This window comes from Oncorhynchus nerka, linkage group LG16, assembly GCF_034236695.1.
Source record: "Oncorhynchus nerka isolate Pitt River linkage group LG16, Oner_Uvic_2.0, whole genome shotgun sequence".
NCBI classification, from domain to species: Eukaryota; Metazoa; Chordata; class Actinopteri; order Salmoniformes; family Salmonidae; genus Oncorhynchus; species Oncorhynchus nerka.
Window position 1 is genome coordinate 39,159,278 of NC_088411.1, and position 144,179 is coordinate 39,303,456.

The 144,179-nt window shown below is 42.4% G+C and overlaps 1 protein-coding gene and 2 long non-coding RNA genes across 3 annotated transcripts; all 3 read left to right on the top strand.

The window, feature by feature from the left end:
- The first annotated feature begins 34,842 nt into the window (after positions 1-34,842).
- LOC115118937 (uncharacterized) lies at positions 34,843-40,411 on the top strand. The gene is made up of 2 exons (XR_010459351.1): positions 34,843-38,446; positions 39,188-40,411. It is a non-coding gene; the product is annotated as an uncharacterized LOC115118937 (long non-coding RNA).
- Positions 40,412-42,332: 1,921 nt separating this feature from the next.
- On the top strand, positions 42,333-101,485 carry LOC115118936 (dual specificity mitogen-activated protein kinase kinase 6). Its single transcript, XM_065002669.1, has 12 exons — positions 42,333-42,450; positions 58,657-58,718; positions 69,229-69,276; positions 71,444-71,557; positions 71,944-72,063; positions 74,325-74,441; positions 86,307-86,358; positions 86,849-86,976; positions 89,752-89,829; positions 90,506-90,645; positions 96,205-96,250; positions 97,405-101,485. The coding sequence occupies exons 1-12, from the start codon at positions 42,360-42,362 to the stop codon at positions 97,480-97,482; spliced, it is 1,074 nt and encodes a 357-aa protein (XP_064858741.1). The 5' UTR covers positions 42,333-42,359; the 3' UTR covers positions 97,483-101,485.
- Positions 101,486-115,913: 14,428 nt separating this feature from the next.
- On the top strand, positions 115,914-118,163 carry LOC115118938 (uncharacterized). The gene is made up of 3 exons (XR_003861920.2): positions 115,914-116,188; positions 117,108-117,164; positions 117,320-118,163. It is a non-coding gene; the product is annotated as an uncharacterized LOC115118938 (long non-coding RNA).
- Positions 118,164-144,179: the final 26,016 nt, after the last annotated feature.

Genomic DNA, 144,179 nt, shown 5'->3' on the forward strand with positions numbered 1-144,179 from the left:
GATTTGAGACTGGTACGGAGATTCACCTTCCAGCAGGACAATGACCCTAATCATACTGCTAAAGCAACACTCGAGTGGTTTAAGGGGAAACATTTAAATGTCTGGGAATGGCCTTGTCAAAGCCCAGACCTCAATCCAATTGAGAATCTGTGGTATGACTTAAATATTGCTGTACACCAGCAGGAACCCATCCAATTTGAAGGAGCTGGAGCAGTTTTGCCTTGAAGAATTGGCAAAAATTCCAGTGGCTAGATGTGCCAAGCTTATAGAGACCCCAAGAGACTTGTAGCTGTAATTGCTGCAAAAGGTGGCTCTACAAGTATTGACTTTTGGGGGGTGAATATTTATGCACGCTCAAGTTTTCAATTTTTTTATTTAAAAAAACATCTTCAATCTTCAAAGTGGTAGGCATGTTGTGTAAATCAAATGATACAACCCCACCAAAAAATGTATTTTAGTTCCAGTTTGTAAGGTAAAAAAATAGGAAAAATGTCAAGGGGGTGAATACTTTCTCAAGGCACTGTAGGTAGGGCATAGTGTGCCATTTGGGATGCATCCTGGTATCCAGGTGTTTAATAGGAGAACGTGGGATCCCAGTAGGGCTGACAGAAATCCAAAACCCACATTTTCCCTTCTAGCTATTGATCCGTTCGCCCTGTGGAAAACCAGGCATTGCAGATATTCCTGGTGCAAGGCAAAACACTTGATGCTAGGTCATATTCATTAGGCATGAAATGTCTACGGATTGAAACAGGGAGAGACTACCTGGACTTTCTTTTCCTATGCAAAATACTTTCTTTAACGTTGTGCCTTAATGAACGTGATCCAGGTCTATTTTCTCATCTTAGGACAAGACGTGAGAAAGATCATAGTTATGAGAGTTATGAGAGACCACACCGACACGGCAATTATTACAGTAGCTAGCCGTCGCCAGTGTCACTGCCGTCAAATGAAGTAGACCAAAGCACAGCGTGGTGAGTGTACATATTCCATTTTATTAGGATGACGCCAACAAAAACAATAAATAATACAAAAACAATAAACAATAAACAACCGTGAAGCTTAAGGGCTAAGTGCCACAAACAAAGTTAACTACCCATACTGAAAGGAGGGAAAGGGCTACCTAAGTATTGTTCCCAATCAGAGACAATGATAGACAGCTGTCTTGAGAACCATACCCGGCCAAAAAATAGAAATACAAAATCATAGAAAACAAAAACATAGAATGCCCACCCCAAATCACACCCTGACCAAACCAAATAGAGACATAAATAGGCTCTCTAAGGTCAGGGCGTGACAGCCAGGCAATAAACCTGCTATCCTCTCCGTGGTACAAGATCTTCTTCAAGAGGTAGACACAGAAAATCATTGAACGATATACAAATCAAAGTCCAGACACTAATATTGGTTTGACTTAAAAGCCTCTACATCAATGGAAAGCGGACTAGATATTGGTTTTACTTAAAAGCCTCTTAAAAAGTGTTTGCACTATAAAGTGTATGGATCACTTAGTTATTTTATCTTGTGGATATAATTCATTATTTTTCAGACCATTACTCTCTGATTCCAAGAATCACCTGTGGATGTTTAGATTATTGTTGTTGTTGTTGTTGTTGCAATATGTTCTTTATCACAGGAGTCAGTATATACTGAATAGTCAAATATAAAACTATCTAAGCCTGAAGCATTCTGTGCCAGGTCTGTGTCTACTTACGAGGAGGTTGTTAGTCATACATACACACTGGAAACCAATGGTTCACCTGATTTCAGCTTGTTAATACAACACAATGGAATTTTAACAATATAACACAGCTATTAAACCAGAATAAAAAATGCTTTATCGTTTTACAAATAATTTTTGAGATTGAGAAAGGTTCTTTATAGGAGGCTGTTAGTCATACGTACACACTGAAAACCTAACCTTCTGTAAATGTTTATTTGAATGAAATGTAACCTTTATTTAACTAGGCAAGTCAGAACAAATTCTTATTTTACAATGACGGCCTACCCCGTCCAAACCCGGATGATGCTGGGCCAATTGTGCGCCGCCTTATTGGACTCCCAATCACGGCCGGTTGTGATACAGCCTGGAATCGAACCAGGGTCTGTAGTGACGCCTCTAGCACTGAGATGCAGTGACTTAGACCGCTGCGCCACTCTGGAGTCTTAAGAAACATTCTCAATCTCAGGTTCTATGTAGAATGATACAGCACCTATATTCTGGTTTAATGGCTGTGTTATATAGTTAAAATTCCATTGTGTTTTATTACCAAGTTGAATCAGGTGTGCTAGCTCTGGAACAGCCGGGGGTCCCTGAGGAGAGAAGAGAGAACTGCTACCGTTCTCAACTGGCCAAACTGTACACGAGTCTTTCACCAGACACCATCACTGGTCATAGTCGTATATAACATGGAATAGTGTAACACAACAGATTAGATCAACCGGAATGACACTCTCACTCTCAGATGCACAAAAAGAGCTGTGAGCAAACCACGCCCCCAAAATATTCTTATGAGCCACCGACCCCTACATTTGAACTATTGCTAAAATTTAAAAGAACACTTTTCTGAACTGTAAAGAACCACTGAAGGGCTTAAAGGGTTATTTGGGTCAGTACGGTTCCAGAATCATCATTCTAGAACCATCATCCTTCCTAAAGAACCCTTGAGGAACCCTCATTGGTTTCGTGTGTAATGGGTTGATATCACCATTTTCAGATGAAGATCGGAGAAAGAAGAGAAGAAAGAAGAACGTTTCACTGTCTGTGAGGGAGGTGAGGCTCCATGGTGTAAACCTTTCCAATCCGGCTCCATGGTGTAAACCTTTCCAATCCGGCTCCATGGTGTAAACCTTTCCAATCCGGCTCACTTTTAAGGACGAACAATAAAAATAAAATGAAAGACAGCACTGACTGTTAACTGTACCTCAAATAACAGTGAAACAGCCATTTAAGAATCCAGTATTTAAACATTTGAAGAGATATCCAGTATGTAAACATTTGAAGAGATATCCAGTATGTAAACATTTGAAGAGATATCCAGTATGTAAACATTTGAAGAGATATCCAGTATGTAAACATTTGAAGAGATATCCAGTATGTAAACATTTGAAGAGATATCCAGTATGTAAACATTTGAAGAGGTATCCAGTATGTAAACATTTGAAGAGATATCCAGTATGTAAACATTTGAAGAGATATCCAGTATGTAAACATTTGAAGGGGTATCCAGTATGTAAACATTTGAAGAGATATCCAGTATGTAAACATTTGAAGAGATACCCAGTATGTAAACATTTGAAGAGATATCCAATATGTAAACATTTGAAGAGATATCCAGTATGTAAACATTTGAAGAGATATCCAATATGTAAACATTTGAAGAGATATCCAATATGTAAACATTTGAAGAGATATCCAGTATGTAAACATTTGAAGAGATACCCAGTATGTAAACATTTGAAGAGATATCCAATATGTAAACATTTGAAGAGATATCCAGTATGTAAACATTTGCAGAGATGGAAGCCTTTCCCTTCTACTCTATTCCCTTTGTATGGACAGCATCTGTTGTACCTGTGATGCCAGACAAACCTGTGATGCCAGACAAACCTGTGATGCCAGACAAACCTGTGATGCCAGACAAAACTAGCCGTGTGTCATCAGGTAAAAGGATAAGTAAGACGTGTACCCTTTACAGCCGGTCTTCACAGTATCTCCCCACCTGTCTCATTGGTCCCCGTGTCTGTGGTCCTGCCAGGTCCCTACCACTGCAGCTGCCGGTGACTGTAACTACTCACACAGCCATTGGAGAGGAGGAAGAAGAAGATATGAAGAGGAGGAAGAAGAGAACTGGGCTCCCTGCAGCAGGCTCATCACTATGGCGAGTGTAAGAGTGAGTGAAGGAGGAGAGGAGAGTTGAGACAGAGAGGAGTGAGAGAGAGCGAGAGCACGAGGGAAGAGAGACAGAGGGTGAGATGGACAAAGAGGAGAGATGGAGAGCATGAGAGAAGAGAGAGGGGGAGATGGACAGAGAAGAGTGAGAGAGAGAGAGCACAAGGGAAGAAAGATGGAGAGGAAGAGGGACAGAGAGGGAGGGGTGGGGATAAAGAAAATAATTTTGATCTATGGGATAGATAGAACAGGTAAAGGAGGGGAAGTGGTTGTCGTGGGAGATATAAAGAAACAAAGAAACAGAGAGAGAGAGAGAGAAATTTGAAAGGATATCCAATGGCAAACAATATAGAAAGTAAAAGCCTTCAATCACCTAGTGTCACCTGTTGGGTCCTGAAACTTGCTATCGCCTGCCTACGTCTGCTCTGCTTTAATGAGGTCTTAGAGCTGTTCACAGGGTGTGATCAGAATGCAAATAACCATACAGTCCAAATATTAGTGTACGCTCCCTAGACTGACACCAAGACGTGAGACAGACCAAATGACACACAGATCCTACTGTATGTAGCTGTATTAGAGATCCTACTGTATGTAGCTGTATTAGAGATCCTACTGTATGTAGCTGTATTAGAGATCCTACTGTATGTAGCTGTATTAGAGATCCTACTGTATGTAGCTGTAATAGAGATCCTACTGTATGTAGCTGTATTAGAGATCCTACTGTATGTAACTGTATTAGAGATCCTACTGTATGTAGCTGTATTAGAGATCCTACTGTATGTAGCTGTATTAGAGATCCTACTGTATGTAGCTGTATTAGAGATCCTACTGTATGTAGCTGTATTAGAGATCCTACTGTATGTAGCTGTATTAGAGATCCTACTGTATGTAGCTGTATTAGAGATCCTACTGTATGTAGCTGTAATAGAGATCCTACTGTATGTAGCTGTAATAGAGATCCTACTGTATGTAACTGTATTAGAGATCCTACTGTATGTAGCTGTATTAGAGATCCTACTGTATGTAGCTGTATTAGAGATCCTACTGCATGTAGCTGTATTAGAGATCCTACTGTATGTAGCTGTAATAGAGATCCTACTGTATGTAGCTGTATTAGAGATCCTACTGTATGTAACTGTATTAGAGATCCTACTGTATGTAGCTGTATTAGAGATCCTACTGTATGTAGCTGTATTAGAAATCCTACTGTATGTAGCTGTATTAGAGATCCTACTGTATGTAGCTGTATTAGAGAGATCCTACTGTATGTAGCTGTATTAGAGATCCTACTGTATGTAGCTGTATTAGAGATCCTACTGTATGTAGCTGTATTAGAGATCCTACTGTATGTAGCTGTATTAGAGATCCTACTGTATGTAGCTGTAATAGAGATCCTACTGTATGTAGCTGTATTAGAGATCCTACTGTATGTAACTGTATTAGAGATCCTACTGTATGTAGCTGTATTAGAGATCCTACTGTATGTAGCTGTATTAGAGATCCTACTGTATGTAGCTGTATTAGAGATCCTACTGTATGTAGCTGTATTAGAGATCCTACTGTATGTAGCTGTAATAGAGATCCTACTGTATGTAGCTGTATTAGAGATCCTACTGTATGTAGCTGTAATAGAGATCCTACTGTATGTAGCTGTAATAGAGATCCTACTGTATGTAACTGTATTAGAGATCCTACTGTATGTAGCTGTATTAGAGATCCTACTGTATGTAGCTGTATTAGAGATCCTACTGTATGTAGCTGTATTAGAGATCCTACTGTATGTAGCTGTAATAGAGATCCTACTGTATGTAGCTGTATTAGAGATCCTACTGTATGTAACTGTATTAGAGATCCTACTGTATGTAGCTGTATTAGAGATCCTACTGTATGTAGCTGTATTAGAAATCCTACTGTATGTAGCTGTATTAGAGATCCTACTGTATGTAGCTGTATTAGAGATCCTACTGTATGTAGCTGTATTAGAGATCCTACTGTATGTAGCTGTATTAGAGATCCTACTGTATGTAGCTGTAATAGAGATCCTACTGTATGTAACTGTATTAGAGATCCTACTGTATGTAGCTGTAATAGAGATCCTACTGTATGTAGCTGTATTAGAGATCCTACTGTATGTAACTGTATTAGAGATCCTACTGTATGTAGCTGTATTAGAGATCCTACTGTATGTAGCTGTATTAGAGATCCTACTGTATGTAACTGTATTAGAGATCCTACTGTATGTAACTGTATTAGAGATCCTACTGTATGTAGCTGTAATAGAGATCCTACTGTATGTAGCTGTATTAGAGATCCTACTGTATGTAGCTGTATTAGAGATCCTACTGTATGTAGCTGTAATAGAGATCCTACTGTATGCAACTGTATTAGAGATCCTACTGTATGTAACTGTATTAGAGATCCTACTGTATGTAGCTGTATTAGAGATCCTACTGTATGTAGCTGTATTAGAGATCCTACTGTATTGTAACTGTAATAGAGATCCTACTGTATGTAGCTGTAATAGAGATCCTACTGTATGTAACTGTATTAGAGATCCTACTGTATGTAACTGTATTAGAGATCCTACTGTATGTAGCTGTATTAGAGATCCTACTGTATGTAACTGTATTAGTGGTCCTACTGTATGTAGCTGTATTAGTGGTCCTACTGTATGTAGTTGTATTCACCGGATATATGGATTTAAAAACTCTCAAATTAAAGCTGACAGTCTGCACTTTAGCCTCATAGTCGTTTGATTACAAATCCAAACTTTTTTAGTTTAAAATCATAAAAAGAAAAGATGCTTCACTGTCCCAGCAATTACAGAGGGCTCTGTATTAGCGTCTTACATACATTATGCAAAGTAGGTCATTCGTTTGGCCTGCTCCTCTTGTGCAAACTTCCCCAGTTCTCCACAGATTAGAAGGGTACCTTATCCTAACTGCTGTTTCCAGATCTCTCCACAGATTAGAAGGGTACCTTCTCCTGACTGCTGTTTCCAGATCTCTCCACAGATTAGAAGGGTACCTTCTCCTAACTGCTGTTTCCAGATCTCTCCACAGATTAGAAGGGTACCTTCTCCTAACTGCTGTTTCCAGATCTCTCCACAGATTAGAAGGGTACCTTCTCCTGACTGCTGTTTCCAGATCTCTCCACAGATTAGAAGGGTACCTTCTCCTAACTGCTGTTTCCAGAACTCTCCACAGATTAGAAGGGTACCTTCTCCTAACTGCTGTTTCCAGAACTCTCCACAGATTAGAAGGGTACCTTCTCCTAACTGCTGTTTCCAGATCTCTCCACAGATTAGAAGGGTATTGAATCTTGAATCTATGTGGCAGATCGGGATGCTTTCTCCGCCGTTCAAACAATCCTTCGCTGCAATATTCCATCAGGTTTTCTCTTGCGTCCACGTCCAGGGAGATTGGCTACAGTGGCACGGGCCTTAAACTTCTTGATAACATTACGTACGGTGGAAACAGGAACACCTGCGACTCACCACAGGTGATTTCAATTCCAAAGTAAAGAAGAATCACCTGCTTGAAATCTCATTATTTCGAACTAATTCTAGAAGGTGCCGATAATATTGTCCGGACCTTTTTAGGATTTATTTAGTTGAATAAGCTAACATTTTTGTTTTGTTCAACTGCAACACAAAGACATATGTGGAAACCTAAAGTTTTTTTGTTTTTTTTCCAAAAGTTTTTCTGGAAGAAAGTGCAAGGGTGCCAACATTTTTGTCCATGACGGTATGTGTGGCCAAGCGTGTGCCTGACGAACAGTCCATTTGTTCTATTAAGGCTGTCCTGCTGTGTCATGTAGGATGAGGTGGGTTGAGGGGGATTGGAGATTGGTGGGGGCCACTAGACCCACGTGTATTAGTGGCGATTTGCTCCATTATGGCTGTGCTGTGGTAGGACTGCAGATTATAGTGTACAGCAGGGGGGTCAGATATAGATGGGGGTCGTCAGAGTGAAGCAGGGGAGGGGTCAGAGATAGATGGGGGTCGTCAGAGTGAAGCAGGGGAGGGGTCAGAGATAGATGGGGGTCGTCAGAGTGAAGCAGGTGGGGGGTCAGAGATAGATGGGGGTCGTCAGAGTGAAGCAGGGGGCTCTTCATAATCACTATATGTACTATAACTCTACGTACCGGCCCCTCACCTCTCCCATCACAGGCTCAGTCAAGCACGTAATGAACCCCAGAGTCAATGATCGTGCACAGGCATGGGTCGCTATCAATCAGGCAGGGCCTATGGGCTGGGAGGGGGTGCGTGGGAGAAAGAAGTGGCGTTAGGGGGGTCTTGACACACACACACACACACACACACAGGGCGGATGCTGATTCTGAACGTACAGTTTTATGAAGAAGGCTATAGTCATGGGCCACGTCAGTAGCACCAGGGGTTACATCAGTAGCACCAGGGGTTACGTCAGGAGCACCAGGGGTTACGTCAGGAGCACCAGGGGTTATGTCAGTAGCACCAGGGTTACGTCAGTAGCACCAGGGGTTACGTCAGGAGCACCAGGGGTTACGTCAGTAGCACCAGGGGTTACATCAGGACCACCAGGGGTTACGTCAGTAGCACCAGGGGTTACGTCAGTAGCACCAGGGTTACGTCAGGAGCACCAGGGGTTACGTCAGTAGCACCAGGGGTTACGTCAGTAGCACCAGGGGTTACGTCAGTAGCACCAGGGGTTATGTCAGTAGCACCAGGGGTTACATCAGTAGCACCAGGGGTTACGTCAGTAGCACCAGGGTTACGTCAGGAGCACCAGAGGTTACGTCAGTAGCACCAGGGGCCACGTCAGTAGCACCAGGGGTTACATCAGTAGCACCAGGGGTTACGTCAGTAGCACCAGGGGTTACCTCAGGAGCATTGTTGGGAGATCAGTTTATGAGGACTCATGTCACATGGCTTGTTAGCTGGTAGCTGGGAGAACGATGGGAGTACCGGGGGGCTGTTATTCACATGTCACAAATTAGTAATCTGGCCATAATGGGAGAGTCAATGTTGTCCTGTTGTTAGGAAATGACCCGTGCGTTGCAGTGTGTACAGTATATTCCCAGGTGAAAGCTGCACACGAGGAGCAGGAGATAATCAAGAGCACAGGCTGAATTCTGGACATTGAGTGTACATCAAGATACATCAGGCGGGGGGGTGTTGGGAAAGCGTTGGTCTGATCCACACACAGTACACCCTACAGCGGTGTAGATCGTCATGTCTCTCCTCGGTGGGTTCATAGTTCTCACAGCAAGTGAGATCCAGCTGCATGATGGGTGAGCTTGAAAACGTCATGACAGAGGAAGCGGAGCTAATGAGAGAGGGAGACTAGATTCCACTGTAGACACATAGATGGGTCGGGTCTGGGAGCTACTTTAACCGCCATAGTTGGGTTGGGTTAGTTGCTTTATTGGTTAATGCATCATATGAAAGGATAGATGTCGGGGTAATTGTACTCTGGACAACATTCTGAAGGCATTGATGTGAAACGTAGATACAACGCTGATTAGGGATACTCACTTGCCTATCGGGTGGCAATAGAGGAAGAAGGAGATGGGGAACAAAGTGAAAATGACATTGCTTGGGAACACCTCTCGGAGCCTGTGGCCGGAAATGGGAAGACTGGGTGAAATGACGACGAGGTTTTCTAGGGCCTTCATTTTAGTGGAATCCAGCAGAAAAGTATCCTGAAGGCGTAGAGTCAGGCGAAGAGAGAAAACACTGTGTTTTCATGCTTCTATAATTATGCATAGCTTACCACCTTGTTAATACTGTTATGTTTTGTGTTTCTATTTTGCTTGTCAAGTTCTGTTCTCTCACATCACTCTCTTAGGAACCAGAAGGAGAACGTTGAAATGGTTCTATGAGGAATAGAAATAAGAGTGTGCTTGGTGTGACTATAGAAAAGAGGCCACATGTCTCTTGAGTTGTCAAATTCACTGCAAATGTTAATCATGTTTTATTTTTGGATCATGTTTTTTTATGGTTGTTTGTTTGTTTATAAGTCATTTCCAAGTTTATGTAAGTTGAACAGTAGGAAGATATTGTTCAAGAGGGACTGTTGGGTCTGATTTCTTGACTAATTGACTGAAATATACTTATTCATGATCTGAGGGAAGGAGGGAAATGTATAATGTATATGTTGGATGCAATTAAGTGTAACAGTATAACTTTAGACCGTCCCCTCGCCCATAGCCGGGCGCGAACCAGGGACCCTCTGCACACATCAACAACAGTCACCCTAGAAGCATCGTTACCCATCGCTCCACAAAAGCCGCGGCCCTTGCAGAGCAAGGGGAACTACTACTTCAAGGTCTTAGAGCAAGTGACGTCACCGATTGAAACGCTATTTAGCGCGAACACCGGTAACTAGCTAGCCATTTCACATCCGTTACATAAGCTTGGAATGTACTGAGGGCAGGGAAGACTATCACAGGTGGCAGGCGCTGATAAGGGTGGAGAGCTGGGGATTACAGTGCCTTGCGAAAGTATTCGGCCCCCTTGAACTTTGCGACCTTTTGCCACATTTCAGGCTTCAAACATAAAGATATAAAACTGTATTTTTTTGTGAAGAATCAACAACAAGTGGGACACAATCATGAAGTGGAACGACATTTATTGGATATTTCAAACTCTTTTAACAAATCAAAAACTGAAAAATTGGGCGTGCAAAATTATTCAGCCCCTTTACTTTCAGTGCAGCAAACTCTCTCCAGAAGTTCAGTGAGGATCTCTGAATGATCCAATGTTGACCTAAATGACTAAAGATGATAAATACAATCCACCTGTGTGTAATCAAGTCTCCGTATAAATGCACCTGCACTGTGATAGTCTCAGAGGTCCGTTAAAAGCGCAGAGAGCATCATGAAGAACAAGGAACACACCAGGCAGGTCCGAGATACTGTTGTGAAGAAGTTTAAAGCCGGATTTGGATACAAAAAGATTTCCCAAGCTTTAAGCATCCCAAGGAGCACTGTGCAAGCGATAATATTGAAATGGAAGGAGTATCAGACCACTGCAAATCTACCAAGACCTGGCCGTCCCTCTAAACTTTCAGCTCATACAAGGAGAAGACTGATCAGAGATGCAGCCAAGAGACCCATGATCACTCTGGATGAACTGCAGAGATCTACAGCTGAGGTGGGAGACTCTGTCCATAGGACAACAATCAGTCGTATATTGCACAAATCTGGCCTTTATGGAAGAGTGGCAAGAAGAAAGCCATTTCTTAAAGATATCCATAAAAAGTGTTGTTTAAAGTTTGCCACAAGCCACCTGGGAGACACACCAAACATGTGGAAGAAGGTGCTCTGGTCAGATGAAACCAAAATTGAACGTTTTGGCAACAATGCAAAACGTTATGTTTGGCGTAAAAGCAACACAGCTCATCACCCTGAACACACCATCCCCACTGTCAAACATGGTGGTGGCAGCATCATGGTTTGGGCCTGCTTTTCTTCAGCAGGGACAGGGAAGATGGTTAAAATTGATGGGAAGATGGATGGAGCCAAATACAGGACCATTCTGGAAGAAAACCTGATGGAGTCTGCAAAAGACCTGAGACTGGGACGGAGATTTGTCTTCCAACAAGACAATGATCCAAAACATAAAGCAAAATCTACAATGGAATGGTTCAAAAATAAACATATCCAGGTGTTAGAATGGCCAAGTCAAAGTCCAGACCTGAATCCAATCGAGAATCTGTGGAAAGAACTGAAAACTGCTGTTCACAAATGCTCTCCATCCAACCTCACTGAGCTCGAGCTGTTTTGCAAATCAAATCAAATCAAATTTTATTTGTCACATACACATGGTTAGCAGATGTTAATGCGAGTGTAGCGAAATGCTTGTGCTTCTAGTTCCGACAATGCAGTGATAACCAACAAGTAATCTAACTAACAATTCCAAAACTACTGTCTTATACACAGTGTAAGGGGATAAAGAATATGTACATAAGGATATATGAATGAGTGATGGTACAGAGCAGCATACAGTAGATGGTATCGAGTACAGTATATACATATGAGATGAGAATGTAGACAAAGTGGCATAGTTAAAGTGGCTAGTGATACATGTATTACATAAGGATGCAGTCGATGATGTAGAGTACAGTATATACAGTATATACGTATGCATATGAGATTAATAATGTAGGGTAAGTAACATTATATAAGGTAGCATTGTTTAAAGTGGCTAGTGATATATTTACAACATTTCCCATCAATTCCCATTATTAAAGTGGCTGGAGTTGGGTCAGTGTCAATGACAGTGTGTTGGCAGCAGCCACTCAATGTTAGTGGTGGCTGTTTAACAGTCTGATGGCCTTGAGATAGAAGCTGTTTTTCAGTCTCTCGGTCCCAGCTTTGATGCACCTGTACTGACCTCGCCTTCTGGATGATAGCGGGGTGAACAGGCAGTGGTTCGGGTGGTTGATGTCCTTGATGATCTTTATGGCCTTCCTGTAACATCGGGTGGTGTAGGTGTCCTGGAGGGCAGGTAGTTTGCCCCCGGTGATGCGTTGTGCAGACCTCACTACCCTCTGGAGAGCCTTACGGTTGAGGGCGGAGCGGTTGCCGTACCAGGCGGTCATACAGCCCGCCAGGATGCTCTCGATTGTGCATCTGTAGAAGTTTGTGAGTGCTTTTGGTGACAAGCCGAATTTCTTCAGCCTCCTGAGGTTGAAGAGGCGCTGCTGCGCCTTCTTCACGACGCTGTCAGTGTGAGTGGACCAATTCAGTTTGTCTGTGAAGTGTATGCAGAGGAACTTAAAACTTGCTACCCTCTCCACTACTGTTCCATCGATGTGGATAGGGGGGTGTTCCCTCTGCTGTTTCCTGAAGTCCACAATCATCTCCTTAGTTTTGTTGACGTTGAGTGTGAGGTTATTTTCCTGACACCACACTCCGAGGGCCCTCACCTCCTCCCTGTAGGCCGTCTCGTCTTTGTTGGTAATCAAGCCTACCACTGTTGTGTCGTCCGCAAACTTGATGATTGAGTTGGAGGCGTGCGTGGCCACGCAGTCATGGGTGAACAGTGGCATTTGAAACGCTATTAGCGCACCCCGCTAACTAGTTAGCCATTTCACATCGGTTACACCAGCCAGTAGGCTGATAGGCTTGAAGTCATAAACAGCGCTATGCTTGCGAAGAGCTGCTGGCAAAACGCACGAAAGTGCTGTTTGAATGAATGCTTACGAGCCTGCTGGTGCCTACCATCGCTCAGTCAGTCTGATCTATCAAATCATAGACTTAATTATAACATAATAACACACAGAAATATGAGCCTTTGGTCATTAATATGGTAGAATCTGGAAACTATAATTTCGAAAACAAAACGTTTATTATTTCAGTGAAATACGGAACCACTCCGTATTTTATCTAACAGGTGGCATCCCTAAGTCTAAATATTCTTGTTACATTGCATAACCTTCAATGTTATGTCATAATTACGTAAAATTCTGGCAAATTAGTTTGCAATGAGCCACGCTGTCCAAACTGTTGCATATACCCTGACTCTGCGTGCAATGAACGCAAGAGAAGTGACACAATTTCACCTGGTTAATATTGCCTGCTAACCTGGATTTATTTTAACTAAATATGCAGGTTTAAAAATATTTACTTCTGTGTATTGATTTTAAGAAAGGCATTGGTGTTTATGGTTTGGTACAGTCGTCCAACGATTGTGGATTTTTCGCAAATGCGCTTTTGTTAAATCATCCCCCAGCGTTGCATCGATTATATGCAACGCAGGACACACTAGATAAACTAGTAATATCATCAACCATGTGTAGTTATAACTAGTGATTATGATTGATTGTTTTTTATAAGATAAGTTTAATGCTAGCTAGCAACTTACCTTGGCTTCTGCTGCATTCGTGTAACAGGCAGGCTCCTCGTGGAGTGCAATGAGAGGTAGGTGGTTAGAGCGTTGGACTAGTTAACTGTAAGGTTGCAAGATTGGTTCCCCCGAGCTGACAATGTGAAAATCTGTCTTTCTGCCTCTGAACGAGGCAGAAAGACATATTTTTAACCCACCTTTCCTAGGCCGTCATTGGAAATAAGATTGGTTTCTTAACTGACTTGCCTAATTAAATAAAGGTATAAAAAAATCTAATTTTTTTCTTTCTTTTTTTTTTAAATCTGCAAAATCGCCGGCCCAAAAATACCGATTTCCGATTGTTATTAAAACTTGAAATCGGCCCTAATTAATCGGCCATTGCGATTAATCGGCCGACCTCTAATTCAGACCCTTTAGTTTAGTCAGTACTTTGTTGAAGCAACTTTGTCAGCATCAACTTTTCTTGTGTATAACACTAGAACCTTGGCATACCTGTGTTTTGGGAGTGCTTCCATTCTTCTCTGCAGATCCTCTCAAGTTCTGTCAGGTTGGATGGGGAGCGTTGCTGCACAGATATTTTCAGACCAAAAATACATACATTATTTACATAAGTATTCAGACCAAAATTGAGTTCAGGTGCATCCTGTTTCCAGTGATCATTCTTGAGCTGTTTCTACAACTTGATGATTGGAGTCCACCTGTGTTAAATTCAATTGATTGAACATGATTTGGCAAGGCCCACACCTGTCTATACAAGGTCCCTCATTTGACAGTGCATGTCAAAGCAAAAACCAAGCCATGAGGTCGAAGGAATTGTCCGAGGAGCTCCGAGACAGGATTGTCGAGGCACAGATGTGGGGAAGGGTACCAAAACATTTCTGCAGCATCGAAGGTGCCCAAGAGCACAGTGGCTTTCATTATTCTTAAATGGACAAAGTTTGGAAACAACAAAATACTCTTTCTAGAGCTGTCCACCCGGTCACACTGAGCAATCGAGGGAGAATGGCCTTGGTCAGATGGACAACCATCTCTGCAGCACGCCAGGCGGAAGCCAGTCTTCAGTAAAAGGAACATGACAGCCCGCTTGGAGTTTGCCAAAAGGCACCTAAAGAACTCTCAGACCATGAGAAACAAGATTATCTGGTATGATGAAACCAAGATTGAACTCTTTGGCCTGAATGCCAAACATCTGGAGGAAACCTGACACCATCCCTACGTTGAAGCATGGTGATGACAGCATCATGTTGTAGGGATGTTTTTCAGCGGGCAGGGACTGGGAGACTAGACAGGATCAAGGGAAAGATGAATGGAGCAAAGTACAGCGAGATCCTTGATGAAAACCTGCTCCAGAGGGCACAGGACCTCAGAATGGGGCGAAGGTTCTCCTTCCAACAGGACAACGCAGGAGTGGCTTTGGACAAGTCTCTGAATGTCCTTGAGTGGCCCAGCCAGAGCCCGGACTTGAACCCCATCGAACATCTCTGGAGAGACCTGAAAATAGCTGTGCAGCGACGCTTCCAATCCAACAGAGTTTGATCGGCAGAGAAGAATGGAAGAAACTCCACAAATACATGTGTGCCAAGTTTGTAGCAGCATGTAGGTCTAGTGTGTCTTCTGGTATGGTAGAGGAAAGTGAGGGGGATATAGCTAACGATTCCCCTACAATCCACATGGTTGGTCTTTGTGAGTTGGTTGAAGTTGTGGTCGGTGTTCACTTGCCCCTGGTGGTATGTTACGAAACCAATAACTAGCGTACTGATTTTGCTGCACTTGTTATGGCTAGGGGTCTAAGGCATAGCTACATGGTCTGGAACCTGACTCGTTGTGTCAAGTTGACTCGTCCTGTTGCATCACGGGCCACAGTCTGGAACCTCCAACGACGGGCCACAGTCCGGGGTCTCCAACGACGGGCCACAGTCCGGGGTCTCCAACGACGGGCCACAGTCTGGAACCTCCAACGACGGGCCACAGTCCGGAACCTCCAACGACGGGCCACAGTCCGAAGCCTCCAACGACGTCTAGGGGCCTAAGGCATAGCTACATGGTCTGGAACCTGACTCGTTGTGTCAAGTTGACTCGTCCTGTTGCATCACCCAACTTCTGTTGAGCTTCATTTGGAGGACAGAAAACTTAACTTTCTCCTGCAAAATGTCTTGATAAACTTGAGAATTAATTTTCCCATCGATGACAGCAAGCTGTCCAGGCCCTGAGGCAGCAAAGCAGCCCCAAACCATGATGCTCCCTCCACCAGACTTTACAGTTGGGATGAGATTTTGATGTTGGTGTGCTGTGCCTTTTTTTCCTCCACACATAGTGTGTGTTCCTCCCAAACAACTCAACTGTAGTTTCATCTGTCCACAGAATATTCTGCCAGTAGCGCTTGAACATCCAGGTGTATTTTCTGCAAACTTCAGATGTGCAGTAGTGTTTATTTTTTTGGACAGCAGTGGGTTCTTCTGTGGTGTCCTCCCATGAACACCATTCTTGTTTAGTGTTTTACATATCGTAGACACTGTCAGCAGAGATGTTAGCATGTTCCAGAGATTTCTGTAAGTCTTTAGCTGACACTCTAGGATTCTTCTTAACCTCATTGAGCATTCTGCTCTGTGCTCTTGCAGTCATCTTTGCAGGACGGCCACTCCTAGAGAGAGTAGCAACAGCGCTGAACTTTCTCCATTTAGAGACAATCTGTCTTACTGTGGACTGATGAACATCAAGGCTTTTAGAGATACTTGTGTAACCCTTTTCAGCTTTATGCAAGTCAACAATTCTCAATCGTGGGTCTGCTGAGATCTATTTTGTTCAAGGCATGGTTCACATCAGGTAATGCTTCTTGTGAATATCAAACTCAAATGTTGTGAGTGTTTTTTATAGGGCAAGGCAGCTCTAACCAACATCTCCAATCTCGTCTCATTGATTGGACTCCAGGTTAGCTGACTCCTGACTCCAATTAGCTTTTGGGAAAGTCATTAGCCTAGGGGTTCACATGCTTTTTCCATCCTACACTGTGAATGTTTTTAAATGATTGCATTCAATATAGACAAGACAAATATAATAATTTGTGTGTTATTAGTTTAGGCACACTATGTGTGTTTATTGTTGTGACTTAGATGAAGATCAGATCAAAGTTGATAACCAATTTATGCAGAAATCCGGGTAATTCCAAAGGGTACACATACTTTTTCTTGCCACTGTAAGTCCAGGCACCACACCCTAATAGCGTAATTATTTCCCCCTTAATCAAATCACAATCAACTTTTTTTTGTGTTGTATTGTATTTTTTGGGGGAAACAGTTTTTAAATTATTTTTTTTAAACATTTTTTCAGAAATGTTTTATTCAAATATACAAATGCAAATGGGCAAAATTCATTTTTCTGGACACTGGATGAAGTCTACCTAAATATGTTTGTTTCATTTTGAAAAGACCGTCCAGGACCGTCCAGAGCAGATTGTAAATAAATCTGTTTTAAAATCTTTCTATGTGTAGATAATAGGGAGAATATATTACACACCCAAAGCTGACTTGTGAAGGTGCTGGAGGGACCTTTCTACGTGTAAAATACAGTACTCTTCTCTCCTCAGGGACCTCCAGCCATTCCAGAGCTAGCACACCTGATTCAACTAGTTAATCAACACAATAATAAAACCTATGGAATTAGAATTTGGCTATTCAACCAGAATGAAAACCCCTGTATGGTTCTACAAAGAGCCTTTGCGATTGAGAAAAGTTATTTATAGAACCATTATCCATAAAGGTTATTTAAAGAACAATAAAAAAAAGTGTAACCGTAGCGGAATCCTTTTTTGGTCCTATATTTTTTAAATATTCTTTATAAAACCTTAGGAAAAGGTTATTTATAGAACCATACACGTTCCTTTTAGAACCAGATGAGCATGGTTCTTTATAGAAGATTCAAAAAAAGGTTCCATGTTGCATCATAAAGGGTTATTGGTTACAAACCAATAAACCCTTATTTGGAACTAGATAGAACCATTTGTTTTTAGTGTGTACTCAGCGGTATCGTGGCAAGGACAAACATCATTACGTTGTCATCCAGAGTCCCACTTGTTTATTTTCAAGCTACACACAATATGTTACATACAGCAGGTTTCTAAAGGACTAAAGACATTCTGATACTGGTAACGTCACAACCCCACTATTGGGACACACCAAATGATTATTGGCGTAAGTGATTTCTCTGACTCACAGTAAGCTGATTTGCTATGAGAATGAATTAATCTGTTCATCTACAATGTGTACATACACTAATGTGATTGGTTATGGAAGAACACACACACACAGAATTCATTTCGTTTTTAGTTAATTAAAATGGATTGAGTTAGCAGGGGTTTAAAAAGGGTCTCAACATGTAATCAAACACACTTGTGCATCCATGCACGCAAACACATGCACGCAAACACATGCACACAAACACATGCACACAAACACATGCACGCACGTGGACATACACACGTGGACACACACACACACACTCAGCTGGAGAGAGCTCAGATAGAGAGAGGAATCACAGATAGACATCGTTATCTTCTTCCTGTTTCCATGGCGAATGCAAGGCCCAGTGCAATGCCCAGAATTAGATATCCTTTATAGCCTCTGTGCTGCGACTCCTTTCTGTCATACAGACGGTCAGGCAGTTTGTGTTATATATATATGAAGTGAACCTGCCCTCTTGTGGCAATCAGATGCTAGTTTTGATGATCGGACAGATTCAAGACTCCCTTGCAAAATGTATAATCAAAACCAATGGGATTATTGAATATTTTCTGTCAAATAAGTTCAACAAACTGAACACACATTATAAAAAGAGGAAAGAAAAAAGTAGAGATTTCTCTGAGACCCTTCTGGGCTTCTTGCCCAGGTTGTAAAAGTCCATAGTGCACTCTCTGTCAACCAGGCATTTGTATTTTGGGATCCCAGGCAGAAAAGGTTACCGTCTCTCACAGTGTATCTAATTTCCAAAAACAGATAGAGGTAAATAAAACCCATAAAGATACTGACTTTGACAGGTTCGTCACACGGGATCATTAAATCTCCCCAGGACAGACAGAATAGACCAGTGTCAACATTGATATGATACTGGTCAACTGACTGCTTCTGCTATTTTAGCAGCCAGCCACTATATTCTGTCTCAGTCTCTGCCTGGACTTTTTATGTTGTGTTTGAGTCATTGTGGGATCTTAAAGCCAGTGTATATTTAACTGGCAGAAATGAATGGCGGCAGATGGCGCTAAGCTAACCGAATGTTAATCTTGATGCCTTTCCACTAACCCTACCCTGAACCTGAAACTACATAACCTTAACCTAAACCTTAACCTAAACCTTAACCTAAACCTAAACCTAAACCTTAACCTAAACCTTAACCTAAACCTTAACCTAAACCTTAACCTTAACCTAAACCTAAACCTTAACCTAAACCTTAACCTAAACCTTAACCTAAACCTAAACCTTAACCTTAACCTAAACCTAAACCTTAACCTTAACCTAAACCTAAACCTTAACCTAAACCTTAACCTAAACCTAAACCTAAACCTTAACCTTAACCTAAACCTTAACCTTAACCTTAACCTAAACCTTAACCTTAACCTAAACCTTAACCTTAACCTAAACCTAAACCTTAACCTAAACCTTAACCTAAACCTTAACCTTAACCTTAACCTAAACCTTAACCTAAACCTTAACCTAAACCTTAACCTTAACCTAAACCTTAACCTAAACCTAAACCTTAACCTAAACCTAAACCTTAACCTAAACCTTAACCTTAACCTAAACCTTAACCTAAACCTTAACCTAAACCTTAACCTTAACCTAAACCTAAACCTAAACCTTAACCTAAACCTAAACCTTAACCTAAACCTAAACCTAGTTCCTAAACTTAATTTGAACTCGTACCTTCTGTAAGTGTGGTCACAAGACCTGTGTTTCAGCCACGTTCCAAAGATGTTTGTAAGACACAATAAAATGGAATAATTGGTCATTGAACATCACATTTATTTTGCTTCTAATTAATTAAACGTGCTCTCTCGTGTTGCCTGTGGCAGCTCATACGTTAATACCTTGGGTCGCCGTGTCACGCTTATGGCCCGAGCTAGCTGTTTACACCATCACATGTGCCAAAAATCAAATGTGCAGACTATCGCTACCACAACTAATCAATACGTTCTATGGCCTCAATTGTCCCCTTTTGTAGGTCTAAGCACCTACAAGCACCTGATGTTTCCAGCATACAGTACTAGCTTTATGTACTAGCTTTAATCCTCTTGAGTCGATCAGATACACAGTATTTTGTTGGGTTGATAATAGGCCTACAAATGTAACAAATTGCTGTACATTTACAGCAAAACTTTCACAGTGAGATACTGAAATTCTATATTACAGTACATTACTGTAAAGAGCAATGCATTAGTGGGGGCTCATATTTTTTTAACCAGGCAAGTCATTCTTATTTTCAATGACGGCCTGGGTTAACGGTGGGTTAACTGCCTGTTCAGGGGCAGAACAACAGATTTGTACCTTGTCAGGTCAGGGGGTTTGAACTCGCAACCTTCCAGTTACTAGTCCAACGCTCTAACCACTAGGCTACGCTGCCGCCCCAGTCATTAGCGTTCCGCTAAACTGCTACACTACAATTTTACAGTAAAATACTGTATCTGTTCTGCTGTATATTTACAGCAGCAGACTGTGAATTATGGTGCATTTGGGGAAAATGTTACGGGGGGGTGAAAGAATCTCTGGCTCATTAAAGTATTTTGAGGCGAGCCTTGTAAGAGGCTTTTTTTGGTTGCACGCATTAGTGAGAATGCTGTACCCAACAGAATACAGTAAATCTACACTAACTTACGAGCTACTGTGCTGTCAGTAATGTACTGTAGTTCAGTACTATACTGTATTTTTCTAATCTAAAAACATTTTCCTGTAAATCTACAGTAATTTACTGGCTACTGTGCTGCCAGTAATTTACTGTAAATCAGTACCACCCCCACAGAATACAGTACCATACTGTTGTCATGACGTTGGCCTCTTTGGGCCCCATCCCCCTCTCCCTGCCTCCCCCTTGCCTCCTTCAACTAGTTTGTGATCAGAGAGATGTCGTAAATTCCTGAGGATCTTCACATGGACACACAGTATAGAGAGAGTAGATTTTCATGGAGCACCTCAATTATGAGATGGCTAAAGGTTGCAGACCATGTTTTTCTCCATTAGGAGGACAAAGGTTGAAGACCATTGCTGAATCTTTTAACCATACCACGTGGTTAAACTCTTAGACAATCGATACCGACAGAATAAGAACAAGTCTTTGATATTAATTACTAGTCTGCAGCTACGAATTCGGTATCATTGAACGCGAAGAACGACAACCGCCGAAACATCCAATCTATAACGAAACGCATGTCAATCTGAACTATCCACTATAACCACAACAGAGAGAGAGAGGGAGAGAGACAGACAATTCTACAAAATAAATGAACTTTTCACCAGCGATCAAGACGACACACTGAGCGTAAATATATATATTGATTGCAATTGTTCCCGAATGAGTGAGCGTTCATGTGTAAAGGATTAGCATTTCAATTTTTATAATTATCAACTCTGTTGTGATTTCTTAGTCGACCCCCACTTCCCCTTTTGTCTAACAAGCCGTCTTGCCGGTTTAGCCCACTAGGGCACATCCTCCTATCATTTCATGTAACCACATTTACCTTGTTTGTTTGTTTGTTTATGCATTTCTGTGAATTACTTAGTTAGTAATAAATAAATGATTTAAGACAATTGATGTATGGATGACTCATAGTGAAGACTGGGTTCGTGCAGATAACCAACCATTCACGACGTTTGGAATGAGACTAACGTGAGGTACAGTAAATTATTAATTAATTCGAAGACTAATTGATCAGATAAAATATCTGAAAAGTTATTTTAGGAAATGATAACTTTGTAATCTGAATATTTTTCCTTGGTGCCCCGACTTCCTAGTTAATTACAGTTACGTAATTATTCAGTTGATCGCGTAATACTAATTACAGAGAATCTTTGATAAAAACTATCAGTCTTCAGTTGATGATAGTAAAGACACGACACTGTAATTTTGGACACCCAAAACCTATTATGGGTGAATGGGATTGATGTGGCTCATTAACAAATGTTGAGACGTGCCTTGTAAGAGGCGTTACATGTTGCAACCGGTAACGAGAGTGCTGTACCAATTTAAGTGGTATGTGGCAGTGGTTCACCTAACAATGAAATGTATATAGGGAACAGATCAGAGTGACAGCAAGTCTCAAACCTTTTAATGGTTGAGTGTTTATCCATGTCCTTTTGATCTGTTCTGTCGTCACTACCAGTTTAGAAGCCTTCGTTAAAGCTCCTAAACAGTCATTCTGAAAAATACTTTTTTTCTCTCATGGCTAACTACCAGGAAGAATGAGTGGGCGTGGATCTTATATTCATGAGCTTTCCTTGACTGACAGCTCTTTGACACGCCTATGTCAAACAAATTGGATGCGGTGAGCAGTGTTGTAGTAGAACCTCTAGCCGGGCCCTCAGAGCATGTGCAGACCAGCTGGCTGCTGTGTTCTCTGACATGTTCAATCCCTCCCAGGGTCTCTATACCCACACACTGCACACTGCCCTTATCCACCTGGAAAAAAAGGTTGTGATACAGCCCAGGATCGAACCAGGGTCTGTGGTGACACCTCTAGCACTGAGATGCAATGCCTTAGACCTCTGTGCCACTCGGGATCCTCAAAATACAATTAAACTGATTATTAAACTGTTACATAAGAGGCTTCATGAATTGTAGGACAGGCCGGTGAAATACCAATGACAAAACAGGTATTGAAAGTACTGAAATACTTATATCAAATATATGTAACAGTAATGCACTGTAAAATCTAGAAATACAGCTTGTTACTGTAGTTCCATTAATATGCTGTAAATTTGTGATACAGTAAAGGTCCTGTAAATCTACAGTAATTTACTGTTTACTGTGCTGCCAGTAATTTACTGTAGAACAATACAGGATTTTGTTTTTCAACATAGTACCAATATGTTCTGTTCAACCTTGACAATTCTGCCCTGCTTTCAACCTGATCATGGGCTTCTCAATTTGAGAATGCCCCCCACCTCCCCCCATAGCCTGCTCTGACTTGCCCCAGCAGCACTACACCCAAAGAAGAGACAGAATAGAATAGAATAGACGGAGAGGGAGAGAGACAGAGAATAGACAGAGAGAATAGACGGAAGAGAGAGGGAGAGAGAGAGATGGAGAAAATAGACAGAGAGAATAGACAGAGAGGGAGAGAGAGAGAATAGACAGAAGAGAGATGGAGAATAGACAGAGAGAATAGACGGAAGAGAGAGGGAGACAGAGAGAATAGACAGAGAGAATAGACAGAGAGAATAGACAGAGAGGGAGAGAGAGAATAGACAGAGAGAATAGACTGGAGAGAGGGAGACAGAGAGAATAGACAGAGGGAGACAGAGAGAATAGACAGAGAGAGGGAGACAGAGAGAATAGACAGAGAGAGGGAGACAGAGAGAATAGACAGAGAGAATAGACAGAGAGAGAGAAACAGAGAATAGACAGGGAGAATAGACAGAGAGAGGGAGACAGAGAGAATAGACCGGAGAGAGGGAGACAGAGAGAATAGACAGAGAGAATAGACCGGAGAGAGGGAGACAGAGAGAATAGACAGAGAGAGGGAGACAGAGAGAATAGACAGAGAGAGAGAGACAGAGAATAGACAGAGAGAATAGACAGAGAGAGGGAGACAGAGAATAGACAGAGAGAATAGACCGGAGAGAGGGAGAGAGAGAATAGACCGGAGAGAGGGAGAGAGAGAGAATAGACAGAGAGAGGGAGACAGAGAGAATAGACTGGAGAGAGGGAGACAGAGAGAATAGACAGAGAGAGGGAGACAGAGAGAATAGACAGAGAGAGGGAGACAGAGAGAATAGACCGGAGAGAGGGAGACAGAGAGAATAGACAGAGAGAGGGAGACAGAGAGAATAGACAGAGAGAATAGACAGAGAGAGGGAGACAGAGAGAATAGACAGAGAGAATAGACTGAAGAGAGGGAGACAGAGAGAATAGACAGAGAGAATAGACCGGAGAGAGGGAGAGAGAGAGAATAGACAGAGAGAGGGAGACAGAGAGAATAGACCGGAGAGAGGGAGACAGAGAGAATAGACAGAGAGAGGGAGACAGAGAGAATAGACAGAGAGAATAGACAGAGAGAGGGAGACAGAGAATAGACAGAGAGAGGGAGACAGAGAGAATAGACAGAGAGAATAGACCGGAGAGAGGGAGAGAGAGAGAATAGACAGAGAGAGGGAGACAGAGAGAATAGACCGGAGAGAGGGAGACAGAGATAATAGACAGAGAGAGAGAGACAGAGAATAGACAGAGAGAATAGACAGAGAGAGGGAGACAGAGAGAATAGACAGAGAGAATAGACCGGAGAGAGGGAGAGAGAGAGAATAGACAGAGAGAGGGAGACAGAGAGAATAGACAGAGAGAGAGAGACAGAGAATAGACAGAGAGAATAGACAGAGAGAGGGAGACAGAGAGAATAGACAGAGAGAATAGACAGAGAGAGAGAGACAGAGAATAGACAGAGAGAATAGACAGAGAGAGGGAGACAGAGAATAGACAGAGAGAGGGAGACAGAGAGAATAGACAGAGGGAGACAGAGAGAATAGACAGAGAGAGGGAGACAGAGAGAGTAGACAGAGAGAGGGAGACAGAGAGAATAGACAGAGAGAATAGACAGAGAGAGAGAAACAGAGAATAGACAGGGAGAATAGACAGAGAGAGGGAGACAGAGAGAATAGACCGGAGAGAGGGAGACAGAGAGAATAGACCAGGAGAATAGACAGGAGAGAGACAGAGAGAATAGACAGAGAGAGGGAGACAGAGAGAATAGACAGAGAGAGAGACAGAGAATAGACAGAGAGAATAGACAGAGAGAGGGAGACAGAGAATAGACAGAGAGAAGACAGACCGGAGAGAGAGGAGAGAGACAGAGAATAGACAGAGAGAGAGACAGAGAGACAGAGGAGAGAGAGAATAGACAGAGAGACAGAGAGAGGGACAGAGAGACAGAGAGAATAGACCGGAGAGAGGGAGACAGAGAGAATAGACAGAGAGAGGGAGACAGAGAGAATAGACAGAGAGAGGGAGACAGAGAGAATAGACCAGGAGAGAGAGGAATAGACAGAGAGAATAGACAGAGAGAGGGAGACAGAGAGAATAGACAGAGAGAATAGACAGAGAGAGGGAGACAGAGAGAATAGACAGAGAGAATAGACTGAAGAGAGGAGACAGAGAGAATAGACAGAGAGAATAGACCGGAGAGAGGGAGAGAGAGAGAATAGACAGAGAGAGGGAGAAAGAGAGAATAGACCGGAGAGAGGGAGACAGAGAGAATAGACAGAGAGAGGGAGACAGAGAGAATAGACAGAGAGAATAGACAGAGAGAGGGAGACAGAGAGAATAGACAGAGAGAGGGAGACAGAGAGAATAGACAGAGAGAATAGACCGGAGAGAGGGAGAGAGAGAGAATAGACAGAGAGAGGGAGACAGAGATAATAGACAGAGAGAGAGAGACAGAGAATAGACAGAGAGAATAGACAGAGAGAGGGAGACAGAGAGAATAGACAGAGAGAATAGACCGGAGAGAGGGAGAGAGAGAGAATAGACAGAGAGAGGGAGACAGAGAGAATAGACAGAGAGAGAGAGACAGAGAATAGACAGAGAGAATAGACAGAGAGAGAGAGACAGAGAATAGACAGAGAGAATAGACAGAGCGAGGGAGACAGAGAATAGACAGAGAGAGGGAGACAGAGAGAATAGACAGAGAGAGGGAGACAGAGAGAATAGACAGAGAGAGGGAGACAGAGAGAGTAGACAGAGAGAGGGAGACAGAGAGAATAGACAGAGAGAGAGAGACAGAGAATAGACAGAGAGAGGGAGACAGAGAATAGACAGAGAGAGGGAGACAGAGAATAGACAGAGAGAGTGAGACAGAGAGAATAGACAGATAGATGGAGACAGAGAGAATAGACAGAGAGAATAGACAGAGAGAGAGAGACAGAGAATAGACAGAGAGAATAGACAGAGAGAGAGAGACAGAGAATAGACAGAGAGAATAGACAGAGAGAGAGAGACAGAAAATAGACAGAGAGAATAGACAGAGAGAGGGAGACAGAGAGAATAGACAGAGTGAGAGAGACAGAGAATAGACAGAGAGAATAGACAGAGAGAATAGACAGAGGGAGACAGAGAGAATAGACTGAAGAGAGGGAGACAGAGAGAATAGACAGAGTGAGAGAGACAGAGAATAGACAGAGAGAATAGACTGAAGAGAGGGAGACAGAGAGAATAGACAGAGAGAATAGATGGAAGAGAGAGGGAGACAGAGAGAATAGACAGAGAGAATAGACAGAGAGAATAGACTGAAGAGAGGGAGAGAGATAGAATAGACAGAGAGAATAGACCGGAGAGAGGGAGAGAGAGAGAATAGACAGAGAGAATAGACTGAAGAGAGGGAGACAGAGAGAATAGACAGAGAGAATAGATGGAAGAGAGAGGGAGACAGAGAGAATAGACAGAGAGAATAGACCGGAGAGAGGGAGAGAGAGAGAATAGACAGAGGGAGAGAGACAGAGAGAATAGACAGAGGGAGAGAGACAGAGAGAATAGACAGGAGAGAGGGAGAGAGAGAGAATAGACCGGAGAGAGGGAGACAGAGAGAATAGACAGAGAGAATAGACCGGAGAGAGGGAGAGAGAGGGAGAGAGACTGAGTGAATAGACAGAGAGAATAGACAGAGAGGGAGAGAGAGAGAATAGACAGAAGAGAGATGGATAATAGACAGAGAGAATAGACAGAGGGAGAGAGAGACAGAGAGAATAGACAGAGAGAATAGACAGAGAGAATAGACAGAGAGAGGGAGACAGAGAATAGACAGAGAGAGGGAGACAGAGAGAATAGACAGAGAGATGGAGACAGAGAGAATAGACAGAGAGAGGGAGACAGAGAGAATAGACAGAGAGAATAGACAGAGAGAATAGACAGAGAGAGGGAGACAGAGAATAGACAGAGAGAGGGAGACAGAGAGAATAGACAGAGAGAGGGAGACAGAGAGAATAGACAGAGAGAGGGAGACAGAGAGAATAGACAGAGAGAATAGACAGAGAGAATAGACAGAGGGAGAGAGACAGAGAGAATAGACAGAGAGAATAGACAGAGAGAATAGACAGAGAGAATAGACAGAGGGAGAGAGGGAGAGAGAATAGACAGAGGGAGAGAGACAGAGAGAATAGACCGGAGAGAGGGAGACAGAGAGAATAGACAGAGAGAGGGAGACAGAGAGAATAGACAGAGAGAATAGACAGAGAGAGGGAGAAAGAGAGAATAGACAGAGAGAGGGAGACAGAGAGAATAGACCAGAGAGAGGGAGACAGAGAATAGACAGAGAGAATAGACTGAAGAGAGGGAGAGAGAGAGAATAGACAGAGGGAGCGAGAGAGAGGGAGAGAGACTGAGTGAATAGACAGAGAGAAAGGGAGAGAATAGATGGAGAGAGAGGGAGAGAATAGACGGAGAGAGAAAGAGAGAGATGGAGAGCATAGACGGAGAAAGAGAGAGGAGAGAATGGAGAGAGATGGAGAAAAAATATGAGAGACGAGAGAGAGACGGAGAGAATAGACAGATGGAGGGAGAGAGAGACAGGGAGATTGAGAGAGAGAGGGAGAGAGAGACAGAGAGACAGAGAGAGAGAGAGAGGGAGAGAGAGAGACAGGGAGATTGAGAGAGAGAGGGAGAGAGAGAGAGAGAGAGAGAGAGAGAGAGAGAGAGAGAGAGAGAGGGAGAGAGAGGGGGGAAAGAGAGAGAGAGAGAGAGAGAGAGAGAGAGACCCCACAGATCCCCTTGACAGCAGCACAATTAGACCCAACCAAATCATGAGAAAACAAAAAGATAATTACTTGACACATTGGAAAGAATTAACAAAAAAACAGAGCAAACTAGAATGCTATTTGGCCCTAAACAGAGAGTATACAGTGGCAGAATACCTGTCCACTGTGACTCTTTAGAGAGGGGATTAAGAGAGAAGAAAGTTCTTTCTGGAAGAGGAAAAGAAGAGAAGATATGTCTGTGGCCCTTCCCAGGATTAAAAGGGCCCCTGGCTCAGATCAACCTAATGGGGATGCTGTTGTTGTCTCTCTGTCTCTACACCGACCTCGTCACTGGAGGTAAGGCCATCCAACACCACCACTGTCTGTCTGTTCCCATTGACAACTCACTTTGCAGGGCAGGATGACAGAGAAGCACAGGGGGAATTGAGATCAAAACACTTCAGTGTAATGTATTGTAGGGGGTCATTTTAGGTGCGTATAAACCAGTATAGAACAGTAACAGTTAGAGTGTTTGGTTTGTAGTTTGTATTTGTTTGATCATTTATACAGGGAGACACATTTTTCATTGATTTGTAGTATGACCAATGCTTGAAAAATAAAGTGTCTCCCCTTGCTTTTTAACTTGAGCTATTATTTACTTTGATACTGCAAATGAGGGTAGGTTTACAAATATATCTAGGAACTGATACATTGAACTTTAAAACCAATGTTTAAGACAATTAGTCTTAGAGTAATTTCCACGGTCAACCTCGTGCCTGTGTGAATCACGACTGGAGGAGAGTTAAACACTGACACAATAGTTCCGGTTGTTTCTTGTTCCCTTTTTCTTCCGGAAAAGGAAGTTTGACCAACAGACTTATAAGAAAAAGAGGAACTTCCTCTGACAGATTAATAAAAGCTAAAATAGATCCTTAATTCAAATCATATACAGAATCTGGTCTGTATCTCTATTTAACGGCCACCGCTTCTCTCCCTTCCCTGTTCACGTTGACGGGGAACATCTCCTGCGGTTGTACCCCTGCTAAAGGGCAATAGCACCTTTTTTTTTTACTCTGTTTTACCCAATTTCATGGTATCCAATTGTTTTAGTAGCTACTATCTTGTCTCATCGCTACAACTCCCATACGGGCTCGGGAGAGATTTAGGTTGAAAGTCATGCGTCCTCCGATACACAACCCAACCAAGCCTCACTGCTTCTTAACACAGCGCTCATCCAACCCGGAAGCAACAATGTGTCGGAGGAAACACTGTGCACCTGGCAACCTCAGTTAGCGTGCACTGCACCCGGCCCGCCACAGGAGTCGCTGGTGGGTGATGAGACAAGGATATCCCTACCAGCCAACCCATCCCTAACCCGGACGACGCTAGGCCAATTGTGCATCGCCCCACGGACCTCCCGGGCACGACAGAGCCTGGGCGCGAACCCAGGGTCTCTGGTGGCACAGCTGGCACTGCAGTACAGCGCCCTTAACCACTGCGCCACCCGGGAGGCCCCTATAGCACAACTTTTCAACCTCGTATTCATTATCTCCAACACTGCGTATGTGAAAATGGCACATTTCTAAATGTTGTAGCAAAAAGAGTTAAACAATAAAATGTGGAAAACACACCATTTTCATTCAACTCTAAAACTGTACAATAAAGTATTCTCCCTCTTCTAGGCATAACGAAGGCTGATGAGATCCAGAATTATGGCGGTGACACCATAAGCTGCTCTCTGGCTCCGGTGCAGCGTCTGGTGGCCCTGCTGGCTCAGGGGAACGGCAGTGATGTGTCCCTCAGGGTTCAGGTAGGCAGCTTGCCTAGAGGGTTAGTGAGGTGGGCAGAGACCAAAGGGTTACCGGGTGAAATCCTGGGTCTGACTGGGAAAACGTTTGTGGGATGTGGGTGGCTGACCTTGTCCTCGAACCTGTGTGTGTTTGTGGGAGGGGATAAAGGAAAATGACCAAATCGTCTCTGTGACGTTTGAAACAAACAAAGTAGTCGTCCTGCTAGAGATGGTGAGGGAGAGCGCTGAATGTGCTGACGTCTTTGATAAGTTCATCAGGTGAAAAGGGAGACACGTACAGTGTGCTGGGGTCTTTGATAAGTTCATCAGGTGAAAAGGGAGACACGTACAGTGTGCTGACGTCTTTGATAAGTTCATCAGGTGAAAAGGGAGACACGTACAGTGTGCTGGGGTCTTTGATAAGTTCATCAGGTGAAAAGGGAGACACGTACAGTGTGCTGAGGTCTTTGATAAGTTCATCAGGTGAAAAGGGAGACACGTACAGTGTGCTGACGTCTTTGATAAGTTCATCAGGTGAAAAGGGAGACACGTACAGTGTGCTGAGGTCTTTGATAAGTTCATCAGGTGAAAAGGGAGACACGTACAGTGTGCTGGGGTCTTTGATAAGTTCATCAGGTGAAAAGGGAGACACGTACAGTGTGCTGACGTCTTTGATAAGTTCATCAGGTGAAAAGGGAGACACGTACAGTGTGCTGACGTCTTTGATAAGTTCATCAGGTGAAAAGGGAGACACGTACAGTGTGCTGAGGTCTTTGATAAGTTCATCAGGTGAAAAGGGAGACACGTACAGTGTGCTGACGTCTTTGATAAATTCATCAGGTGAAAAGGGAGACACGTACAGTGTGCTGACGTCTTTGATAAGTTCATCAGGTGAAAAGGGAGACACGTACAGTGTGCTGACGTCTTTGATAAGTTCATCAGGTGAAAAGGGAGACACGTACAGTGTGCTGCCGTCTTCAACAGGTTCAATAACAATAATAATAGTTTGGTAGGTTATTAGATTTGTCCTATAAGTGTGTATTAATACACGTGTGAATTGTTTTATTTTTTGCATATCCCATCTGCCATTATCAACAGTGACCCTGGAGTAAATTAGGGTTAAGTGCCTTGCTCAAGGGCACATGAACAGATTTCTCACTTTGTCGGCTCGGGGATTCAAACCAGCAACCTTTCGAGGAAGAAGGTAATAAGTCACAAGAAATGATATCATAAGGAATTCCCCTCCTGTAGTAATGCATGGTTTAGGGTTCATGGGGGGGGGGAGGCAGAAAGTGGTTTAGGGTTCATGGGGGGGGGGGGGCAGAAAGTGGTTTAGGGTTCATGGGGGGCAGAAAGTGGTTTAGGGTTCATGGGGGGGGGAGCAGAAAGTGGTTTAGGGTTCATGGGGGGGGAGCAGAAAGTGGTTTAGGGTTCATGGGGGGGGGGAGCAGAAAGTGGTTTAGGGTTCATGGGGGGGAGCAGAAAGTGGTTTAGGGTTCATGGGGGAGCAGAAAGTGGTTTAGGGTTCATGGGGGGGGGAGCAGAAAGTGGTTTGGGGTTCATGGGGGGGAGCAGAAAGTGGTTTAGGGTTCATGGGGGGAAACAAAAAGTGGTTTAGGGTTCATGGGGAGGGGGAAACAAAAAGTGGTTTAGGGTTCATGGGGGGGCAGAAAGTGGTTTAGGGTTCATGGGGGGGAACAGAAAGTGATTTAGGGTTCATGGGGGGGGCAGAAAGTGGTTTAGGGTTCATGGGGGGAACAGAAAGTGATTTAGGGTTCATGGGGGGCAGAAAGTGGTTTAGGGTTCATGGGGAGGGGAGCAGAAAGTGGTTTAGGGTTCATGGGGGAACAAAAAGTGGTTTAGGGTTCATGGGGGGGGGCAGAAAGTGGTTTAGGGTTCATGGGGGGAACAGAAAGTGGTTTAGGGTTCATGGGGGGGGGGCAGAAAGTGGTTTAGGGTTCATGGGGGGAAACAAAAAGTGGTTTAGGATTCATGGGGGGCAGAAAGTGGTTTAGGGTTCATGGGGGGAGAGAAAGTGGTTTAGGGTTCATGGGGGGGGGGGGGGGGGGAGAAAGTGGTTTAGGGTTCATGGGGGGAGCTGAAAGTGGTTTAGGGTTCATGGGGGGGAGAAAGTGGTTTAGGGTTCATGGGGGGGAGCAGAAAGTGGTTTAGGGTTCATGGGGGGGAGCAGAAAGTGGTTTAGGGTTCATGGGGGGAGCAGAAAGTGGTTTAGGGTTCATGGGGGGGAGCAGAAAGTGGTTTAGGGTTCATGGGGGAGCAGAAAGTGGTTTAGGGTTCATGGGGGGGCAGAAAGTGGTTTAGGGTTCATGGGGGGGAGGGGGAGCAGAAAGTGGTTTAGGGTTCATGGGGGGAGCAGAAAGTGGTTTAGGGTTCATGGGGGGGAGCAGAAAGTGGTTTAGGGTTCATGGGGGGGAGCAGAAAGTGGTTTAGGGTTCATGGGGGGGAGCAGAAAGTGGTTTAGGGTTCATGGGGGGGGAGCAGAAAGTGGTTTAGGGTTCATGGGGGGGGGCAGAAAGTGGTTTAGGGTTCATGGGGGGGGGAGCAGAAAGTGGTTTAGGGTTCATGGGGGGAGCAGAAAGTGGTTTAGGGTTCATGGGGGGGGAGCAGAAAGTGGTTTAGGGTTCATGGGGGGAGTGGTTTAGGGTTCATGGGGGGGCAGAAAGTGGTTTAGGGTTCATGGGGGGGAGAAAGTGGTTTAGGGTTCATGGGGGGAGAAGCAGCAAGTGGCAGGAGAGGGGGGTTTAACTGTAGATGTCACTCTACTGCTTTAGACTGTGTACTCTATATGGGTAACACGCTCAAACAGTTTACTGTGTATTTTTATATAGCCATCTAGTGGGTGTACTTGGTAACTGCAACCTCATGACTGATTCAGTATTTTATAGGGTATATGGTATTATATAGGGCATAGGGTATTTTATAAGGTATAGGGTATTATATAAAGTCTAGGTTATTATATAGGGTATAGGGTAGTATATAGGGTATATGGTATTATATAAGGTACATTGTATACTATAAGGTATAGGGTATTCTATAGGGTATAGGGTATTATATAAGGAATATGGTATTATATAGGGTATAGGTTATTATATAGGATATAAGGCATTATATAGGGTATAGGGGGTGATATAGGGCATAGGGTATTCTATAAGGTATAGGGTATTCTATAGGGTATATGGGTATTCTATAGGGTATAGGGCATTATATAGGGTATAGGGTATGATATAGGGAATAGGGTATTCTATAAGTTATAGGGTGTTCTATAAGGTCTAAGTTATTATATAGGTTCTTATATAGGGTATATGGCTTTATATAGGGTATTCTGTAGGGTATATTGTATTATATTGGGTATAGGGTATTCTATAAGGTCTAGGGTGTTCTATAAGGTATAGGTTATTATATACGGTATTGGGTTTTATATAGGGTATAGGGTATTATATAGGGTCTAGGTTATTATATAGGGTATTATATAGGGTATAGGGTATTCTGTAGGGTATATGGCATTATATTGGGTATAGGGTATTCTATAAGGTCTAGGGTGTTCTATAAGGTCTAGGTTATTATATAGGGTATTGGGTATTATATAGGGTATAGGTTATTATATAGGGTATATGGTATTATATAAGGTACATGGTATTATATAGGGTATAGGGTATGCTATAGGATATAGGGCATTATATAGGGTATATGGTATTATATAGGGCATAGGGTATTCTATAAGTTATAGGGTATTCTATAGGCTATAGGGTATTATAAAAGTGTCACGCCCTGACCTGAGTATTCTTTGTTTTCTTTATTGTTTTGGTTAGGTCAGGGTGTGACATGGGTGATGTATGTGTTTTTTTTACTGTCTATGGGTTTTGTAGGTTTATGGGGTATTTTATCATCTAGGTGTTTATATATGTCTATGGTTGCCTAGATTGGTTGTCAATTAGAGGCAGGTGTTTATCGTTGTCTCTGATTGGGAACTATATTTAGGCAGCCATCTATTTGGGTATTTGGTGGGTTATTGTCTATGTCTAGTTGCCTGTGTCTGCACGTTTGTATTATAGCTTCACGTTCGGTTTGTTGTTTTTGTATAGTTTGTTCAGTGTTCTTCGTCTTTATTAAAAATATGTATTCATCTTACAGCCTTGGTGTCCTCCGTACGACGAACGTGACAATAAGGTCTAGGTTATTATATAGGGTATAGGGTATTATATAGGGTATATGGGTATATGGTATTATATAGGGTATTCTGTAGGGTATAGGGTATTCTATAGGGTATATGCTATTATATAGGGTATAGTGTATTCTACAGGGTATTATATATCGTATAGGGTATTATATAGGGTATATTATGTAGGGCATAGGGTATTATATAAGGTATAGGATATTCTATATGGTATTATATGAGGTATTCTATAGGGTATTATATAAGGTATAGGGTATTCTATAGGGTATTCTATAGCGTTTTGGGTATTTTAGAGGGTAAATGGTATTATATAGGGTATTATATAGGGTATAGGGTATTCTATAGGGTATATGATATGATATAGGGTATTATATAGGGTATAGGCTATTCTATGTGGTATAAGGTGTTCTATAGGGTATGGAGTATTATATTGGGTAAAGAGTATTCTATAGGGTAAAGGGTACATTTACATTACATTTAAGTCATTTAGCAGACGCTCTTATCCAGAGCGACTTACAAATTGGGTATTATATAGGGTATAGGGTATTCAATGGGGTATAGGGTATTCTATAGGGTAAATTGTATTATATAGGGTATTCTATAGGGTATAGGGTATTCAATGGGGTATAGGGTATTCTATAGGGTAAATTGTATTATATAGGGTATAGGGTATTCTATAGGGTAAATGGTATTATATAGGGTATAGGGTATTCTATAGGGTAAATGGTATTATATAGGGTATAGGGTATTCTATAGGGTAAATGGTATTATATAGGGTATAGGGTATTCTATAGGGTAAATGGTATTATATAGGGTATAGGGTATTCTATAGGGTAAATGGTATTATATAGGGTATAGGGTATTCTATAGGGTATAGGGTATTCTATAGGGTAAATGGTATTATATAGGGTATAGGGTATTCTATAGGGTAAATGGTATTATATAGGGTATAGGGTATTCTATAGGATATAGGGTATTCTATAGGGTAAATGGTATTATATAGGGTATAGGGTATTCTATAGGGTAAATGGTATTATATAGGGTATAGGGTATTCTATAGGGTATAGGGTATTCTATAGGGTAAATTGTATTATATAGGGTATAGGGTATTCTATAGGGTATAGGGTATTCTATAGGGTAAATGGTATTATATAGGGTATAGGGTATTCTATAGGGTAAATGGTATTATATAGGGTATAGGGTATTCTATAGGGTAAATGGTATTATATAGGGTATAGGGTATTCTATAGGGTAAATGGTATTATATAGGGTATAGGGTATTCTATAGGGTTTAGGGCAGGTATTCCCAATGTCGTCAGGGTACGCCAAATACAAATGTGATTCACATCAAAAAAATATAATAATAATAAAAATATTCACATTTTCAAATTGTCCCTTTTATATTTTCCAACGGGGCTATACATTTGGCTGAGGTTTTTTTCTCACCTGAGTAGCCTCGTTTCACTGCCGAAAATAAAATGAAACCATCTAGTGTTCACATCACATCACATCACATTAACGCTCTCACAGGAATTCCACTAACGATCTGTATGTAGCCAAACGTAGCTGCTGCTCATTCTGTTTGCTCGAAAATTGATAAATTGTTCAAAGTATGGCCTGCGTCCATAGTATTGCTACTACCAGCAGTACTACACCTGCACCTGTCGACAACACAAGATGTTCTGCTTCCACGAGCACATCCAATGCTAGCATCAGTAATTATACATTTGTTGTTAGTCCAGCTAACATGGACACTGACAGTTGTGAATCTGATGGAGCCGAAGAACTACTGCCTCCTTACCCGGGAAAGCACCAAGCTACTGCCTCCTTACCCGGGAAAGCACCAAGCTACTGCCTCCTTACCCGGGAAAGCACCAAGCTACTGCCTCCTTACCCGGGAAAGCACCAAGCTACTGCCTCCTTACCCGGGAAAGCACCGAACAACAGACAGGGACGTTGGACCATCGAAGAGGGGCAAATATGATGAGAACTACATTGATTCGGGGTCCACTTATATTGGGAGTAGTGCCTTTCCTCAGCCACAGTGTGTTATATGTGCAAAAGTACTATCTAACAACTCAATGAAACCTTCACTCTTGCGCAGTCATTTAGAAATAAAACATGCCAGTTTGAAAAACAAGCCACGGGAGTTTACAGGGAGTCTCTGGAACTATATTTAATGTGCGGGGACAAAACTGAGGCTATGATTAGGAAGTTGGAGCTCTTCTCTGTCTGCATTAACAAGGACAACACGCAGGTCTTTCCATCATTGTATGATTTTTTTTGTGTGCAAATGAACTCAAGCTTACAGACAAGGTCAAATGTGATATAGCGAAGCACCTGAGTGAGTTGGGTGCGCAATTACGCAGGTACTTTCCCGAAACTAATGACACAAACAACTGGATTCGTTATCGCTTTCATGCCCTGCCTCCAGTCCACTTACCGATATCTGAACAAGAGAGTCTCATTGAAATTGCAACAAGTGGTTCTGTGAAAATGTAATTTAATCAGAATCAACTGCCAGATTTCTGGATAGGGCTGCGCTCAGAGTATCCTGCCTTGGCAAATCGCACTGTTGAGACACTGATGCCCTTTGCAACCACGTACCTATGTGAGAGTGGATTCTCGGCCCTCACTAGCATGAAAACAAAATACAGGCACAGACTGTGTGTGGAAAATGATTTAAGACTGAAACTCTCTCCAATACAACCCAACATTGCAGAGTTATGTGCATCCTTTCAAGCACACCCTTCTCATTAACCTATTGTTATTCACAATTTTCGATGAACAAATAAGGTTTTATATGTAAGATGGCTAAATAAAGATCTAAATGTTTGTTTATTATTATATTATTATTTGTGCCCTGGTCCTATAAGAGTTCTTTGTCACTTCCCACGAGCCGGGTTTTGACAAAAACTCACACTCGTTCTACTGTTTAATAAATGTATCGTATAGTGTGTGTGTGACAGGCTTATTACAATGATGGCAAAAAACAACATTTGAGTGATCTAACCCTGGTGCTAGAGGGGGTACAGCTGACCCTGGTGCTAGAGGAGGTACATCTGACCCTGGTGCTAGAGGAGGTACATCTGACCCTGGTGCTAGATGGGGTACAGCTGACCCTGGTGCTAGATGGGGTACAGCTGACCCTGGTGCTAGAGGGGGTACAGCTGACCCTGGTGCTAGAGGGGGTACAGCTGACCCTGGTGCTAGAGGGGGTACAGCTGACCCTGGTGCTAGAGGGGGGTTCGCAGCTGGAGATTAAATGTTTGAAGGAGTACGGGACTATACAAATCTTGGGAATCACTCCTATAGGGTATTCTACACGGCAGGGTTTCTCCAACTCGGTCCTCGGGACCACCAAGGGGTACACATCTTGTTTTGTTGCCCTAGCACTACACAGCTGATTACAAATAATCAACTAATCATCAAGCTTTCATTATTTGAATAAGCTGTGTAGTGATAGGGAAACAAAACAAAACGTTGCACCCCTTGGTGGTCCAGAGGACAGAATTTGGGAAAAGCTGCTACAGGGTGTTTAGGCCAGGGCTATTAACCTCTGACCCTACGAGGTCCAGAGCCTGCTGCTTTTCTGTTCTACCTGATCATTAATTACACCCACCTGGTGTCCCAGGTCTAAATCGGTGACTGATTAAGGGGAAGGAGGCTTATTCTGGCTGGCTAACAGTAGACAACACTAGACAGGAGAAGATACTCTCTAGGCTTCTGTATGCCGGGCACACAGCCTACTACCACAAATAGCTTTGCTCTGTTGCCATTTCTGTTGTGGTTTGAGTTTCTGACTTGGCTGGAGATACCCATGATAAAGGCAGACTTTTTAAAATAATAATAGCAACTAAGACTTCTGTGTACTCTGCGGAGGTTGGGTGTATTTGGATCAATTACAACATAATTTCCTTGGGTAAAACATAACATGCATTTGGATCAACTACAACATCATTTCCTTGGGTAAAACATAACATGCATTTGGATGATCAAAGGCTTACTGTGTGTGCAGGTGTGGGTTTAGAGAGGACGTCATTACTTTACATACATGACCTCTTTCCCTTGATCTGACCCCCTTCTCATCTCTCTCTGTCTCTGTCTCTCTGTCCCCTTTTCATTTCTCTCTATCTGACCCCCTTCTCATCTCTCTCTGTCTCTCTTTCTATCTCACCCCATTCTCATTTCTCTCTCTCTCTTTCTATCTGTCCCCTTTTCATCTCTCTCTTTCTCTCTGTCTCAATCTGACCCCCTTCTCATCTCTCTCTGTCTCTCTCTCTCTTTCTATCTGACCCCCTTTTCATCTCTCTCTTTCTCTCTGTCTCTCGATCTGTCCCCTTCTCATCTCTCTCTCTCTCTTTCTATCTGTCCCCTTTTCATCTCTCTCTTTCTCTCTGTCTCAATCTGACCCCCTTCTCATCTCTCTCTGTCTCTCTCTCTCTTTCTATCTGACCCCCTTTTCATCTCTCTCTTTCTCTCTGTCTCTCGATCTGTCCCCTTCTCATCTCTCTCTCTCTCTTTCTATCTGTCCCCTTCTCATTTCTCTCTCTCTCTTTCTATCTGTCCCCTTTTCATCTCTCTCTTTCTCTCTGTCTCAATCTGACCCACTTCTCATCTCTCTCTGTCTCTCTCTCTCTTTCTATCTGACCCCCTTTTCATCTCTCTCTTTCTCTCGATCTGTCCCCTTCTCATCTCTCTCTCTGTGCCCCCTCTACACAATCTGGCCACTAAATACCGAGTCCAGGGCCTTCAGCAGGGTCACCCAGTACATGACTCAGAACCTGGCCAGCTCCTCTGGACACGCGGTGGAAAGGTATTTTACTGTTTATTTATTTTTATCTCACGTTTATTTAACCATGAAGTCCCATTGAGGTCAGAGGACGTCTTTCCCAATGGAGCCCTGCATTTTCAGTTCCCCATTGGGAAAAGGTAACCTCCCTCTTTATGTTGTAATATAATGTATATGTTATGGTTATATGAATGGAGGTCGTGGTGTCATCTGATATAGTTTGTTGAACATTTTCAGCTGAAGTCCATACATTATGAAGTCCATACATTAGTCTTTACAATAATCATTGCATTCATTAAAAGGCCCAATGCTGTCCAAAACCATTTTGGAACAATACTGTCAAATACTGTCAAATTGTGAAAATGATGATAATGACATTTTAGGGTAAGAGCTATTTGAATAGACTGTCTGAAATGTCACCCTGTTTTAGTGGGTAATCACTAGGCGGTAAATTAGTGATTTGACCAATAAGAAATAGTTCCAAACCGCTCTGCCAAATTCAGCGAGTTTTCAGTTTTCCCTTTTCCATTGAGACCACTCCCAGACAGTCTTTGCAAAATTCTTCCTTGAGAAATTGCTTTTTGCTACGAAGATATATATATATATATATTTAAACAATTTTAATTGAAAACAATCACAGTAATATAATTAATTGTTACCCAGTAATGATTTGATATTGAGATAAAAACACTGCATTGGACCTTTAACAATTAGTTCAATGAGTGAAACACGGACTGGACAATAATAATGTTGACAACATTGCAGGTACCAGTCTGCCCTTCAGACTGGAGAAGTGGCCCTGAGGGACACCTGTCTACAGTACCTGTCCTGGAACCTGTCCTCTGTACTGCAGAGTGAGGAGTGGACCACCGTCAGCATCGACCTGCTCATGACCCTGCAGCGTTTAGACCTCATCTTGCAGGTACCAGTCTGCCCTTCAGACTGGAGAAGTGGCCCTGAGGGACACCTGTCTACAGTACCTGTCCTGGAACCTGTCCTCCGTACTGCAGAGTGAGGAGTGGACCACCGTCAGCATCGACCTGCTCATGACCCTGCAGTGTTTAGACCTCATCTTGCAGGTACAGTAGGCCTACTCCTTGGTAGCCTGATTGCAGATCTGTTTACACTGTCTGACCGACTCCTTGTCAATCATTGTCACATAATTGTCTGCCTCATCCCAGATCTGTTTGTGTCGGCAATACAGCACAAACAGACATGGGAGCAGGCTAACTCCTGTGTATTACTCCATCTTATCATTATGTACAGAACTATTGAACCATTTTGAACTTGTATGTATGTCTTTGCAATGTGTATATATACTGTATTTATTTCATTACTTGTTACTTTTATTTCTTATTCTTATTATTTTGTTATAACTGTATTGTTGGTAAAGGACTTGTAAGTAGGCATTTCACTGTAAGGTCTACCTACTGAATACCTGTTGTATTCAGCATTTCACTGTAAGGTCTACTACACCTGTTGTATTCAGCATTTCACTGTAAGGTCTACTACACCTGTTGTATTCAGCATTTCACTGTGAGGTCTACTACACCTGTTGTATTCAGCATTTCACTGTAAGGTCTACAACACCTGTTGTATTCAGCATTTCACTGTAAGGTCTACAACACCTGTTCAGCATTTCACTGTGAGGTCTACTACACCTGTTGTATTCAGCATTTCACTGTAAGATCTACACCTGTTGTATTCAGCATTTCACTATAAGGTCTACCAATTTGTAAGTCGCTCTGGATAAGAGCGTCTGCTAAATGACTTAAATGTAAATGTAAATGTACTACACCTGTTGTATTCAGCATTTCACTGTAAGGTCTACTACACCTGTTGTATTCAGCATTTCACTGTAAGGTCTACTACACCTGTTCAGCATTTCACTGTAAGGTCTACTACACCTGTTCAGCATTTCACTGTAGGGTCTACTACACCTGTTGTATTAAGCGCATGTGACTAATAAACTTTGATTTGATTTATGTACTCCTGGCTGCAAAATGAATTCCCCTGATCTGAAGGAATAATAAAGTTTTAAAATGTGACTTTGAATTTCGGGGTGAGGTGGAGCTGTTCATGGCGCGGGAGGCCTGGATCAACCAGAACGAGACGGATTCTCTAACAGCGGAGAACGCTCTCAGAGCCGTCCGTCAACCACATCACGGCTGCAACCAACCAGCCTGCCAACCAGCATGTCTGCAACCAACCAGCCTGCCAACCAACCAGCCAGCCAGCCAACCAACCAACCAACCAACCAACCAACCAACCAACCAACCAACCAACCAACCAAACAACCAGCCTGCCAACCAACCGCATCATGTCTGCAACCAACCAACCAGCCAGCCAACCAACCAACCACATCATGTCTGCAACCAACCAACCAACCACATCATGTCTGCAACCAACCAACCACATCATGTCTGCAACCAACCAACCAGCCAGCCAACCAACCAACCACATCATGTCTGCAACCAACCAACCAACCAGCCAGCCTGCCAACCAACCACATCATGTCTGCAACCAACCAACCAGCCAACCAGCCAGCCAACCAACCAACCACATCATGTCTGCAACCAACCAACCACATCATGTCTGCAACCAACCAACCAGCCAGCCAACCAACCAACCACATCATGTCTGCAACCAACCAACCAACCAGCCATCATGTCTGCAACCAACCAGCCTGCCAACCAACCGCATCATGTATGCAACCAACCAACCAGCCAACCAGCCAGCCAACCAACCAACCACATCATGTCTGCAACCAACCAACCAACCAGCCAGCCTGCCAACCAACCAACCAGCCAGCCTGCCAACCAGCCAACCAGCATGTCTGCAATGTATGGAATAAATGGATAGCAGATCATACCTGTTTGATAACATTTTGTGCAGTATGTATATTCAAGATCAATATGTCTTACAAGCTTTGCTTTAGCGATGTTTTAAAAGCTATTTCTCTGTGCTATTATACCCAAGACATTCACCTCAAAGGGTCACTCGTCTCACCCATGTAGCATACCTAGGCATTACAAACCAAAGTACTAGAAACCATGTTGAAAGCGAAATGGATTGAAATCATTTAGTTCATTTGTATAATAAATAACACAAATGTTATACAAATCATGATTAGATTCATGGTCCCTTTGCTTTTTTAAAATTCATAATAGATATTAACTAATATTATCTTAGTAAAGATTAACGTTTTTTTTGTGTGTGGGGGGGGTATTATTCTCAAGCTGTTTACCAAGGATGAGGTTGATAAAAACTGTTTCCTCTTCATTGACATTACCGCTGATGATATCTCTCGCTTGCGGTACCATTCAATAAAGCAAAATTATTCCAGGACAGATTGACTGTGTGTTTCCAATATTTAAGAGTGATGTATTACAAGTAGCCTATGCCTGTTGTTATTGATTATGTCGGCATATGAGTGCAAACAAAAGTGGAACTTCAAGTTTTATTTCATGTAAATCATAATACACTTGAAATTAATATTTTGTATTTAGCCTACAAGAAAACATGCAGATCATTTATCACACATAGCCGTACTCAGTAAACTGTAATAAAGTAATTCAATACTGTAATACAGTACGCATAACTACAGTATGGACTACAGTTCCCACCATCCTTTACGCCCAAGCAGGAAGAACGTTCGTAATATAGGCCAATGCCACTCACTGTCTGATCCAAGTTAGGAGCTTTCAGCTGCCAGCCGTGGCCCATTATGTAAGTGCCGCTGAGAATTATTTGCAGTGCCATTGCAAAACGACCCGTTTCCTGACCGTTTTGCAAGGTGTGCAATTGTAATATTGCTCTTTGCACGGACACACACGGTTCAGACGCAAAAAGGCTCCAAGTGCATGAAAGATCGCGGCTTGTATTCCGCATCCTTGTTGCAAAGCAAGTCGCTGAAGCAAGCTTCGGTGCGAGGGCGATGGAGGGAGGGAGTGAGAAAGAAGGCAACGTCTCTAGTGCATCCCCTCCCCCCCATCAAAGCAGAGGGGAAATGTCTCAGCCAAAGGGAGGTAAGACTATATTACATGCGATCTGTGCAAAACGACTGAAATGCAATTAGTTATGCATTGTCTGCAATGTGCATTGCTGCAGGTTGAATATCGTCAATGCATGTTAAAGTTTATGCGGTAAAAGGATCAGTTGCATTTCCTGTTTAGATCTTCCCCTTTGCAGAGTTCCTGGTAAAACGATGCTGTCTGTCTGTCTGTACTCTCAGCATATAATAGCTAGATGCTTTCTGCTCATGTTGATGGTATTTGCAGTCCTCTTGTACCAGGGATGTTATAACCTAATTAAAGCTGTCACATAGTCAGCAACTCCCTGCAGACATATTGCAACGCCTTTTCTGTAAAGCATGTACGATCACATGCACATTTCGACGAGATGTTGCCTTTGCAAGGTAATGCATCAAATGCGTTTATTGCAGTGCATCGATTAAATGCATAACTGTAAACTTTGCTATTACAATACGTGCGTTGTAAATGGGGAGTCGGGCGGGACACGATTACAATGGTTACGTTTCAATTGGTTAAGTTCAGTTCAAACTGCTCAGGATAATCACACTGAAGTTCTGACAATTTTATTAAATGCAGTTTTATTTTCACTGTTAGTGGTGCATAATGGAAATGATTGGGACGCCTATAGACCTAGGTAGACATTTTTAAAAAGTTAAAAGCTAAATATAGAAACAGGGCAGTAGGCTATTAAAATATGAGTCTCCAAGCAAAACATCCCTGCCACATTCACTAAGTAAAAGCTCAGACACAGGTACAATTGCCAAACGGTTACCTGCTGACAGTACCTAGTACCTGTGAAGAGTGCCTGCAGTCAATCTCTTTTGTGTTCACACAGCAAGGACCTTGGAAGTTGTCAGTCACTCAGCCTTTTTAAAATTCTACTAAGCAGAAGGTGGCAGTGTCTTTTTTTTTTTTGGCAATGCATAGCTGTGCGTATTGCTTATGGTCTAGATTCCAAGCTATCTACTCTAATGTTGCTATTTTGTAGAAAACCCTTGTTGATACTAGCAAGATGGCCACAGCTGTATAACTACCTAGCAAGAAACGATTTAATTCACTCTCCATAATACTGCCAGTCCAGCCCATAGTCAAATGTTTAGCCAGCTAACGTTAGCACATTCGCTAGCTAGCACTACATAGTGCAGTGAACCATAGCTAGCTAACTCAGCAGCTGTTACATGGAAGCTAGCTAATCCGTTGTGATTGAATTATAATGGCAATACCTGCTACAGTGGTTAGCTAGCTTGGAGGAAGTATTCAGTGCATTGCGTCTCTGCACTAAGCTAGCTATCATCCCATAGCCTACATTGCATATGAAGTTTGACTGGCTCATCTATGGATGTACGAAGAAAATGTCCCCTCTCTCCTTTTTTTGGCTCCCCCACGTGGGGAGTTTGTGCTCTCTAATTGGCTCAAAGTCAGGTTGTTGGCCACTGATGAGCAGTGCGATTCTACAAGTTTAATCAGTAGGTTCGTCGCTACCGGGTCGGCACACAGCAGGTACAGCTTCTGTTCTAGCAAGAGAAAGAACAGCTTGCCACTGTATTAAGTGTCTATCGGCAGTGAGATTCTCATTTGTTTCTTGCTTATTTCTCTCGAGGTGGACCACTGTACAAGAAGACTAGACCTAGAGACAATCTCTATAACCCTCTGGAATGTATTGCTATTGAGCTCTGTTGTGCTTGATTAATTAATCAATTAAGGTCACTGATCAATTAGAAACGCCCCTCACCTGGTTGTCTTGGTCTTAATTGGACACACATTGACAAAAACCAGAAGTCACTCGTCTCGTTCCTCCACGGAAGGAGTTTTTGAATATATAATATTTTCATCGTTTTTTCACAACATAGGCCTAATTGTCCTGTTACTCCGATCCATCTAAACTCATTCATTTGATGATTCCTTTCCACTAGTGTCCTTTTTTTTTTTTTTAAGACCTAGACAGTGGAGTTCTTAACTAATCAGTGGCCTTACTTGATCAACGAAGAACAAAGGGAGAAGACAAAATCCACAGACACTCCTCAGCCCTCCATGCAATGATGTCAAGGATGCACATGGTCCATAGCTGCAGGCCTCTGCACTTAGTGGACCCTACTGCATTCCTAAGGCCAAGGCAAACATCTGTTTTAACAGATCATCAAGGAGAAACATGCGTATGATTTTTTAATAAGATTTGCATAGCCAGGATGGCTATTATCGACGGTGTCCCAAATGACACCCATATCACCTGAATAGTGCACTACTTTTGACCTAAGCCCAATGGGTGCTGGTCTAAGGTAGTGCACTACATAGGCGAATAGGGTGTCATTTGGAACATAACCAACTACTTTGTTGTGAGGTCGTCTAGTATGGGCTCTCCTATTGCAGATGGTTGGTTTTCACAGTCCGAGGTTCAGGTTAGATTATTGTTGTGAGGTCGTCTAGTATGGGCACTCCTATTGCAGATGGTTGGTTTTCACAGTCCGAGGTTCAGGTTAGATTATTGTTGTGAGGTCGTCTAGTATGGGCACTCCTATTGCAGATGGTTGGTTTTCACAGTCCGAGGTTCAGGTTAGATTATTGTTGTGAGGTCGTCTAGTATGGGCTCTCCTATTGCAGATGGTTGGTTTTCACAGTCCGAGGTTCAGGTTAGATTATTGTTGTGAGGTCGTCTAGTATGGGCTCTCCTATTGCAGATGGTTGGTTTTCACAGTCCGAGGTTCAGGTTAGATTATTGCGTAACTAACAGGTTACACACCTGTTTTGTTGAAGTAAAGGTTTTGTCTGTAATCCCACCCACCAAACACACACACACACACACACACACACACACACACACACACACACACATACACACACACGTGAATGTACACACGACACAAAACAATGTGTTTAGCAACAAAGCCGATGCGAGTGCATCTTCTGCGCAAAACGGACTGGGTTGGCCTGGAATCATGGGATTATTGACAACATATAAAGTATATTTAGTCTCCAATGTTTCTTGAAAACTTAAATACATTTGCACAATAAACACTTGTTGTTGCTGAAATACATCATTACAGTTATTAGTTACTTAGCTATTGAATTGTTCCCATATTGTCAGACTTAGTATGAATCAAAATGCCTAAAAACACTTCAAAATACAATTTGCTGGAACAAGCCACCTACGAACCCCCACCATAGTTGCTATCTGGCCATCCAGAAACACAACAACGCACAGCTTTCTACCTGCAACCCACACACACACACACGCACAGCACACACACTGACTGGCTGGCTGTGCAGGATATGACCAGCTAGTGGCTCGCCCCTGATTGGCAGCAATATTTGCCTTTACCTGTGGGCTTCTGTCAATACAGGTGAAACGTCAACCCCCCCCCACACACACACACACAGTACACACACACACACACACACACACACAGTACACTCACACACACACACACAGTACACTCACACGCACACTCACACACACTCACACACACACACACTGGCATTGCAGCTTTCTATGTGGTAAATACAAAGGCGTATTTTAATTTATGGACTCGGCTGGTTTGGGACTTTTATGTGATATTAAGACGGAACAATATATTCACACTTTTGTTTAATCTGTGCAAAATAAAAAAACACCTGCGAAACGGAGTATTTCGTTGAGTATTTACATTGTTAGAAATGCTGCACACCAGACGTTGTAGTGTGAGCAGACCTTGCAGATACATATGTTCTTTCCTTTAGTAAGGGATCTGGAAATGCATTTTTTTAATATTTTTTTTTTACAAAAAAAACAAAAATGCTGTGATAGGAAATGCCAAAGAATTTATCAAGACTTTAGATATTCTGCAAGTGATACTGGCTCCTGCTCTAATTCTTGTGCAAGATAAGGGCGTGCAAGTGTCAACCCTAAGATGGGATGGGTTTACAAAGGAGGGGCTACCAGACATCTATGTGTTTCTGTCATCACTGTCTCGTCGTGTCAGTAGGGACTAGAGAGTAAATGATGCTTAAAAAATGCAGTTTGGCCCAGAGACGGACCGTTGTGCTTTCATCATTGTCTGTTGTACTGTGCTGTGGCACTGGGGATGGTGATGGCAGCAAGTCGGCCAGCCAGTGGCCCTCTCAGTGCGTGTCCCTGTCCTCTGCCGTCTGCCACTGTAGCCCAGCCTCAGCCCACCCTCTTGCCCCAGCCTGGCCTGCACAAACACCCCATTTGTCATGCAAATAGACCCTGCATCGTTTTCAGCTGCACAGATAGTAAATTTGCTGTTTCGACGGGCCTATTGTTGGTCCTGTTCCAAGCCTATAGTGGCTTTCTGCTGCAATAACAGTAGGATTGTTCACTGCATTGTTAGCTGATGATCCACTAAGTGTGTGTGTGTGTGTGTGTGTGTGTGCAGAGATGGAAAGTATTTGTTACATATATTTGAAACACAGTGCCTTCATAAGGTATTTAAACCTCTAGACTTATTGCAAAAAATTGTGATCTTACAGCTCGAATAAAACATGGATTAAATATATATTATTTTTCTCTCACCCATCTACAAAATATATATATATTATTTTTCTCTCACCCATCTACACCCAATACCCCATAATGACAAAATATATATATATTCTTTTTTGAGATGTTTGCACATTTAGTTGAAAATGTAAACACAGAAACATATCTATTATTATTATTATTATTATTATTATTCATTCATAAGTGTTCACACTCCTGAATCAGTACTTTTTGTTGTTGCTAGAAAGGCATTTCACTGCACTTCTGACATTGAACCACCTTTGGTAGAGATTACAGCTGTGAGACTTTCTGGGTAAGTCTCTCAGAGTGTTCCACACCTGGATTGTGCTACATTTTCCCATGGATCCTTTAAAACATTATTCAAGTTCAGTAAAATTGTTTTATTGATCATTGCTAGACAACCATTTTGCAGGTCTTTCCATAGATTTTCAAGTAGATTTAAGTCAAAACTGTAACTCGGCCACTCAGGAACATTCATTGTCTTCTTGGTAAACAAGTTTAGTGTAGATTTGGCCTTGCGTTTTAGATTATTGTCCTGCTGAAAGGTGCATTCATCTCCCAGTGTCTGGTGGAAAGAAGACTGAACCAGATTTTCCTCTGATTTTGCCTGTGCTTAGCTCCATTCAATACATTTTTTTATCCTGAAAAACTCTCCAGTACTTGACGATTACAAAGCATACCCATAACATGATGCAGCCACCACTATGCTTGAAAATATGAAGAGTGGTACACAGGCATGTGTTAGATTTGTCCCAAACATAACACTTTGACTAAGACATTTCTTAGTTTCTTAGCTTTTCATATTTTTAAATACATTTGTAAACATTTCTAGAAACAAAATTCCACTTCGAATACTTTCTAAAGGAACTATATGTATTTCATTACTTCTGAGTATTTTGTAATTTGTATTACACTGGACTGAACTACACGCCAATGCATTTTCCAATAAGATACTTTCGAGGGCTTTAATTTGTATTTTCAAAATCTTTTTTCTGTACAAATTTTTTTTGGCCCCCTTTCAACCTGCATTGGTATCAGAAGTTTGATTGCGCTATGGTCTGATACGAGTTTATTCTAAATGTGTATGTGAAAATGAACAATTGCAATGCATGCTGAGTATTATTCTAATGAGCTCCACCCTGAAGCACGGCCAATAATAATACCCAGTGTGTTTTTCAGTTCATTTTGGTATGTTCATTTTCACATACGTATTTACATTTAAGCAGTTCAGCAGACACTCTCATCCAAAGGGATTTACAGTCCGTGCATTAAACTAAGGTAGATAAAGAATCACATTTCACAGTCATAGCAAGTAAATCGTTTCTGTAACCGTTGCTAAGAATGTTGTTGCTGTTCGGGCCCGGCTTCTTGCAAATTTAGCACATTGATTCACTCTCCGGCATGCATCATGCTCTCTAGTACAGTAACCACTTACACAGTTGCAAAATCAAGATGTAGCAGCAGGAATAGAAATGTCTACTCAAATTCCAACATAATAACACTGTCTGCAAGAGGGCATGTAAGTGAACTATACTCTACTCTACTTTACTGTACTGAACCCTACTCTGCTTTACTGTGATGTCCAAACTTGTGAAACATGAGGAGAATGACATTCATATCCTTAACAGATCAGGGACCCGTGATGTAATTCTGGTACTGGGTGTAAATCCACTTCGCATACTGAAGTTCAATAACCAAAATAGATTTTTTTTCTAACTCGAGGTGTCATGTCATAAGATGATACCCCATTTTTTTCCTGCAGACATTATTTTCATCTTCATTCGTAGCAGATATTTAGCCGTTTTTGGAAAACGTGGTCGCGTAAACCTGAGGGGGATTTTACTGTATTTCCGTTACCAAAGTTTGCATCTGCATATTTCTTCCACTAAAATCGTTTTTGTAACATTTTGAGTGGAAATTGTGAAGTATTCCTTGTGCATAGAGTTGTATGGTTTGTTAAACTTTCAAATCAATGGTTTTTGTTTGGCATACATTTGAATGTAAAAAACACAAAAAAACAATAACAAATGAATCAAAGCTCAATTCCGTTATAGACCACCACACCAAGCCATATGTGCAGGATAAAGCTTGATGCGCCAAGACAGTGGTTGGCAAATGAATGTCAACACAAAGTACAACTTAGTCAGACTGCAAGAGAAGACCGTAGATGGCTACACAGGGTTAACATGACGCATGCATCTTCACGAGCCTGGAGCTCTCTGTGACTCTCTCTGTGCTGGAGCTCTCTGTGACTCTCTCTGTGACTGTGCTGGAGCTCTCTGTGACTCTCTCTGACTCTCTCTGTGACTCTCTGTGAATCTCTCTGTGCTGGAGCTCTCTGTGGCTCTCTGTGACTCTTTCTGTGACGGAGCTCTCTGTGACTCTCTCTGTGACTCTCTCTGTGCTGGAGCTCTCTGTGACTCTCTCTGTGACTCTCTCTGTGACGGAGCTCTCTGTGACTCTCTCTGTGACTCTCTCTGTGACTCTCTCTGTGCTGGAGCTCTCTGTGACTCTCTCTGTGACTCTCTCTGTGACGGAGCTCTCTGTGACTCTCTTTGTGCTGGAGCTCTCTGTGACTCTCTTTGTGCTGGAGCTCTCTGTGACTCTCTGTGACTCTCTGTGCTGGAGCTCTCTGTGACTCTCTCTGTGACGGAGCTCTCTGTGACTCTCTCTGTGCTGGAGCTCTCTGATAGGAGCATAAATCTAGTCTGCTCTTCATTCATCCTGCCTGGAGCCAGCCACCCCACGGTGAAAGCGATCACAGCAGGTCTCCAGCAGTGTATTCTCTCTCTCCCTGATCTCAAAGGGGAAGGGCAAGAAGTCTGCATCTACTCTGTAGCTGAGGTTTACTGCATGGCGCGCATGTCAAAGTAATACATTCAACGCATCACAGCTGAATCCTGACATTCATCTGGAAACCTCATCCCTGAATAAGCAATCAGCTCCTTTCTCTACACGGCATTGACGCGGCTGACACCTTTTGCATGCATTTCTCCTGGCATAACCTCCCTCCCTGCAACTATAATGCTACAATTGTTTTCATTTAACCTTTTCATTTGAAGGGCCGTTTTAGGAAAATGAATTTGGTGTGTCCTGAAGGGCTGTAGAGTTAAATGATGTTTTAGTAAATCAATGTCACGTGTCTGAAACAACATTTCTTGGTTCCTCTGTGGCTGCGTTGACACATGCATCCCAATTTGGATCTTTTTCCCAATTATTGGCAAGAGCTGATCTGATTGGTCCAAAGACCAATTAGTGTTAAAAGATCAGAATTGGCCTGCCTGTTTAAACCTATCAAGATAGAGGGTGAACTTTGGCACCCCGGCTCTGCTGGATGCAATAAATAGGCCTAGCCATTGTCATCATGGCTGGATCAAAGGTGTTTTGATATTAAAGCATTCGGGTGGCAGTGCACTTAGCTGCCCCCTGCCTGATTACCAGTTGGACCTTGTGTGCAATTGACCAATAAAGTGATCTATCTTAAACCCCCCGGCCAGCTAGCACACCGAGGAAAAGAAAGCTTGATGACCTGCGAATTACTGCTCTCCGGTTACCACCGAGAGAGTACATCTCATCTCATGGCGTGCTATCCCACAGTCCTTGCATCCCAAATGGAACCCTATTCCCTACATAGTGCACTACTTAGGGGAAATCTGTGCACTATATAGGGAATAGGGTGCCATTTGGAATGCTATGACAGTACTCTGGATGTGGGACAGACAAGCTGTCTGGAGGTAAATAGACGAGACATTTTGATGCACGTTTTTAGATGGTGATTGGGGAAGGTTCCTGGATTTGAATAGGAAGTGCTTTTAATTATGTTAAACCAAGGTACAGAGAGCTGGTGGGCTAACTCACACGTTAACAACACACCTGTTCGGGTTTTATAAAGGTCATGGCTGTCAGGCTGCTTACTTAGCGAGAACAGCGACTTCCTGCTTCGGCTCACACCGGGGCTCAAACCCAGGACTTCTGCCTTCCTAGCACCTATGACCTCCTGAAACGTCTTACCAGTTGGCGCCACGCAAAAAAAAGCAAACTATTCGCTGATGCAGGTGTGGACACTATAGGTTCAGGAGTTCGTTTCACACATCCCCATGTGCAACGTAAACATCTCTCTCGACTCTCCAGCCACTTGTGGTGTGTGTGGGTGTATTGTTGAATAAAACAGGGCGTCACCTGGTCCACTTGGCACCATATACAGTTGAAGTCGGAGGTTTACATACACCTTAGCCAAAAACATTTAAACTCAGTTTTTCACAATTCCTGACATTTAATCATAGTAAATATTTCCTGTCTTAGGTCAGTTAGGATCACCACTTTATTTTAAGAATGTGAAATGTCAGAATAATAGTAGAGTGATTTATTTCAGCTTTAATTTCTTTCATCATATTCCCAGTGGGTCAGAAGTTTACATACACTCAATTAGTATTTTGTAGCATTTAAATTGTTAAACTTTTTTTTGGCCCGTTCCTCCTGACGGAGCTGGTGTAACTGAGTCAGGTTTGTAGGCCTCCTTGCTCGTACACGCTTTTTTAAGTTCTGCCCACACATTTTCAAAAGGATTGAGGTCAGGGCTTTGTGATGGCCACTCCAATCCCTTGACTTTGTTGTCCTTAAGCCATTTTGCCACACATTTGTAAGTATACTTGAGGTCATTGTCCATTTGGAAGACCCATTTGCCACCAAGCTTTAACTTTGTGACTGATGTCTTGAGATGTTGCTTCAATATATCCACATAATTTTCCTTTCTCATGGTGCCATCTACTTTGTGAAGTGAACCAGTCCCTCCTGCAGCAAAGCACCCCCACAACATGATGCTGCCATCCCCGTGCTTCACGGTTGGGATGGTGTTCTTCGGCTTGCAAGTGTCCCCATTTTTCCTCCAAACATAACGATGGTCATTATGGCTAAACAGTTCTATTTTTGTTTCATCAGACCAGAGTACGATCTTTGTCCCCATGTGCAGTTGCAAACCGTAGTCTGGCTTTTTTATTGCGGTTTTGGAGCAGTAGCTTCTTCCTTGCTGAGCGGCCTTTCAGGTTATGTTTGTATAGGACTCATTTTACTGTGGATGTAGATACTTTGTACCTGTTTCCTCCTCCATCTTCACAAGGTCCTTTGCTGTTGTTCTGTGACTGATTTGCACTTTTGCCACAAAATACATTCATCTCTAGGAGACAGAACGCGTCTCCTTCCTGAGCGGTATGACGGCTGCGTGGTCCCATGGTGTTTATACTTGCGTACTATTGTTTGTACAGATGAACGTGGTAACTTCAGGCATTTGGAAATTGCTCCCAAGGATGAACCAGATTTGTGGAGGTCTACCATTTTTTCCCTGAGGTCTTGGCTGATTTCTTTTGTTTTTCCCATGATGTCAAGCAAAGAGGCACTGAGTTTGAAGGTAGTCCTTGAAATACATCCACAGGTACACATCTAATTGACTCAAATGATGTCAATTAGCCTATCAGAAGCTTCTAAAGCCATTACATAATTTTCTGGAATTTTCCACGCTATTTAAAGGCAAAGTCAACTTAATGTGTAGAATGTGAAATAATCTGTCTGTAAACAATTGTTGGAAAAATTACTTGTGTCAGGCACAAAGTAGATGTCCTAACCGACTTGCCAAAACTATAGTTTGTTAACAAGAAATTTGTGGAGTGGTTGGAAAAACAAGTTTTAATGACTCCAACCTAAATCTATGTAAACTTCCACCTTCAACTGTAAGTAACTGGAATGAAATGGCCCTGCAGTTCCAGAGATTGTGTCATCTAATCTCGGGGACCAATTTATTTTCCTTACTTTTCTTCTACCTGGACTGTAACATCCTAGCCTCTCACATCCAGCCAATTCAACCAGGCCGGTAGGCTGACATCCTGCTGAAGCTTGGCCAATTCAACCAGGCCAGTAGGTCCTACATCCTGCCGAAGCCTGGCCAACTCAACCAAGCCTGGTAGGCCTATATCCTGCTGAAGCCTGGCCAACTCAACCAAGCCGGTAGGCCTGCATCCTGCTGAAGCCTGGCCAACTTAACCAGGCCGGTAGGCCTACATCCTGCTGAAGCCGGGCCAACTCAACCAGGCCGGTAGGCCTACATCCTGCTGAAGCCTGGCCAACTCAACCATCCTGGTAGGCCGACATCCTACTGAAGCCTGGCCAACTCAACCAGCCTGGTAGGCCGACATCCTACTGAAGTCTGGCCAACTCAACCAGGCCAGTAGGCTGACATCCTGCTGAAGCCTGGCCAACTCAACCAGGCCGGTAGGCCGACATCCTACTGAAGCCTGGCCAACTCAACCAGCCTGGTAGGCCGACATCCTACTGAAGCCTGGCCAACTCAACCAGCCTGGTAGGCCTACATCCTACTGAAGCCTGGCCAACTCAACCATCCTGGTCGGCCTACATCCTGTGACAATATGTTATGAGAGAGTTAGCAGGCTGTAACGCTTGGAAACCTAAATAATGCTAGCTCATGTTAGGCTGCTACCAGGCCAACAACTGTTACGGTGGTGCTTCCCTTAATTGATAAGTTATCCACTTGATCTTACTATTGCCTTGGCCCATTCTTCGTACTCGTGCAGATGTGGTCTTAAACCAGGTGTACTAAATAGGATCTGAAGATCGCATACCCCCCATAGTTGAGCAGTGATCTCATGTTGTAGTCATGGAGGTGAAGTTAGCTGCTGACCTAGTTGACCGCTACTTACGCAGGACTGTGCTCTGCCGTGACCTGGAGCTGATACCCTCAGCACGCAGAGCACCTGCCGTCAGTATCGTTTAAGTCATTCCCAGCCGTGTAGGAAGTGTATCGCCATGTGACTGCTGGGGAAGACATGGTTCCCAAAAGAGCTTCATAATATAACAGCTGTAACCTAATGGATCCATATGTATCTGACATCTTTGAAAGTGTATGGTATCTCAGACTGCCAGGACGGTCAGAAGTGACATAACAGCCGCAGGTTCAAGAAGAGTTATTTTCATCCCATCTCTCTGTCTCCATTTCTTTGCCTTGGCCCTGTTTCTCTTTTCCACTCCATGGCTGCCCCCCCGCCCCCATCTCTCGTTCCCTCTCGCCTTCCTGCCATCCCTCTCGCGGATGTCTGATTCATCTTTCTTCCTCTGGGTCTGTGTAATTCCATTGAGGGACTTTTGGGATTGTTGGAATTCCCGGCATGCGTGTGTGGGTTTGGAAGAGAGTGAGAATGAGCGGGTTGGTTGGTTCCGCCTGCTTTGAATGCCACCCTGGGTTTATTATCAGCATGGCTGGACATGGGCCTGTCTGGCTGCACTCTCACACTGAAGCTTTTGCTCCAGATTCACAGTGCTCACAGCACTCACCCTGAGGCCGCCTTGGTTTCAGCACAGATCGCTCTGGCATAGTCTCCTGGCTGTTAGCATGCCGTCTCTGACAGGACATGTTTCCCCTGGCTTCGTTTCATGCTGAAGGAAACCAATTACAAGACCTGCTTGGTTGGTGGTATTTCATGTTAACATTAGGTGAGGCAAAGACAGCAGGGCAAAGACTCCTTCAATTGTCTTTTCTTTGGCTTCAGTACCTCTCGCTGGTATTTAAGTTGTGCCGTCTTCACCCCTGACGTTAAATCTTTGAGAGAGAGTTTTTCTCCTGTGACCTCTTGCTGGCATCTCACAACATACTTGTCTTCAACCCATGTGCTGCAAATCACTGGGAATGCTGTACTACTTTTTAATTAGGTTGCATTGCAAAACAAAGCTACATCGAATGCTGAGATCAGCGAGTAAAAAGCCTAAAGGGGAGACTTTGTATTTTTTATTTATTTGAAATTGTGCAAGATAATATGGAATAACGAAAAACAGCGACTGTATTTGCATAGCTTGCAATAATTTCCTCTCACAGTTGTGAAAATATATAACACAAGAATTGTAATGTTAGGTCTGTTGAAGAAGACATGTTTTTGAGATGAAAATATTATATTATAATATTATATATGGCTCAGGACAGACAATTTTTTTTGTACCTTTATTTAACTAGGCAAGTCAGTTAAGAACAAATTCTTATTTTCAATGACGGCCTAGGAACAGTGGGTTAACTGCCTGTTCAGGGGCAGAACGACAGATTTTTACCTTGTCAGCTCGGGGATTCGAACTTGCAACCTTTCGGTTACTAGTCCAACGCTCTAACCACTAGGCTACCCTGCCGCCCCAATGTAGCCTATTAGCTTATTCCTGCCCTGTACACTCTAAATTATATAATTTATTGATTAGTGGAAAAAATATATATCCATTACATATTAGGATATTTATTTATGACAATATAGGCCTATCGCAATATTATTTTGGACAATATCGCAATATGAGCCAATATGTTGTCAGCACTTTTTATTTTATTTCGATGACTTAATTAAAACCTGTTTTCTCACGGGTCTCTTTTTTGATCAGCCGCAGGTTCTGTCCCTTGTGATTTTCCTTTTCTAGAGAAATCTGCCAAAGTCTGCATCACAAATGGTGCCCTATTCTCTTTCTAGGGCTTTGGTCAAAAGTAGTGGATTCTATATGGAATTGGGTGCCATTTGGAAATGACCCTGGGTCTGATCCAACCATTTTTTAACATGTTGCGTGACTGTGTGAGTGAATGCAAAGGGGATTCTTTGACATGCAGCTCAGTGCATGACTGTCTCTTTCTATCATTATGAGTTTCTGCCCTTGGCTTACATGTCTCCCATCTCTCATGCAAAAATATGAAATGAATGTGTAGCCTACAGTATAGGTAAGGTGTTAAGTCAGTGTGTGATGTGCAGGGACCTCAGGGGACTGTGTCTGTGGACTGGAGATGGAAGCTGTCGTCTTCGCAGAGTGTGCCGCGTCTTGTTTCATCCCATCGAGCCAGAGACTTGGAGGTTGAAGACTGTGGAGTTGTGCTGAATCCCCTGTCAGCCTTAGCAGCATGACATGCATAGTCATGGAGATAGCCTGGGGAAGCTGGTACTCAGCCACGGCCACTCACCGATTTTCTTTATTTTGGAAAAGTGTTGGTAATGAAACGGTTAGAGAGCCTGCCTGTGGCATACCCTGGCAGAATGGCATGCATATTCATGGAGAAAGCTTGGTGGTGCTTAACCAGTTCTTTGTTTTGGCAAAGTCCATGTAATGAACTGGAGAGCGAGTCCCTCGCCAGCCTGCCTGGCATTGACATGCATAGTCTAGTCATGGAAAAAGCTTGATGAATGTGGTGCCTGGTGCTCAGTCATGTTAATAACCACTCACCAGTTCTTTATTTTGGCAAAGCCTTGGTAATGTGCGGCAGGTAGCCTGGTGGTTAGTGTTGGACTAGTAACCGAAAAGTTGCATATCAAATTCCCCGAGCTGACAAGGTATAAATCTGTCGTTCTTTCCCTGAACTAGGCAGTTGACCCACTGTTCCTAGGCCGTCATTGTAAATAAGAATTTGTTCTTAACACACTTGCCTAGTTAAACAAATAAAAAAAATGTCACAGCACTATTTGAGGGAGCAGTGGGAAGCGCTAAGCTCTTGTCCAAGAGGATGTAACATTGCAAAGCGTTCAGTTCAATGCATCGTTTGTCAGCTCTAGAAATAAAATGAATGTAAAACATTCTACATCACTGAATACACCCGGGTGTTGAATGGAGCAGCGAAGTCCTATTTTTACATTCTGAAACCTGCAGTTGGTGGAGTAGAACTCCTTTGTGGTTTGGTTTGGTTAATGTCCATTCAAACAGTCATAGATTTAGGCCTATTAGAAGACTCGTGTCGGTTTGCAAATGCTATTGTCGTGGAGACTTTTATCTCCCTCACCAACTTCAAACATCAGCTATCTGAGCAGCTAACCGATCGCTGCAGCTGTACATAATCTATTGGTAAATAGCAGACCAATTCTCACCTACCTCATCCCCACAGTTTTTATTTATTTACCTTTCTGCTCTTTTGCACACAAATATCTCACAAATACCTGTACATGACCATCTGATCATTTATCACTCCAGTGTTAACCTGCAATATTGTAATTAGTCGCCTACCTCCTCATGCCTTTTGCACACATTGTATATAGACTCCCCTTTTTTTTCTCTACTGTGTTATTGACTTGTTAATTGTTTACTCCATGTGTAACTCTGTGTTGTTGTCTGTTCACACTGCTATGCTTTATCTTGGCCAGGTCGCAGTTGCAAATGAGAACCTGTTCTCAACTAGCCTACCTGGTTAAATAAAGGTGAAATAAAAAAATAAATAAAAAATAAATTTAAAAAATGCTATTGTCGTCTGTGTTAATACGTGTGGGAGGGGCCCAAAGTGACATTGTGGTGCAGCAAAGCTGCTTTGGAAAGTGGAAATCCTGAGGCATTGAGAGGCCACGGTGACAGTACAGTGGCGCAGAGAGATGATGGTGGCACGCTGGACTGTGTGTGTCTGTGCGGTTTTGATCAGTATGTTTTTTTTTTTTTTTTTTGTGTGTGTGTGTGTGTGATGGAATGAATGTTTTCCAGTTAATGGGGATCCTAATAAAATAGAAAATAGACTTTCTTAAAAAATGTAAATAATTCTATTTGAGTGAGTTTATTGACTGAGTATCTTTATCATGGCTTACTAGAACTGCACCTGCAGTACAACACAGCACAGACGTTGCATTGTCAGGTATGTTTACCATCAAGTACTGCTGTGTGTGTGTGTGTGTGTGTGTGTGTGTGTGTGTGCGTGCAATGTGCGTGCAATGTGCATAACATTCTCACAAATACTTACGGTATGTTCAGTTACTTGAAACAGTTCCTCACACTCCCAAACATTCCGATCAAGCCAAAAAACAAAACAATAGGCAATATGCTTCCTCCCTCCTCCTGGGAGGAATGAGTATACTCCCTCCACTTTAAAGATCTATGTACTTACTAGGTGACGCCATCACCGCCCATAGCGGACGTCACCTAGTAAGTATGTAGATATTTTGATGTCTGGGAGTGTCTGTGTAGCTCTGCTGTGTGAGTGAGCAGGATTAAAAATACTTATTTGAGATCTTTTTGAATATATTGAGCGTTTGCTTTAGTCTGCCTGGAGTACCAGGTGGGCGTGGTTTCCACTTGTGGGATTCTATTCTATTTCTATTGGTTCTGTGGCAAGCTCTGTCAAGCACAGCTAAAGTACATGACATGATTTTGAAATAGTACTTGAATCCAGGTCTGTGTGGAAGCACTAGCTGCTGTGATCCAGTCAGGGGAGGTGTGATCCAGATGCTCTGGTGAACCACACACACACACACACACACTTTGTCGGAGACGGCAACCTGTCACTCACACCCTCAGGAGTGTCCGTAATGCCCTGTGGCATGGAGCCGTTGAACCTTCCACTGGTTCAGCGCTGTACCTCCCGGATGTAGAGAGCGTTGTTCCAACGCTGCAGACATACCTCCTCTCGCTGCTCGTAATCGCAGCGGCCTGTTACATTCAATTAGGTTCTGGAGTTACTCACCGCATCCAACCGTAAGTGTCTGACGGGCTGCTGGACTCAGGCCCTGGAAATACACTGCAGGATGAGACATCTGAGATGACTAGAAGTAACATTTTAAAAACTCGGGAAGAAACTCCACTTTTAAAATTCAGATCATCCAAACTGCCTTTCTAACTTTGTTTAATGTGAATTGCTGTCTTCAGGTGTATGTGTTGGTGTATAATTGTATTGTTCTACCAGTTGTTCACTGCTGTCATTTCTCTCCTTTCAGGTAAGAGGAAGCCTGGGCTCAAGCTCTCCAAGGAAGTGTTTGAGCAGCCTCCTGCTGCTGCTGCTACGTAAGACTTTCACTCTTTAATATCTTCTTTACATCTTCACATTTACATCTTTACATCTTGACATTTACATCTTTACATCTTGACATTTACATCTACATTTACATATTTACATTTGCATCTTTACATCTTTGCCTTCAGAGCGTATTCATACCCCCTGACTTATTCCACATTGTGTTGTTTTACAGCCTGTCAAAAAGTTTGGATACACCTACTCATTCAAGAGTTTTTCTTTATTTTGACAATTTTCTACATTGTAGAATAATAGTTAAGACTTCAAAACTATGAAATAACACATATGGAATCATGTAGTGACCAAAGAAAGTGTTAAAACAAATTTAAAATATATTTTATTTGAGATTTTTCAAAGTAGCCCCCCTTTGCCATGATGACAGTGTCGTGTTGTTTTCTATGCCGGATTAAGTGATATGACATGCTATTCTATAAAATCCTTTCTCTGTAATTAATATTACCTTATTGAGCTAATCATGTAAATGTAATTAACTAGAGAGTCGGGCACCATGAAAAATTATTTATAGAGCTGTTTTCTTCCGAATAAACTCTTCAAGACCTGGTAATATTTTACATCAATAGCAGTCAATATTAATCGTCACCTTATTTCAGTATCATCTGAAAGTTATAAATTCTTGGTTATCTTCACGAACCCTGGCTAACAAGTTGAATCAGCAATACAAAATTGGGTTTAATTATTTATTTACTAAATACCTAACTAATCACACAGAATTACATATACACAGAATGAATTATACCTTGATTACAAATTATGTCAAAGGAAAACATCCCTAGCGGACTGAACAGATATGACACACAAAAGAAAAGGGGGCTGGGTTTGAGTGAAAGAGTGGGAAGACTGAAGAACAAAGGGACATCGTTTTCTCCCTATCGTAAATACAGGATCTTATGCATTCTAAATTACCGCCCACTTGGAAAAGGAAAATGCAATGAATATTTACTCTGAGCTGCGCTTCAATAGGTTGGTGGTAGATGGAAGGCCGAGTTGCCCAAGAGTTCTTCCATCCTTTGAAGAGCATCTCTGGTGGTAAACTGTACCCGTTTTAGTGACGTCATTGTGTGGTAGATGGTATACTCTGTCTGTCCTTTCCCAGTCCATGCTTGGCGGCTGGAGTGAGTGAGAGTTCAAAGTTCATACCCTGTTGCCATGCTTATATGCTCATGCTATATTCTGTCTGGTATTGTCGAAATTCATCATATTCGACGTGTCGATCATCCTCTTCACGTGGGAATTCAATGCTAATTTCGTTAGGTAGCTGAGATTGGCTTTGCTCTGTAGGCGTCACATGTCCTTCTAACGTCAAGGCCGTCGCCTTAATGTCCCCAGAACAGGAAGTTATATTGTCGTCAAGGCATTATATAGGAAGGGAGAGGAGGGTGTGTTTCATAGTTTATAACCAATGTCTCTTCACGTGGGCGGGCCAATTTTAGAAGCTAAAATTACATTTAATCTTTTTATAAATAATTTCATATTAAAACATTTAAATTGCACAACAATTCCATGTGAACTATAATGTGTAGACATTCCACTGTACAGTTATCCTATCATTGATGAGAATGTCTCAGATGACAACCGAACTGACATCATATTCATTAAGTACCAACGTATATGTTCAACTGGTTGGATTACCAAAATATGGTTAATTTCCCCCCCACCTTCTGATGTTCCCAGAATCTCCATGTTAACCAATGGTTTTTCAAAAGTCACATCAGTAGGGTAGAGAGAGGAAAAAAGGGGAAGAGGTATTTATGACTGTCATAACCTACCCCCGGGCCAGGGTCATGACAACAGCTTTGCACACTCTTGGCATTCTCTCAACCAGCTTCACCTGGAATGCTTTAAAACAGGGAATTAACTTCCCAGTGTTTGGTGGAAAGCAGATTGAACCAGGTTTTCCTCTAAGATTTTGCCTCTGCTTATCTCCATTCTGTTTATTTTTTTATCCTGAAAAACTCCCCAGTCCTTAACGATTACAAGCATACCCATAACATGATGCATCCACCACTATGCTTAGAAATATGGAGAGTGGTACTCAGTGATATGTTATGTTGGATTTTCCCCAAACATAACACTGTATTCAAGACAATTTGTTGTTTTTGCAGTATTCATTTAGTGCCTTGTTGCAAACAGGATGTATTATATTTTGAAATATTTATATTATGTACAGTGTTCCTTCTTTTCACTCTGTCAATTAGATTAGTATTGTGGAGTAACTACAATGTTGTTGATCCATCCTCAGTTTGCTCCTGTCTCAGCCATTAAACTCTGCTGGCCTGAAATCTGAGTCACTGAGTTAGGAAGGACTTTTTTATAGTAACAATTATCTGTGCTCAAAGGGGTATTTAATGTCTGCTATTTTTTCTTCGTTTTTACCCATCTACCAATACATCTACCAATACATCTACCAATACACTGGTGCCCTTTGCGAGGCATTGCAAAACCTCCCTGGACTTTGGTTGAATCTGTTTGAAATTCACTGCTTGACTGAGACACCTTTTCAATTATCTGTATGTGTGGGGTACAGAGATGAGGTAGTCATTAAATAATTATGTTAAACACCTATTGCACAGAGTGAGTCCGTGTGACTTTTTAAGCACATTTGTACTCCTCTACTTATTTAGGCTTGCCATAACAAAGGGGTTAAATACTTACTGACTCCAGACATTTCAGCTTTTCATTTTTTTATTAATTTGTCCCCCCCCCCCAAAAAAAAAGAAATGTATGACATCATTCCACTTTGACATTCTGGAGTATTGTGTGTAGGCCAGAGACGCAACATCTCAGTATATTCAAGGGCTGTGAAGGCACTGTATATCACAACTCTTTGTATTACAACGACACCTCTTTATTCACCTTGTGTAATTACAAAATCACCTCCGACACAATACAAGTACAATCCAGTCACTAAAGTAGAAATGGTACATGTATTTGTACCAAACCATTCAGTACAGGAACCACGCTTTGGTCTGCACTGTGAACCCAAATGAATACACCCAAATGAATAAATCACTAGGCCGAGAGCCTCTGCCTACACTGTGTTGTATGGCTCTTTAGTAAATCTGAGCTGACAAAACTTTGTATGCTATTCTGTTAAAACAACTAGAGCCTATGCGCACATTGTGATCAAAATTCAAATCTTAATTGCCACATTTCAGACGGTAATTTTGTGAGGCGCAGCCGGGAGCTAGTTCTGTATGATGCTGAGTGTTCGAGTGAATAAACCAGGAGGATACTCATCATCATCAGGATCATTTAAACATCTCCAGCTTGGAAACATTTTGGTTTCCCAGTAGAAGAGTTAGTAGGAAATCAACTAAATATATTGAATTTCTGAGATAATTAATTGATTTTCCCTAAGATGATAAGAGATAATAAAATGCGTCAGTGATTTATATTTTCCTTCAACTTCCTGAAGACCCGTTGGGAGCGGGAATGCGTCCATCTTTGTTTTCGTGTTTGTCCGCCACCATGTAGACGTCAGCATGATGCTAATGATATGATATAATGATGTGACATGCTACCTATTCTGGTTGATGGAAAGCCTTTCTCAAAAACCTTCTCATTTTAAATGTTAACTAAATCAAATCAAATCAAATCAAATTTATTTATATAGCCCTTCGTACATCAGCTGATATCTCAAAGTGCTGTACAGAAACCCAGCCTAAAACCCCAAACAGCAAACAATGCAGGTGTAAAAGCACGGTGGCTAGGAAAAACTCCCTAGAAAGGCCAAAACCTAGGAAGAAACCTAGAGAGGAACCAGGCTATGTGGGGTGGCCAGTCCTCTTCTGGCTGTGCCGGGTAGAGATTATAACAGAACATGACCAAGATGTTCAAATGTTCATAAATGACCAGCATGGTCGAATAATAATAAGGCAGAACAGTTGAAACTGGAGCAGCAGCACAGTCAGGTGGACTGGGGACAGCAAGGAGTCATCATGTCAGGTAGTCCTGGGGCACGGTCCTAGGGCTCAGGTCCTCCGAGAGAGAGAGAAAGAAAGAGAGAATTAGAGAGAGCATATGTGGGGTGGCCAGTCCTCTTCTGGCTGTGCCGGTGGAGATTATAACAGAACGTGGCCAAGATGTTCAAATGTTCATAAATGACCAGCATGGTTGAATAATAGTAAGGCAGAACAGTTGAAACTGGAGCAGCTGCATGGCCAGGTGGACTGGGGACAGCAAGGAGTCATCATGTCAGGTAGTCCTGGGACATGGTCCTAGGGCCCAGGCCAGTTGAAACTGGAGCAGCAGCATGGCCAGGTGGACTGGGGACAGCAAGGAGTCATCATGTCAGGTAGTCCTGGGGCATGGTCCTAGGGCTCAGGTCCTCCGAGAGAGAGAAAGAAAGAGAGAGGAGAGAATTAGAGAACGCACACTTAGATTCATACAGGACACCGAATAGGACAGGAGAAGTACTCAGATATAACAAACTGACCCTAGCCCCCGACACATAAACTAATGCAGCATAAATACTGGAGGCTGAGACAGGAGGGGTCAGGAGACACTGTGGCCCCAACCCGAGGACACCCCGGACAGGGCCAAACAGGAAGGATATAACCCCACCCACTTTGCCAAAGCACAGCCCCCACACCACAAGAGGGATATCTTCAACCACCAACTTACCATCCTGAGACAAGGCCGAGTATAGCCCACAAAGATCTCCGCCACGGCACAACCCAAGGGGGAGGCGCCAACCCAGACAGGCCGACCACAACAGTGAATCAACCCACCCAGGTGACGCACCCCCCCCCAGGGACGGCATGAGAGAGCCCCAGTAAGCCAGTGACTCAGCCCCGTAACAGGGTAGAGGCAGAGAATCCCAGTGGAAAGAGGGGAATCGGCCAGGCAGAGACAGCAAGGGCGGTTCGTTGCTCCAGAGCCTTTCCGTTCACCTTCCCACTCCTGGGCCAGACTACACTCAATCATATGACCCACTGAAGAGATGAGTCTTCAGTAAAGACTTAAAGGTTGAGACCGAGTTTGCGTCTCTGACATGGGTAGGCAGACCGTTCCATAAAAATGGAGCTCTATAGGAGAAAGCCCTGCCTCCAGCTGTTTGCTTAGAAATTCTAGGGACAATTAGGAGGCCTGCGTCTTGTGACCGTAGCGTACGTGTAGGTATGTACGGCAGGACCAAATCAGAGAGATAGGTAGGAGCAAGCCCATGTAATGCTTTGTAGGTTAGCAGTAAAACCTTGAAATCAGCCCTTGCTTTGACAGGAAGCCAGTGTAGAGAGGCTAGCACTGGAGTAATATGATCAAATTTTTTGGTTCTAGTCAGGATTCTAGCAGCCGTATTCAGCACTAACTGAAGTTTATTTAGTGCTTTATCCGGGTAGCCGGAAAATAGAGCATTGCAGTAGTCTAACCTAGAAGTGACAAAAGCATGGATTAATTTTTCTGCATCATTTTTGGACAGAAAGTTTCTGATTTTTGCAATGTTACGTAGATGGAAAAAAGCTGTCCTCGAAATGGTCTTGATATGTTCTTCAAAAGAGAGATCAGGGTCCAGAGTAACGCCGAGGTCCTTCACAGTTTTATTTGAGACGACTGTACAACCATTAAGATTAATTGTCAGATTCAACAGAAGATCTCTTTGTTTCTTGGGACCTAGAACAAGCATCTCTGTTTTGTCCGAGTTTAATAGTAGAAAGTTTGCAGCCATCCACTTCCTTATGTCTGAAACACATGCTTCTAGCGAGGGCAATTTTGGGGCTTCACCATGTTTCATTGAAATGTACAGCTGTGTGTCATCCGCATAGCAGTGAAAGTTTACATTATGTTTTCGAATAACATCCCCAAGAGGTAAAATATATAGTGAAAACAATAGTGGTCCTAAAACAGAACCTTGAGGAACACCGAAATTTACAGTTGATTTGTCAGAGGACAAACCATTCACAGAGACAAACTGATATCTTTCCGACAGATAAGATCTAAACCAGGCCAGAACATGTCCGTGTAGACCAATTTGGGTTTCCAATCTCTCCAAAAGAATGTGGTGATCGATGGTATCAAAAGCAGCACTAAGGTCTAGGAGCACGAGGACAGATGCAGAGCCTCGGTCCGTTGCCATTAAAATGTCATTTACCACCTTCACAAGTGCCGTCTCAGTGCTATGATGGGGTCTAAAACCAGACTGAAGCATTTCGTATACATTGTTTGTCTTCAGGAAGGCAGTGAGTTGCTGCGCAACAGCCTTCTCTAAAATTTTTGAGAGGAATGGAAGATTCGATATAGGCCGATAGTTTTTTATATTTTCTGGGTCAAGGTTTGGCTTTTTCAAGAGAGGCTTTATTACTGCCACTTTTAGTGAGTTTGGTACACATCCAGTGGATAGAGAGCCGTTTATTATGTTCAACATAGGAGGGCCAAGCACAGGAAGCAGCTCTTTCAGTAGTTTAGTTGGAATAGGGTCCAGTATGCAGCTTGAAGGTTTAGAGGCCATGATTATTTTCATCATTGTGTCAAGAGATATAGTACTAAAAGACTTGAGCGTCTCTCTTGATCCTAGGTCCTGGCAGAGTTGTGCAGACTCAGGACAACTGAGGTTTGGAGGAATACGCAGGTTTAAAGAGGAGTCCGTAATTTGCTTTCTAATAATCATAATCTTTTCCTCAAAGAAGTTCATGAATTTATCACTGCTAAAGTGAAAGTCATCCTCTCTTGGGGAATGCTGCTTTTTAGTTAGCTTTGCGACAGTATCAAAAAGGAATTTCGGATTGTTCTTATTTTCCTCAATTAAGTTAGAAAAATAGGATGATCGAGCAGCAGTAAGGGCTCTTCGGTACTGCACGGTACCGTCCTTCCAAGCTAGTCGGAAGACTTCCAGTTTGGTGTGGCGCCATTTCCGTTCCAATTTTCTGGAAGCTTGCTTCAGAGCTCGGGTATTTTCTGTGTACCAGGGAGCTAGTTTCTTATGAGACATTTTTTTAGTTTTTAGGGGTGCAACTGCATCTAGGGTATTGCGCAAGGTTAAATTGAGATACTCAGTTAGGTGGTTAACGGATTTTTGTCCTCTGGCGTCCTTGGGTAGGCAGAGGGAGTCTGGAAGGGCATCAAGGAATCTTTGTGTTGTCTGTGAATTTATAGCACGACTTTTGATGTTCCTTGGTTGGGGTCTGAGCAGATTATTTGTTGCAATTGCAAACGTAATAAAATGGTGGTCCGATAGTCCAGGATTATGAGGAAAAACATTAAGATCCACAACATTTATTCCATGGGACAAAACTAGGTCCAGCGTATGACTGTGACAGTGAGTGGGTCCAGAGACATGTTGGACAAAACCCACTGAGTCGATGATGGCTCCGAAAGCCTTTTGGAGTGGGTCTGTGGACTTTTCCATGTGAATATTAAAGTCACCAAAGATTAGAATATTATCTGCAATGACTACAAGGTCCGATAGGAATTCAGGGAACTCAGTGAGAAACGCTGTATATGGCCCAGGAGGCCTGTAAACAGTAGCTATAAAAAGTGATTGAGTAGGCTGCATAGATTTCATGACTAGAAGCTCAAAAGACGAAAACGTCATTTTTTTTTTGTAAATTGAAATTTGCTATCGTAAATGTTAGCAACACCTCCGCCTTTGCGGGATGCACGGGGATATGCTCACTAGTGTAGCCAGGAGGTGAGGCCTCATTTAACACAGTAAATTCATCAGGCTTAAGCCATGTTTCAGTCAGGCCAATCACATCAAGATTATGATCAGTGATTAGTTCATTGACTATAATTGCCTTTGAAGTAAGGGATCTAACATTAAGTAGCCCTATTTTGAGAAGTGAGGTATCATGATCTCTTTCAGTAATGACAGGAATGGAGGTGGTCTTTATCCTAGTGAGATTGCTAAGGCGAACACCGCCATGTTTAGTTTTGCCCAACCTAGGTCGAGGCACAGACACGGTCTCAATGGTGATAGCTGAGCTGACTACACTGACTGTGCTAGTGGCAGACTCCACTATGCTGGCAGGCTGGCTAATAGCCTGCTGCCTGGCCTGCACCCTATTTCATTGTGGAGCTAGAGGAGTTAGAGCCCTGTCTATGTTGGTAGATAAGATGAGAGCACCCCTCCAGCTAGGATGGAGTCCGTCACTCCTCAGCAGGTCAGGCTTGGTCCTGTTTGTGGGTGAGTCCCAGAAAGAGGGCCAATTATCTACAAATTCTATATTTTGGGAGGGGCAGAAAACAGTTTTCAACCAGCGATTGAGTTGTGAGACTCTGCTGTAGAGCTCATCACTCCCCCTAACTGGGAGGGGGCCAGAGACAATTACTCGATGCCGACACATCTTTCTAGCTGATATGCACGCAGAAGCTATGTTGCGCTTGGTGATCTCTGACTGTTTCATCCTAACATCGTTGGTGCCGACGTGGATAACAATATCTCTATACTCTCTACACTCGCCAGTTTTAGCTTTAGCCAGCACCATCTTCAGATTAGCCTTAACGTCGGTAGCCCTGCCCCGGGTAAACAGTGTATGATCGCTGGATGATTCGCTTTAAGTCTAATACTGCGGGTAATGGAGTCGCCAATGACTAGAGTTTTCAATTTGTCAGAGCTAATGGTGGGAAGCTTCGGCGTCTCAGACCCCGTAACGGGAGGAGTAGAGACCAGAGAAGACTCGGCCTCTGACACCGACCCGCTGCTTAATGGGGAAAACCGGTTGAAAGTTTCTGTCGGCTGAATGAGCGACACCGGTTGAGCGTTCCTACAGCATTTCCTTCCAGAAACCGTGAGAAAATTGTCCGGCTGCGGGGACTGTGCCAGGGGATTTATACTACTATCTGTACTTACTGGTGGCACAGACGCTGTTTCATCCTTTCCTACACTAAAATTACCCTTGCCTAACGATTGCGTCTGAAGCTGGGCTTGCAGTACAGCTATCCTCGCCGAAAGGCGAGCACAGCGGCTGCAATTAGAAGGCATCATGTTAATGTTACTACTTAGCTTCGGCTGTTGGAGGTCCTGACGAATCGTGTCCAGATAAAGCGTCCGGGGTGAAAAAGTTGAGGAAAAAATAAATAAATATATGAACGGTAATTAAAAAGTGAAAACCGTAAAGTTGTCAGGTAGCAAAATAGGCAAAATAGGTTGGCAACAAAACGCACAGCAACTCGAAAACAAGCCTGCAAGTTGTGACCGGAAATGACGTCTCTCTCTCTACAAAGTAGACTATGGATATCTGGCAGAATGATATCACGATTATTTGCATCCCGTGGTGATTTTGTTCGGCAAACTCTGCAATCACATGTACGCTATAGAAGCACAACTAACCAAGGATCTTGCTGGTGGGCACATAAATTAAAGTTGCACTATTGAGAAATCGCTCCGCCATTTCCTGGTAGCTAAAACTCTTAATAGTTTGCCTAATTTCAGTTTGTGACAAAATAAACTAGTGTAGAGAATCATTTTACCAGCTAAACCGCTCTGAAATATATTTTCCATAACCAAAAATATTGTTGTACCACCCCCCCAAAAACTACAGTAACTGTCGCCATTTTATTTTCCCACTGTACCAAATCTAACCGTGCCCCCCTAAAACTGCAATTACATACCAAACCGCGGGTTTGGTGAACTGTTACACCCCTACCTACTATGGAACAATACTATTACCATTTTATTATCACGTTGTTACTAGTGTAATTACAAAACTCTTTGCGCACTCTAGTGCCTACTTACAGAGTCACCTCCATCACCTAAGCCGCCTGCTATCGTGCTGTAACACAGGTGGTGTCAGTGGACTTGGAGCCTATATTGACTGTGGAACCCCTTTTTACTAGCCTCAGATTCATGTTGAATCCAGTCTTCCACTGTTGGTAGCCATCGTAATTCTTTGGGACGAAGTGAGACTGAAGCTCAAGGGATTTCCCTGAGCCATTCTGCCCCAAGCGGTCCAACTTTTCCCCCCAATAGACCAAACATGCCTACCGTTAATCCGTATACCCTGCTCTTGACGTCAAAGCCGCAATGTATTGTTTGTTGGTATGAGTTTATGATACATGTAATTCCATTTTTATAAACTTATGCATAAAGACATTTTAATTTTTTTTAGATGGAATATCACCAATCTACATTGTTACATTTATGGACATATATTGCGCAACCTTCTCTTTTAAATATAAAGTGTTATCCTGTTTTGCTATGAGGCATTTTAATACAGATATGAGGTTGCTTAATCAACATGATGACCCTAAAGATGTCAGTGACGGCTCCATTTCCTCCCAATAAGGAGAGAGGAGGCTAGTTAGAGATCACCGTTTGGATGTGTTCACCGATAAGTGGTTCACAAACTGATGTCTTTGACGCAATGTGCCAGTGAATATTGTTCGTAGCCTCATTTCAGTGTCACGATGATAACTCAAGACAAACACTGTTTCTTACATTAACATCTACATGTAGTTTTTTTTCCCCAGAACATTTTGAAATCTTAATGAATTAATGCGTGCAGTTTTATGTCCTAACAACTGTTTGATTACTTTACAGACCCCAAGAGATTTGGATTCGAAAGCTTGTGTGACCATTGGAGAGAAGGTACTACTTACCACATCTTATTCATGTTCACTGAACTGTTCAGTGTAGTTTTCTCACATTCTTACCTTTACCACTATGTTTCGTCCCCACACGTTCCTCCGACTAAACCTTTATTTAAAACTGAAGCACAAACTTCGGGTTTGACATCTGGGTGTAGTTGTTGTAACCTATACTGTGTTTAGACGGTACGAGGTAAACGGTAAATGTTTTCAGTGAGAGCGTGGCAGTAAATGTTTTCAGTGAGAGCGTGGCAGTAAATGTTTTCAGTGAGAGCGTGGCAGTAAATGTTTTCAGTGAGAGGGTGGCGGTAAATGTTTTCAGTGAGAGCGTGAAGGTAAATGTTTTCAGTGAGAGCGTGAAGGTAAATGTTTTCAGTGAGAGCGTGAAGGTAAATGTTTTCAGTGAGAGCGTGGCAGTAAATGTTTTCAGTGAGAGCGTGGCGGTAAATGTTTTCAGTGAGAGTGTGAAGGTAAATGTTTTCAGTGAGAGCGTGAAGGTAAATGTTTTCAGTGAGAGCATGGCGGTAAATGTTTTCAGTGAGAGCGTGAAGGTAAATGTTTTCAGTGAGAGCGTGAAGGTAAATGTTTTCAGTGAGAGCGTGGCGGTAAATGTTTTCAGTGAGAGCGTGGCGGTAAATGTTTTCAGTGAGAGCGTGAAGGTAAATGCCGTTGAGGCTGGCGGGGAGTTAAAAAATGTCAACTTTTGCCGTCTGCCGTAGTGTTGTTTTCTACCGGGTGTTGTTTACTGAAATCACCATAACAATGCAAACCTTCATGACAGATGGAACAATTAGACAGATATTTCACTGGATGTGATAAATGTGACATTCTGTTGGCATTTCCACTCACGAACAAATATAGTGATGAGAGGATGCCCAGTGGGAGAAGATGGATTTGTTGGATTTTGTTCTGCAACGTTCTGCAAATTTTCTCATTTGATGAAACATTTTGATATCCATACTGTCTTCTGTTTCTAAACACTATAATAATTGTATCAAACAGAGTGGACTGTGTTTTGTAGACTTAACGCTTTGCCAAAGTTGTAACAAAAAAAAATGGTTTTGTTTATAAGGAGTGCAATGGCGAATTGAGTTAATACACACGTGAACTTCAGAGTAGGCGTTCCCTAATGGACACATGCGAGTAAATGCTAGAATGCACCAATAGGATCTCACTAGCTCGTGTTTGACTCCGCCCACCTCCTTGCTTGTTCTGCCCACTATGATTCATATGCTCAGACCAGAGCCTGTCGTTTCCAATCGATCTTGGGTTAGTTATAAAAAATCTTTGCTGTCGGGCTGCGTTTTACCGTCCTCTTCTTTCTTGTCCCACTGTGCCGACTGGTATGACGGTTTTTGCGTCCCTCAGTCTGAACGCAGCATTAGGTTGAGTAAGATTCTCTCTGTGCTTTGGATGCAGAAAGATGAAAGCTTGGCTCAGTAAAGGGTCTGTGAGCCGAATATATAACGTCCTAGCAAACATTACGACTCGGATTGAATACTTCTGATTGTAGGGCAGACTGGAATGTGTTTATCCTCCTGACGGGCAGTAAAAGTATTTATTTTAAAAACGTATCAAATAAGTGGAATTTTTCATTGGTAAAAATGCTGGCTTTTTTCCCTCTTATAATTTAGCCTGAAGTCAAAGGTCGGGGCAACCATTGATTTAGTTGTTGTATGAAGTGAGAAAAGGACAGAAGTTCCCATTCTTTACTGGAACCAGTAGTTTAGATGAAAAAAGGGGTAATTTGCGGTGTCTTTCGACTCAGCCCCCATGTCCAATGCTTTCCCTGTTGATTAGAAACTGTTGGTTAGAGTAGTTACTTAAACAAAGACATAGCTCCGAGCCACTCTCAGACAAAGAGGAGTACCCCCGGTCAGAATGACACTGTTGTTGGGAGATTAGACCTAGTTTTTCTTTTGTGCTTTTCGCTCTCTGTTACTGTTTTTGTTTTCACGAGATGAGGATTGGGTAAAAAAAACACAAAAAAAAACAAGGAACTCTAATGACTCATCTTTTTACCCTGCTCAATTTGTGTTCAGTGATTACATCAAGGGAGGGAGATGCATGTTCTTGCTTCCTTATTACATCGTGTCACCCATTCATGTTTTGATCTGTCACTGTCGAGCCTGACACGCATCTCTCCCCTCTCTGCCGGTGCTGAGCAGAACTTTGTGGTGAAGGCAGATGACCTGGAGCAGATTGGCGAGCTGGGGAGAGGGGCCTACGGCGTGGTGGACAAGATGAGGCACATGCCCAGTGGCCTGATCATGGCAGTCAAGGTATGAGAGATTTGATGCTGTAACTGATCTCTTTAAGGGGATCTAGGGCTATGTTTACACAGGCAGCCCAATTCTGATATTTTGCCTAGTTATTGGCAAGAGCTAATACAATTTGTGGAAAAATATCAGAATTAGGCTGCATGTGTAAACGCGGCCTTAGTCGGGTTACTATAGCTAAGCGCTCTGGCTTTATTTACACAGGCAGGCCAATTCTGGTATTTTTCCCCACTATTTGGTCTTTTGACCAATCAGATCAACTCTTATGCCAACAATTGTCGCAAGAGATCAGAATTGGGCTGCCTGTTGCAAACAGCCGTGGTGACAGCTGTTGATGTAATAAGTAGGTTGGATGGATGGATTTGATGTCCTTTTCCCTCCCACCCTAGAGGATCCGTGCCACAGTGAACACCCAGGAACAGAAGAGACTGTTGATGGACCTGGACATCTCTATGAGGACAGTAGACTGCTTCTACACAGTCACCTTCTACGGCGCACTCTTCAGAGAGGTAGCCAGCTTCTTTATAAAAATACTTGATTTTTTTTTTTTTTTACAATTAAATAATAATACTTATGTCTTGTAGTGTTTTTTCTAAAGTACAAAAGCCTACAATAGACAATCTTTAGGTGGAGTGTATTAATTGCGTTTTTGGATCCCCGTAAGTTGTTCGTCACAACAGCTACTCCTCTTTGGTTTCCTCTACTGCTGGTCGTGTTCATTACTATGTTAAACATAGGCTTCCTACAATGTCTTTACAGAGATGTTGGAGGACAGAGCCTTTATAGAGATGTCGGAGGACAGAGCCTTGTAAAGATGCTGCCAAACATATCGGTACCCGTACACTTTACAGTGGAGTGCAACAGTTTTTTATATTTTCCAAACTAGTTGGTTCTTTTTTACCCAGTAGGCACCTGCAATTTACAAAGAGTAGGATAAATGATACTTTCCAAGAATCACTCGTCTCCCACCAAATGAATTAGAATGTTGAATAATTTAGTCCATGCCATTTTTTGACTTAAGTGCAAAACCTTAATTTCAGTTTTGATCAGTTGTATATCAAACAAAATGTGAACACCGTACGTTTTAAAATGTTTAAATGTCAACTTATTTTAGAAGTAATTGTGAATCAACTAACTTAGTCCTCTTCATTTCTACACTATACAAAAATATGTGGACACCCATTCAAATGAATGGATTCTGCTATTTCAGCCACACCTGTTGCCGACCGGTGTATAAATTCGAGCACATTAGCCATGCAATCTCCATAGACAAACATTGGAAGTAGAACGGCCGTACTGAAGAGCTCATTGACAACGTGGCACTGTCATAGGATGCCACCTTTTTAAAATAAGTCAGTTCATCAAATTTCTGCCCTGCTAGAGCTGCCCCGGGTAACTGTAAGTGCTGTTATTGTGAAGTGCAAACGTCGAGGAGCAACAACTGCTCAACTGAGAAGTGGTAGGCCACACAAGCTCACAGAACGGGCCGCTTGCAACACTCGCTACCGAGTTCCAAACTGCCTCTGGAAGCAACATCCGCACAAGAACTGTTCGTTGAGAGCTTCATGAAATGGGTTTCCATGGCCGAGCAGCCGCACACAAACCTAAGATCACCAAGTGCAATGCCAAACATCGGCTGTAGTGGCGTAAAGCTTGCCGCTATTGGACTCTGGAGAGATGAATCACGCTTCACTATCTGGCAGTCCAACAGACAAATCTGGTTTTGGTGGATGCCAGGAGAACGCTTCCTGTTCCAATGCATCTGTAAAGTAAAGTTGGTGGAGGAGGAATAATGGTCTGGGGCTGTTTTTCATGGTTCAGGTTAGGCTCCTTAGTTCCAGTGAATGGAAATCTTAACGCTACAGCATACAATGACATTCTAGACGATTCTGTTCTTCCAACTTTGTGGCAACAGTTTGGGGAAGGCCCTTTCCTGTTTCAGCATGACAATGCCCCCATGCAAAGTGAGGTCCATACTGAAATGGTTTGTCAAGATCGGTGTGGAAGAACATGACTGGCCTGCACAGAGCCCTGACCTCAACCCCACCGAACATCTTTGGGATGAATTGGAACGCGGACTGCAAGCCAGGCCTAATTGCCAGGCCTAATTTCCAGGCCTAATTGCCAGGCCTAATTTCCAGGCCCAATTGCCCAACATCAGTGCCCGACCTCAATAATGTTCTTGTGGCTGAATGGAAGCAAGTACCCCCTGCAATGTTCCAGAAGAGTGGAGGCTGTTATAGCAGCAAAAGGGGCAGGGACCAACTCCATATTAATGGAAGGAGATGTTCAACTAGCGGGTGTCCACATACTTTTGGTCATGTGGAACATAAGACTTCCTGATTTACACATGACATTGTACTGTAGGACTGGGCTGCCATCCAGACACAGGTACCGTGGTCCCCTTTTTCTTCACGTAGAGACGTCAGATGATAGAGCGGTGTATGTTGTAGTCAAGATAAACAAATAAAGAATTCCTGATCTTGCCGGATGTAATTACCTACCACTCGTAGAGAAGAGAGCGTTCCACAGGATATGCATCTGCAGCGGAGCACATTGGAAAAAGCTCCTTCCTGTTAGCCAATCTGTGTGTCTGGAATGTGGTTCTGTTTTTCCAATCGTTCCCTCTACCGCTTTCTCCATAGCCCCCTTTTTCCGTTCCCACCACCCCCTTCTCCATCTCAGTACCCAGTACCCCCCACCCCCCACCTCCTTAACCCTTAAACTCTCACCCCAATCTGACCTTCTCATGTTGTACCTGTGTTCCCAGGGTGATGTGTGGATCTGTATGGAGCTGATGGACACCTCTCTGGATAAGTTCTATAAGCAGGTGATAGAAAAAGGCAAGACCATCCCTGAAGATATCCTGGGAAAGATGGCCGTCTCGGTGAGTAGGACTACTTCCTCACTTCCTTTCCTCGTGTAAATAGGACTAACTATGTCACATCATTCAGCCTAGAGACCAAGCGGAATATTACATGTGTTCTGTAGGACTGGGTTTCCGTTAGCCGGTAATCGCCGGCTTTGGGACAATTTTTTTAAATAAATGAAAAGCTGAACAATAAAATTGTAGCCCGGCCAAATTGTCCAGCTGCTGAGGAGAGAGAGAACGTGAGAGAGGAGCCTTGGCCTAGGCTACTGTTGATCATGAAGATGGAGGCCTTTTTAATTTAAAGTATAACAAAAAGTATTAAAATAAAAGTTACCATATGCCTACAGTGAAAAGCCTACAAGGCAGGGCTCCAGACTGTGACCATTTTAGTCGCAGATGGGGAGAGGATGTTCTCAGCTTTCTGTAGGTACATTTTCATTAACCTATTGGATACGGGGGTCACTAGCCTTTAAGGTAATTGCTGCAATATAGCCTGTTCAGGTTTAAACCAATTCACAAGTCTTCCGTTTCATTCTGTTGAGCCATTTTCTGTGGCCAAATGAAGTTCCAACTGTAATGTTATGTTTGACACAGTATAATATCCTGCTCATTTTCCCTATAAACAATTGCTTGACTTAACGCTTCTTACTTTTGATATTATCCTAATAAAGTTAAGGTTTGGTGTGGCTATTATACTGCAGGCCTATGATACAAAGGCAATGCACACCGGCCCGCAAACTGACAGGTGAACTTGAGGAAGTGCCGGATTTACTCCTATAAATCTAACAATATAATTCTCATCTTTATAAAAAAATATTCTAATTGAAAATGAATGAATTAGCCTCCTGTAAACTTACACAAGTATTCACCCCACTTAGACTTTTCCACATTTTATTGTGTAAATTAAATGTTAAAAATACCAAATTATACTTTTCAATTCCAGGTTCTAACACAATATATACTTAAAACCTGCAAATATTTTTGACACCAAAGTGAATTTAAAAAAAAGTGTTGGTTGCATTAGTGTTCGGCCCCCTGATTCAATACTTGGTAGAAGCACCTTTGGCAGTGATTACAGCTGTGAGTCTTTGGGTACGTCTATCAGCTTTGCACATCTGGATACTGCAATATTTGGTCTATTCTTAACAAAATTGCTCAAGCTCGGTTTAGTTGGATGGGCACCTTTGGTGAACAGCAATTTGTCAGATTCTCAATTGGATTGAGGTTTGGGCATTGACTGAGCTATTCAAAGACATTCAGGTTGTTGTTTTTAAACCATTGCAGTGTAGCTTTGGCTGTGTGTTTAGGGTCATTGTTCTGCTAGAAGGTGAACCTCCGCCTCAGTCGCAGGTCTCTTGCTGGACGGGGAACCTCCGCCACAGTCGCAGGCCTCTTGCAGACTGAAACAGATTTTCCTCTAGAATTTCCCTGGATTTGCCCTCAAACCTGATCAGTTTCCCAGTCCCTGCCGATGAAAAGCATCCCCATAACATGATGCTGCCACCACGCTTCACCATGGGGATGGTGCTCAGGGCGATAAGCAGTCTTGGCTTTGACCAGAGAACTTTTTTCCACATGTCTTTTGTCAAAAAAATATATTTTTTTACAGCTTTATTCTCACTCTTCTAAAAAGCCCAGGTAATAGTTGTCCCATGTACAGTTTTCCCCCATCTCAGCTGTGGATCTCTCCAGCTCCTTCAGAGTTGCCTCTTGGTTGTTCCTCTGACGAATGCCCTCCTTACCCGGTCACTGAGTTTTGGTGCAGGGCCTTCTCTAGGCAGAGTCACAGTTGTGCCATATTCTTTCCATTTTTTAAATAATGGATTTAACGGTGTGGATGTTCAAAGTTTGGGATATATATTTTTTTATTACCCGACCCTGATTGGTGCTTCTCCAGAACTTCTGACATGTTTTGAGCTTCATGCTGATTCGGTTCTCTAACACACAGGTGTTTTTAATGAGATCATGTGACTAACTGCACACAGGTGGACTCCATTCAACTAATTATTTGACTTCTGAAGGCAATTGGTTGCACCCGAGCTTATTTATGGTGTCACAGCAAAGGAGGTGAACACTTATGCAGACACAGCCTATCTGATAAAGAAATTAATGTTGGTGTCGTGGCATAGCTCTCTCCCTGTCTGGGGTAGGCCTAAGCTTTTTAAATATACAGTACCAGTCAAAAGTCTGGACACCTACTCAAGCAAAGGTTTTTATTTTAACTTTTCTACATTTTAGAATAATAGAAGACATCAACTATGTAGTAACCAAAAGTGTTAATCAAAAATATTTTATATTTGAGATTCTTCAAAGTAGCCACCCTTTGCCTTGATGACAGTTATACATTCTCTAAACCAGCTTCACCGGAAATGCTTTTTTTCAACAGTCTTGAAGGAGTTCGCACATATGCTGTGCACTTGTTGGCTGCTTTTCCGTCACTCTGCGGTTCAACTCATCTCAATTTGGTTGAGGTCAGGTCATCTGATGCAGCACTCCATCACTCTCCTTCTTGGTCAAGTAGCCCCTTTACAGCCTGGAGGTGTGTTGGGTCATTGTCCTGTTGATAAACAAATTATAGTCCCTCTAACACGGAACCCAAACTGGCTGTGTGCCATCGTGCATATATTTATTTAGTCCCCCACCACCAAACGCGATCACAACATGCAGGTTAAAATATCAAAACAAAATAAATTATATTAACCTGTCTGGGAAAGCAGAACCCCTCGCCAACAGCCAATGAAGTTGCAGTGCGCCAAATTCAATCAACAGAAATCTCATAATTCTAATTTCTCAAACATACAAGTATTAGACACCATTTTAAAGAAACTTCTCGTTAATCCAACCACAGTGTCCGATTTCAAAAATACTTTTCGGCGAAAGCAGAACATATTATGTTAGCTCAGCAACTAGTCACAGAAAGCATACAGCGATATTCCAAACAAAGAGACGAGTCACAAAAAGCAGAAATAGAGATAAAGAATATCAAAGGTTAGTGATTCATTTTATCAGATGACATTCCCGGGACAACATGTTACACAATACATGTATGTTTTATTGGATCAGGTTCATGTTTATATCCAAAAACCTCAGTTTACATTTGGCTTTGCCTCCAAAACATCCCGTGAATTTGCACAGAGCCACATCAATTTACAGAAATACTCATAATAAACATTGATAAAAAAGGTACAAGTGTTATTCACAGAATTAAAGATATACTTCTCCTTAATGCAACCGCTGTGTCAGATTTCAAAAACACTTTACGGAAAAAGCAAACCATGCAATAATCTGAGTACGGCGCTCAGACAACAAATCAAGCCAAACAGATATCCGCCATGTTGGTGTCAGAAATAGCATTTTAAATATTCACTTACCTTTGATCTTCATCAGAATGCACTCCCAGGAATCCCAGTTCCACAATAAATGTTTGATTTGTTAGCTAAAGTTCACCTCCTTTTTGTTTGCGCGTTTAGCACAGTCATCCAAATTCATGACGCGCTAGGTGCAGACGAAACGTCAAAAAGTTCCGTTACAGTCCGTAGAAACATGTCAAACGAAGTATAGAATCAATCTTTAGGATGTTTTTAACATAAATCTTCATTAATGTTCCAACCGGAGAATTCCTTTGTCTTCAGAAACGCAATGGAACTCAAGCTACCTCTCACGTGAACGTGCGTGGTCAGCTCATCGGAGAGACCTTACTCAATCCTCTCTCATTCACCCCCACTTCACAGTAGAAGCATCAAACAAGGTTCCAAAGACTGTCATCTAGTGGAAGCCTTAGGAAGTGCAATATGACCTCATAGACACTGTATTCGATAGGCCAAGAGTTGAAAAACTACAAACCTCAGATTTCCCACTTCCTGGTTGGATTTTTCTCAGGTTTTCACCTGCCATATGCGTTCTGTTATACTCACAGATAGTTTTAGAAACGTGTGTTTTCTATCCAAATCTACTAATAATATGCATATATTAGCAACTGGGACTGAGTAGCAAGCATTTTACTCTGGGCATGCTTTTCATCCAAATGTGAAAATGCTGCCCCCTATCCCGAACAGGTTAATTTGGGGACAGGTCAAAAAGCATTGAACATTTATGGCAATTTAGCTAGCTAAGTAGCTTGCACTTGTTAGCTAATTTGTCCTTTTTAGCTAGCTTGCTGTTGCTAGCTAATTTGTCCTGTTTAGCTAGCTTGCTGTTGCTAGCTAATTTGTCCTGTTTAGCTAGCTTGCTGTTGTTAGCTAATTTGTCCTTTTTAGCTAGCTTGCTGTTGCTAGCTAATTTGTCCTGGGATATAAACAGTTATTTTACTTGAAATGCAGAAGGTCTTCTACGCCGCCAATTAATCCACACAAAACGGTTCATCTTTCAATCACCCACGTGGGTATAACCAATGAGGAGATGGCACGTGGGTACCTGCTTCTATAAACCAATAAGGAGATGGAAGAGGCAGAACTTGGAGCGCGATCTGCGTCAGAAATAGAACTGACATCTATTTTAGCCCATGGCAACGCAGACGTCGTTGGCGCGCGCAATAATTGAATAACAGATTTCTGAATTTATTTTGCAGCGCAGTCAACCTGTATGCCCAAACCAGATGGGATGGCGTATCGCTGCAAAATGTTGTATCTGGTTAAGTGTGCCTTGAATTCTAAATAAAGTAGACGGTTTGGGGGTACTTTGCTGGTGACACTATCACACCTCCTCCATAATTCAGTGGGAGCCACACATGCAGAGATCATCCGTTCACCTACTCTGTGTCTCAAAGACACGGCGGTTGGAACCAAAAATCTCAAATTTGGTCTCAACAGACCAAAGAACAGATTTCCACCGGTCTAATGTCCATTGTACGTGTTTCTTGGCCCAAGCAAGTCTCTTATCTGTTACGTACCCCTCTTGGAGGAGGGAACGCAACACTCTGCTACAGCTCAACTCCCCGAGGAGTGCAAAAATAGGAGAGAAAAATACAATTTACAGGGAATGTATTATTCCTTAACACAGTAATGTGGGGAAAAGGGGCTGGACGGAACCAAAGGAAAAGTAGTAAAAGTTAAGTGTCCCCTCTCCTACCTTACCTGCCTTCCCTTCTTACCTAACCTTTAGCACCAACTGGTGCGCTAACCAAAATACAGGGTGGTCCGCCCAGGTCTTACCTAGTGTGCAGAGACAGATTCAATACTACTGGTTATGTACGCCCGCAGGCCTCTTGCCTAAACACTTCCAAGGTGCGTTCCCCTTCCCCCCCGGGAACAAATGAAACAGAATAATTACCAATACTTTAAGTGAACAATTTCAACAACCAAAAACACTAAGTCATATTGGCAGACACATACCTCTGATGGAGCGGCTACAAAATAATATCAACAAAACTTGTACTGACCGCCACAACAACCAACACAGGACATAAAACAACGCTCTCCTCCCTGAGGGAAGAACACTGGCTTTTATCAAGCTGGAGAAGGAGTTGGTCATTGAAGAGACAGCTGTTTCCCCTGACGAGAGGGAGGGGTCAGAGCTCCAATTAGCAACAGGGCCGACCAATCAGCTGCTTTAGGATTCCAGGAAGCCATTTCCTGAAATACACACACATACAAACCCACAACGCAGAAACTGGGGAGCGTAACAGTGTCTTTTAGTAGTGGTTACTTTGCAGCAATTCAACCATGAAGGCCTGATTCATGCAGTCTCCTCTGAACAGTTGATGTTGAGATGTATCTGTTACTTGAACTCTGTGAAGCATTTATTTGGGCTGCAATTTCTGAGACTGGTAACTCAGAAATCTGCAGCAGAGGTAACTCTGGGTCTTCCTTTCCTGTGGCGGGCCTCATGAAAGCCAGTTTCATCATAATATGAACTTGAAACTTTTAACTTTTTTTTATTTTCCGCATTGACTGACCTTCATGTCGCTTCTTTTTGTTTATTTGAGCTATTTTTCCATAATATGGACTTGGTCTTTTACCAAATACGGCCGGCTATCTTCTGTATACCACCCCTACCTTGTCACAACACAACTGATTGGCTCAAACACGTTAAGAAGTAAAGCAATTCCACATATTAACTTTTAACAAGGCACACCTGTTAATTGAAATGCATTCCAGGTGACTACCTCATGAAGTTGGTTGAGAGAATGCCAAGTGTGAAAAGCTGTCAAGGCAAAGGGTGGCTACTTTGAATAATCTTAAATATAAAATATGTAGATTTTTTTTATTACTACATGATTCTGTGTGTTATTTCATCGTTTTGATGTCTTCTATTATTCTACAATGTAGAAAGTAGTAGAAATAAAGAAAAACCCTAGAATGAGTAGGTGTGTCCAAATTTGTCTGGTACTGTATATATTAATATAATACATTGGAGGCCTATGTCAAATATTGACTGGCTCTCATCAAGCTGCCCACTCAAGAAAAAACTTCAAACTGTAACCAGTGCCTGCAACCTGGTTCAGGTGGTCAGCCAACCTACCAGGGTATTTACAAACAGCACAGGAATGAAATCATCAACATGTATTGATCACCTCTTTACTGCAGAAATGTGCTTTAAAGCAATATCCAAATCCATAGGATGTAATGATCACAATATAGTAGCCATATCTAGGAAAACCAAAGTTCCGAAGGCTGGGCCTAATATAGTGTCTAAGAGGTCAGGCTGGGCCTAATATAGTGTCTAAGAGGTCAGGCTGGGCCTAATATAGTGTCTAAGAGGTCATACATTATGTTTTGTAGTGATTTATATGTTGTTGATGTAAAGAATATTTGCTGGTCTGTGGTGTGTAATGAGGAGCAACCAGACGCTGCACTTGACACATTTATGAAATTGCTTATTCCAGTTACTAATAAGCAGCACCAATTAAGAAAATGATTGTAAAAACTGTTAAATCCCCTTGGATTGTTAAGGAATTGAAAAATGTGTATGGTTGAGAGGGATGAGGCAAAAAGTATGGCATATAAGACTGGTAGCCCAACTGGGAGCCCAACTGGCAAACTGCAAATTAAGAAATCATGTCACTAAAGCTAAATAAAAATAAACTATACAATGAAACAAAGATAAATGATATCAAGACTGGTAGTTAAAAGCTTTGGAGCACCTTAAATGAAATTCTGGGGATAAAAGCAAACTCGGCGCCATCATTCATTGAATCAGATGGCTCATTTATCACAAAGCCCACTAATATTGCCAGCTACTTTCATGACTTTTTCATTGGTACGATAAGCAAACATATCGATGGCATGCCAACAACAGACACTGACACTACACATCCAAGTATATCTGACCAAATGATGGAAGACAAGAATTGTACTTTTGAATTCCTTGAAGTCAGTGTGGAAAAGGTGAAAACAAATATTGCTGTCTATCAACAATAAGCCACTGGGGTCTGACAATCTTGATGGAAAATTACAGAGGATCATAGCAGACAATATTGCCACTCCTATTTGCCATATCTTCAATTTAAGCCTACTAGAAAGTGTGTGCCCTCAGGCCTGGAAGGAAGCTTAAGTCCACTACCCAAGAATAGTAAAGCCCCCTTTACAGGCTCAAATAACCGACCAATCAGCCTTTTACCAACCCTTAGTAAACTTCTGGAAAGAATTTGCACGTCACTTACTCAAATTACTGATGATTGGCTGAGAGAAATTGACGATACAAAGAGTGTGGGGGCTGTCTTGTTAGATTTCAGTGCAGCTTTTGACATTATTGATCATGCTGGAAAAACGTATGTGTATTGGCTTTACCCCCCTGCTATGATGTGGATAAAGAGTTACTTGTATAATAGAACAGAAAGGGTATTCTTTTAATGGAAACCTCTCAAACATAATCCAGGCAAACCAGGAATTCCCCAGGGTAGCTGTTTAGGCCCCTTGCTTTTCTCAGTCTTTACTAACAACATGCCACTGGCTTTGAGTAAGGCCAGTGTGTAAGGTATGCAGATGACTCAACACTATACACATCAGTTACTACAGCAACTGAAATGACTGCAACACTTAACAAAGAGAGTTTCGGGAAAGGGTAGCAAGGAATAAGTTAGTCCTAAATATTTCCAAAACTAAAAGCATTGTATTTGGTACAAATCATCCACTAAACACTAAACCTCAAATGCATCTTGTAGTGAATAATGTGCAAATTGAGCAAGTTGAGGTGACTAAACTGCTTGGAGTAACCCTGGATTGTAAACTGTCAGGGTCAAAACATATTGATGCAGTAGTAGCTAAAATGGGGAGAAGTCTGTCCATAATAAAGCGTTGCTCTGCCTTAACAACACTTTCAACATGGCAGGTCCTACAGGCCCTGGTATTGTCGCACCTGGACTACTGTTCGGTCGTGTGGTCAGGTGCCACAAAGAGGGACTAGGGAAAATTGCAGTTGGCTCAGAACAGGGCAGCACGGCTGGCCCTTAAAAGTACACAGAGAGCTAACATTAATGACATGCATGTGATTCTATCATGGCTCAAAGTGGAAGAGAGATTGACTTCCTCATTACTTGTTTTTGTAAGAGGTGTTGACAAGCTGAAGGTATGTTTTAAAATACTACCACACAGCTCGGACACCCATGCATACCCCACAAGACATGCCACAAGAGGTCTCTTTACAGTCCCCAAGTCCAGAACTGACTATGGGAGGTGCACAGTACTACATAGAGCCATGACTACATGGAACTCCATTCCCCATCAGGTAACTGATGCCAGCAGTAAAATCAGATTTAAAAAGCAGGTAAAAATACACCTTATGGAACGGCGGGGACTGTGAAGTAGCACAAACATAGACACATGCATACACACACATGATAACATACGCACTATATACACACGTACACATGGATTTTGCATTGTAGATATGTGGTAGTTGTCACGGTCTTCCTCCTCTTCATCTGAAGAGGAGAGGCGAGAAGGATCAGAGGACCAATAGGCGACGTGGTATGTGTTCATAGTGAATTTTAATAAAGAGAACACTGCAACACTGTACAAAAGAGTAACCAAAAACAATAAACCAATGACGACCGTGAAGCTACAACTGAGACCTGTGCTGACACAAGCCACTAACATAGACAATCACCCACAAACAAACAGCGCAACCCAGGCTACCTAAGTATGATTCTCAATCAGAGACAACTAATGACACCTGCCTCTGATTGAGAACCATACTAGGCCGGAACATAGAAATCCCAAATCATAGAAAATCAAACATAGACTGCCCACCCAACTCACGCCCTGACCATAGTAAATAAATACAAAACAAAGGAAATAAAGGTCAGAACGTGACAGTAGTGAAGTATGGGCATGAGGGCACACACTTAGCGTGCTGTGAATTCTGTAATGAATGTATTGTAATGTTTTAAAAAATTGTATAACTGCCTTAATTTTCACGGACCCAACTAAGAGTAGCTGCTGCCTTGGAGGCAGCTAATGGGGATCCATAATAAATACAAATAGGCCTATGCATGCAATGCCCTGATGCGTTTAGTGCTCAAATCTCCGACAATAGGCTATAAAGTTTTGCATATGCTGCAGATTTAAAAACACAAAGAATAGTGTTTTTGTAATTAGTTATAGGCTATTTTTAAGGACACGTAAATGTGGCTCATTTGGCCAATATCCCTTGTTTATTGATGGTGGGGGTTTTTGTTGGTGGACGGCCTAATGGATTACTTACCCAGTGCATATGGATGTCCGATAAATTGAAAAATCTTCCGGTCACTTGTCTGACGCCAAATTTTCCTAACAGAAAAATATTCCTGCTTTCAGAAGGTATTCACACCCCTTGACTTTTTCCACATTTTGTTGTTACAGCCTGAATTTAAAATGGATACATTTTAGATTTTTTTGTTGTTGTCACTAACCTAAACATATAATACCCCATAATGTCAAAGTGTAATTATGATATTCAGAATTTTTACAAATGAAAAGCTGAAATGTATTCATTCGATAAGCATTCAACCTCTTTGTTATGGTGATGCCTAAATAAGTTCAGGAGTAAAAATGTGCTTAACATATCACATAATAAGTTGCATGGACTCATTGTGTGTTGAGTTGAGTTTATTTTATTTTATTTTTACAGGGACAGTGCACATTAATCAACTCTTCAGTAAAAGTGCCGGTTTTAGCCAGCCGGCTAATTTTCAACCGCAATCCCTGGGCAGGTTATTTAAAACAATAATAATGTTCAATAATAGTGTTAACATGATTTTTGAATGACCAACCCATCTCTGTACCCCACATACACAATTCTATGTATGGCCCTTTGTCAATGTGTAGTCCCTCTATGTAGGCCCTAATCAATGGATTTCACATGAGTGGGAATACAGATATGCATATGTTCGTGACAGATACATAAAATAAAAAAAGGTTTCGGCGTGAATCAGAAAACTAGTCGACATCAGGTGTGACCATCATTTGCCTCATGCAGTGCGACACATCTCCTTCGCATAGAGTTGATAAGGCTATTGTGGCCTGTGGAATGTTGTCCACTCCTCTTCAATGACTGTGCGAAGTTACTGGACATTGGCGTGAACTGGAACATGCTATCGTACACGTCTATCCAGAGCATCCCAAACATGCTCAATGGGTGACGTGTGCAGGCCATGGAAGAACTGGGACATTTTCAGCTTCCAGGAATTGATCCTTGCGACATGGGGCCGTGCATTATCATGGAGAAACATGAGGTGATGAATGGCACGACAATCTCATTAAAATGTCCATCACTGAAATGCAATTGTGTTCATGGTCCTTAACTTATTCCTGCCCATACCATAACCCCACCACTACTATGGAGCACTCTGTTCCCAACATTGACATCAGTATTCCGCTCACCCACACAACAGCTTCCCGGTACAGTTGAAACCGGGATTCGGCTGTGAAGAGCACACTTCTCCAGTATGCCAGTGGCCATCGAAGGTGAGCATTTGCCCACTGAAGTCGGTTACGACGCCAAACTGCAGTCTGGTCAAGACCCTGGTGAGGACGACAAGCACGCAGATGAGCTTCCCTGAGACTGTTTCTGACAGTTTGTGCAGAATTGATTTGGTTGTGCAAACCCACAGTTTCATCAGCTGTCTGGGTGGCTGGTCTCAGACGATCCCGCAGGTGACAAAGCCGGTTGTGGAGGTCCTGGGCTGGCACGGTTACAAGTGGTCTGTGGTTGTGAGGCAGGTTGGATGTACTGTCAAATTCTCTAAAATGACATTGGAGGTGGCTTATGGTAGTGAAATGAACATTAAATTATCTGGCAACAGCTCTGGTGGACATTCCTGTAGTCAGCATGCCAATTGCACGTTCCCTCAAAACTTGAGACATCTGTGGCATTGTGTTGTTTGACAAAACTGCACATTTTAGAGTGGTCTTTTGTTGTCCCTAGCACAAGGTGTACCTGTGTAATGATCCTACTGTTTAATCAGCTTCTTGATATGCCACACCTGTCTGGTGGATGGATTATTTTGGCGAAGGAGAAATGCTCACCAACAGGGATGCAAAACAATTTGTGCACAACATTAGAGTGAAATAAGCTTTTTGTGCATATGAAACATTTATGGGATCTTTTATTTCAGCTCATGAAACATGGGACCAACACTTTACATGTTGTGTTTATATTTTTGTTCAGTATATTAACATATTGCCAGTCTCTCGACCAAGAGGCTATTACAATACAAAATGACTGAATTCATGCTAGATGTTTAATATAGTAAGAATGAATAAATACTAGATGCAAACCAATGGGTATGTCTGGGAAGTTAGACCTGCATTCCCCATGTTGATATCCTTCTCCAGTTGCTGATATGTCTGTTCTGTTCTAATGTTCCAACCTTGTGTTCTGTTCTAATGTTCCAACCTTGTGTTCTGTTCTAATGTTCCAACCTTGTGTTCTGTTCTAATGTTCCAACCTCCCTCGTTACAGACAGTGAAGGCTCTGGAACATCTGCACAGCAATCTGTCAGTCATCCACCGAGGTAAGAACAAGCACAGAGTTAAATAGAAGGTTTTATATACGGTATGTTATGTAAATCTCCCTCTTGGGTACACCTTACAACAGTTTGCACTAGTGTCCATCTTTTTAAATCTGGAAGCTTTAGCGGGGAACCTGCCACATCCGTTTGCGATGTAACAAAAACAACGATGTTACTTGAAACAGCATTTTACATAGCATTTTTACAGATGTGTTTTGTGGGCTGTGTTGAGCGAGACAGATACACTGCATCGTAGTTATGTTCCTGAGGCTAAGGAAATCAAGATGTTGTACAATAGGTCTGCATTGGACTAACTGACTTTCACTTCCATCTCACGCCACTCTTCTATTTCTATGTTTTGTTTTCTCTCTCTCTCTCACTCTCTCTCTCTCACTCTCTCACTCACTCTCTCTCTCACTCTCTCTCTCTCTCTCTCACACTCTCTCTCACACTCTCACTCACTCTCTCACTCTCTCTCTCACACTCAACTCAGATGTGAAGCCATCCAACATATTGATCAACACCCAGGGGCAGGTGAAGATGTGTGACTTTGGGATCAGTGGTTACCTTGTGGACTCTGTGGCCAAGACCATGGACGCAGGCTGCAAGCCCTACATGGCGGTGAGCGGTTGTGTGGGGGTGGGTGGTTGTGGGGGTGGGTGGTTGTGGGTGGGTGGTTGTGGGTGAGCGGTTGTGTGGTTGTGGGTGGTTGTGGGTGAGCGGTTGTGTGGTTGTGGGTGTGTGGGTGGGTGGTTGTGGGTGAGCGGTTGTGTGGGGGTGGGTGGTTGTGGGGGTGAGTGGTTGTGTGGGGGTGGGTGGTTGTGGGGGTGGGTGGTTGTGGGTGAGCGGTTGTGTGGGGGTGGGTGGTTGTGGGTGTGTGGGTGGGTGGTTGTGGGTGAGCGGTTGTGTGGGGGTGGGTGGTTGTGGGTGAGCGGTTGTGTGGGCGTGGGTGGTTGTGGGTGAGTGGTTGTGTGGGGGTGGGTGGTTGTGGGTGAGCGGTTGTGTGGGGGTGGGTGGTTGTGGGTGAGCGGTTGTGTGGGCGTGGGTGGTTGTGGGTGAGCGGTTGTGTGGGGGTGGGTGGTTGTGGGTGAGCGGTTGTGTGGGGGTGGGTGGTTGTGTGGGGGGTGGGTGGTTGTGGGTGAGCGGTTGTGTGTGGGTGGGTGGTTGTGGGTGTGTGGGTGGGTGGGTGGTTGTGGGTGAGCGGTTGCGTGGGTGGTTGTGGGTGAGTGGTTGTGGGGGGTGGGTGGTTGTGGGTGAGCGGTTGTGTGGGTGTGGGTGGTTGTGGGTGAGCGGTTGTGGGTGAGCGGTTGTGTGGGTGTGGGTGGTTGTGGGTGGTTGTGGGTGAGCGGTTGTGTGGGGGTGGTTGGTTGTGGGGGTGGGTGGTTGTGGGTGAGCGGTTGTGTGTGAGCGGTTGTGTGGGCGTGGGTGGTTGTGGGTGGTTGTGGGTGAGCGGTTGTGTGGGGGTGGGTGGTTGTGGGGGTGGGTGGTTGTGGGTGAGCGGTTGTGGGTGAGCGGTTGTGTGGTGGGTGGTTGTGGGTGAGCGGTTGTGTGGGGGGTGGGTGGTTGTGGGTATGCAGTGGTGAGCTACAATCCATCAAACAAGGAGCAGATGGGGCATGTGCGTCAATGCAGCATGCCGTTCAGACTTTGTGGCTGTGATCTTATCTAGTGGGAACTCGTTAGCATGGCAGGTTTTGGTACCTTCTTGCCGTGGGCTAAAAACGAAAGAGAAAATCAAACCTGCTTGCTCTAATTGTGTATTACCTCGTCTGTTCTCCTTTCTGTTTTGTCAACTTTTCTGCATGGGCTCTGAAGTAGGCTACGGCAGTTTTTGTAATTTTTTCCACCTTGACTTAGTGCTAGCGCGCTAGCTGACGGACATCTGGAATCTATCAATTTTGGGTTTCCCCGACTCCATCGGCCCGGCGAGGCGCCCTCCTCCTCCTCGCTTTGGTAGCTACCTCAGCCTGTACTTTTTTTAAAGTTTTACCAGAATGGGCCCCAGCCATCAATCTGTTAGTCTGCTCTACATTTTTGTTACATTTTAGTTCGCTATCTCTCTTTGCTCCTAATCTGCGGTTATGTTTTAGTTGTGTTCTAGCTGGTCTTCAGTAGTTGGGCTCTAGCTTGCCGACCATAACCATGGTTGTTGGCTAGGCTGGCTAGGCTAATAGCTAGTTGGCTAAATAGCTGACGTTAGCTGGCTGGCTAGCTTGCTGCATATAGCTAACATTCTTTGATAACTGGTTAGATGGTGTTATCTATTTTCAAAACGTTGGTTTTCTTTAATGCAGCTGTAAGCTAGGTGTTGATAGCAACTGGCTGACTCATGCACAGCTAGTAGGGCTAACGTTAGCAGGCTAGTTGGCTAGCCACCTTGCCAGTCGATTTGTATTGATACATTCATAAAGTATTTGCTTCTAAGTTGTCTGAAAATTAAACTAAAACCAGTAGTCATCAGTGGAAACGATTTGGTTTAATTTGAAGATGTACATTTGAAGATATTTCTGCTGGAGTTTACATCATAGGGAATAGGCTGGCTTGCCGGTCCTCCATATTACATCACACCCCGGAAAAACATTTTCCTTCAGCATGCTTCAGAATTCGGATAGGTTTTGCTTCCCGAGAGGCGCAGCGGTCTAAGGCACTGCATCGCAGTGCTTGAGGCGCCACTACAGATCCTGGTTCTATCCCGGGCTGTGTCGCAGCTGGCCGCAACTGGGAGACCCATGAGGCGGTGCACAATTGGCCCAGCGTCGTCCCGGTTAGGGGAGGGTTTGGCCGGCCGGGATGTCCTCTTCCCATCGCGCTCTAGTGGCTGAGACGGTCGCCAGTTGTGCCGTGTTTCCTCCGACACATTGGTGCACCTGACTTCCGGGTTTAGCGAGTAGCGTGTCAAGAAGCAGTGCGGCTTGACGGGCTCGTGTTTCTGAGGATGCACGGCTCTCGACCTTCGCCTCACCCGAGTCTGTACGGGAATTGCAGCGATGGGACAAGACTGTAACTACCAATTGGATATTACGAAATTGGGGAGAAAAAAGGGGTTTAAAGTATAGAAAAAAATAGAAAAGAGAGGTAACTTTGCATTGGGCCTTTTTGATGTGTTTACTAATGCAAATCCATATGGCACACGTGGTAACGTTTATGCCAGCTACCCTTTTAATAACCTCCAGTGTGCCCAAACAGTGTGTCCACGGGGCCATTTGATTGACTGAGGCAGTCTTTTAGTGCCATGGTAACGCTCAGAGAACAGACCGGGCTGTGTGTGTTCAAGAGGTACAGATGACGGAGGAGGTTGGGTCGTCTAGGACAACTGTCAGTTAGCGACGCTAAAGTGGTGTGTGTGTGTGTGTGTGTGTGTGTGTGTGTGTGTGTGTGTGTCATTCTGTCCCCTAGCCGGAGAGGATCAACCCAGAGACTAATCAGAAAGGCTACAATGTCAAGTCTGACATTTGGAGTTTAGGAATCACAATGGTGAGTCTCTATTTTATATCACTTTTTATTATTAATATTTATTCAGATTTAATTTATTATAACAAAATTGTTATGTGATTATTACACTAGTAGGTCTATTTAAAAAAAAATCTACATTAAACTAGCAACCTCTGATACCGTAAGGTCAGGTACAGTAACTACAGATAAATAATAGTATTTTATTTTTCCTGAAGGATGTCTTCACTATATAACCAGTACGTCATTGCCAGTAATAGCCTTAAGTGAGCAGATAAGAGTTATATTGAATTGAAATGCATTGCTGTTCATATAGAACAGGTTCTTCATGTTCAAGAAAAAGCCCTGCCTTCTCTGTGAGACACGATGACACACTACGGCTCTGCTCTAGACTAACTGGTGTCTAGACATTTTATTAGGAGAGTTGTTACATATTCCTAGCTCTCATTTGCACGTCCTGAACTGTGTCACACCCAAAGAACAGTTTTGGTTTTTAAAATAAATGTGATGGTCCTCCCCAACTGCATATGGTAGTTTTCAGTAATGTAACACTGTCCAGGGTCATAAACCACCCAATTGCACACTTTTATGTACATCATATTTCCATTTTCTGCATTTTATGTACAGTAATACAATGGTGCCTGACCTCTATTCCCTGTCATATCTTGTGCCCTGTGATATCCTGTGCCCCCTTCTTCAGATTGAACTGGCCATCCTGCGGTTCCCCTATGACTCCTGGGGCACGCCCTTCCAGCAGCTGAAGCAGGTGGTGGAGGAACCATCGCCCCAGCTCCCTGCTGACCAGTTCTCCCCTGAGTTGGTTGACTTCACCTCCCTGTGGTATGTTCTCCTCTCCCTGTAAAGCTAGTCTGGTTCTATATCTGTTATGGCTGTCTTTCCAACCTGTACATCATCTAGTCCCTCCAGGCTACCTGTACATCACCTAGTCCCTCCAGGCTACCTGTACATCATCTAGTCCCTCCAGGCTACCTGTACATCATCTAGTCCCTCCAGGCTACCTGTACATCATCTAGTCCCTCCAGGCTACCTGTACATCATCTAGTCCCTCCAGGCTACCTGTACATCACCTAGTCCCTCCAGGCTACCTGTTCATCACCTAGTCCCTCCAGGCTACCTGTACATCACCTAGTCCCTCCAGGCTACCTGTTCATCATCTAGTCCCTCCAGGCTACCTGTTCATCACCTAGTCCCTCCAGGCTACCTGTTTACATTTACATTTACATTTAAGTCATTTAGCAGACGCTCTTATCCAGAGCGACTTACAAATTGGTGCTTTCACCTTATGACATCCAGTGGAACAGCCACTTTACAATAGTGCATCTAAGTCTTTTAAGGGGGGTGAGAAGGATTACTTTATCCTATCCTAGGTATTCCTTAAAGAGGTGGGGTTTCAGGTGTCTCCGGAAGGTGGTGATTGACTCCGCTGTCCTGGCGTCGTGAGGGAGTTTGTTCCACCATTGGGGGGCCAGAGCAGCGAACAGTTTTGACTGGGCTGAGCGGGAACTGTACTTCCTCAGTGGTAGGGAGGCGAGCAGGCCAGAGGTGGATGAACGCAGTGCCCTTGTTTGGGTGTAGGGCCTGATCAGAGCCTGGAGGTACTGAGGTGCCGTTCCCCTCACAGCTCCGTAGGCAAGCACCATGGTCTTGTAGCGGATGCGAGCTTCAACTGGAAGCCAGTGGAGAGAGCGGAGGAGCGGGGTGACGTGAGAGAACTTGGGAAGGTTGAACACCAGACGGGCTGCGGCGTTCTGGATGAGTTGTAGGGGTTTAATGGCACAGGCAGGGAGCCCAGCCAACAGCGAGTTGCAGTAATCCAGACGGGAGATGACAAGTGCCTGGATTAGGACCTGCGCCGCTTCCTGTGTGAGGCAGGGTCGTATTCTGCGGATGTTGTAGAGCATGAACCTACAGGAACGGGCCACCGCGTTGATGTTAGTTGAGAACGACAGGGTGTTGTCCAGGATCACGCCAAGGTTCTTAGCGCTCTGGGAGGAGGACACGATGGAGTTGTCAACCGTGATGGCAAGATCATGGAACGGGCAGTCCTTCCACGGGAGGAAGAGCAGCTCCGTCTTGCCGAGGTTCAGCTTGAGGTGGTGATCCGTCATCCACACTGATATGTCTGCCAGACATGCAGAGATGCGATTCGCCACCTGGTCATCAGAGGGGGGAAAGGAGAAGATTAATTGTGTGTCGTCTGCATAGCAATGATAGGAGAGACCATGTGAGGCTATGACCGAGCCAAGTGACTTGGTGTATATCGAGAATAGGAGAGGGCCTAGAACAGAGCCCTGGGGGACACCAGTGGTGAGAGCGCGTGGGAGGAGACAGATTCTCGCCACGCCACCTGGTGGAGCGACCTGTCAGGTAGGACGCAATCCAAGCATGGGCCGCGCCGGAGATGCCCAACTGGAGAGGTGGAGAGGAGGATCTGATGGTTCACAGTATCGAAGGCAGCCGATAGGTCTAGAAGGATGAGAGCAGAGGAGAGAGAGTTAGCTTTAGCAGTGCGGAGCGCCTCCGTGATACAGAGAAGAGCAGTCTCAGTTGAATGACTAGTCTTGAAACCTGACTGATTTGGATCAAGAAGGTCATTCTGAGAGAGATAGCGGGAGAGCTGGCCAAGGACGGCACGTTCAAGAGTTTTGGAGAGAAAAGAAAGAAGGGATACTGGTCTGTAGTTGTTGACATCGGAGGGATCGAGTGTAGGTTTTTTCAGAAGGGGTGCAACTCTCGCTCTCTTGAAGACGGAAGGGACGTAGCCAGCGGTCAGGGATGAGTTGATGAGCGAGGTGAGGTAAGGGAGAAGGTCACCGGAAATGGTCTGGAGAAGAGAGGAGGGGATAGGGTCAAGCGGGCAGGTTGTTGGGCGGCCGGCCGTCACAAGACGCGAGATTTCATCTGGAGAGAGAGGGGAGAAAGAGGTCAGAGCACAGGGTAGGGCAGTGTGAGCAGAACCAGCGGTGTCGTTTGACTTAGCAAACGAGGATCGGATGTCGTCGACCTTCTTTTCAAAATGGTTGACGAAGTCATCTGCAGAGAGGGAGGAGGGGGGGGATTCAGGAGGGAGGAGAAGGTTGCAAAGAGCTTCCTAGGGTTAGAGGCAGATGCTTGGAATTTAGAGTGGTAGAAAGTGGCTTTAGCAGCAGAGAGAGAAGAGGAAAATGTAGAGAGGAGGGAGTGAAAGGATGTCAGGTCCGCAGGGAGGCGAGTTTTCCTCCATTTCCGCTCGGCTGCCCGGAGCCCTGTTCTGTGAGCTCGCAATGAGTCGTCGAGCCACGGAGCGGGAGGGGAGGACCGAGCCGGCCTGGAGGATAGGGGACATAGAGAGTCAAAGGATGCAGAAAGGGAGGAGAGGAGGGTTGAGGAGGCAGAATCAGGAGATAGGTTGGAGAAGGTTTGAGCAGAGGGAAGAGATGATAGGATGGAAGAGGAGAGAGTAGCGGGGGAGAGAGAGCGAAGGTTGGGACGGCGCGATACCATCCGAGTAGGGGCAGTGTGGGAGGTGTTGGATGAGAGCGAGAGGGAAAAGGATACAAGGTAGTGGTCGGAGACTTGGAGGGGAGTTGCAATGAGGTTAGTGGAAGAACAGCATCTAGTAAAGATGAGGTCGAGCGTATTTCCTGCCTTGTGAGTAGGGGGGGAAGGTGAGAGGGTGAGGTCAAAAGAGGAGAGGAGTGGAAAGAAGGAGGCAGAGAGGAATGAGTCAAAGGTAGACGTGGGGAGGTTAAAGTCACCTGTTCATCATCTAGTCCCTCCAGGCTACCTGTACATCATCTAGTCCTTCCAGGCTACCTGTTCATCACCTAGTCCCTCCAGGCTACTTGTTCATCATCTAGTCCCTCCAGGCTACCTGTACATCACCTAGTCCCTCCAGGCTACCTGTACATCACCTAGTCCCTCCAGGCTACCTGTACATCACCTAGTCCCTCCAGGCTACCTGTACATCACCTAGTCCCTCCAGGCTACCTGTACATCACCTAGTCCCTCCAGGCTACCTGTACATCACCTAGTCCCTCCAGGCTACCTGTACATCATCTAGGGACTGTCTAGAGAGCTTGTTGGAGTGAGACTCACAAGACCATTTCTCTTGACAATTTTTCCCATGTTGTAATAACCACATCCCTTTATGACCAGGACTGAATGTGATGCATGTGCCCAGGTTTCCGAAAGCTACCCTCTGTGGAGTGTCTTAACATTCACTCTCACCAGCCTGTTATGTCCACTGTTAGGTCTTCACACCAAGTATTTCCTATCTACTCATGTTGTGTTTTTCCCTTCCCGTAACCCATAATTGTTATGAATTTGTTTTACATGTAGACCTACGGTAGAGGAACATAAATGTCATTTTCCCCAACATTTTGAACCGTGCTCATCGGTTATCTTTGTCTGTTGTGTTGTACAATGTCGGCCCTAGTTGTTGTCGGTCTTACGGCTGTCCAAAATGGAACCTATTGCTTCTCGTATGTAATGCACTGCATTTGACCAGTGCTAATCTCTCTTTGATAATTGGTCACATACTGCACATTGTGTATCCACATTCTAAGTACCATCTGAAGTCCTGTTATTACTCATGCATGCAGGTATTCATCATTCATCTCTTACCAGGATGTTTATCCCACGTTTAGCTGGGCTTTGGCATAATTTACCAGTAGAGCTGTGGTTTAATTCAGCCGGGTCAGATGTTAAAGCAGGATTTTCCAGGAGTGGATCAACAGCATTGTTTTATACCCCGGTGACTCAACTGTTTATGTGACAATAGGAAATTGGAATACCTGAGCAAACCTCTCCTCTGGCTTGAATAGAGACTATCCTCCTGTTGAAGAGGGGTCTATAAACATGTAAAATGGGGCATTGGGGATACTCTTACCCCACAATATCAGGCATACACACTAGAGCCCTGCACAGGCATGGATTTTCTCAGCCCTCATGCCCACAAAGCCTCAGCCCTACCCTAGCCATGCCCACAAAGTGCAGGCCCTACTCTACCCAGCGCCACAAAGCCTCAGCCCTAGTCTACCCAGGCCCACAAAGTTCAGGCCCTACTCTAACCAGGCCCACAAAGTCAGGCCCCACTCTAACCAGGCCCACAAAGTCAGGCCCTACTCTACCCAGGCCCACAAAGTCAGGCCCTACTCTACCCAGGCCCACAAAGTCAGGCCCTACTCTACCCAGGCCCACAAAGTCAGGCCCTACTCTACCCAGGCCCACAAAGTCAGGCCCTACTCTACCCAGGCCCACAAAGTCAGGCCCTACTCTACCCAGGCCCACAAAGTCAGGCCCTACTCTACCCAGGCCCACAAAGTCAGGCCCTACTCTACCCAGGCCCACAAAGTCAGGCCCTACTCTACCCAGGCCCACAAAGTCAGGCCCTACTCTACCCAGGCCCACAAAGTCAGGCTCTACTCTACCCAGGCCCGATTTGCTTTTGCCAAATGATAGGAAATCAGAAATAACTTCCTCCGTTAGTGTCCGTTAGGCACAGCTGCACAACATAGCTCTTAAAGGGGCAGTGGCGTCTTTAAAAGGAAAATTACATACGTTGTAATTAGAATCCCCAAAATAAAATGTTGAGTGAATAAGAATGAGTAATGAATTATATGTATTCATATTTATAATACAGTTATTAGTATTCTTAATAATGACAATCTGGATGTGTCCAATGGAGTAAATGCAGATGGATAAATCCTAATTATGCTGCATTGTTATAGGCTGAAGTTGATCGTGCTTATTGCTAATAGCACATCTGATAATATAGGCCATGCATAGAAATTGTACTTTAGATGGTGTCAGCATCATTTTTTATTTTAATACACTTTGAGGTGTAATGTCCTTTCTAAAAAAGTCACCAGAACTGAGCTTTTCACTCCTTCTACATATAAATTATCTCGACGAAGATCCCGGACCCTCTAAGCAAGGGGACTGGAATTAGGCAATCTCGCAGTTTTAATATGTACAAAATTAGCCTCTTTCTCTAAAAGCATGATGGTCATGACTTTCTTAGATGAACGGGGAGGTTAACTTTGCCCCAGACAACCAATCAAATCCAGTTTCAGTAAGAAGACGTCTACTTGGCCCCAGACAATCAATCTGAGATCCACTTAAGTTTCAGTCATGGCATTTATGTGTTGCTTTTAGCCCTGAGCTAATGAACTGCCACATGGCAGAAGGGAGGATGGTGCTGAACACTGTACTACAATTATTATTATGTGTTTTATCTCTGTCTCTTTTGTTTCTTCTCAACTGTTATTTTTACTCTGTTAACAGTTCCACGTTCGCTTGCAGCTGATGCAATCACTCAGTCTGCCTGGACTGGGAGATACGCTACCAGATATTACGAATCTAATCTTCTATCTCATTGCCCATTTTCATTCTCAGCTTAAAGAAAAATTCCAAAGAGCGGCCAAACTACCCAGAACTCATGGTGAGTGTGTTTTTGAATTTAGGAGATCTCCCGTTATGTGGACACAATAATGTGTCCTCTTGCATTTACTATTAGTTCACCACTAGATGGCAGACTTAGTCCAGTGATACATCATGTTTTGTAATCAATCAAATTTCAATCAAATGTATTTATGAAGCCCTTCTTACATCAGCTGATGTCACAAAGTGCTGTACAGAAACCCAGCCTAAAACCCCAAACAGCAAGCAATGCAGGTGTAGAAGCACGGTGACTAGGAAAAACTCCCTAGAAAGGCCAAAACCTAGGAAGAAACCTAGAGAGGAACCAGGCTATGAAGGGTGCCCAGTCCTCTTCTGGCTGTGCCGGGTGGAGAGGAACCAGACTATGAAGGGTGCCCAGTCCTCTTCTGGCTGTGCCGGGTGGAGAGGAACCAGACTATGAAGGGTGCCCAGTCCTCTTCTGGCTGTGCCGGGTGGAGATAATAACAGAACATGGCCAAGATGTTCAAATGTTCATAAATGACCAGCATGGTTAAATAATAATAATCACAGTGGTTGTAGAGGGTGCAACAGGTCAGCACCTCAGGAGTAAATGTCAGTTGGCTTTTCATAGCCGATCATTCAGAGTATCTCTACCGTTCCTGCTGTCTCTAGAGAGTTGAAAACAGCAGGTCTGGGACAGGTAGCACGTCCGGTGAACAGGTTAGGGTTCCATAGCCGCAGGCAGAACAGTTGAAACTGGAGCAGCAGCACGGCCCGGTGGACTGGGGACAGCAAGGAGACATCAGGCCAGGTAGTCCTGAAGCATGGTCCTAGGGCTCAGGTCCTCCGAGAGAGAGAGAAAAAGAAAGAAAGAAAGAAAGAAAGAAAGAGAGAGCGAATTAGAGAGAGCATACTTAAATTCACACAGGACCCCGGATAAGACAGGAGAAATACTCCAGATATAACAGACTGACCCTCGCCCCTGACACATAAATTATAGCATCATAAACACAGGAGGGGTCGGGAGACACATCATCTCCCCATTTAATCATCTCCTCACTTCCTTTAGATTTTTATCCAATCAATGCAATTGATTATATATCAAACTGTTGTTGAGGATATTATTTTAATGTTATATTTGATTCTGCATAAATCAGTCTCTTCTTTTCTTGTGGTTTCTTCTCTCCATCCCAGCAACATCCCTTCTTCATCTCCCATGAATCCTTAGACACCGACGTGGCTAGCTTTGTCAAGGTCATCCTCGGGGACTGACGAGCGCCCTGATCAAACCCAACCCAATGCTCTGACCAATGGCCACGGGGGAGGCGGACCTACAAAAAAAAAAGCACCAATCACAAACCCTATTACCTGCGGGACTCCACCCCCTCCCTAGTTCCCGACCCCCTCCCTTTGGCACAGTGCAGATGGACATTAGAGGAACTCAGAGGAATTGAGTGAGGAGTTAACCTAGAGGCCTAAAGGCCCTTGCATATTAGATATGGGCAGGGGGCCAAGATGGGGGAAATTACTGGAATTTAATAATAATCTGGATTAATTTAAATGTATAATAATATCTGTATGAAATGTGATTTCCCCCTCTCCTCGACCTCTAAATTTGTCCCACTCTTGTTACTGTACTAGACCCAGTACTAAAACAGATTTCATTGTTAAAATGTTAGTGAATTAAGCAGCGTGTGGATTATGCCCTGTCCTATACAGTACCACAGCATGAGTCATAATACCCATAAAACCTAGCGGTCAAACAGGGAAATGGTTCCAATCATTTTTCCCCATTGGGGGATTTTAGAAACACTTCAAATAAGGGCTGTGTTTGGTGTAGACTTACCGTGACATGACGTTTTGATAACCTTGTAAATCTCTCTCAGGCGAGGTGTCTTTCATCAATATATTCGCCTGTATTTACCCCCCCCCCCAAAATGAAATGCTAATTAGCTGCTAATGTTGCTATCATAAAGATCTACAAATGTCGTGATGATCTGGACTGCCGAATCGAGGCAAAGGTAAGAATTTGTGGATCACAGGAGGCTGCTGAGGGGAGGCTCATAATAACGGCTGGAATGGCATCAAACACAAGGAAACCATGTGTTGAAAACCATGTGTTGGGGCCTCCCGGGTGGCGCAGTGGTTAAGGGCGCTGTCCTGGAACGCCAGCTGTGCCATCAGGCTCTGTCGTAACCGGCCGCGACCGGGAGGTCCTTGTCTCAATTCGCACCTATGGCGGGCCGGGCGCAGTGCACGCTAACCGAGGCCCATGGTGTTTCCTCCGACACATTAGTGCGGCTGGCTTCCGGGTTGGATGCGCGCTGTGTTAAGAAGCAGTGCGGCTTGGTTGGGTTGTGTATCAGAGGACGCATGACTTTCAACATTCGTCTCTCCCGAGCCGTACGGGAGTTGTAGCGATGAGACAAGATAGTAGCTACTAAAACAATTGCATACCACGAAATTGGGGAGAAAATGGGGTAAAGAAAAAAGAGAAAAAAAGAAACCATGTGTTGGACACCATTCCATTAATTGTGTTTCAGACATCCTCCCCAATTAAGGTGACACCAGCCGCCTGTGCTCTGGATTAATTATCTGATATTAGTAATTAATAAATGGGCTACATTTCTTTAAATGAGCAATTCTGTGAAGTGTCTAGTGCAAGTTTTAAATTGACAATACCTGTTAGCAAAGGTGTATTTTTATTTATTTATTTCCACGTTTAATTTGATTTGATGTGCAGGAGCTTGCAGGGATTTGTACTTTGCGTGTTGTCTGCTTTGATGCTAATAAGCATTTGTTTAAATCTGAAAGTCACCTTGTCCTAGAGAGATTTACATGGTTATCATAACGTCACGTCGGGCTAAACAGCCCTTATTTTAAGTGTTTATAAATTCCCCAATGGGGATAAATGAATGGTTGAAAAACGATTGGAACCATTTCCGTGTTTGACCGCTAGGTTTCATGGGTATTAGGACACCTCTCTATTGGTCAACCCTTGAAATATTTTCAAACCCAATGTAAGAAAACAGAAAACAACTGAAAGTGATATGAATATATCTATGTATAATCTCAATGTTTGTATTATACTCAAGCTCAAGTGTTGTATTGGTTTACTAATTCACTGCATGTACAGAAAATATATAATATAGAATGGGACTGGTATCAGTCACCTGTGAAAGGAGCGAGAGATTCAGATTCTCCAGTGGTTCAGCAGGACACAAGTCTGTAATGGTTGGAGGTCTCATTCAGAAGTGCAGTGGGTTTGTCAATGGAAGTTACTGCTCTTTGCTCTCAACTGCTCTCTCATGTATAGGTCTACTACACATTGTGGGCTTTGTGTGTGTGTTCGGTGTGTGTGTGTGTGTCGGTGTCTCTGTGTGTGTGTGTGTGTGTTCAGTGTCTCTGTGTGTGTGTGTGTGTGTATTCGGTGTCTCTGTGTGTGTGTGTGTGTTCGGTGTCTCTGTGTGTGTGTTCGGTGTCTCTGTGTGTGTGTGTGTGTTCGGTGTCTCTGTGTGTGTGTGTGTTCGGTGTCTCTGTGTGTGTGTGTGTGAGGAGTGTGCGTCTGTGTTTATGTGGGCTCCTTCTATGTGTGTTACATGGGTTTAAAGTGAAGTATATGTGGTCGTTGTGGTCCTAGTCACTTCCTGAATATTCTTCGCTTCTGAGCCAGTCACAATACTTTCCCCACTGTTGAACTGGAATAGACTGATAGTTATACTGCTATTATTTGTATTATTATTATTATATAGCTTATATTTATGTATACTGATGAGATACAGGATACTGATATATATTAACTGCTGTTTTCCCTTTGAAAACTTAGTATTAACAATATACCATCTTATTTTACTGTGCGTGTGTGTGTGTGTGTGTGTGTGCGTGGTGCCGTTCTTGACAGAATGCTTTAATGAATCAGTTACTTATAACACAAGCCTTATCTGTGCCTCTAAAAATACAGAAAACAAAATAACTGTTGCCAGGGAAACGAAATGTTCTGTATTCAACAAGGCAAGTCCCCCCCCCCCACACACACTTTATTCACACTGGCATGTGCCCCTTTCTACCCAATGGGGTAATTTATGGACAATATTTAGGGTGTGCCCCTTTTGGCTCAAGAACACCCCCAGAGGCAAACATAATGTACAGTTCACTGTTAACTCCTCCACATTACTCAATATAATCATCAAATCTACTCTACCTGCTGAACACTGCAGGAGCATATCGACTCACAATTAGCTTGCATAGGTTCTATAATGGGGCTGTTTTTGCACTTACCCCCCCTCCCTCCTCCCCATTTTTCTTTATCATTAAGTTGACCTATGTGGACTACAATATCATATTAACTCACCACTTGCATAGGCTTCAAAATGTATTTGCATAGCATACTCTCTCACCCCTCTCCCCCCCGACCGAACCCAGTCTACTAGATTGTGACAGTCGTGCCGGTCTTTGGTTTCACAACTGTGGGATGAATAGAGTCTGACGTATGCAGTGGTAGTTCGATGTCGATGTCAAAACACATACAACTCATTTACATGAGATTCAAAATACTTCATGATAATAATTAAACACTTCTGAAACTGTAGTCTAGTTTGACGGAAGCCTTGGTTGTTGCTTGTTATTCGTGTGGTGGCTGATACTGTATAGAGGTCGACGTCTGTTACTCCTGCTGCTTTCTGAGGGTGACTGGCAAGATGGCTGATGCTCCTGAGCCTCTGCTATTATGGAAGTACTACTGTAAACATTACGATGCTTTCTGAGAGTGACTGGCAAGATGGCTGATGCTCCTGAGCCTCTGCTATTATGGAAGTACTACTGTAAACATTACGATGCTTTCTGAGAGTGACTGGCAAGATGGCTGATGCTCCTGAGCCTCTGCTATTATGGAAGTACTACTGTAAACGTTACGATGCTTTCCGAGAGTGACTGGCAAGATGGCTGATGCTCCTGAGCCTCTGCTATTATGGAAGTACTACTGTAAACGTTACGATGCTTTCTGAGAGTGACTGGCAAGATGGCTGATGCTCCTGAGCCTCTGCTATTATGGAAGTACTACTGTAAACATTACGATGCTTTCTGAGAGTGACTGGCAAGATGGCTGATGCTCCTGAGCCTCTGCTGTGATGGAAGTACTACTGTAAACGTTACGATGCTTTCTGAGAGTGACTGGCAAGATGGCTGATGCTCCTGAGCCTCTGCTGTGATGGAAGTACTACTGTAAACGAGGCAGAATATAATCTCATTTCAATAGTGAAATGCACAGTTCTCTTTTTGTGTGCGTCTGTGTCCTGCTTTTGAAACTTTCAACGGTTCTTTTAACAAATCATTTGCTATCTTATTTCAATGTTGCTTAACGAGAAAACATTACCAGACCTACTGCGTTCAACCACCATCCGAGAGCCCATACCATTACCAGACCTACTGCGTTCAACCACCATCCGAGAGCCCATACCATTACCAGACCTTACCAGACCATCCGAGAGCCCATACCATTACCAAACCCCTGCGTTCAACCACCATCCGAGAGCCCAGACCATTACCAGACCTACTGCGTTCAACCACCATCCGAGAGCCCAGCCAAACCCCTGCGTTAACCAGACCTACTGTTCAACCACCATCCGAGAGCCCATACCATTACCAGACCTACTTACCAGACCTACTGTTCAACCACCATCCGAGAGCCCATACCCCTAGAACCACCATCCGAGAGCCCATACCATAACCACCATCCGAGAGCCCAGACCATACCAACCACCATCCGCCCCTGCGTCAACCACCATCTGAGAGCCCAGACCATTACCAGTTCACCACCACCCATCCATGAGAACCACCATCCGCCCAGACCATTACCAGACCTACTGCGTTCAACCACCATCCGAGAGCCCAGACCATTACCAGACCTACTCAAGACCACCATCCGAGAGCCCATACCATTTCAACCACCATCTGACCCAGACCATTACCAGATCTACTGCGTTCAACCACCATCCGAGAGCCCAGACCATTACCAGACTGCGTTCAACCACCATCCGAGAGCCCAGACCATTACCATTTACCAGATCTACTGCGTTCAACCACCATCCGAGAGCCCAGCCATTACCAGACCTACTGCGTCAACCACCATCCGAGAGCCCATACCATTACCAAACCCCCTGCGTTCAACCACCATCTGAGAGCCCAGACCATTACCAAACCCCCTGTGTTCAACCACCATCTGAGAGCCCAGACCATTACCAGATCTACTGCGTTCAACCACCATCCGAGAGCCCAGACCATTACCAGACCTACTGCGTTCAACCACCATCCGAGAGCCCAGACCATTACCAGATCTACTGCATTCAACCACCATCCGAGAGCCCATACCATTACCAAACCCCCTGCGTTCAACCACCATCTGAGAGCCCAGACCATTACCAGATCTACTGCGTTCAACCACCATCAACCACCAGATCTACTGAGAGCCCAGAACCACCATCTGAGAGCCCAGACCATTACCAGATCCAACCACCATCCGACCATTACCAGACCACCATCCGCGTTCAACCACCATCTGAGAGCCCAGACCATTACCAAACCCCTGTAACCACCATCTGAGAGCCCAGACCATTACCAGATCTACTGCGTTCAACCACCATCCGAGAGCCCAGACCATTACCAGACCTACTGCAGAACCACCATCCGAGAGCCCAGACCATTACCAGACTACTGCATTCAACCACCATCCGAGAGCCCATACCATTACCAGATCTACTGCATGCAACTACCATCCAAGAGTCAATACCATTACCAGATCTACTGCATTCAACCACCATCCGAGAGTCAATACCATTACCAGATCTACTGCATTCAACCACCATCCGAGAGTCAATACCATTACCAGATCTACTGCATTCAACCACCATCCGAGAGTCAATACCATTACCAGATCTACTGCATTCAACCACCATCCGAGAGCCCAGACATTACCAGATCTACTGCATTCAACCACCATCCGAGAGCCCAGACCATTACCAGATCTACTGCGTTCAACCACCATCCGAGAGCCCAGACCATTACCAAACCCCCTGCGTTCAACCACCATCTGAGAGCCCAGACCATTACCAGATCTACTGCGTTCAACCACCATCCGAGAGCCCATACCATTACCAGACCTACTGCGTTCAACCACCATCCGAGAGCCCATACCATTACCAAACCCCCTGCGTTCAACCACCATCTGAGAGCCCAGACCATTACCAAACCCCCTGTGTTCAACCACCATCTGAGAGCCCAGACCATTACCAGATCTACTGCATTCAACCACCATCCGAGAGCCCAGACCATTACCAGACCTACTGCGTTCAACCACCATCCGAGAGCCCAGACCATTACCAGATCTACTGCATTCAACCACCATCCGAGAGTCAATACCATTACCAGATCTACTGCGTTCAACTACCATCCAAGAGTCAATACCATTACCAGATCTACTGCATTCAACCACCATCCGAGAGTCAATACCATTACCAGATCTACTGCATTCAACCACCATCCGAGAGTCAATACCATTACCAGATCTACTGCATTCAACCACCATCCGAGAGTCAATACCATTACCAGATCTACTGCATTCAACCACCATCCGAGAGCCCAGACATTACCAGATCTACTGCATTCAACCACCATCCGAGAGTCAATACCATTACCAGATCTACTGCGTTCAACCACCATCCGAGAGCCCAGACCATTACCAGATCTACTGCATTCAACCACCATCCGAGAGCCCAGACCATTACCAGACCTACTGCATTCCACAGTGGTGGATCTATTGTGCTTTGCCCCTTGGCATGACAGGTACCGTGGTAACAGTACATGCTGTGCCACCAACGCACATGATTGCTAAGGTCTGGTCACCCACAATGTGACACTGTTTTCCCCCTGCAGATTCTGAAAGCCAGTGAGGTCTTAAAGACCAACGTCCCTTTTGAACAGTGTTTCACTGTTGGCTTTTCTAATGTTGCATGACTGTTACTGTCTTCTGCTGGTCCAATGTTTTATAATATTAGATAGATTATATGCTCATAAGATTCAAGTCATGAAACCAAAATATATTGCTTTAGTATTAGAACTAATGGTTGGTCCAGAAGCCATCTCCCACAATTTTGAATTGGTCACATCATCCCTGCTTTCTTTTGTCATTTAAAAAAAATGTTTTAACTCTCTCTGACTGTTCCTGTCCTGTCTCTTCCTAGAAAGAGCTCTGAGTCTTAGTGTGGCCACCCACGGATGTCCTTGCCAGGTCCTTAATGGGCCCAGTCTCCTCTCTATTCTTCAAACACACCCTCATCATCACTCTGATTTATTCATTGGGTGGGCCAAGGAGCTGGAACACATGAGTTCAGGCTGAGGAGAGAGAGACTAATTTAGGGACATGGTGTCCGTACCCACCTATCCCTTTGTGACCGACTCTTACTATCAAACAGCTTGCCAGAGCCCACGCAAGACGTGCAATATTTGGTTCTGTGTGTCAAGATCTGTGCCCTGATTGGAGAGATGATGGGGCTGGTAGTAGAATTCAGGTTGTTAGTGATGCTGTTCCCATCTGCTAGTTATCCTATCAGTCATTTTTAGCCTTTTTATTTGAACTTTGCTTGATGCTGTTTAGGTCTATCTATCGTTAGCATCATATACCGTTTCCTACAGCTTGCATTTGGCGAAAGGAAGTTTTAGCTCAGCCAATGTTAGGGGCAGTTTGTGTGGTTACTGTTTTTTAATTTTTTTATGTATTTTATTTAACCTTTTATTTAACTAGGCAAGTCAGTTAAGAACAAATTCTTATTTTACAATGACGGCCTACTCCGGCCAAATCTGGACAACACTGGGCCAATTGTGCGCCGCCCGATGAGACTCCCAATCACAGCCGGTTGTGATAAAGCTTGAAATCGAACCAGGGTCTGTAGTGACGCCTCTAGCACTGAGATGCAGTGCCTTAGACCTCTGAACCACTCGCAAGTTTGAATTTACTAGAGGTTTGATTTCAAGTGTTGTTGAAGTTGATTGATGTGACATATGATTTGTTATTTTTGTCACGTACAGTTGTTGATATTGAATTTTTTGGGGGGATAGAGGATAGTGCTGAGTTTTATTCTGACTGTAGAGGGGGGGGGGGGGGGGTTCTTCGATTCCTTTAAATATCTAAACTACACAGTTATTCCAACAAGGATAATTCTCCCTCGTGGGGACATTTTCCCACATCCCCATGAGGACCAAAAAAATATTTTAGGTTTAGTGGTTAGGGTTAGTGTGAGAGGTTTGGGTTATGGTTACGTGTTAAGGTTAGGGTTAGTATGAGAGGTTTGGGTTATGGTTACGTGTTAAGGTTAGGGTTAGTATGAGAGGTTTGGGTTATGGTTACGTGTTAAGGTTAGGGTTAGTGTGAGAGGTTTGGGTTATGGTTACGTGTTAAGGTTAGGGTTAGTATGAGAGGTTTGGGTTATGGTTACGTGTTAAGGTTAGGGTTAGTATGAGAGGTTTGGGTTATGGTTACGTGTTAAGGTTAGGGTTAGTGTGAGAGGTTTGGGTTATGGTTACGTGTTAAGGTTAGGGTTAGTATGAGAGGTTTGGGTTATGGTTACGTGTTAAGGTTAGGGTTAGTATGAGAGGTTTGGGTTATGGTTACGTGTTAAGGTTAGGGTTAGTATGAGAGGTTTGGGTTATGGTTACGTGTTAAGGTTAGGGTTAGTATGAGAGGTTTGGGTTATGGTTACGTGTTAAGGTTAGGGTTAGTATGAGAGGTTTGGGTTATGGTTACGTGTTAAGGTTAGGGTTAGTATGAGAGGTTTGGGTTATGGTTACGTGTTAAGGTTAGGGTTAGTGTGAGAGGTTTGGGTTATGGTTACGTGTTAAGGTTAGGGTTAGTATGAGAGGTTTGGGTTATGGTTACGTGTTAAGGTTAGGGTTAGTATGAGAGGTTTGGGTTATGGTTACGTGTTAAGGTTAGGGTTAGTATGAGAGGTTTGGGTTATGGTTACGTGTTAAGGTTAGGGTTAGCTCTTAAGGAAAATAGGATTTTGAATGGAAATACATTTTAGGTCCCCATGAGGATTGAAGAACATAAGATGTGTGTGTTATGGAGCATGTCTAAGTCAGTGGACAGGCTGGAGGGCAGTGCTATATTTATCCTCTCTGTTCCTGAACTGAGCTGGAGGGCAGTGCTATATTTATCCTCTCTGTTCCTGAACTGAGCTGGAGGGCAGTGCTATATTTATCCTCTCTGTTCCTGAACTGAGCTGGAGGGCAGTGCTATATTTATCCTCTCTGTTCCTGAACTGAGCTGGAGGGCAGTGCTATATTTATCCTCTCTGTTCCTGAACTGAGCTGGAGGGCAGTGCTATATTTATCCTCTCTGTTCCTGAACTGAGCTGAACTCTCCTGGAAGATACTAAGACCAGTCATGTCTGCCACACACACACACACACACACAGTAGGCTCTCCCAGGGAGCCAGACGTGCATGATGGAAGGATGATTTCCTGCCCCTCTCTCTCGTGTGTGGGTTGGTCGGTGTGTGTGTGTGTTCAAGTCGGTGGTTCTATTTGCATGCTCATTAGTAATACCCACCTGTTGTTGAAATCGTCACCCAGGGTTTGTAATCGTGGCAGGACGTCACAGTGGAAAATATGTCCAGTCAACTATCCATCCTCACGTGTGTTGTCATATCCCACTGTCTGATTCTTCCAGGTTTCTGACTTATCCCATTTAGTTTTTCCCAGCCGTGTATTTTGGGACTTTGTATTGGTAAAACGGGAATTCTTCTTTCGGGAATTGGAGAGTCGGTTATAATTATTTTTTAAAGTCACAGGTCACAGGTAGGGATGAGTCATTGTCTGAAAAGTTGAAAGCTAAGAATCATAGGATGCTGTTTTTGTCACCATCGTCCTCATCCTCTTCCTTCTCATGGCTGATAAAACCAGTGACATGATGACTTCCCATCCAAACTTGGAAATGAAAACCTCTTTGTCAGTTTGTACTTTCCCCATTGTTCAAGTTCGTTTCTGGAATACAGCTGTTGTCTTCTCTGCTCAAACATCACACAGCCCTCTTTTCAGAAGTTGTACATTTAGTCGAATTGCTGTACTATTATGCATTTGCCAGACTATATCATGTGTAAATGTGTTTTGTTTGTGAAGTGTGTGAAAACTATGCTTTTGTTTTCACACATTGCAAAAATATTTTTGCTTAAATGTTCTTTGTTAAGGTGAGCTGTGTAGCCATCTTTGTTAAGCTGAGCTGTGTAGCCATCACACTCTCTCTGTTAAGGTGAACTGTGTAGCCATCTTTGTTAAGCTGAGCTGTGTAGCCATCTTTGTTAAGCTGAGCTGTGTAGCCATCTTTGTTAAGCTGAGCTGTGTAGCCATCACACTCACTCTGTTAAGGTGGGCTGTGTAGCCATCTTTGTTAAGGTGAACTGTGTAGCCATCTTTGTTAAGGTGAGCTGTGTAGCCATCTTTGTTAGGGTGAGCTGTGTAGCCATCTTTGTTAGGGTGAGCTGTGTAGCCATCTTTGTTAAGGTGAGCTGTGTAGCCATCTTTGTTAAGGTGAGCTGTGTAGCCATCTTTGTTAAGGTGAGCTGTGTAGCCATCTTTGTTAAGGTGAGCTGTGTAGCCATCTTTGTTAAGGTGAGCTGTGTAGCCATCTTTGTTAGGGTGAGCTGTGTAGCCATCACACTCACTTTGTTGGAATATGGAACCCTTCAGAGCTTAGTGTCTCTGTGGCCAATGTTTACCAGGCTGCAGGTACAGAACGTGCAGCTGTGCTTGACTTGTGTTGTGCTCTTTTGTGCGGGATCCGATTTCAAGCCAGGCTTGTGTTTGGTGGGAGTGGGAGGATGTTAATGCAGTGGGGAGGGAGGGTGGATGAGTCCATATTGTCAATGCTGACTGGTTTCAGAAAATACATTTGCAGAGATGGTTTCAAATGCTACTGTAAGTGAAATGGAGAAGAGCGAGGAGGCATATATTCTATTGTATGTTGGGTGGGTGGGCCGTGTTACCGTGGCAACATATCGTGGTGACCACTGCCGTGCGGAAGTGAAGTTCTCAGTACATTTACACGTTGATCTCTTTAAAGCTTCTGATTAAAAAAAAAAAAAAAGACTGATGACTGTTTGCTTCTTAGAGCTAAATGAATTTCTATTAAATATTTTAAAAAAGATTGCTCAAACTGATTGTGTGCAATTGTAATGATGGAAATTCAAATAAAAGGTATTTTTACACAATAATTGTGTGTGTGTGTCCTCTTTCTTTCTCATTCTTCTTTGTGTCTTTCTGAGAAGGGCCAGCCAGGACCGGGGCAAGGAGGAAAAGGGCATTTTGAGGATGTTTTTCTTTTTTTCCCCTCTTCTTTATGGCTCTGGCCCGATGTTAAAAGAGCAGACTGACGAACTGAAACCCGTCGACAACAGAGAAAAAGAGTGACGTAGTACTGCACTACAAAGTCAGGATGTGTCCCAAATGACACCATGCCCCGAGCGAGGAGCCCTATAGGCCCCTGGTCGAAAGTAGTGCGTTATATGGGTGGTTCTACAGAAGAGTTGCAAATTGCTGCCCCCCCCCCCCAAAAAAAATAAATATATATACATATATACAGTTACAGTTGTTCCTCCTTTAAAAGTTGTGAGTTTACACCGCAGGACTTAGAGGTACCAAGCGTCACGGCTTCATTGCTCCAGACCACCACAAGGGGGAGTTAGAGTGCTCATTATGCATTTGGGTCCCAAGGTGTTTATATGACCAATCATATCGAGTGTTTCCAATGACGAATTTGACGTGAGACACCCGTCCCTGGTGACTTTCTTCAGCAAAGATGGCATAAGCAAATGTAAGTAGTTATGACATCATAACGAGTCAAGCACAACATGTACAATTGAGAGAATTATGTTAGTTAATGTCGAGACGAATGATTCTGCATATTTTTTTGTCATAAAGTTAATTTACAAAAATCGCTATTAGGGAAGTGATTTGTATTTTTGTCAGTCATATCCAATACCAGGTTTACTTCATTATTTGAAAGATGCTGTGTCTGCATGTATGTATAACAGATATACACTTCAACAGTGTTTACCAATCCTGCTCCTGGGACATCAATGATTACACATTGTAACTATACAATAGACTAGAAACATGATTTTAGTCAAGGCTGATTTGTAATTCATATATACAGAGAGAAAAAAAACAGTATGTCCTGCCAGCACGCCCACAAGCGTGCTGAATGACATGTGGGAGAGAGCGAGGAATGAGATTGGAGTAACAATCCAGGCTATTTGCTCTGAAACCAGCATAATAATGTAATGAAACATGCAGGGAGCAGGTTTTGAACCCTCAACATTCTAGCCCGAAGTCCAGCACCCTATCGACTGTGCCCATATGTGTTAATTGGAATGTTTAACGTGGAGAAAAAGTATTATTACTAGTTTTAAACAAGCGTAGCAGGATTGGATATTAGCTGAACAATAGACTATTCAACCTTTACTAAAGAGTTGTCTAATAGCCGAGCTAGGTGTGAACCCCCCAACTTGCAACAAATCATTTTTATCTACCTTTCCACCTCTACTTACACACGGTTAATGTTCTGAAATATATATTGGTCATGGCTCCCGAGTGGCGCAGTGGTCTAAGGCACTGTATCTTGGTGCAAGAGGCTTTACTACAGTCCCTGGTTCGAATTCAGGCTGTATCACATCTGACCGTGATTGGGAGTGCCATAGGGCGGCGCACAATTGGCCCAGCGTCATCCGGGTTTGGCCGGGGTAGGCCTTCATTGTAAATATGAATTTGTTCTTACCTGACTTGCCTAGTTAAATAAAGGTTAAATTTGAAAAAAGAATGGGCAACCGCAGCGCAATCAATAGCAGGTGAACAGTGGCTGGTGCTGGAAATATAGCTAACTTGTTATGCAAGTGTTGCACAGCAACAGATGGAGAAAACCTACACCAGTTGAACACCAGTTGAACAATTCATTTCAACAATAATCTTCATTTTAATTTGACTTTACAATAAACAAATAAACACATTTCGTTAATTAAATAATGATAAAAAGAATACTCTTTCAAAATGCAGATGTTCATTTAGTTATGGATCCATAACGAATTACTACGGGGAAAAAATATCACTGATTTACAGAAATATTGGAACAAAGTTGTCTAATGAAGATGAACAATTTAGAATCTTCTAATCCTGTAGCCTACTCCCGACCGTCACGTTGTACAGCACCAATAAAGAATACTATCAAATAATTCTCAATTGGTCAATCTAGCAATAACAGAAAAAATGGCTGACAATTAAACGATGTGCCACAGAATGCTGCGGCAGCACGCATGGTGTCCCGCGGTATGACGCAACTTTTAAAGGAGGAAGTAAGTCTCCACACGTAGGACATTTATTTACATCAGGATATGTTCTAATTCAATCCAAGTCAACATCAAGGCGGTGGCCCGTTCCTGTAGGTTCATGCTCTACAACATCCGCAGAGTACGACCCTGCCTCACACAGGAAGCGGCGCAGGTCCTAATCCAGGCACTTGTCATCTCCCGTCTGGATTACTGCAACTCGCTGTTGGCTGGGCTCCCTGCCTGTGCCATTAAACCCCTACAACTCATCCAGAACGCCGCAGCCCGTCTGGTGTTCAACCTTCCCAAGTTCTCTCACGTCACCCCGCTCCTCCGCTCTCTCCACTGGCTTTCAGTTGAAGCTCGCATCCGCTACAAGACCATGGTGCTTGCCTACGGAGCTGTGAGGGGAACGGCACCTCAGTACCTCCAGGCTCTGATCAGGCCCTACACCCAAACAAGGGCACTGCGTTCATCCACCTCTGGCCTGCTCGCCTCCCTACCACTGAGGAAGTACAGTTCCCGCTCAGCCCAGTCAAAACTGTTCGCTGCTCTGGCCCCCCAATGGTGGAACAAACTCCCTCACGACGCCAGGACAGCGGAGTCAATCACCACCTTCCGGAGACACCTGAAACCCCACCTCTTTAAGGAATACCTAGGATAGGATAAAGTAATCCTTCTCACCCCCCTTAAAAGATTTAGATGCACTATTGTAAAGTGGCTGCTCCACTGGATGTCATAAGGTGAATGCACCAATTTGTAAGTCGCTCTGGATAAGAGCGTCTGCTAAATGACTTAAATGTAAATGTAAATGTCAATAACAAACATATTGTTAAATTCATTTAGTACCAAGTCATTATTTATACACCTATTTGTATCGATAGGTGGCTGTCCCAAACCCTGTATCCTAATTTTCATGTTTTAAATAATAAAGATATCTTTTTTTAAATGTGGCACTTATTCATCTTGAGTTGTTCTATTACAAAATATATATTTCTCTCAATTGAAATGTTTTGAAAATCTGGTTAAAAATCATGTTTTTACTATTTTGTTAATTCGGTATGCAAATAATGGTAAGTCAAAATGATCTCTAATGTGCATGTTTCTTCCTTTATAACAACGTTTTTACTAAGTTTTAGTAGCGACAAAATGTAGTGGGGTGGTAAGGAATTGCGGTAAATATTTGAAATATGCAATACAAACAAAGTGTGTCAGTAGTATATACCGTATGTCTACCTGACATATTGGAAGACGTGTGTGCTGAAAGTTTGGGAGAAATGGGATACAATTTTTAAAAATTAAATCCGGAATTTACACCATGTCTGTAGAACTAACTATATAGGGAATAGTGGGCCATTTGGGAAGTACACAGAGCGTGTTGAAAGGTTGGGACCCGCAGATCTTCAGTTAAGTACTGTAATCTCCTGGGGGGGGAACAAGGGATGCGAGAGTAGGGTGAGAAAAGAAAAACAAAGCTAAAAGCAGACCACACCACCCTGCTGAGAGAGGATCAGACCACACCACCCTGCTGAGAGAGGATCAGACCACACCACCCTGCTGAGAGAGGATCAGACCACACCACCCTGCTGAGAGAGGATCAGACCACACCACCCTGCTGAGAGAGGATCAGACCACACCTCCCTGCTGAGAGAGGATCAGACCACACACCCCTGCTGAGAGAGGATCAGACCACACCCCCCTGCTGAGAGAGGATCAGACCACACCCCCTGCTGAGAGAGGATCAGACCACACCCCCTGCTGAGAGGACCACACCTCCCTGCTGAGAGAGGATCAGACCACACACCCCTGCTGAGAGAGGATCAGACCACAATACCCTGCTGAGAGAGGATCAGACCACACCCCCCTGCTGAGAGAGGCTCAGACCACACCCCCCTGCTGAGAGAGGATCAGACCACACCCCCCTGCTGAGAGAGGATCAGACCACGCCAAGACCTCAGAAGTAAATTGTAGACCACAAGTCTGATTCATCCTTGGGAGCAATTTCCAAACGCCTGAAGGTACCACGTTCATCTGTACAAACAATAGTACGCAAGTATAAACCCCATGGGACCACGCAGCCCTCGTACCGCTCAGGAAGGAGATGCGTTCTGTCTCCTAGAGATGAACGTACTTTGTTGCGAAAAGTGCAAATCATTCCCAGAACAACAGCAAAGGACCTTGTGAAGATGCTGGAGGAAACAGGTATAAGTATCTATATCCACAGTAAAACGAGTCTTATATCGACATAACCTGAAAGGCCCCTCAGCAAGGAAGAAGCCCCTGCTCCAAAACCGCAGTAAAAACTGTACATGGGGACAAAGATCGTACTTTTTGGGGAAATGTCCTCTGATCTGATGAAACAAAAATAGAACTGTTTGGCCATAATGACCATCGTTATGTTAGGAGTGTGACGACCCTCCCACTCTGTCTGCTGTATTCTCTCTCTTTGCTCTTATTTCCTTATTAGGATGCCGGTGGGCGGAGCCGGGAGGGTCATCAGCGACATGGGAAACACCTGGGCCCGGGTGTGTCCCAGGATAAATAGACCTCTTCCACATTCATTGGGAGACTCTCTCCATGCAGACACACTATTGTTTATTTGTATATAGGGTATGTCAGTTAATAAATACACTGCTCAAAAAAATAAAGGGAACACTAAAATAACACATCCTAGATCTGAATTAATGAAATATTCTTATTAACCAGTTGGATCTAGGGGGTGCTATTTTAATTTTTGGATGAAAAACGTTCCCACGAAAAGATGCTCGACTATGCATATAATTGACAGCTTTGGAAAGAAGACACTCTGACGTTTCCAAAACTGCAAAGATATTGTCTGTGAGTGCCACAGAACTGATGTTACAGGCGAAACCCAGATAAAAATCCAACCAGGAAGTGCTGCATTTTTTGAAACCGCCTCATGCCAATGACTCCTTATATGGCTGTGAATGAGCTACGAATGAGCTTACGTTTTCCACGTTTTCCCCACGGTGTCTACAGCATTGTGACGTCTTTTTAGGCATTTCCCTTGAGGAATGGCTGTAAGGGACCATATATGGCATGTGGTCACATGGTGTCTCCCGCAGAAAACCTTGAGTAAAATACTGAGGTAGGCATTTTTCCAATCGCTTCTTATGAGAAACCAACTGCCTCGACGGATATATTATCGAATATATTTGTTAAAAACACCTTGAGGATGGATCCTAAACAATGTTTGCCGTGTTTCTGTCGATATTATGGAGCTAATTTTGAAAAAAGTTTGGAGTTATAGTATAGTTGTAGCATTTTTCAGTCGATTTCTCAGCCAAGCATGGTGAAGAAACGGGAGCTTTTTCGCCTATAAAAATAATCTTTTTGGAAAAAAGGAACATTTGCTATCTAACTGGGAGTCTCCTGAGTGAAAGCATCCAAAGTTCTTCAAAGGTAAATGATTTAATTTGGTTGCTTTTCTTATTTTTGTGAAAATGTTGTCTGCTGCCAGCAGAGCCTAGCATAGCATAATGCCATGATAAACCTACACAAATGCTTGTCTAGCGTTGGCTGTAACGCATATTTTGAAAATCTGAGATGACAGTGTTGTTAACAAAAAGCTAAGCTTGTGTTTGAATATATTTATTTCATTTCATTTGCGATTTTCATGAATAGGAAAAGTTTATGTCCGTTGCGTTATGCTAATGCATTTAAGGCTATGATTACACTCCCGGATACGGGTTTGCTCGTCGCAACTACTTTTTTCTTTACATAGTTGAATGTGCTGACAACAAAATCACACAAAAATTATCAATGGAAATCAAATTTATCAACCCATAGAGGTCTGGATTTGGAGTCACATTCAAAATTAAAGTGGAAAACCACACTACAGGCTGATCCAACTTTGATGTATTGTCCTTAAATAAGTCAAAATGAGGCTCAGTAGTGTGTGTGGCCTCCACGTGCCTGTATGACCTCCCTACAACGCCTGGACATGCTCCTGATGAGGTGGCGGATGGTCTCCTGAGGGATCTCCTCCCAGACCTGGACTAAAGCATCCGCCAACTCCTGGACAGTCTGTGGTGCAATTGGTGGATGGAGCGAGACATGATGTCCGAGATGTGCTCAATTGGATTCAGGTCTGGGGAATGGGTGGGCCAGTCCATAGCATCAATGCCTTCCTCTTGCAGGAACTGCTGACACACTCCAGCCACATGAGGTCGAGCATTGTCTTGCATTAGGAGGAACCCAGGGCCAACCGCACCAGCATATGGTCTCACAAGGGGTCTGAGGATCTCATCTCGGTACCTAATGGCAGTCAAGCTACCTCTGGCGAGCACATGGAGGGCTGTGCGGCCCCCCAAAGAAATGCCACCCCACACCATGACTGACCCACCGCCAAACCGGTCATGCTGGAGGATGTTGCAGGCAGCAGAACGTTCTCGACGGCGTCTCCAGACTCTGTCACGTCTGTCACCTGCTCAGTGTGAACCTGCTTTCATCTGTGAAGAGCACAGGGCACCAGTGGCGAATTTGCCAATCTTGGTGTTCTCTGGGAAATGCCAAACGTCCTGCACGGTGTTGGGCTGTAAGCACAACCCCCACCTGTGGACGTCGGGCCCTCATACCACCCTCATGGAGTCTGTTTCTGACCATTTGAGCAGACACATGCACATTTGTGGCCTGCTGGAGGTCATTTTGCAGGGATCTAGCAGTGCTCCTCCTGCTCCTCCTTGCACAAAGGCGGAGGTAGCGGTCCTTCTGCTGGGTTGTTGCCCTCCTACGGCCTCCTCCACATCTCCTGATGTACTGGCCTGTCTCCTGGTAGCGCCTCCATGCTCTGGACACTACGCTGACAGACACAGCAATCCTTCTTGCCACAGCTCGCCATCCTGGATGAGCTGCACTACCTGAGCCACTTGTGTGGGTTGTAGACTCCGTCTCATGCTACCACTAGAGTGAAAGCACCGCCAGCATTCAAAAGTGACCAAAACATCAGCCAGGAAGCATAGGAACTGAGAAGTGGTCTGTGGTCACCCCCTGCAGAACCACTCCTTTATTGGGGGTGTCTTGCTAATTGCCTATTGGGGTGTCTTGCTAATTGCCCACCTGTTGTCTATTCCATTTGCTCAACAGCATGTGACATTTATTGTCAATCAGTGTTGCTTCCTAAGTGGACAGTTTGATTTCACAGAAGTGTGATTGACTTGGAGTTACATTGTGTTGTTTAAGTGTTCCCTTTATTTTTTGGAGCAGTGTATATTTTGTTATTCTTTATCTCCACGTTGTCTCCCTTTTTGTTACGGACTTCGAGCCGGTTCGTGGCAAGTGGGGGCTCATCTGAGATCATAAGGTTGGTTCGTAGACATTTTGGCGTACAGTACTTAGTTGCATTATGAAGGACTAATTAATACTAGTGTCATTTGGCTTACTAGTGTGTGTGTAGTGTTTGGGAGAAAACGTGTTAATGTTTGCATCTTTTGTTAGTTTCAGTTTGGTTGCCTCTGTTTTGTAATCTTGCCACTGTGATGGATAGTTGTGTGCTGTGTTGGAGAGGTTACATTGGTTAGTTTCCAGGCCCCAGCCTGGAAACTCTTGCTCTACATGTATTGCTCTATATGCGGTTGTGACATCGGTCTGAGGTGAGTACAATCAGCTGTGTACCTCGGGAGATTTGTGTAGGGTGGTGAAACTTGCTACCCGGAGCTATAGCCTTTTTCCCCTGTTAGGCTTAGCGACGTGTTAATGTTGTTATTGTGTGGTGTCTGTGGATTGAGCAGTTGTCTCAGGGGCACATCTGGTGGCTTGGGGGAATCTGCCAGCGCGCTGGGTGGTTTATTTCCTTGCCAGCGGGCTACAGTGAATAATTACCCACTTCAAATCTGCATGAAGACTAGGGTTGAGTTATTGTAGGTTTTGGGGACGCTCCATATCTCATCTCTTCTGTGGTGCACAGGAAGCAACAGTGTGACTGTCATTTCTCTGGTTGTGGTCTGGTGTGCTCAGCAGAGGAGTTGAGCCATAGTTTTTTTAAGTATTGACTTATGACTATAGCGTCTAATGTAGATTTTGTTTAAATTTTTTTTTTTTTACCTTTATTTAACTAGGCAAGTCAGTTAAGAACAAATTCTTATTTTCGATGACGGCCTAGGAACAGTGGGTTAACTGCCTTGTTCAGGGGCAGAACGACAAATTTGTACCTTGTCAGGTCGGGGATTTGAACTTGCAACCTTTACGTTACTAGTCCAACGCTCTAACCATTAGGCTACCCTGCCGATGAGTTCATTTGCTTTCCATCAACTCTTAGAATGATGTACTGAAGAACAGCTGTTGAACATTATGATTGAAATTCTGTTACGTTGATATGAAAATGTAATGAGTAGGAAGGACCCTGAGATGGTCTTTTCGTTTGAGCTTGTAGCTGACGCGGTCTCTTGTGTGCCCTGTTCCTGAATGTTTACTTGACCATTGTTTTGTATTGTCAGGTTCTATCTCTCCTTTCTGTCCCCTCCTGGTCTCGTTTTCTTCTTTCCTCTTAAATGTTGCTTCCTGTGCCCAAAGGTTTCAGTCTGAGGTTGGCTGGGGCAAGTGGAAGTGTGAACCCTCATCAAGAGGCTGGTACGTTGTTCTGGGGTCCTTGTTGGTCCCCAGTTTTATGGGCGGGGTGACAACCCCCCTACTCTCTCCATGCAGACACACTATTGTTTATTTGTATATAGGGTACTTAATACATATTTTTTTGTAATCTCCACGTTGTCTCCCTTTTTGTTAAGGGCTTCGAGACGGTTCGTGACAGGAGAAAAAAGGAGGCTTGAACACCATCGACGAACACCATCCCAACTGTGAAGCACGGGGTGGCAGGATCATGTTGGTGAGGTGCTTTGCTGTAGGAGGGACTGGTGCACTTCACAAAATAGATGGCATCATGAGGAAGGAAAATTGTGGCTATATTGAAACAACATCTCAAGACATCAGTCAGGAAGTTAAAGCTTGCTCGCAAATGGGTCTTCCAAATGGACAATGACCTCAAGCATACTTCCAAAGATGTGGCAAAATGGCCTAAGGACAACAAAGTCAAGGTATTAGTGGCCATCACAAAGCCCTGACTTCAATCCCATAGAATATTTCTGGGCAGAACTGAAAAAGCATGTGCGAGCAAGGAGGCCTACAAACCTGACTCAGTTACACCAGCTCTGTCAGGAGGAATGGGCCACAATTCACCCAACTTATTGTGGAAGGCTACCCAAAACGTTTGACATAAGTTAAACAATTTAAAGGCAATTCTACCAAATACCAATTGAGTTTATGTGAACTTCTGACCCACTGGGAATGTGAAATAAAGGCTGAAATAAATAAATCATTCTCTCTACTATTATTCTGACATTTCACATTCTTAAAATAAAGTGGTGATCCTAACTGACCTCAGACAGGGTTTTTTTTTTTTTTACTAGGATTAAATGTCTGGAATGGTGAAACTGAGTTTAAATGTATTTGACTAAGGTGTATGTAAACTTCTGACTGCATGGATAAACTCTTTTGAAGATGTAATCCTGAGACAAGTGTTTTGCATAACAGCTTTCTGTGTTTCTCTTTTTGACTCCCTCCACATTTGTAATCAAATGCCAGAATTTTCTCCATCTCCTTAGCTATTATACTCGGCTTCCACCGGGTGTTCCACTGGTTTCAAAATCTCGGTCCTCCAGAAAATGGAGAGCATTAGCATCACTTATGCAGTTCTTCATGATGGCCTACACATACAGAGAAGCGTGGTACATGGCGGACAGGATGCTGATAATGAGGTCAGCTATTATTACGATTACTGTCAGTCTGTGTGTCCTCTGACCTGACCCAGCTAGTCTGTCTGTCTGACCACCTTGGAAGGCTGAGGTCAGGGGTCAGGAGCCTCTGCGTGATGCTCCGACTGTTTAGAATTCCCATCTCACTAGAATGTTGGATATAGTTCAACCACATTTCGTTTTGACAACCTTTAACTTTTCTGTGTGCCGTTCTCGTTGGGCTCTTCAGATGTCATATTGCGTCCTCTCTCACCATGGCGTTTGGTCTTGGCCTGACAATGTAGACATTCTAGGAAGGACACCTTTCACTAATCTTTGGGAGTGAGGGGTTGGTTTGACACCGTTATTGTCTCATATAATACTTGTTGCCCAACAGTTGAACACTGACTTCTGGCCTTAGTACACACCTGTTGATGATAATCAGATGTGGTTGAGCGATAACTCTTAATGATCTGTGTCAACCAGCCCTCGTGTATGCCAAAACAGGAAAATTAGATGACTCATTTTATTGACTTTCTAAAAATGTCAATGTGCCCCAGTTAACCTCACAAAATGTTGTACCATGTTGGCATGTGTATACTGTATGTCCACGCTGCACTCTAGCTCTAGGTAATGTTCCTGTATGGCCTAGCGGGGTCCTGGGTTATGTGAGTGCTATGTTGCCTCGTCTATGCCCTGGTTTGAATTTCACTATATAAGCCACCGGCTTCCCATACTGACAGTTGATGATGTCATGGAAACTACTCTTTGAGTGCACTTAAACATTTGAGAATGATTTTGTAATGAAACGCAGCCTGTCTCTCTTTTTGGTAAGGGGAGGGGGGGGGGGGCAAATGGAGGGATGTGGTTGAGGTGGAGAATGAAGGGTTCGGTTAGGTTCACGTTCATTAAACAGGTTCTACCTGTGAACTTGTACTTTTTCAACATTTCGACTTTTATGTAACCAAAAGCCCTTCACATCCTCCCCTGGTCGAAGGCAAGAATTCCTTCTGCTCCACCTCTGATATTTGAAAAAGAGAAAACGTCTGTAGGGAAAAGAGAAGACCATTAATGCACGTTTTTAAGTCCCAGCCGAACACAGCTTTTTAAAATCCTCTCGCTGTACATATATCACAGAACAAAGACCTTCGTGACCCTTTCATTCTGCAACCCCACGCCCTGCACTCTCTTCCTGCAGCACCACTCATGCATAGACCAGCTTAACGTGGAGCCACTTAGGCCTGTGGTTTAGTAGCCGTGTGATGTGACGACTGACGTAGCCAGGAGCAGTGGATATTTTGTATTCCAGTTGGGGGGAGAAAGAAAAGGCCCCAGCTAAAGTACGAGGTCTTAAACACAAAGATAAATGTGCTTCTGAATCAAAGTCAGGAACTCTTTGCCTAACCCACTTTCACCCATGTCTTACATGTCAGAGAGATTGCAAAAGTAACTCTCCTGAATAACAATGGAGGTTTTGTATAGGGGAGAATGTGTGTGTTTGTGTCCATAGTAGAGAGTAAAGCCAGTGGGAGTTGGAGTACATCTTCTCGAATGGTAACTGAGCAAAGTTGAACTTTTTCGAGGGGGGGGATTAGACGGGAGCTTGTGCACCTGCGTTTAGAGTAACTTCTTGGGAAAGGGAAGGATACAGGACATGAAATTCAAACAACATCCTGTTGCCCCCCCATCCTTGGGCTGTTTGTTCTGCTGTTATTCCTGCCTCCTGTGTAGAAAATGGGAAAGAGATGAATCGGGGTGGAGAAGGGGGTGATGGATGGGGGTGGGGGTCTCTTCCTGCTTTCTGTTATATGCTCATCTCCACTATATCCATTGGCCTGACTGACCTGACAGACTGACGCACTCACTGACTCTTGACCATTCATCTTTTTTATTCAAATCTGGGTTTGTAGACTGGGTGAACCGCCGGGAATGGAATCAGATCCTGTTGTGAATGTGGGAAACGTGATTCCCTGCCGGCGTTTGTGTGTGTGCCAGTTCACGTCTGTAATTCTATCTCTGAGTGTGTTTGTCTATGAGACAGAGAGCACGTTCTTATCTGTAAATATAGCTGATGAGGTATGAGCAAGCTTTCTAGTCAGTCACTTCAAAATAAAGGATCCTCTTCCTTGTTGGATTTAGTGTAATACAAATTACGAAATACTCAGAAGTAATTTAAATACTGTGCGTGCGCACTTGTATTTGCGTGTTCACAGAAGGAAAGAAGGTTGATTCTCACCCTTTTCTAGTTGGTTAATGACTGAAGAAACACATGTATGAACTACAGTCGGTGGAGCCAAGAGCAATTCAAGCACGAATAAACCTTGTACTTTGCAAATCAGCCTGGTCTGTGGATTCCTGTCAGATAGTCCCAGCTAGCACATTTGTTTCTTTGGAAGTTGTGGGAATGTATGTTTTTGGTTTCACATTTGTTGCGGGAAACCATACGTTTCCTAAACGTTCTAAGAACAGAAGTGAAAACTTTACCTGTTCTGGGAATGTCTATTTTATTGGTTCACTCTGGTTCCTTAAATGTTTCCTGGGAGGTTTAATTAATGTTCTGAGAATGGAAATTATAGATTATTTGGAGGTAGTTAAATATTGCTCAGAGGACGGAAATAAAAGGTTATTTTGAGGTAATTAAATATAGCTCTGAGAACGTAAATGAAAGGTTATTTTGAGTTATTAACTAACGTTCTGAGCACAGAAATACAAGGTTATTTTGAGATAATTAAATAATTCTGAGAACGGAAATTATAGGGTACTTAGAGGTAATTAAATAACGCTCTGAGCACAGAAATAAAAGGTTATTTTGAGTTATTAACTAACGTTCTGAGTACAGAAATAATGAAGTTATTTGGAGATTTTTGAACGACTTAACTTTAATTAAATGTCCTAATAAGGCTTTTAATACTTATTTTTAGGTTCACTTTTTTAAACTCCAAGCACAGATTGGAAAATAATTTCCTTACACATTAATCGTAATAATTGTTTTATTGTGACATGGCATCAGTCAGATTTGAACCTATTACAGTATCTTCTGTACATCCAGGGAATTAGTCCACTGCGCCACCAGCATGGAGCTACAATTCCATGTTTTTAACTCCTATAAAGCTGTTCATTTGAGTCTATTCAAACAGACCCCATTTCAAATGAAACAAAGCACTCATAACAAGACAGAGGATCAGAGTTTGTTGATGTTGAGGACGGAATGTACATGTTTTTCAATCGCATTCTTAGAACGTTCTATGAAACATTACTCAGGTGTTCTTGTGTTTTTTATGGAATGTTTTCTTAACATTCTCAACAATTTGAGAACGTGACTTTAAATAGAACCATAATGAAACCTTAAGCTGAAGTATTGAAATGTTATTTCTTAACATTATTGGGAAGAAAATGTAAGAGCATTACTTTAAATTGAACCATGAGGAAACCTGTAGGAAACGCTATGCTGAAATACTTCAATTCCCACGGAAGAACATTGTTTCTTAACGTTCTCTGAACTATTTGAGAACATTCCCAATTTTAAACCAGTTGGAGAACATTCGTCGAATATTACCAAAATTGAAATTAAATGTAACCATGTTTGAACTTTTTAGGAAAAATTCTGTTTAACTAATGAAATACCAAGAAAATTCTGTTTTCTTCTCAAATAAATGGGCCGAGAATGTTCCAAAGTTAAGCACCATTCCCAGAACGTTGTGGGAAGGTTGTATGCAAAATAACCACAGGACAACCACGCTCTCACCATCTCCAAGAAACATTAAGTGCTGTGTACAAGCACACTTGTTAGTGTAAGATGCACATGCTCAATTTTACACGCACGCACACATGCACACACACGCAGTACAGTGGCCACAGAGAGTGGCGGAAGTGGAGCCCTGCTAAACAGGAAGTGACTGTGTTCCGGTTGTGTGGTGGAAGAAGAAGTGTTAAAGTTATTAGCTGAATTGGAGCAAGGTTTTTAGGGGGCATCCTGTGCACAACTAGTGCTTCCTGCCCCCACGTCCACTTGCCACAAAACAACAACAGAGCAGATTGGAGGAGAGGGGAAGCTAGTGGGAGAGGGGGAAGAGGGAGGGGAGAGCAGGGGAGAGGAGAGGAGAGGAGGGAAGAGGAGAGGGGGAAGAGGGAGGGGAGGGAAGAGGAGAGGGGGAAGAGGGAGGGGAGAGCAGGGGGAGAGGAGAGGAGAGGAGAGGAGGGAAGAGGAGAGGGGGAAGAGGGAGGGGAGAGGAGAGGAGAGGAGGGAAGAGGAGAGGGGGAAGAGGGAGGGGAGAGCAGGTGGAGTGGAGAGGAGAGGAGAGGAGAGGGGGAAGAGGGAGGGGAGAGGAGAGGAGAGGAGGGAAGAGGAGAGGGGGAAGAGGGAGGGGAGAGCAGGGGGAGAGGAGAGGAGAGGAGGGAAGAGGGAGGGGGAGCAGGGGAGAGGAGAGGAGAGGAAGGGAAAGAGGAGAGGAGGGAAGAGGATAGGATAGGGGGGAAGAGGGAGGGGAAAGATATATACTATAAGAGATTGGACATTTGACTTAACTTCTGTACTCACTGACAAGCCAACACATTAACCCACCCCTCCCAGATACAGGTGCAGACACTCAGGGAAACTCAGTGTAAAAGAGGAATATGTGTGCCACTGTATCCACATCCTATACACAGTTTCCTGTCTGCAATCACATGGATGGAAAGTTAATGTATGACATTTTACACAAACACACATGCATTGAAGAGTGAGTGTGTGAGAGAGAGTGTGTGTGTGTGTGTGTGTGTGTGTGTGTGTGTGTGTGTGTGTGTGTGTGTGTGTGTGTGTGAGAGAGAGAGGGTGCGAGAGAGAGATAATGTGTGTGTGTGAGAGAGAGAGAGTGTGTGTGTGTGAGAGAGAGGGTGTGTGAGAGAGAGGGTGTGTGAGCGTGTGAGAGAGAGAGAGAGAGAGAGTGTGTGTGTGTGTGAGAGAGAGAGTGTGTGAGAGGGTGTGTGAAAGTGTGAGAGAAAGTGTGTGTGTGTGTGTGTGTGTGTGTGTGTGTGTGAGGGAGAAGAGTGAGTGTGAGAGAGAGAGTGAGTGTGAGAGAGAGAGAGAGAGAGTGAGTGTGTGAGAGAGAGTGAGTGTGTGAGAGAGAGTGTGTGTGTGAGAGAGAGGGTGTGTGAGAGAGAGGTTGTGTGAGAGTGTGTGAGAGAGTGTGTGTGTGTGTGAGAGAGAGTGTGTGAGAGAGAGGGTGTGTGAAAGTGTGAGAGAAAGTGTATGAGAGAGAGAGAGAGTGTGTGTGTGTGTGTGTGTGTGTGTGTGTGTGTGTGAGGGAGAAGAGTGAGTGTGAGAGAGAGAGAGAGTGTGTGTGTGAAACAGAGCGAGTGTGTGTGTGTGTGTGAGAGAGGGTGTGTGAGAGATGGTGTGTGAAAGTGTGAGAGAGAGTGTGTGTGTGTGTGTGTGTGAGGAAGAAGAGTGAGTGTGAGAGAGTGAGTGTGTGAGAGCGAGTGTGTGTGAGAGAGAGAGTGAGTGAGTGTGTGAGAGAGAGAATGAGTGAGTGTGTGAGAGAGAGAATGTTTATGAGAGAGAGTGTGTGTGTGTGTGTGAGAGAGAGAATGTGTATGAGAGAAGAGTGAGTGTGTGAGAGAGAGTGAGTGTGTGAGAGAGAGAATGAGTGAGTGTGTGAGAGAGAGAATGTGTATGAGAGAAGAGTGAGTGTGTGAGAGAGAGTGTGTGTGTGAACGAGAGAGAGAGAGAGAGATAGATAGATGGATGGAAAGTTAATGTTTGACATTTTACACAAACACACATGCTATGTACAATTACTGACAAAAGAACATCTGACTAGTCTTCATTGAGAGAGAGAGTTACAAATGAACCAGCAGCTGTTGAAAAACAAGCAACAGACGAAGAAGATAGGCTTGGTTGTACAGTTATCTTAGCTAGCTGAATTGTTTACCAGTTACTAAGCAGTTGCTAGAATATGAGAATATGTTTGCTAGCCTAAAAGCAGAAGCTGAACTCATCTCAGAAACGGAGGAAAAAGTAAAGGAGGGAGATGGAGAACAGCAGGCCCCAACGGCCTCTGTGACCCAGCAAGAAGCCCTCAGTGTCCCGCTACCTTCCTCACCTGCAGCAGACAGAGCCAAGGACATGTCTACATCACCAAGAACACCTGCTATGCGACGTTTCCACAACACCCTCTCTCTAGTCGAAGCAGAGGTCATAGAACTCAGAGAGAACAAGCTTCAAGAGGACACTGTCCAGAAACTAAAAGAAGAGATGAAACAGTTCAGGGAGGAGAGCAGAGCATCTATTGCTAAATTAGAAAGCAGAATGGACAAACTGAGTCAGACAAATGATGACCTCAGAGACCATCTGAGCACAACGAGAGAGGAGCTAGAGCAGAGAGAGAGGTACATTGACACCCACAACCAGCAGCGAGTCATTATGTCCTCTGCATCTAGAGAACATGTCCACCAGCTTGGTACAACACAGGCAGAACCTGAGACCAGCATAACCAGCATGGCCTCCACCACACAGCCTGATGACACTGCACCAGCCTCCCAGTCTGCTCCAGCCCAGATCAGCCTCCCAGTCTGCTCCAGCCCAGGTCAGCCAACCAGCCTCCCAGTCTGCTCCAGCCCAGGTCAGCCAACCAGCCTCCCAGTCTGATCTAGCCCATGTCAGCCTACCTGCTTCCCAGTCTGCTCCAACACAGTCTGCTCCAGCCCAGGTCAACCTACCAACCTCCCAGTCTGCTCCAGCCCAGGTCAGCCAACCAGCCTCCCAGTCTGCTCCAGCCCAGGCAATCCTTATCCACCTGGGGCGGCAGGGTAGCCTAGTGGTTAGAGCGTTGGACTAGTAACCGGAAGGTTGCAAGTTCAAATCCCCGAGCTGACATGGTACAAATCTGACATGGTACAAATGGTACAAACCTGAACAGTTAACCCACTGTTCCTAGGCCAGTTAACCCACTGTTCCTAGACCAGTTAACCCACTGTTCCTAGGCCAGTTAACCCACTGTTCCTAGGCCAGTTAACCCACTGTTCCTAGACCAGTTAACCCACTGTTCCTAGACCAGTTAACCCACTGTTCCTAGACCAGTTAACCCACTGTTCCTAGACCAGTTAACCCACTGTTCCTAGACTAGTTAACCCACTGTTCCTAGACCAGTTAACCCACTGTTCCTAGACCAGTTAACCCACTGTTCCTAGACCAGTTAACCCACTGTTCCTAGACCAGTTAACCCACTGTTCCTAGACTAGTTAACCCACTGTTCCTAGACCAGTTAACCCACTGTTCCTAGACTAGTTAACCCACTGTTCCTAGACCAGTTAACCCACTGTTCCTTGGCCAGTTAACCCACTGTTCCTAGACCAGTTAACCCACTGTTCCTAGACTAGTTAACCCACTGTTCCTAGACCAGTTAACCCACTGTTCCTAGACTAGTTAACCCACTGTTCCTAGACCAGTTAACCCACTGTTCCTAGACCAGTTAACCCACTGCCTAGTTAAATAAAGGTAAACTAAAAACCATGTAATAATTAAATGTCAAATTGACTTTCTCCCCACTGCTGACCATTACACACAATATTTAATAAACACATCCACCAAAAAAAAGAGGGCAAAATCTTTGCTTGCTTTATTGACTTTAAAATAGCATAAAATAAAATACCTGCTATATGCTGATGGCTTGGTACTTCTATCACCACCCAAAGAAGTTCTTCAACAGAACCTTAATATTCTAGAGCAATATTGCCATAATTAGACCCTGGCAGTAAATTTCAAAAAAACTAAAATCATGATTTTCCAAAACAATACCAGATGTCAGAAACACAAATATAAATTCCCCCTGAACAACACCATAATTGAACACACAAAAAATGACACATACCTTGGTCTGACCATATCTGCATCGGGAAACTGGCAGTGAATGCACTCAAAGAAAAAGCCTGATTCAATATTAACATCCCAATTAGAATTTTGACCAAAATATTTGACTGTGTAATCCTACCAATAGCTCTTTACGGAAGTGAGGTTTGGGGGCCACTCATTAAACTGGACTTTAAAAATGTGGGACAACCATCCAATTGAAGCCCTACATGCAGAATTCTGTTGGAAACAGTCCAGAGAAATACACCAACTACTATGTACTGTAGGGCAGAATTGGGCCGCTTCCCAGTGGTAATGAAAATACAGAAAATATCATTAAAGTTTTGGCTCCATCTGAATTCAAGTCCAGATTCAAGTCTGTAATTTAAAGCACTTCAAACCCAAGAGCTTAGCCCAGGAACGAGTCCTCTCAGTCAGCTGGTGTTGGACCTCACCAACCAAGCAGAGACCAGGACTGCTTCAAAAGAAATAATTCCAATAAACAAAATCATGAACCAATCAAAGGACTCATATTTACGACATTGGAAAAATGAAATGAAATCCCAAAGCCGACTAAATTGCTATCTGGCCCTAAACCGAGAATAGGAATTGGCTGATTATCTCTACTCTGTCAGAGATACGAAGCAGAGACAGATCCTTACCAAGTACAGGCTGAGTGACCACCGATTGGCAATAGAAACCGGCAGACATAAAAAGACATGGCTACCCAAAGAGGAGCGTGTATGTGGTCACTGCACGACAGGGGAGGTAGAAACAGAGATGCACTTTCTCCTTTACTGTGATAAATATTCCTCACCAAGAAATTATTCACAGAATGACTACATTTATTCCAAATTTTAACTTATTAAACCAGAGGAAAACTGAAAATACTCATGGGCGAAGGAGCAATGACTCCTCTTGCAGCCAAATATGTATTTTCCTGCCATCGCCTGAGGGACACTGAATAATAACATATGCATAGTAAACAGTAACTTACTATTACTATTATTGTTATTACTATTATTGTTATTACTATTATTGTTATTACTATTATTGTTATTACTATTATTGTTATTGATGTTGTTGTTGTTTATCATTCCAAATAGTAGTGGTTTGGGTAGTAGGGTGTTGGTAGTGATAACAGTTTAGTGATGGTGGTGGTGGTGATGGTGATGGTGGTGATGGTGGTGGTGGTGGTGGTGATGATGGTGGTGGTGATGATGGTGGTGATGGTGGTGGTGATGGTGGTGGTGGTGGTGGTGGTGATGATGGTGGTGGTGGTGGTGGTGGTGATGGTGGTGGTGGTGGTGGTGGTGGTGATGATGATGGTGGTGGTGATGGTGGTGGTGATGGTGGTGGTGGTGGTAGTAGTAATGATGATGATGATGGTAGTTGTATAGTTGTTACTATTATTGTTAATTATATTATTATTGTTGTTTATCATTCCAAATAGTAGTGGTTTGGGTAGTAGGGTGGTGGTAGTGATAACAGTTTAGTGATGGTGGTGGTAGTCGTAGTAATGATGATGGTGGTGGTGGTGGTGTGGTGGTGGTGGTGGTGGTGGTGGTGGTAGTAGTAATGATGATGGTAGTTGTAGTTGTAGTAATGATGATGATGGTAGTTGTAGTAGTAGTAATGATGATGGTAGTTGTAGTAGTAGTAATGATGATGATGGTAGTTGTAGTAATGATGATGATGGTAGTTGTAGTAGTAGTAATGATGATGATGGTAGTTGTAGTAGTAGTAATGATGATGATGGTAGTTGTAGTAGTAGTAATAATGATGGTAGTTGTAGTACTGATGATGGTAGTCGTAGTAATGATGATGGTAGTTGTAGTAATGATGATGGTAGTCGTAGTTGTAGTAATGATGATGGTAGTTGTAGTTGTAGTAATGATGATGGTAGTAGTAGTAATGATGATGGTAGTCGTAGTAATGATGATGGTAGTTGTAGTTGTAGTAATGATGATGGTAGTTGTAGTAGTAGTAATGATGATGGTAGTTGTAGTAGTAGTAATGATGATGGTAGTAGTAGTAATGATGATGGTAGTTGTAGTAATGATGATGGTAGTAGTAGTAATGATGATGGTAGTAGTAGTAATGATGATGGTAGTTGTAGTAATGATGATGGTAGTTGTAGTTGTAGTAATGATGATGGTAGTTGTAGTAATGATGATGGTAGTTGTAGTTGTAGTAATGATGATGGTAGTTGTAGTAATGATGATGGTAGTTGTAGTAGTAGTAATGATGATGGTAGTTGTAGTAGTAGTAATGATGATGGTAGTTGTAGTAATGATGATTGTAGTTGTAGTAATGATGATGGTAGTTGTAGTTGTAGTAATGATGATGGTAGTTGTAGTAATGATGATGGTAGTTGTAGTAGTAGTAATGATGATGGTAGTTGTAGTTGTAGTAATGATGATGGTAGTTGTAGTAGTAATGATGATGGTAGTAGTAGTAGTAGTAATGATGATGGTAGTTGTAGTAATGATGATGGTAGTTGTAGTAATGATGATGGTGGTTGTAGTAGTAGGAATGATGATGGTAGTTGTAGTAGTAGTAATGATGATGGTAGTTGTAGTAATGATGATGGTAGTTGTAGTAATGATGATGGTAGTTGTAGTAGTAGTAATGATGATGGTAGTTGTAGTAATGATGATGGTAGTTGTAGTTGTAGTAATGATGATGGTAGTTGTAGTTGTAGTAATGATGATGGTAGTTGTAGTAATGATGATGGTAGTTGTAGTAGTAGTAATGATGATGGTAGTTGTAGTTGTAGTAATGATGATGGTAGTTGTAGTAGTAGTAATGATGATGGTAGGTTTAGTAATGATGATGGTAGTTGTAGTAATGATGATGGTAGTTGTAGTAGTAATGATGATGGTAGTTGTAGTAGTAGTAATGATGATGGTAGTTGTAGTAGTAGTAATGATGATGGTAGTTGTAGTAATGATGATTGTAGTTGTAGTAATGATGATGGTAGTTGTAGTTGTAGTAATGATGATGGTAGTTGTAGTAATGATGATGGTAGTTGTAGTAGTAGTAATGATGATGGTAGTTGTAGTTGTAGTAATGATGATGGTAGTTGTAGTAATGATGATGGTAGTTGTAGTAATGATGATGGTAGTTGTAGTTGTAGTAATGATGATGGTAGTTGTAGTAGTAGTAATGATGATGGTAGTTGTAGTAGTAGTAATGATGATGGTAGTTGTAGTAATGATGATGGTAGTTGTAGTTGTAGTAATGATGATGGTAGTTGTAGTAATGATGATGGTAGTTGTAGTTGTAGTAATGATGATGGTAGTTGTAGTAGTAGTAATGATGATGATGGTAGTTGTAGTAGTAGTAATGATGATGATGGTAGTTGTAGTAGTAGTAATGATGATGATGGTAGTTGTAGTAGTAGTAATGATGATGATGGTAGTTGTAGTAGTAGTAATAATGATGGTAGTTGTAGTACTGATGATGGTAGTCGTAGTAATGATGATGGTAGTTGTAGTAATGATGATGGTAGTCGTAGTTGTAGTAATGATGATGGTAGTTGTAGTTGTAGTAATGATGATGGTAGTAGTAGTAATGATGATGGTAGTAGTAGTAATGATGATGGTAGTCGTAGTAATGATGATGGTAGTTGTAGTTGTAGTAATGATGATGGTAGTTGTAGTAGTAGTAATGATGATGGTAGTTGTAGTAGTAGTAATGATGATGGTAGTTGTAGTAATGATGATGGTAGTTGTAGTTGTAGTAATGATGATGGTAGTTGTAGTAATGATGATGGTAGTTGTAGTAGTAGTAATGATGATGGTAGTTGTAGTAGTAGTAATGATGATGGTAGTTGTAGTAATGATGATTGTAGTTGTAGTAATGATGATGGTAGTTGTAGTTGTAGTAATGATGATGGTAGTTGTAGTAATGATGATGGTAGTTGTAGTAGTAGTAATGATGATGGTAGTTGTAGTTGTAGTAATGATGATGGTAGTTGTAGTAGTAATGATGATGGTAGTAGTAGTAGTAGTAATGATGATGGTAGTTGTAGTAATGATGATGGTAGTTGTAGTAATGATGATGGTGGTTGTAGTAGTAGGAATGATGATGGTAGTTGTAGTAGTAGTAATGATGATGGTAGTTGTAGTAATGATGATGGTAGTTGTAGTAATGATGATGGTAGTTGTAGTAGTAGTAATGATGATGGTAGTTGTAGTAATGATGATGGTAGTTGTAGTTGTAGTAATGATGATGGTAGTTGTAGTTGTAGTAATGATGATGGTAGTTGTAGTAATGATGATGGTAGTTGTAGTAGTAGTAATGATGATGGTAGTTGTAGTTGTAGTAATGATGATGGTAGTTGTAGTAGTAGTAATGATGATGGTAGTTGTTTAGTAATGATGATGGTAGTTGATAATGATGATGGTAGTTGTAGTTGTAGTAATGATGATGGTAGTTGTAGTAGTAGTAATGATGATGGTAGTTGTAGTAGTAGTAATGATGATGGTAGTTGTAGTAGTAGTAATGATGATGGTAGTTGTAGTAATGATGATTGTAGTTGTAGTAATGATGATGGTAGTTGTAGTTGTAGTAATGATGATGGTAGTTGTAGTAATGATGATGGTAGTTGTAGTAGTAGTAATGATGATGGTAGTTGTAGTTGTAGTAATGATGATGGTAGTTGTAGTAATGATGATGGTAGTTGTAGTAGTAGTAATGATGATGGTAGTTGTAGTTGTAGTAATGATGATGGTAGTTGTAGTAGTAATGATGATGGTAGTTGTAGTAGTAGTAATGATGATGGTAGTTGTAGTAATGATGATGGTAGTTGTAGTAATGATGATGGTGGTTGTAGTAGTAGGAATGAGGATGGTAGTTGTAGTAATGATGATGGTAGTTGTAGTAATGATGATGGTAGTTGTAGTAATGATGATGGTAGTTGTAGTTGTAGTAATGATGATGGTAGTTGTAGTTGTAGTAATGATGATGGTAGTTGTAGTAATGATGATGGTAGTTGTAGTGGTAGTAATGATGATGATGATGTAGTTGTAGTAGTAATGATGATGGTAGTTGTAGTAGTAGTAATGATGATGGTAGTTGTAGTAATGATGATGGTAGTTGTAGTAATGATGATGGTAGTTGTAGTTGTAGTAATGATGATGGTAGTTGTAGTAGTAGTAATGATGATGGTAGTTGTAGTAGTAGTAATGATGATGGTAGTTGTAGTTGTAGTAATGATGATGGTAGTTGTAGTAGTAATGATGATGGTAGTAGTAGTAGTAGTAATGATGATGGTAGTTGTAGTAATGATGATGGTAGTTGTAGTAATGATGATGGTGTAGTTGTATGATGATGGTAATTGATGATGGTAGTAGTAGTAATGATGATGGTAGTTGTAGTAATGATGATGGTAGTTGTAGTAATGATGATGGTAGTTGTAGTAGTAGTAATGATGATGGTAGTTGTAGTAATGATGATGGTAGTTGTAGTTGTAGTAATGATGATGGTAGTTGTAGTAATGATGATGGTAGTTGTAGTAGTAGTAATGATGATGGTAGTTGTAGTAGTAGTAATGATGATGGTAGTTGTAGTAGTAGTAATGATGATGGTAGGTTTAGTAATGATGATGGTAGTTGTAGTAATGATGATGATGGTAGTTGTAGTAATGATGATGGTAGTTGTAGTAGTAGTAATGATGATGGTAGTTGTAGTAATGATGATGGTAGTTGTAGTTGTAGTAATGATGATGGTAGTTGTAGTAATGATGATGGTAGTAGTAGTAATGATGATGGTAGTTGTAGTAATGATGATGGTAGTTGTAGTAATGATGATGGTAGTTGTAGTAATGATGATGATGATGGTAGTTGTAGTAATGATGATGGTAGTTGTAGTAGTAGTAATGATGATGGTAGTTGTAGTTGTAGTAATGATGATGGTAGTTGTAGTTGTAGTAATGATGATGGTAGTTGTAGTAATGATGATGGTAGTTGTAGTAGTAATGATGATGTAGTTGTAGTAATGATGATGGTAGTTGTAGTAGTAGTAATGATGATGGTAGTTGTAGTTGTAGTAATGATGATGGTAGTTGTAGTAGTAGTAATGATGATGGTAGGTTTAGTAATGATGATGGTAGTTGTAGTAATGATGATGATGGTAGTTGTAGTAATGATGATGGTAGTTGTAGTTGTAATGATGATGGTAGTTGTAGTAATGATGATGGTAGTTGTAGTTGTAGTAATGATGATGGTAGTTGTAGTAATGATGATGGTAGTTGTAGTAGTAATGATGATGGTAGTTGTAGTAATGATGATGGTAGTTGTAGTAATGATGATGGTAGTTGTAGTAATGATGATGATGATGGTAGTTGTAGTAATGATGATGGTAGTTGTAGTAGTAGTAATGATGATGGTAGTTGTAGTAATGATGATGGTAGTTGTAGTTGTAGTAATGATGATGGTAGTTGTAGTAATGATGATGGTAGTTGTAGTTGTAGTAATGATGATGGTAGTTGTAGTAGTAGTAATGATGATGGTAGTTGTAGTAATGATGATGGTAGTTGTAGTAATGATGATGGTAGTTGTAGTAGTAGTAATGATGATGGTGGTTGTAGTCGTAGTAATGATGACTGTAGTTGTAGTAGTAGTAATGATGATGGTAGTTGTAGTAATGATGATGGTAGTTGTAGTAGTAGTAATGATGATGGTAGTTGTAGTAATGATGATGGTAGTTGTAGTTGTAGTAATGATGATGGTAGTTGTAGTTGTAGTAATGATGATGGTAGTTGTAGTAATGATGATGGTAGTTGTATAGATGATGGTAGTTGTAGTTGTAGTAATGATGATGGTAGTTGTAGTAGTAGTAATGATGATGGTAGTTGTAGTAATGATGATGGTAGTTGTAGTAGTAGTAATGATGATGGTAGTTGTAGTAATGATGATGGTAGTTGTAGTGGTAGTGTAGTTGTAGTAATGATGATGGTAGTTGTAGTTGTAGTAATGATGATGGTAGTTGTAGTAATGATGATGGTAGTTGTAGTTGTAGTAATGATGATGGTAGTTGTAGTAGTAGTAATGATGATGGTAGTTGTAGTAGTAGTAATGATGATGGTAGGTTTAGTAATGATGATGGTAGTTGTAGTAATGATGATGGTAGTTGTAGTAATGATGATGATGATGGTAGTTGTAGTAATGATGATGGTAGTTGTAGTAGTAGTAATGATGATGGTAGTTGTAGTAATGATGATGGTAGTTGTAGTAGTAGTAATGATGATGGTAGTTGTAGTTGTAGTAATGATGATGGTAGTTGTAGTAATGATGATGGTAGTTGTAGTAGTAGTAATGATGATGGTAGTTGTAGTTGTAGTAATGATGATGGTAGTTGTAGTAGTAATGATGATGGTAGTAGTAATGATGATGGTAGTTGTAGTAATGATGATGGTAGTTGTAGTAATGATGATGGTGGTTGTAGTAGTAGGAATGATGATGGTAGTTGTAGTAGTAGTAATGATGATGGTAGTTGTAGTAATGATGATGGTAGTTGTAGTAATGATGATGGTAGTTGTAGTAATGATGATGGTAGTTGTAGTTGTAGTAATGATGATGGTAGTTGTAGTAGTAATGATGATGGTAGTTGTAGTAATGATGATGGTAGTTGTAGTTGTAGTAATGATGATGGTAGTTGTAGTTGTAGTAATGATGATGGTAGTTGTAGTAATGATGATGGTAGTTGTAGTAGTAGTAATGATGATGGTAGTTGTAGTTGTAGTAATGATGATGGTAGTTGTAGTAGTAGTAATGATGATGGTAGGTTTAGTAATGATGATGGTAGTTGTAGTAATGATGATGGTAGTTGTAGTGATGGTAGTTGTAGTAGTAGTAATGATGATGGTAGTTGTAGTAAGTGATGATGGTAGTTGTAGTAGTAGTAATGATGATGGTAGTTGTAGTAATGATGATGGTGTAGTTGTAGTAATGATGATGGTAGTTGTAGTTGTAGTAATGATGATGGTAGTTGTAGTAATGATGATGGTAGTTGTAGTAGTAGTAATGATGATGGTAGTTGTAGTTGTAGTAATGATGATGGTAGTTGTAGTAGTAATGATGATGGTAGTAGTAATGATGATGGTAGTTGTAGTAATGATGATGGTAGTTGTAGTAATGATGATGGTGGTTGTAGTAGTAGATGATGATGTAGTTGTAGTAGTAGTAATGATGATGGTAGTTGTAGTAATGATGATGGTAGTTGTAGTAATGATGATGGTAGTTGTAGTAATGATGATGGTAGTAGTAGTAATGATGATGGTAGTTGTAGTAATGATGATGGTAGTTGTAGTTGTAGTAATGATGATGGTAGTTGTAGTTGTAGTAATGATGATGGTAGTTGTAGTAATGATGATGGTAGTTGTAGTAGTAGTAATGATGATGGTAGTTGTAGTTGTAGTAATGATGATGGTAGTTGTAGTAGTAGTAATGATGATGGTAGTTTAGTAATGATGATGGTAGTTGTAGTAATGATGATGATGTAGTTGTAGTAATGATGATGGTAGTTGTAGTAGTAGTAATGATGATGGTAGTTGTAGTAATGATGATGGTAGTTGTAGTTGTAGTAATGATGATGGTAGTTGTAGTAATGATGATGGTAGTAGTAGTAATGATGATGGTAGTTGTAGTAATGATGATGGTAGTTGTAGTAATGATGATGATGATGGTAGTTGTAGTAATGATGATGGTAGTTGTAGTAGTAGTAATGATGATGGTAGTTGTAGTAATGATGATGGTAGTTGTAGTAATGATGATGGTAGTTGTAGTAATGATGATGGTAGTTGTAGTTGTAGTAATGATGATGGTAGTTGTAGTAGTAGTAATGATGATGGTAGTTGTAGTAATGATGATGGTAGTTGTAGTAATGATGATGGTAGTTGTAGTAATGATGATGGTAGTTGTAGTAATGATGATGGTAGTTGTAGTAGTAGTAATGATGATGGTAGTTGTAGTAATGTAGTAATGATGATGGTAGTTGTAGTAGTAGTAATGATGATGGTAGTTGTAGTAATGATGATGGTAGTTGTAGTAATGAATGATGATGTAGTTGTAGTAATGATGATGGTAGTTGTAGTAGTAGTAATGATGATGGTAGTTGTAGTAATGATGATGGTAGTTGTAGTAGTAGTAATGATGATGGTAGTTGTAGTAATAATGATGATGTAGTTGTGATGATGATGGTAGTTGTAGTAATGATGATGGTAGTTGTAGTAATGATGATGGTAGTTGTAGTAATGATGATGGTAGTTGTAGTTGTAGTAATGATGATGGTAGTTGTAGTAGTAGTAATGATGATGGTAGTTGTAGTAATGATGATGGTAGTTGTAGTAATGATGATGGTAGTTGTAGTAATGATGATGGTAGTTGTAGTAGTAGTAATGATGATGGTAGTTGTAGTAGTAGTAATGATGATGGTAGTTGTAGTAATAATGATGATGGTAGTTGTTAGTAGTAATGATGATGGTTTAGTTGTAGTAGTTGTGAATGATGATGATAGTAGTTGTAGTAATGATGATGGTAGTTGTAGTAGTAGTAATGATGATGGTAGTTGTAGTAATGATGATGGTAGTTGTAGTTGTAGTAATGATGATGGTAGTTGTAGTAATGATGATGGTAGTTGTAGTAGTAATGATGATGGTAGTTGTAGTAATGATGATGGTAGTTGTGAATGATGATGGTAGTTGTAGTAGTAATGATGATGGTAGTTGTAGTTGTAGTAATGATGATGGTAGTTGTAGTAGTAGTAATGATGATGGTAGTTGTAGTAATGATGATGGTAGTTGTAGTAGTAGTAATGATGATGGTAGTTGTAGTAATGATGATGGTAGTTGTAGTTGTAGTAATGATGATGGTAGTTGTAGTAGTAGTAATGATGATGGTAGTTGTAGTAATGATGATGGTAGTTGTAGTAATGATGATGGTAGTTGTAGTAGTAGTAATGATGATGGTGGTTGTAGTCGTAGTAATGATGACTGTAGTTGTAGTAGTAGTAATGATGATGGTAGTTGTAGTAATGATGATGGTGGTTGTAGTAGTAGTAATGATGATGGTAGTTGTAGTAATGATGATGGTAGTTGTAGTTGTAGTAATGATGATGGTAGTTGTAGTTGTAGTAATGATGATGGTAGTTGTAGTAATGATGATGGTAGTTGTAGTAGTAGTAATGATGATGGTAGTTGTAGTTGTAGTAATGATGATGGTAGTTGTAGTAGTAGTAATGATGATGGTAGTTGTAGTAATGATGATGGTAGTTGTAGTAGTAGTAATGATGATGGTAGTTGTAGTAATGATGATGGTAGTTGTAGTTGTAGTAATGATGATGGTAGTTGTAGTTGTAGTAATGATGATGGTAGTTGTAGTAATGATGATGGTAGTTGTAGTAGTAGTAATGATGATGGTAGTTGTAGTTGTAGTAATGATGATGGTAGTTGTAGTAGTAGTAATGATGATGGTAGTTGTAGTAGTAGTAATGATGATGGTAGGTTTAGTAATGATGATGGTAGTTGTAGTAATGATGATGGTAGTTGTAGTAATATGATGATGATGTAGTTGTAGTAATGATGATGGTAGTTGTAGTAGTAGTAATGATGATGGTAGTTGTAGTAATGATGATGGTAGTTGTAGTAGTAGTAATGATGATGGTAGTTGTAGTAGTAATGATGATGGTAGTTGTAGTAATGATGATGGTAGTTGTAGTAGTAGTAATGATGATGGTAGTTGTAGTAGTAATGATGATGGTAGTTGTAGTAGTAATAATGATGGTAGTTGTAGTAATGATGATGGTAGTAGTAATGATGATGGTAGTTGTAGTAATGATGATGGTAGTTGTAGTAGTAGTAATGATGATGGTAGTTGTAGTAGTAGTAATGATGATGGTAGTTGTAGTAATGATGATGGTAGTGGTAGTTGTAGTAATGATGATGGTAGTTGTAGTAATGATGATGGTAGTTGTAGTTGTAGTAATGATGATGGTAGTTGTAGTAGTAGTAATGATGATGGTAGTTGTAGTAATGATGATGGTAGTTGTAGTTGTAGTAATGATGATGGTAGTTGTAGTTGTAGTAATGATGATGGTAGTTGTAGTAATGATGATGGTAGTTGTAGTAAGTAATGATGATGGTAGTTGTAGTTGTAGTAATGATGATGGTAGTTGTAGTAGTAGTAATGATGATGGTAGGTTTAGTAATGATGATGGTAGTTGTAGTAATGATGATGGTAGTTGTAGTTGTAGTAATGATGATGGTAGTTGTAGTAGTAGTAATGATGATGGTAGTTGTAGTAGTAGTAATGATGATGGTAGTTGTAGTAATGATGATGGTAGTTGTAGTTGTAGTAATGATGATGGTAGTTGTAGTAGTAGTAATGATGATGGTAGTTGTAGTAATGATGATGGTAGTTGTAGTAGTAGTAATGATGATGGTAGTTGTAGTTGTAGTAATGATGATGGTAGTTGTAGTAGTAATGATGATGGTAGTTGTAGTAGTAGTAATGATGATGGTAGTTGTAGTAATGATGATGGTAGTAGTTGTAGTAATGATGATGGTAGTTGTAGTAGTAGTAATGATGATGGTAGTTGTAGTAGTAGTAATGATGATGGTAGTTGTAGTAATGATGATGGTAGTTGTAGTAATGATGATGGTAGTTGTAGTAGTAGTAATGATGATGGTAGTTGTAGTAATGATGATGGTAGTTGTAGTTGTAGTAATGATGATGGTAGTTGTAGTTGTAGTAATGATGATGGTAGTTGTAGTAATGATGATGGTAGTTGTAGTAGTAGTAATGATGATGGTAGTTGTAGTTGTAGTAATGATGATGGTAGTTGTAGTAGTAGTAATGATGATGGTAGGTTTAGTAATGATGATGGTAGTTGTAGTAATGATGATGATGGTAGTTGTAGTAATGATGATGGTAGTTGTAGTAGTAGTAATGATGATGGTAGTTGTAGTAATGATGATGGTAGTTGTAGTTGTAGTAATGATGATGGTAGTTGTAGTAATGATGATGGTAGTAGTAGTAATGATGATGGTAGTTGTAGTAATGATGATGGTAGTTGTAGTAATGATGATGGTAGTTGTAGTAATGATGATGATGATGGTAGTTGTAGTAATGATGATGGTAGTTGTAGTAGTAGTAATGATGATGGTAGTTGTAGTAATGATGATGGTAGTTGTAGTTGTAGTAATGATGATGGTAGTTGTAGTAATGATGATGGTAGTTGTAGTTGTAGTAATGATGATGGTAGTTGTAGTAGTAGTAATGATGATGGTAGTTGTAGTAATGATGATGGTAGTTGTAGTAATGATGATGGTAGTTGTAGTAGTAGTAATGATGATGGTGGTTGTAGTCGTAGTAATGATGACTGTAGTTGTAGTAGTAGTAATGATGATGGTAGTTGTAGTAATGATGATGGTGGTTGTAGTAGTAGTAATGATGATGGTAGTTGTAGTAATGATGATGGTAGTTGTAGTTGTAGTAATGATGATGGTAGTTGTAGTTGTAGTAATGATGATGGTAGTTGTAGTAATGATGATGGTAGTTGTAGTAGTAGTAATGATGATGGTAGTTGTAGTTGTAGTAATGATGATGGTAGTTGTAGTAGTAGTAATGATGATGGTAGTTGTAGTAATGATGATGGTGGTTGTAGTAGTAGTAATGATGATGGTAGTTGTAGTAATGATGATGGTAGTTGTAGTTGTAGTAATGATGATGGTAGTTGTAGTTGTAGTAATGATGATGGTAGTTGTAGTAATGATGATGGTAGTTGTAGTAGTAGTAATGAAGATGGTAGTTGTAGTTGTAGTAATGATGATGGTAGTTGTAGTAGTAGTAATGATGATGGTAGTTGTAGTAGTAGTAATGATGATGGTAGGTTTAGTAATGATGATGGTAGTTGTAGTAATGATGATGGTAGTTGTAGTAATGATGATGATGATGGTAGTTGTAGTAATGATGATGGTAGTTGTAGTAGTAGTAATGATGATGGTAGTTGTAGTAATGATGATGGTAGTTGTAGTAGTAGTAATGATGATGGTAGTTGTAGTTGTAGTAATGATGATGGTAGTTGTAGTAATGATGATGGTAGTTGTAGTAGTAGTAATGATGATGGTAGTTGTAGTAATGATGATGGTAGTTGTAGTAATGATGATGGTAGTTGTAGTAGTAGTAATGATGATGGTAGTTGTAGTTGTAGTAATGATGATGGTAGTTGTAGTAGTAATGATGATGGTAGTTGTAGTAATGATGATGGTAGTTGTAGTAATGATGATGGTAGTTGTAGTAGTAGTAATGATGATGGTAGTTGTAGTAATGATGATGGTAATGATGATGGTAGTTGTAGTAATGATGATGGTAGTTGTAGTAATGATGATGGTAGTTGTAGTAGTAGTAATGATGATGTAGTAATGATGATGAGTTGTAGTTGTAGTAATGATGATGGTAGTTGTAGTAATGATGATGGTAGTTGTAGTAGTAGTAATGATGATGGTAGTTGTAGTTGTAGTAATGATGATGGTAGTTGTAGTAATGATGATGTAATGAGTGATGATGTAGTTGTAGTAATGATGATGGTAGTGTAGTAGTGATGGTATGTAATGATGATGTAGTTGTAGTAGTTGTAGTAATGATGATGGTAGTTGTAGTAGTAGTAATGATGATGGTAGTTGTAGTAATAGTAATGATGATGGTAGTTGTAGTAATGATGATGGTAGTTGTAGTAATGATGATGATAGTTGTAGTAGTAGATGATGGTAGTTGTAGTAATGATGATGGTAGTTGTAGTAATGATGATGGTAGTTGTAGTAATGATGATGGTAGTTGTAGTAGTAATGATGATGGTAGTTGTAGTAGTAAATGATGATGGTAGTTGTAGTAAGTAATGATGATGGTAGTTGTAGTAATGATGATGATGGTAGTAATGATGATGGTAGTTGTAGTAATGATGATGGTAGTTGTAGTAGTAATGATGATGGTAGTTGTAGTTGTAGTAATGATGATGGTAGTTGTAGTAGTAGTAATGATGATGGTAGTTGTAGTAATGATGATGATGTAGTTGTAGTTGTAGTAATGATGATGGTAGTTGTAGTTGTAGTAATGATGATGGTAGTTGTAGTTGTAGTAATGATGATGATGGTAGTTGTAGTAATGATGATGGTAGTTGTAGTAGTAGTAATGATGATGGTAGTTGTAGTAATGATGATGGTAGTTGTAGTTGTAGTAATGATGATGGTAGTTGTAGTAATGATGATGGTAGTTGTAGTAATGTAGTAATGATGATGGTAGTTGTAGTAGTAGTAATGATGATGGTAGTTGTAGTAGTAGATGGTAATGATGATGTAGTTGTAGTAATGATGATGGTAGTTGTAGTTGTAGTAATGATGATGGTAGTTGTAGTAGTAAATGATGATGGTAGTTGTAGTAATGATGATGATGGTAGTTGTAGTAAGTAATGATGATGGTAGTTGTAGTAATGATGATGGTAGTTGTAGTTGTAGTAATGATGATGGTAGTTGTAGTAGTAGTAATGATGATGGTAGTTGTAGTAGTAGTAATGATGATGGTAGTTGTAGTTGTAGTAATGATGATGGTAGTTGTAGTAATGATGATGGTAGTTGTAGTTGTAGTAATGATGATGGTAGTTGTAGTAGTAGTAATGATGATGGTAGTTGTAGTTGTAGTAATGATGATGGTAGTTGTAGTAATGATGATGGTAGTTGTAGTAATGATGATGGTAGTTGTAGTAGTTGTAGTAATGATGATGGTAGTTGTAGTAGTGATGTAATGATGATGGTAGTTGTAGTAAGTAATGATGATGGTAGTTGTAGTAGTAGTAATGATGATGGTAGTTGTAGTAATGATGATGGTAGTTGTAGTTGTAGTAATGATGATGGTAGTTGTAGTAGTAGTAATGATGATGGTAGTTGTAGTTGTAGTAATGATGATGGTAGTTAGTAGTAATGATGATGGTAGTTGTAGTAATAATGATGATGGTAGTTGTATAGTATGATGGTAGTTGTAGTAGTAATGATGATGGTAGTAGTTGTAGTAATGATGTTGTAATGATGATGATAGTAGTGATGTAGTAATGATGATGTTGTAGTAATGATGATGGTAGTTGTAGTAGTAGTAATGATGATGGTAGTTGTAGTAGTAATGATGATGGTAGTTGTAGTAAGTAATGATGATGGTAGTTGTAGTTGTAGTAATGATGATGGTAGTTGTAGTAAGTAATGATGATGGTAGTTGTAGTAATGATGATGGTAGTTGTAGTAGTAGTAATGATGATGGTAGGTAGTTGTAGTAATGATGATGGTAGTTGTAGTAAGTAATGATGATAGTTGTAGTTGTAGTAATGATGATGGTAGTTGTAGTAATGATGATGGTAGTTGTAGTAATGATGATGGTAGTTGTAGTTGTAGTAATGATGATGGTAGTTGTAGTAAGTAATGATGATGGTAGTTGTAGTAGTAGTAATGATGATGGTAGTTGTAGTAATGATGATGGTAGTTGTAGTAATGATGATGGTAGTTGTAGTTGTAGTAATATGATGATGGTTGGTAGTTGTAGTAATGATGATGGTAGTTGTAGTAGTAGTAATGATGATGGTAGTTGTAGTAAATGATGATGGTAGTTGTAGTAATGATGATGGTAGTTGTAGTAGTAGTAATGATGATGGTAGTTGTAGTTGTAGTAATGATGATGGTAGTTGTAGTAATGTATGATGATGGTAGTTGTAGTAGTAGTAATGATGATGGTAGTTGTAGTAATGATGATGGTAGTTGTAGTAGTAGATGATGATAGTTGTAGTTGTAGTAATGATGATGGTAGTTGTAGTAGTAGTAATGATGATGGTAGTTGTAGTAATGATGATGGTAGTTGTAGTAGTAGTAATGATGATGGTAGTTGTGATGGTAATGATGATGTAGTTGTAGTAATGATGATGGTAGTTGTAGTTGTAGTAATGATGATGGTAGTTGTAGTAAATGATGATGGTAGTTGTAGTTGTAGTAATGATGATGGTAGTTGTAGTAGTAGTAATGATGATGGTAGTTGTAGTAATGATGATGGTAGTTGTAGTAGTAGTAATGATGATGGTAGTTGTAGTAATGATGATGGTAGTTGTAGTAATGATGATGGTGGTTGTAGTAGTAGTAATGATGATGGTAGTTGTAGTAGTAGTAATGATGATGGTAGTTGTAGTTGTAGTAATGATGATGGTAGTTGTAGTAGTTGTAGTAATGATGATGGTAGTTGTAATGATGATGGTGTTGTAGTAAATGATGATGGTAGTTGTAGTAATGATGATGGTAGTTGTAGTAATGATGATGGTTGTAGTTGTAGTAGTAATGATGATGGTAGTTGTAGTAATAGTAATGATGATTGTAGTTGTAGTAATGATGATGGTAGTTGTAGTAATAGTAATGATGATGGTAGTTGTAGTAATGATGATGGTAGTTGTAGTAGTAGTAATGATGATGATAGTAGTTGTAGTGATGGTGTTGTAGTAATGATGATGGTAGTTGTAGTAGTAGTAATGATGATGGTAGTTGTAGTTGTAGTAATGATGATGGTAGTTGTAGTAGTAGTAATGATGATGGTAGTTTAGTAATGATGATGGTAGTTGTAGTAATGATGATGGTAGTTGTAGTAATGATGATGATGATAGTAGTAGTGTAGTAATGATGATGGTAGTTGTAGTAGTAGTAATGATGATGGTAGTTGTAGTTGTAGTAATGATGATGGTAGTTGTAGTTGTAGAAATGATGATGTTGTAGTTGTAGTAATGATGATGGTAGTTGTAGTTGTAGTAATGATGATGGTAGTTGTAGTAATGATGATGGTAGTTGTAGTAGTAATGATGATGGTAGTTGTAGTAGTAGTAATGATGATGGTAGTTTGTAGTAATGATGATGATGGTTGTAGTAATGATGATGGTAGTTGTATGTAGTAGTAATGATGATGGTAGTTGTAGTTGTAGTAATGATGATGGTAGTTGTAGTAGTAGTAATGATGATGGTAGTTGTAGTTGTAGTAATGATGATGGTAGATTGTAGTTGTAGTAATGATGATGGTAGTTGTAGTAAGTAATGATGATGGTAGTTGATGATGGTAGTAATGATGATGGTAGTTGTAGTAGATGATGGTAGTTGTAGTAATGATGATGATGGTAGTTGTAGTTGTAGTAATGATGATGGTAGTTGTAGTAATGATGATGGTAGTTGTAGTAGTAGTAATGATGATGGTAGTTGTAGTTGTAGTAATGATGATGGTAGTTGTAGTTGTAGTAATGATGATGGTAGTTGTAGTAAGTAATGATGATGGTAGTTGTAGTTGTAATGATGATGGTAGTTGTAGTAATGATGATGGTAGTTGTAGTAATGATGATGGTAGTTGTAGTAATGATGATGGTAGTTGTAGTAGTAGTAATGATGATGGTAGTTGTAGTAGTAGTAATGATGATGGTAGTTGTAGTAGTAGTAATGATGATGGTAGTTGTAGTAGTAGTAATGATGATGGTAGTTGTAGTAATGATGATGGTAGTTGTAGTAATGATGATGGTAGTTGTAGTAATGATGATGGTAGTTGTAGTAATGTATGTAGTTGTAGTAATGATGATGGTAGTTGTAGTAGTAGTAATGATGATGGTAGTTGTAGTGATGATGGTAGTTGTAGTAATGATGATGGTAGTTGTAGTAATGATGATGGTAGTTGTAGTAAGTAATGATGATGGTAGTTGTAGTAATGATGATGGTAGTTGTAGTAATGATGATGGTAGTTGTAGTAATGATGATGTAGTTGTAGTAATAATGATGATGGTAGTTTAGTAGTAATGATGATGGTAGTTGTAGTAATGATGATGGTAGTTGTAGTTGTAATGATGATGGTATGTAGTGTAGTAATGATGATGGTAGTTGTAGTAGTAGTAATGATGATGGTAGTTGTAGTAATGATGATGGTAGTTGTAGTTGTAGTAATGATGATGGTAGTTGTAGTTGTAGTAATGATGATGGTA

Coding starts and splice junctions, on each gene's coding strand:
- LOC115118936 (XM_065002669.1), top strand. CDS start 42,360: ATGGAGGGAGGGAGTGAGAAAGAAGGCAACGTCTCTAGTGCATCCCCT. Junction 69,277..71,443: donor GTGTGACCATTGGAGAGAAG/GTACTACTTACC, acceptor GGTGCTGAGCAG/AACTTTGTGGTGAAGGCAGA. Junction 90,646..96,204: donor GTTGACTTCACCTCCCTGTG/GTATGTTCTCCT, acceptor TTTCATTCTCAG/CTTAAAGAAAAATTCCAAAG.